This window comes from Manihot esculenta, chromosome 4 (assembly GCF_001659605.2).
Source record: "Manihot esculenta cultivar AM560-2 chromosome 4, M.esculenta_v8, whole genome shotgun sequence".
Taxonomy (NCBI): domain Eukaryota; kingdom Viridiplantae; phylum Streptophyta; class Magnoliopsida; order Malpighiales; family Euphorbiaceae; genus Manihot; species Manihot esculenta.
This window is the reverse complement of record NC_035164.2, coordinates 35590788-35698709: the sequence shown is the minus strand read 5'-3', so window position 1 is coordinate 35698709 and position 107922 is coordinate 35590788. Positions and strand designations below refer to the sequence as shown.

Here is a 107922-nt window from a genome sequence, read left to right as displayed (position 1 = left end):
GCGGCACCTTCGACGGTCGAAGGTCCTCTACAAATCCGAAAGTCGGAGTCCTTCGGGGTCAGGTTCGGCGGCCGAAGGTCCTCCACAGATCTGAAAGTCAGGGACTTTCGGGGGCGGGTTCGGCGGCCGAAACTCCCTTACAGATTCGAAAGTGTTTGCTTTCGAGGGCAGGTTAGGCGGCCAAAAGGTTGCCTCCCATGCAGGTTCGGCAGCCGAACGGCCGAACCTGGGTTCTCTAGGATGGCAGAACCCGATTCTGCCTCAACACTCAGCCACCAAAACTCACCAAACTTATACCCAACTTCTCAAAACATGCAAAAACTCACTCCATCAAGCATAAGGGGCATAAAACTAACTTAAGCCCCAACAACAACAAGAAGAACATAACATAATCATACATTTATCAAAAACCCAACTCAAAACCTATAACATTAGATCTAACCATAACATGCATCTTTAACCCTTAACCCTTTTTAAAACTTACTTAAAACATAGGAAAAGACAAGGATCTACACTTACCTCTTGACGATCTAAGGTAGATGCGACCCAAGCTTGGAGTTGAGGAGAAACGGTCTCTCAAACTTTAAAATCTTTGATGCAAGCTTAAAACTTCAAAAATAAACGAAAACTCATGAAAATTTGAAGGAAAAGTATAAAATCATCAAAGGAAGGGCAAGAACTCACATTTGCCCGAAAATGGAGAGAGAAACTCCCCCATTTTCGAACTGGAGGCCTCTTATAGGTGGCTGGCCAGACCACCTTCGGGGGCCGAAAGGAGAGCTCCTGCGGCAGCACCATGTTCGGCGGCCGAACCTGAGCTTGTCCCTCAAAAACATTTTTTTCTTTTATTTTAAAACTTAACTAAAAACCAATCAATAAAATCATGAAAACATTTTGTAAAAACATATTTTATCCTTCTAAGAGGTTCCGGTATCCGAGATTCCGGATTCCAACGGGGATTCCGTCGGAAGGTTAGAATTCCGACACCGAAGTCTAACCGGGTATTACATTCTTCCCCCTTTTAGAACATTCGTCCCCGAATGTTCAAACAACACACAAGCAAACATAGCAACAAGAAAATACATAAAACTTAAAACACTAACCTTAAAAGAGATAGGGGTATTGCTGGAGCATGGACTCCCGAGTCTCCCAGGTGCACTCTTCCATATTGTGGTGATTGCAAAGGACTTTCACCATCGCGATTTTCTTGTTCCTCAACTTTCTGATTCGAGTGTCTATGATCCGCACTAGCTGCTCAACATAGGTGAGATCTCCTAGGATCTCTACATCAGGCTCATTAAGAACCTTGTCTGGATCTGACACAAACTTCCGTAACATGGAAACATGGAAAACCGGATGGATTCTCTCCATAGAAGCAGACAAATCTAGCTTATCATTCCCAACCTTTTGCAAGATTTCGAAGGGTCCGATGTACCTTGGAGCTAGTTTACCTTTCTTCCCAAAACGAATCACCCCTTTCATAGGAAACACCTTGAGCAACACCATATCTCCCTCGTGGAACACAACATGTTTCCTACGGACATCTGCATAACTCTTCTGCCGACTCACAGCAGTCCTGATTCTTTCTCTGATAATAGGTACTACCCTGCTGGTGATCTCAACTAACTCTGGCCCTGCCAAGGCCCTTTCTCCTACTTCTTCCGAGCAGACAGGTGACCTGCACTTCCTCCCATATAGAGCTTCATAAGGAGCCATCTCTATGCTAGTATGATAACTGTTATTGTAGGCAAACTCCATGAGTGGTAGATGCTGCCTCCAAGAACCGCCAAAATCTAGCACACACATTCTCAACATGTCTTCAATCGTTTGGATGGTCCTCTCTGACTGTCTGTCATTCTGTGGATGGAAAGCAGTGCTAAAGTCCAACCTTGTGCCCATAGCATTCTGCAGACTCCGCCAAAACCTGGAGGTAAACTGGGGTCCCCTATCTGACACTATTGATATTGGAGCCCCATGCAGCCTGACAATCTCTTCAACATATACTTGTGCCAGTTTGTCCACAGAGTAGCCACTCCTGACAGGGATAAAGTGAGCAGACTTGGTCAATCTGTCCACTATTACCCATATAGAGTCTAATCTGTTGGACGTTGCTGGTAATCCCACTACGAAATCCATAGCCATGTTTTCCCATTTCCACTCTGGAATCGGTAGTGGGTTGAGCATCCCAGCTGGCTTCTGATGTTCCAGTTTCACCCTTTGACAGATCTCACAAGCTGACACAAACTGCGCCACTTCCCTCTTCATAGTTGGCCACCAATAAACTCTCTTCAAGTCCTGGTACATTTTGGTGGCTCCAGGGTGAACGCTGTACCTCGCATTATGAGCTTTCCTCATAATGCCTCCCTTCAAACTCACGTCATCTGGTACATATAATCTGTTCCCATAACGGAGGATCCCTTTGTTGTCGAATCTAAACTCTTCATTTTTGTCTGACTGAACAGTCCTAGCAATTTTCACCAACTTGGGGTCCTCATGCTGTTTCTATGCCACTTGTTCCAGAAACACGGGTGCCACTCTCATCTGAGCCACTAGTGCACCTGTACCAGACAACTCTAACTGTAAACCTTCATTAATGAGCTTGTAAAATTCCCTCACCACCGGTCTCCTCTCTGCTGTAATATGGGATAAACTGCCAAGTGATTTCCGGCTGAGAGCATCTACTACTACATTTGTCTTATCCGGATGATATTGGATCTTGCAATTATAGTCACTAAGCAGCTCCACCCATCTTCTCTGCCTCAGGTTCAACTTTTTCTGACTCAAGATGTACTGCAAACTCTTATGATCTGTAAAAATCTCACATCTTACCCCATACAGGTAATGCCTCCACATCTTGAGTGCAAAGATTACAGCTGTCATCTTTAGGTCGTGTGTAGGATAATTCAACTCATGCTTCTTCAACTGTCTAGAAGCATAAGCAATCACCCTTTCATTCTGCATCAACACACAACCTAGTCCCACTCGGGACGCATCACAAAACACTGTGAAGTCTTCATTACTGGTAGACAGAGCTAACACCGGTGCTAACGTCAGTCTCCTCTTCAGCTCTTCAAAACTTTCTTCACACTGTTCTGACCAAACGAACTTCTGATTCTTTTTGGTCAACTTGGTCATAGGAGCGGCAATTTTAGAGAAGTCCTGGACAAACCTCCTGTAATAACCCGCCAAACCCAAAAAGCTCTTAATCTCTGTCACTGTAGTGGGTCTAGGCCAGTTTGCTACAGCTTCAACTTTCTTGGGATCTACCTCAACTCCCTTTTCTGACACTTCATGCCCTTGTTAAACTAAACTTAAGTACTCAAGAAAGGACTGGATCGGGGAATTCCCCAACCCCGGATCTCATAAGATAAAAGCCCAAGAAAGAAATGCTCTTCAACCAGAACTCACATTTAGAGAACTTGGCATACAAGCTGTGTTCTCTCAGGGTCTGCAACACTATCCTCAGATGATGGGCATGCTCCTCCGCATTCCTGGAATACACTAAGATATCGTCAATGAAGACAATAACGAAGTGATCCAGAAACTGAGTACAAACTCTATTCATGAGGTCCATGAATGCTGCAGGGGCATTGGTCAGCCCGAATGGCATCACTAGGAACTCAAAATGCCCATATCTGGTCCTGAAAGCTGTCTTTGGCACATCTTCTTCTCTAACCCTCAACTGGTAGTACCCGAATCTCAAATCTATTTTCGAGAAACAACCGGCTCCTGATAGCTGGTCGAATAGATCATCAATCCTGGATAGCAGATATTTGTTCTTGGTAGTGACATTGTTCAACTGTCTGTAGTCGATACAAAGTCTTAGGGATCCATCCTTCTTTTTCACAAACAGGACCGGAACACCCCAAGATGAAGTACTAGGTCGGATGAAACCCTTACCTACCAACTCCTACAACTGCTCCTTTAACTCCTTTAACTCTGCAAGCGCCATCCTGTAGGGAGGGATAGAGATGGGTCTGGTTCTTGGCATCACTTCAATTTCAAACTCTATCTCCCTAGCAGGTGGTAAACCTGGCAGCTCGTCTGGGAAAACATCTAGGAACTCTCTGACTACGGGCACTGAAGCTGGTTCCCTAACCTGACTGTTTAGCTCTCCGACATGAGCAAGAAACCCCTGACAACCCCTCCTAAGCAACCTATGAGCCTGAAGGGCAGATATCAAACCTCTAGGCATCCCTATCCTGTCCCCTCTGAAGACTACCTCTGATCCATCCTGATCTCTGAACCTGACTACCTTGTCTCTGCAGTCCAAGGTAGCACCATGAGTAGAAAGCCAATCCATCCCTAGAATGATGTCAAAATCTATCAAATCTAGAACCACAAGGTCAGCTGGAAGGCACCTACCCTCAACAAATACTAGACTGAACCGGCAGACTGACTTCGCCACAGATGGATCACACTTGGGCCCACTGACCCAAAGAGGACACTCTAGCCCAGAAGCTATCAAACCCACTCTGTCTACGGCTGTCGGAGCAACAAAAGAATGAGAAGCACCAGGGTCCATAAGAGCATACACATCAGAACATCCAATAATGAGATTACCTGACACCACCGTGTTCGATGTGTTAGCCTCCTGCTGAGTCATGGTGAAGATCCGTGTTGGAGCTGATGGACCTTCTCCGTGAGAACCTGCTGAAAAAGAGGCTGTCCCTCTCCCTCTACCTCAACCTCTGCCCTGCGACATGGTTGGAACTGCTGGCTGGGCCACGCTACCAGAAGCTGTCCGCTGGGACTGAGCCATCATAACTGCACTGGGACACTCACGTGCCATGTGCCCCTCCTGTCCGCATCTGAAACATGCTGTAGTCCCAAACCGACAAACCCCTTTGTGCGGCTTACCGCACCTCATACATCCGGAGCTATCCGAACCAGAGCTCGAACCACCACCCATTCCCAGACCAGACTTTAACCTATTCCAGAAATTGTTCTTCTTAGGCTTGGATTTGTTCCACTTCTTACCCTTCGTGGCAGCTTCACCCAGAGAGTTGAGATCAAAATTTCTTGAACTTGGAGTTTTGGAACCCGAGGGCTGTGCCACCTGTTGTTTTACTGTCCCCTGAATAATGACACTAGCCTCCATCTTTCTGGCTGCATCTACTATGATGTGAAAACTCTCCCTCTCTGCCGCTAAGATCAGAGAGGAATACCTTGAGTGGAGTCTCATGGTATACCTCCTGACTTTCTTCTGATCCGTATCATATGCCTGTCTCATAAACTGAAGCAACTCAAGGAATTTGTCTGTGTACTCATCTACACTCATGTCTTTAGTTTGTCTCAACTGCTCAAACTCAATTACCTTCAATTCCCTTGAACTATCTGGAAAAGCCCATCCTGCAAATTCATTAGCAAACTGCTCCCATGATAGGCTGTCCAGTCTCGGGTCCACATAATTTTTAAACCATTCTTTCCCCTTCTTACATTTATCATTTTCACCGTCTTGAGATACTCGAACGGATCATCACCTGTTTTAAACTTGGGAGCATCTAACTTCAGATAATCTGTCATTTTTACCTTGCTCCCATCTGATGGGTTGGGTCTGGATGATTGGGTTTCAGGAACCACCGGTTCTACTGGGGGAGGAGGATGTGGTGCAACATTCTCTGGGTTAGGATTTGCTGGGTTCTGATAGAAAGGTTGGGTGAAAACATGAGGTAGGGTGGATATGGAGGGTAGTAGGGAGGATAGGGCATGAATGAGGGATATGGGTTGTAACTAGAGAAATCCGATGTGCCTCCCATCGGATACCCCGGTCCCTGTGGGTAGGGTTGGTACTGTGGTGGGTAAGCAAAACCCGAGGCCTGAGCGCCTCCTTGTGATTCTCCCATACCCTCTTCTGACATGCTCACACCCAAACTGTCATCCCTCCTCTGATCATCTTCCACTGATTCCCTCACATCCGCTGACATCCTACCCGGATCGGTTCTCCTCCTGTTTACATCAAAAGACCTTCTAGGGTCCCTTGATGTTTCTCCTCTGCTGGTTCTACTTGACCGTGCTCTTGGCAGAGCAGGGGGAAGGGCATCCATGCCCTCATTTTCAGGTGGAACTCCAGTCAATCTCGCAGATCCACGAGTGTCTCGCATTCTGATTTCTGAAAAAACGACATACATCACATAAACATTAGCATCATATGGTTCATGTGGACACACATGAACCCACATCACATTCATACATATCATTAATGCACATGCATAATATCATGGCATTTCACATCATCAAGACAGGACTCTACATCCTATCCTAGTGGACATGATTTTTCCTAATGTGCTTACCCTTCTATAACATCTATGAGCCCGACACGCTAGGTCCGACCATATGAACCTAGGACTCTGATACCACTCTGTAACGACCCAGAAACCGAACCGCTACTGGCGCTAGGATTCAGATCGACTTAAGGTTGCCGAAACCCGTAGCAAGCCTACTATACCTCCTGTGTACCTGATAAAATCCCTTACATGATCATACATTTTCATGAAAAAATTTAAACTTTCCATATACCAAGCTCGACCTGTGCATGCATCACAAACTGTATACATAAAATCCACACTAGAGCCCCCATCAAATGCTCTAGCATAGTCAATCACATACATCAAACTTGGTTCAACATAACTCATCATAAAAACTTTTATATAAAAATTATGTTTACAGGGATTTACAAAACATAAACTAGGGCGAAGCACAAATCTAATCCATTACATAGTATATGTCCACTTCTATTCTATTACATTAAACTATACTAGCTACTATGCCGACTTTCCGCTCTATCTCTGATCCTGCAAACCTGGGGTTACGGAAAAGGGATAAGCTACAAAAGCCTAGTGAGCAGAATATAAAAACAGTTTAATAATCATATGCTCTCATGAAATGCATCACAACACAAACAATACACATCAAGATGAACTTGTCACCAGTAACCCTCTACATATCCAAATAATACCCGGCCCTCGACAGAACTCCTTAGGACTTCCTCTTAAACATAACATAATATATCCAACTGTGCCAGGGGCGTAAAATGGACTTCGACCTGGACTTTCTCTTACATCGTACTAGAGGCGTAGAATGGGTCTCGACCTGGACTTCCGTATCATATCATATCATATCATATCATATCATATCAAGGGCTAATGGGTCATCCAATATCCATCCACATCAACAGTAAATTATGCAATGCATCATATTCGTGAATTCTAATGCAACAACCTATTACATAACATGGCATTCATGATGCATGAACATGCTTAAAAGTTTGATTATTTTAAAAATAATAGATTAGTTTAGTTCTACTCATCTCTGGCTGACGTCTGACTAAAACTGAAGCAGCGGACTCACTGCTGGCCTCTACGGTCTCCCAGGTCCGATCCTACACAGATGGACTCCCTTGAAGGACCAAACATAGCTAAAACATGACTCCATACAACTCTCCAAAAACCCCCTAAAACATCACTAAACATACATGTAAAACAAGCAAAGGAAGGCTGGGCAGAGGACTTTCGGCGGCACCTTCGGCGGCCGAAGGTCCTCTACAGATCCGAAAGTCGGGGTCCTTCGGGGGCAGGTTCGGTGGTCGAAGGTCCTCCACAGATCCGAAAGTCAGAGACTTTCGGGGACGAGTTCGGCAGCCGAAACTCCCTGACAGATCCGAAAGTGCTTGCTTTCGGGGACAGGTTAGGCGGCCAAAAGGCTGCTCCCATGCAGGTTCAGCAGCCAAATCTTGCTTCGGCGGCCGAACCTGGGTTCTCCAGGATGGCAGAACCCGATTCTGCCTCAACACTCAGCCACCAAAACTCACCAAACTCATACCCAACTTCTCAAAACATGCAAAAACTCACTCCATAAAGCATAAGGGGCATAAAACTAACTTAAGCCCCAACAACAACAACAAGAACATCACATAAGCATACATTCATCAAAAATCCAACTCAAAACCGCATCTTTAATCCTTAACCCTTTTTAAAACTTACTTAAAACATAGGAAAAGACAAGGATCTACACTTACCTCTTGACAATCTAAGGTAGATGCGACCCAAGCTTGGAGTTGAGGAGAAACGGTCTCCCAAACTTTAAAATCTTTGATCCAAGCTTAAAACTTCAAAAATAAACGAAAACTCATGAAAATTTGAAGGAAAAGCATAAAATCATCAAAGGAAGGGCAAGAACTCACCTTTGCCTGAAAATGGAGAGAGAAACTCCCCCATTTTTGGACTGGAGGCCTCTTATAGGTGGCTGGCTAGACCACCTTCGGGGGCCGAAAGGAGAGCTCCCGCGGCAGCACCATGTTCGGCGGCCGAACCTGGACTTGTCCCTCAAAAATATTTTTTCTTTCATTTTAAAACTTAACTAAAAACCAATCAATAAAATCATGAAAACATTTTGTAAAAACATATTTTGCCCTTCTAAGAGGTTCCGGTATCCGAGATTCCGGATTTCAACGGAGATTCCGTCGGAAGGTTGGAATTCCGACACCGGAGTCTAGCCGGGTATTACATTTACACCCCATCATACCAGTTTCTTCCAACAGATCCATAATGTACTTTCTTTGGGAGATGAAAATTCCTTTTTCTGATCTAACCACCTCAATACCTAGGAAATATTGCAGTTTTCCTAGATCTTTGATTTCAAATTCCTGAGCTAACAACCTCTTTAGTTAAGTCATTTTCTCTTTGTCATTGCCTGTCACCACTATATCATCAACATAAACAATAAGAAGGGTGATCTTACCCTTGTGATGTTTGATAAACAGAGTGTGATCAGCATTGCTTTGTTGGTAACCAAAGAACATCATAGCTCTGCTAAACCTGTCAAACCAAGCTCTAGGAGATTGTTTTAGTCCATACAAAACCTTTTTTAACCTGCACACCTTTCCTTGTGTCTTCTCATCAGCGAACCCAGGAGGAATTTCAATGAACACTTCTTCCTCTAAATCTCCATGGAGGAAAGCATTCTTCACATCAAACTGTTGCAAGTCCCAGTCCAAGTTGGCTGCACAGGATAACAAAACTCTGATTGAGTTCATTTTTGCAACTGGGGCAAATGTCCCTTGGTAATCCACTCCATAGATTTGGGTGAATCCTTTAGCAACCAATCTGACCTTAAACCATTCAATTGTGCCATCAGCTTTGTGTTTCACTGTGAACACCCATTTACAGCCAACGAGTTTCTTCCCAGGTGGGAGAGTGACAAGCTCCCAAGTCTCATTTTTAGCCAATGCTTTCATCTCTTCAATCATTGCTTTCTTCCATTTAGGATCTGCAAGAGCTTTCTTCTAATCCTGTGGAATAGACACAGAAGAAATAAACAAGGCAAAGGCTCTATAGGAACGAGATAAGGATTCATAAGAAACAAAGTTAGAAATAGGGTATTTAGTACAAGATCTGACCCCTTTTCTTTGTGCAATAGGTTTATCTAAGTCATTGAAACATTCAAGAGTTGTGGGTAACTCACCAGAAGAAAGAGTTGTGGGTAACTCACCAGAAGAAGATTCATGACTGGGTAACTCACCAAGAGAAGATTCTTGACTCTGAGTAGACTGCATAATGACTTCTTCTGCCTTGTCTCTCCTCGAATACCTTCTCAAATATGGCTTGTCCAAACGACCAGTTCTCTCTCCCTGATTGGACATCTCCCCCTGTCTACTAGAATTCAAACTTTCTAGTTGAGTCATATCATTTAGAATCATAGAATTTGGGATCACCTCTTCTTGCTCATTATTCTCCCCCTGAAGAGGTGAGTGGGTGGTACTAAAGTAGGGTTCAGTTTCTCGGAAAGTAACATCCATACTAACTAAGTATTTCCTAGAGGGAGAATGATAACACTTGTATCCCTTCTGTGTTGGAGAATACCCAACAAACACACACATTTAAGGGCATTGGGATCCAATTTTCCTGCCGTCCTAGTATGGGCAAAGCAAACACACCCAAATACTTTTAGTGGAACAATGTATGAATTCTTCCCTTGTAGAACCGCCAAAGGACTCATAAAGTTAAGGGTCTTGAGAGGCATTCTATTGATAAGATAAGCAGATGCAAGAATTGCATCTCCCCAATATGCTTTGGGTAGATTCATGGTGAACATAAGAGATCGAGCTACCTCCAATAGATGCCTATTTTTCCTCTCAGCAACACCATTTTCAGCACTAGTATAAGGACAACTAGTCTGGTGTACTATCCCATTACTCTCCAAATAAGTAGAAAAGCTACTATCCATATATTCTCTTCCATTGTCAGTTCTCAAAATTTTCACCTTAGTATCAAATTGAGTACAAACCATCTTATGAAAGGATTGAAAACAAGAAAAGACATCACTTTTAGCTTTAAACAAATAGACCCAAGTCATTCGAGTGCAACAATCAATAAAGGTGACAAACCATCGATTACCAGACAAGGAGACAGTTTGAGTAGGCCCCCAAACGTCAGAATGAATAGTCCCAAAAGGAATTTGACTTTTATTATGACTCAAAGGATAGGATGTTCTAGTGTGTTTAGCATACTCACAAGTATCACAAAATAGAGAATCAAATCGAGTTCTAGCAAACAAATTAGGATAAAGTTTTTCTAAGGCAAAAAATGATTGATGCCCTAACCGTTTGTGCCACTGTATTATTTCCTGATTGACATCCTTATTTTCTCCAAAATAGGCTTGAGATATCGAAAAACCTGGATCACCCTCCAACATATATAAGCTATCATGCAGCCTACCATTGCCAATCCTCTTTCCTGTGCGAAGATCCTGAATAACACAATGATCAGGAAAGAATTCAATTTTACAATTAAGGGCATTGGTAATAGCACTGACAGATAAAAGGTTGACAGGAAAGTGGAGAATATGAAGGACAGATGATAATTTAATGTTGGATGTGTAAATAACAGAACATGTTCCAGATATGGGAGTAAAAGAGCCATCAGCAATTCTGACACTATCTTTGGTTAGAGAAGGAAAATAATTGAGAAAGCCTTTAGAAGAGCCTGTCAGGTGTCTATTTGCACCAGAATCGATAATCCATGGAACATTATTAAGAGAGGAAGCATTACCTGACTTTACAAAGTTAGATGTGGCACCGGAGGACGAGAAATCAGAGTTAGGAATCGAGACTCTTTTACCTTCTGCCATGGTAAAGATTTGTGAACCGTGAAAGAATAGGAGGTACCCAAGGTTGTACACACAAGAGAGCCCAACCGATTCACCAAAAGACCAGGTAGCGGCACGGGAAGGCTGGAAAGATGGTCGGAATCGTCGCCGAAGTGATCGGAGCCGCGAAGCAGCGTTAGGCGATTGGTCACGCGCCGGGAAAGGGAGCCGCGTGAGCCTCACGTGCAGGCTTTTTCGACGTCGGAGCTGGGCGATCGGCCTGCGACAGTTCTGGAGCCGGCGGTGAGAGGAGGAAAGGCTCCTAGATGGGTTAGTACAAAAAAAGGTAAATCTAGGGTTTCAAAGAGGAAAAAATTAAATTTGAACCCTAAAATCAGGAAAAGGCTCTGATACCATGAAGAATTTTAGAAAAATTTAGAGAATTCTTGTACTTCACTCTTAATCTTTACAATTGGTTTATATGACTATTTATACACAAAGAATTATATCTAAACAGGAAATAAATAATCAAATAATAATTACAGAGATAATTAAGAATCCTAATCAAATCAAATCAAATCATATCCCTAGAATCAGTTAGGATCAGCAAATAAGTCAACAAGAACATTAACAGCTTCTTATGCTTTCAGGTTGAAGTCGTTAAGAGAATGAGAGGGAAAAACTTAATATAGCCCTTTGCTATTGCTCTTAAATTGTTAGCCATTTAAAATGATATAGACTTAATGCATCTCAAAAAACAAATATACATGGAGCAAAATCATCCATAGTGTCAGGGTCATAGAGTTTTCAAGGACCAAAACTGTAATTTTCCAACATTGAAATTCCTAAAAAGCAATATTGGGATAAAATAGTAGAAGTTAGTAGGCAGATAATGGCCGAGACAATTTGTTGTAATTCCTTTTCATGTATTTTTTTTAGGGGGGTGTCATATGAGACATGTTGATGTCTCCTCCTGTCACAAGCCAAGTTGTTCCTAAGGCTCTTTAGGGAAGAGTGACTAGTTGGCCACCAGCTGGGGCTGGGCCCAGTTGGCTACCGTAGGCCTACGGAGATCCAAGTTGTGCCTTCACTCCTTGTAGACCGTCTCCCTGTCTACAAGGGAGGTGAGAATTATTGTAACGATTGCATCGATGATAATGTATAATTACTATTTTGCCCCTGTAATAAAATAAGTGGCCTGTTCATGAATTCCCATGTTCAGTTCTTATCTTTTGTGCCTACTGTGAGGCTTCTAATGGAATGCTGCCTGTTGGCTTCGCTATTCGCTTATATAACCTTGACTAATCAGGGTACTCATGTTCACAGGGTATCGGGTGATTCTTAAGGCTGACTTGGCTTGAAGGTGTTCGAGTCAAGTGCCGCACGGTTCCAGGCGATTGCTGAAATCTGAAACCGTGACAATTGGTATCAGAGCAAGAAAGATCTGCGAGCAAGAATGACGAAGTTTAGCACCTGCACAAAGGCCCTTGAGAGAAGGGTGAGAATCGCGCTGCCTGGTTGGTTGTCTATGCCACCTAAGAGGGAAACGCATTGGAGATGATTCTGGTTAGAAGTGCCTTGAGGCACTAGAGTGAAAAAAAAAATATATATATATATAATAAAAATGAAGGTTGTTGGCTATGATAGCCAAATTGGCGGGAGATTGAGGCCTTCCAAAATCTCCTTCATGCGAATGACACCCGGTGGGGTGATCTTGAGCCTAAAGTGGTGAAAGGGGGAGGCAGTGACCTCCAATTATGAAGCTACGAGGAGTAGTAGCACATTATGAGGTGAAGAAGACAAAAGCATGAGCTTTCGGGCTAGACTGGCCATATTAATTAGAGGTGTTGCACGCTCCACTAGGGACACCATCGGGAGAGAGGTAATGACCTAGTACTGCACACTCCATTGGAAATGTCTTCTGGAGAGAGGGTAATGACTAGGTGCTACATACTTCCTTTTAGTGGCCCTTGGAGAGAGAGTAATGACCTCAGGGTATAGTGATAAGGGGGAGGATGAGCCAATAGAGCTTGAGGCCATCCGAGAATCCCGAGACCATTCCACTCAAAATTGAGGCAAGAGGCCTCATGAGACAGAATTGAGGCAAGAGGCCTCCTGAGACATAATTGAGGCAAGAGGACTCCGGAGATAGAATTGAGGCAAGAGGCCTCCCGAGACAGAATTGAGGCAAAAGCCTCTCATGTATTTTGTTTTACTTGCAGGAATGGTGCAATAATATTAAATATGACATAGGAAAGACTATGAGCAATACTTCAGAAGTGAACCAGAGGAACAATTATCAATGGCGTGAATCACGAGCTAATGCCTATGAAGTAGGCACGGGTGGAATCCCAAAACTTCAATCCTTGTTGTGGAATGGAGGTAAATAATTTTCTCTTCAATATGAACTTATGCATTAATATTATTGGGATTGGTGACTGTGCAGACATATAAAGAACAACGTTTATGGGATCAAGCTATAAAGCTAAATCTATTCTAAAAATGAAAGGGTAAAGTCCCATGAATAGAGAGTGTTCACTCTATACATGAGAAAAGGGGGATATGAAATGATAAGCTCCAGTTTTACTATAAGAATGTAACATTTGTTATTCAAGAGAGTTGGTAAACTCCAACAAGGTGTTCATAAGGAAAGTACATAAAGGAACTTTTCAGCATCTATGGATGACACAAGAGGACGTGGCACTTGATTTTTAATAGAGTAAGCGGATTGTGACAACAATTCAAGAGATATGACTGAGCTTGAAACCTTCCTGAAGAAGGTCAGAACCTGGAGGATTATGGTGTAGAGTAAAGGGCAACCAATATTGAGTTGGTTCTATTACCAAGGAATTGAAGGAATATTCAACTCTGATATCTGATTGATAGCCGCCTAAGAAGATGGGCCAAAGCAATAAGTGGGGGAGCGGTCTGAAAGGTGGTAAACAAGAGCACATGGAAGTGGCATAACTAAGCAGTATGAAGTGTTCTCTATGAAGAAAGCCATATGATTTTACAAGTTGCTGGTGTGGAAATGTGTCGAAGGTCTTGAGGGACATGGTGAGTAAAGGGGGAGGAAACATTAGGTATAAATCATAGAGTTGTCAACTCTAGGTTGTTTGTACTTTCTTGTTCCTCCCCGCCTAAGGTAGTATTGTTCGCGTGAAGGGATCAAGCATGATGGAAATATTCTGTGAGTGTTGAGTTAAATAAGGGACATGGGATGGAGGAGAAGATCTTCAAAGTCTTCTTGAGGACTCTAAGAGAAGAAATGAGAATCGAAGCTAGTATAAAACAACATATTGTTGCCCAGTGTCAAGTATAGCGGAGTTGATGCTACAAAGCGGGCACAAATACAAGATTTGTACACTGTTTACACAATTGTGAGAATCACAAATAAAACTGAAGTGGATGATATGAGGAAATAAAGACTAAGCAGACAACTTGAGTGCGGGGATTAAGTTGAGCATGTCCTTTGATAAACTCGCTTAATTGAGGACATCAAAAAGCAAGATGGACTTCACAATTTCTTTTTAGTGAACCTGGGACGTTAATTGATGTGGCGTCTCCCAGAATGACACAAATTATCTCTATTTTTTACCAACAATTATTCCTTGATAAAGGAGAGGTAATCGAGAGTAGTGAAGAGGAAACTAGTGGCTATCCAAGCATGAAGTGGTGCAAGGGTAAACTCAACGAAAAGTAGCATTCGATGAAGTATTGTCTAGCCGTGCGTAAGTAAAAAAAAAATAAAAGAAAAAAGAAACCAAGACTAAGTTTTGCGAGGATGAAAATGAGTCGGAAAAGAGGAATAGATGGGAGTCCAGAGGGGATGAAATGAAAACAACAAGTACCAGAGTATGGGATAATGTCTGAGAAGTGCCAACCAACTATGATTGTTGAGCACATATTCATTCTCTTAGAGGTAAGTAAACATTTTGATAGGACAACCCATAGGAATGTATGGTAACATTGGGCAAGAGTGGCATCAAATACCGTTGGGAGCAACAACGTTGTGGAAGCAAATAATTCACTCATCCTACGACAAAAGGAAGGAGGATAAGCGAAAACTGACAGAAGTGAGGACTATTGAACTGGTCAAAGGAGTGTGGTGCTCAAGGTAATGATGAGAGATGGAGATCCTTAATGATCATTCAGTACGAGAGAAAGGAATTTAACGAGAGGGAACCCTCTCATATCAGATGAGTATAATGTTTTTGTGTTTCCTGATATCATTCCTTACCTTACTTTATATAGTTATTCATTTATTCTGAAATATTTTGTGGATTATTGAGTCAGGTTCCTCGATGTGGAACTTGACAAGTTTGTGCTAACAAATATTGTGAACATATAGGATGTAGCTGCCTTAAAAGGGATTGGATAATAATGTGTAATTAAAAAGGACAAATGTAGTCCTACCTTTGTTGTCGGGCAGGAAAGAGACCTCATGGCCAAATAAAAGTTCTCATAAGTGCATCAACGTGGGGAAGGACCGAGATGGGTCGAGAAGCGCAGGTTGCTTGAGGCAAGTTGGTGAGGCGAATCGATGTTGTGAGCTATGATGAAAGCAGTATAAGAAAGGGAGTATCTTCTAGTAATTTCTTGGTGTCAAGTCATGATGATGGTATTAATTGGTTCATGTATAGTCAATCTTAATAGTTGTTTTGAGTAGATTTCTGTGGCTCATAGGGTTCAACAAGAAAATGCCCCTTTTCAGTGGTCGTGGATATTTTGTGTGTGTAATGGGAGACGTTTTGTAGGCATTTGCGTAGACTACATTCTTAGGGAGAGGAAAAAGAGATAAAGTGTACATAATACCAGAGCTTATGAAGGGAGGAACATAAGGCGTACAAAAGGAGAAAGAGAGTGTTGAGCGAACTCTTTTGACAATAGGGACACCAGTTCCTTAGGAGGATTCGCCGAGCTTCGCTACAGGTGGAATAACGTTGTGTTATGTCAAGCGGATGGGTAAAGACAGTTCCAATTTTAGTGGACAAGTGCTGTGGTCACACCTATTAATTTATAATGGATTGTGTTCTAGATGACTTGCTATATTAGTTTGTATTTGATTCTAACGTGGTTAGTACTATCCTTTCTTATGAGATTATTACAGGTTAATCATGATGTCATATGGCATGAGTGTATGCAGGTTGATAGATTTGTTGCACCATGGGGTCGTGCTTTGAGGCAAAGAGTAAGGTCGACAATTAAAGACAAGTAATGGCGAGACAAGTTAAGGAGAAAAGTACCAGTGATCAATGACTTCAGGCAATAAGTTCGTGCAGAGGAGGAAAGCAATAATTTCTAGCACCATTTGCAGTAGTCTAAGGAATCAAGGGCAGAACATTTACCACCAGAAGATAGAGCTTTTGTAGTCTCATCATCATTAAGAATTAGCAGTCCACAGAGATCAATTGGGAGGAGATACTAAGGATTAAGGCTGTCCAACAATTTAATTGAGCAGGACTGGGATCAAATCACACTGCAAGCCTAAGAATGTCGGACTCAAAGATTGAAGAACCCCAACAAACTCAGTCAACGACGACGTCGACTGTTTAAGTGGGGGAGTGTCAGGGTCATAGAGTTTTCAGGGACCAAAACTGTAATTTTCCAACATTGAAATTCCTAGAAAGCAATATTGGGATAAAATAGTAGAAATTAGTAGGAAGATAATGGCCGAGACAATTTGTTGTAATTCCTTTTCATGTATTTATTTTAGGGGGGTGTCATATGAGATATGTTGATGTCTCCTCCTGTCACAAGCCAAGTTGTTCCTAAGGCTCTTTAGGGGGGAGTAACTAGTTGGCCACCAGCTGGGGCTGGGCCCAGTTGGCTACCATAGGCCTACGGAGATCCAAGTTGTGCCTTCACTCCTTGTAGACCGTCCCCCTGTCTACAAGGGAGGTGAGAATTATTGTAACGATTGCATCGATGATAATGTATAATTACTATTTTGCCCCTGTAATAAAATAAGTAGCCTGTTCATGAATTCCCATGTTCTGTTCTTATCTTTTGTGCCTACTGTGAGGCTTCTAATGGAATGCTGCCTGTTGGCTTCGCTATTCGCTTATATAACCTTGACTAATCAGGGTACTCATGTTCACAGGGTATCGGGTGATTCTTAAGGCTGACTTGGCTTGAAGGTATTCGAATCAAGTGCCGCACGGTTCCAGGCGATTGCTGAAATCTGAAACCGTGACACATAGCATAGCTTACACCACGTCAGGTCACGCATAAGACAATATCAACAGTTAACTAGTTATAAATACATCACATTAAGCAGGCAGAACTAAGTTAAAAGTTAGTACAATGTGAAATCCATATCACAAGGAACAAGGCAAAAAGAACATGGGCTTAAACTTAATCATCTGAGTCATTATCTCTCTCTATCTCTCTGTTCTCTCTTCCCTCTCTTCTCTTCTCATCTCTTTCTCTTTTTCATACCCTTTTAGCCTTACTTTCCCTCTGTTTCTCACAACCCAAACACTCTTGTTGTGACCAGGTCACAGCTTTAGGTTGGCAAATCCACATCGTAGCAAATTGCCGCCTCAATAGACAATATATAGAGATAGTTTAAAACATGCAGAAAGATATGGATCTGGTAGGATAAAATTATCTTCCATTTATACTTTTTAATACCAATGGAGTGGTAATGAAGAAGTACATCTAATAATGCAAATTTGGCTAAAGATGTAATCAAGTTGAATCATGACATCATCACATTCATGACATAACTCTACAAAACTTAACCTCAATCCCGAATTAGTTGAGGCTAGAAACTGCATTCCTACTAAGTTCTGTAGTGGCAAAATCTTTTATTAATTGTTGCTACAGAAAATACTTCTGCCACTTTAATCCAAATCACTGTTTGTATACCTCCTTTCCTTCTATCCCACTACTTGAACTTACTTCTCCATTTGAGCAGAATTATCCTGGTCAAGTGTTAAATTGAAGAAAAAATTGTAGAAAGAATGAAAAAGATGAAGAACATTTGATGTAATTATTTTTAAGTGCCTTCTGATGAAATGAAGCACAAAGCATTTCTAATAACACGGGAACAAACATAATCTTGACAAAAAAGAATGACTTTACATAATTTACAATTACTAGAGTCATCATGTCTATATTCACAAGGAGTAAAATACAATAGGCAAAGACAATACGATTTTAACTAATATGGTAAGATTACAACTCTATCCTTGTGCTAGAAGTAATGATCAATATACTGCAATAGAAGAACACATAAAAGGCTTGTTTGAGTCTACTTTGAGTTGAATATATTCCCTAGAAAGAAGTTTTGAGTGTTTTACTATGCAAAACAATCGCTCCAAAAGCAAAACTAGCCTTCTGATGATCACATGAAAAATAAGTTTTCAAATGAGAATAATTCAATTTTCAAAGTTCTAGGGGTTCATTTAAAGAATTAATCTAAATTTTCACTTCTTGGGTCCTACGCTCCAGTGTAAATAGTTTAAAAAACTGTCAATGCTTAAAATCTGCCTTCCAGTGAATCAAAAACAACGTGAAGAACATAAAAAAAGAAATATCATTTGATCCCAGGGAAAGGCTGCATACAACTTAAACAGAGAAAAGATGTTGTATGACCTTTGAATTTGAACAAATGGAGGATTCCCACTCCCATTGTCATCCTTTTTTTTCATGAACCATGGTGCAACTCACTGGAGACTGAGAAACATTGAAAACTATGGACTTGCCCATTCATAATGCAATTATCTTGTTTCAGAATTTGAAAAACCTTTACCCAGGATATCTCATAGCAAATAAAAGAGCAATCTTATATTCCCCACTCTGCCTTTTTGGCAACTCGAAGTGCAAAGACTCTCGAGGATGATCTCCTTTAATTGAATAATGCAAACCTAGAAGTTGAAGGACAATTTAACAGGCACAGGTGATTGGCCAAAGCACTACAAACTTCAAATGTGAAATCTCTCAGCAACAAAGGCCAGATTGGATCCATTTGCATGAAATGGCTCTCAAGATATCTCCATGCTAGTCAAAGGAAATAGGAAAAACAAAACCCTGAACTCTGCTATCCAAGTGGGAAAAAAAAAAAGGAAAAACCAGCATGTTTTTCTGTGCATATTGCCATATCCATATAGTAGTTTGTTTTGGATGTGGAGCTGAAAAGTTTCCAGATAAACAAACCTGTTCTCATGCATCACATACAGCATTAAAATGTAATCACTGGATTATATTCTGTCATTTATCCCAATAAGGTTCACAAAAGTAGATTTTGCTTCCAGAATTGTTCCTGGCAAGACTACCTACTTCAAAGATGAGATGGATACCTGTGATTTTTCAAGGGAACATCCCTAAGTTCCACTTGTAGTTTCTGTTAGTCACATTCGCAAACAAAGACACAGCACAATTAGCAAAAAAAAAAAGAACAATGGACCGAAGAACGTTGCACATTTATGGAAAGAAAGAATGACGTTGCTTGAAAATCTGAAAACCCCTTCTGTGGATATCCCATCAGCACTTAATGATTATACATGGTTGATCCCCACTATGCTTTACGACAATTAGAAGTACAATGCTTGAGTCTTGAGAAGTCTCCCAAATATAATCAAATTCACCAGTTGAGTACAGGAAATTTAGTTGAAAGACAGATTAAACAGTAATTAACAAGTAAGAACGATTGCTAGCAAAAACCAGCTAAAACGTTGATCTGAAGACAATTTACCCAGTAAAAATTTCATACCCAGCAGAAGAGAAACCATCAGGTACAAGTAAAATGCCATGCTAGCTGCTAGAGATATAGCTTGCGCGGAATTGGACCGAAGAATTCACACGCAACCATTTTTATTCCCAGAAAAACAACAGTGCGTCACAAGCAAACACTTTAAAAGGAGGGGGCAAAAAAAAGGAACTAAAATAAGTACCTTAAAAATAGTGTTTCTTCTGTTTCTCTCCATTGTCCAAAATAGAGCTTACAGCAAATTGTTTCACTTTACTTGCTCCATCATATAGGTATTTAGAATGGACCATTGGCATTTGGAAGAACGTCTACATAGATCATTAAACCCACAACCCATCTTTAACCACAGAACTATGAAGCGCAGAAAGTCCCGCTCAATTCAATCGTTCTCGCAATGCCCACAAAGTCCCCAAAGATGGAAGCAAAGCATAGTAAATGCATGTGACCCATTTGTGGATGTGAACTGTAAAGTTCGACGATGGACGTTCGTTTTACCTTTTCAATTGCATTTCGACAGAGGATTCACCCAAATGATTCCCAAACTTTACTATTTCCATTTACAATCGACAAGCCGGGTTTTACGTGGAAAAAGCTGGTTTTCTGCTAACGACATCGTATTATGTTAATGGTGTTTGCACGTGGCAAGATCAGGTGAAGAAAAGCCCACAGTAATGGCACATCAGCTTCAGTGCTCTTGGAACCTAAACGCCGTCTTCTCCTTTGTTACTTCCTCCAAGAAAACCAAACAGCGCTTCTGTCCCTGTCTAGTGTCATCCATTCTTCAAGTACACATTTTGCATTTTTCATGAGCATTGCGCCAATGTTTCTCGCTTTCAGTGAGATTAACAGAAGCAAACGAACAAGACAAAATCGGTGTGACCACGTTGCGGAAGCGGACAGGAGATTTTGTTTCGCCTTTCCATTCTCTTTTTGATGGCTGCTTTCTGTGGGTTTATATGATCAAAGCTTTAAACTTATCTTTCAAGGTAGAGTTCTTGCATTTTTCGGCAGTTTCGTACTTATGTTGTCGTTAGATGGTGATGGGATAAAGTACCATGACAAACCCGTGTAATAAAATCCACTTTGGGTCCATGTTCTACAGTTTCAGACTTCTGGGTTAATTTGTTTTGCTGATCTAAGGTCTCAAACTGGCTCCAGGGATACAGCCTACATATAAATTGAAATGCTTAGAAATTGATCAAAATCAGTGGTTTCGAGACTGTTATATTGATTTGTCTTTGGCCAGGGAGAGAGAGAGACTATTATATTGAGTATTCCTTTGTGGAGCTTAGGACATACCGCCAGGAAAGACTTTATACTTTGATTTACAGTGTAACTGGGGGGAGGGAAAATGGTTGAAAATACGGAAGCAGCGAGTCATACGGTGTACTCGAATGAGTCAATTCAGAATCACACCTAATGGTGCTTTAGAAGAGAGGCTGGATGAGCTTCGACGTCTCATTGGCAAAGCAGAAAGTGATCCGTTGAAGATCGTTGGCATTGGCGCAGATGCTTGGGGGAGTGTATTTACCGCTTTATTGCAAGATTGTTATGGCCATCTAAGGGAAAAGGTTCTAATAAGGATATGGAGAAGGCCTGGCTGATCAGTTGACAGGGTCGCGGCTGAGCATTTGTTTGAAGTGATCAATTACAGGGAAGATGTATTAAGGAGATTGATTAGGCATTGTGCATATTTAAAGTATGTGGAGGCAAGATTAGGTGATAGGATTTCAGTCGCCGATGAGATTTTGAAAGATGGCTTTTTCTTAAACATGATAGATACCCCTCTTTGCCCTTTGAAGGTTGTGACCAATTTGCAGGAGGCTATGTATGTGGGATGCTGATATTGTCATTAACGGGTTGCCATCAACTGAAACCCGTGAGGTATTTGAGGAAATTAGTAGGTATTGGAAGGAGAGGATCAAAGTACCAGTTATCATCTCTTTGGCAAAAGGCATAGAGGCTGAGTTGGAGCCAGAGCCTCGCATAATAACTCCAACTCAAATGATAAATAGAGCGATTAAATTAAAATCCTAGGATCTTATTTCTCCTATTAGTTATGTGATTTTCTTTTTCTTTAATGTCAATATTGCACTCGTTATAGTAAAAATATTGTACTTGGCAGCTAGAGTTTCAACGGAAAACATTAAAACAATAAGTGAAATAATTAGAGAGAAAAAACAAATTTAACAGTTTATTAGCTTTCCATATGTACAAAGTGTAGATATGGAAAGATAACTTTATCAATACAAATTTTTTACCTAATACAAAAGAAAACCACAAAAGTAGCGGCTGACTTTTTGCAACAATCAAGTCTCTTGTTATGTTCAGAGGAAAACTCAACTGTTGTCGCTCCTCCTTGAGTTTTCTTTTGAACACTCCAGGCTTAGCTCTAAGATCTTCAAAACGACCGTTTGGTAATGCTTTAGTTAATATATCAGCACGCTGATCATCTGATCTACAATGCTCCAAGTGAATTTCTTGAACTTTCTCAGCTTCTCGCAAAAAATGAAATTTAACTTTGATATGCTTTGTCCCTCCATGTTGCATAGAATTATTTGCTATGACAATTGCTGACTTGTTATCAACATAAATTTTGGTAGGCTTCAATTGAATCATATTCAGCTCACTCAAAATCTTTCTTAACCAGATGGCATGATTGGCTGCAGCAGCTGCTGAAATGTATTCAGCTTCTGCAGTGGATTGAACCACTACTTCTTGCTTTTTGAAACTCCATGTGAAGACTCCTGATCCAAAAGAAAACAAATAACCAATAATGCTTTTGAATCATCCACACTGCCCCCACTCACTATCTGACTATCCCATCAAATCATCATTAACAGATTTTCAAAAATAAATCCCATAGTCTGCAGTCCCTTTAATATATCTAAGCACTCTTTTAGCAACTCCAATATGCCTTTGACTTGGTAAATTCATAAATCTGAAAAGCAAGCTTGCACTAAACATAATATAGGCCCCTAGTGGCTGTCAAATAAAACAAATTTCCAATCAAGTTTCTAAAATTTGTTCCATCAGTTTTGTCTTCTCCATACAACCAAAAGAACTATCACTTCCTTGCACTTTTCTAGTTGAAACTTCTGTAAAATATCTCGTGCATACTTTTTTTGAGATAGAAAGATACTGTCATCACTTTGTTCAACCTCCATCCCAAGAAAGTAACTCATTTCTCAAAGATCTACCATAGCAAATTCATCCATCATTAGTTGCTTGAACTGCTGCACCAACTGAGAATTTCCACCTGTTATGAGCAAGTCATCCACATAAACTGAGACAACAAGTTGCTGATCACATTCATATCCCTTCACAGATAGAGTTGCTTTAGTTTCACTTCTCATAAGACCAAGATTGACCAAGTGTGAATTAATCCTAGTATACCAAGTCTGTGGAGCCGGCTTAAGGCCATACGATGTCTTTTCCCACTTGCACACCATATCAGCTTTTCCATTAATAATAAACCCTTGAGGTTGTTCAATAAAAATCTCATCCTGTAATATGCCATTCAAGAAAGCTGATTTTACATCTAGATGATAGAGTTTTCAATTTAATTTTGCTGCCAAGGCCACTAAAAACTTGATTGTATCATGTCTAGCTACAGGTGCAAAAGTGTCACCATAATCCACTCCTAGAAGTTGTGCATAACCCTTCACCACTATCTTGCTTTGAACTTGAATGTAGAACCATCAATAGTTAAACTTGGTTCTGAAAACCCAGTTAATCCCGATGACATGCCCATCTGCAGGTTTTGATACAAGCTCTCATGTTTCATTCTTGTTGATCATATCAATTTCTTTTTTCATAGCAATCTATCACTCTTTGTATTTTGCAGCTTCTTCATAGCATGCTGGTTCAATGATAGCTAGACTACATTTTTCATACACCTCTGCTAATGGCTTAGTTTTCTTGGTGAGTCTAGAGTAGGATCATCAACATCCACCAAATCACGTTGAATACTTCCAATAGCAATATTTTGAAAGCTTGAGGCTGCAGTGGAAGCGTCACATGAAATTCTTTTTAACTTTACTTGCTGCATATCCCAATTCCAAAAAGCTGATTCATCAACCACCACATCTCTACTTACAAAAACCTTCTTAGTCATAACATTGAAAACTTTATATCCCTTAGCTTGGGCTGCATACGCTAAGAATATACCAACTTACTTTGGCATCTAATTTCCCTCTCTTAGCTGATGAAATGTGAGTATAGCATACTGAACCAAAAATTCTCAAGTGTTTTGCACAAGGCTTTGATCCACTCCAAGCTTCAATTGGAGTCATATCCTTAACAGATTTTGTGGGTAGCCTATTGATCAAGTAGACAGCAGCGTAAACTGCTTCAACCCAAAATCACTTGGGAAGAAAACTCTCTGACAACATACACCTGGCCATTTCCACCACTGTCCTATCTTCCTCTATGACACTCTATTCTGCTCTAGTGAATAACTAACAGTGAACTGATGTTGAATGTCATTCTCTTCACAAAATCTTTTGAATTCAAATGAGGCGTATTCACCTCCATTGTCTGATCTTAAGCAAGAAATTTCAGCTCCACTTTATTTCTCTACTAGAGCTTTGAATTTTTTAAACACAGATATACTTGGCCCTTATTTGTTAGAAAGTAGACCCAAGTCATTCGTGTCAAGTCATCAATAAATAACATAAAGTATTTGTTCTTTCTTAAAGATTCAGAATCCATAATACCACACACATCTATGTGTATAAGCTCAAGTTTTCTTGAATTTCTTGAAGCTCTCTTCACACCACCAGATGGAAAGCTTGTCCTATATAATTTACCAAGTTGGCAAGCACCACACACACCTTCACTATTAGCTAGCACATTAGCTAGCACAGGCAGATCAATAACAATACCACTTCTTTGCATAAATTTCAAGGAATCAACATTGTTGTTGCCAAATCTTTTATGCCACAATTAAGTATCATCGTTCCTCACAATAAGGGCATATTGATTTGCACAATTCAATCTAAGCACATAACTACTTTTAACTTTCTTTACTTTTGCTATTTCAATATTGGCAGCATCATAAAAATAAGAGTGATTGTCTTTAAATAAAATTGAATACCCTTTGTTCTCCATTTGAGATACATTTAGCAGATTTTGATCTAAGTCAGGAATAAGAAGCACATCAGTAATTAACATGATACCTTGCTTAGTCTGAATTGGGATTAAGCCTTTTCCATGAGCTTTCACAACTGATCTATTGCCAAGTTTCACCTTTACTCTGCAATTAACATTCAGGTTGGAAAAGAGACTTTGATCTTTGGCCATATGACTTGTACATTCACTGTCAATTTACATTTCTACTCACATAAAAGGCTTGAGTCATCATAAAAAGGTGACTTTCCTGCTGCACATGCTTCTCTGCAAGGTTAATTTGCTACTGCTGCAGAGCAGGTTGCTGTTGGTGTTGAGATTCACCCTTCTACTGTGAGGTTTGATTTTTCTTCTTCCAGCATACCTTCTTTATGTGACCAGTCTTTTTGCCGTGCTTACAGTGCATATTTTTCCAACACTTAATCGCTGAATAGTTGCTTTTTTCACACTTTCCAAAAGGAGGATATTTATTCTTTTTAAATGGGTCTTTTGAACTTTGCTGCTACTTCACTTTGTTGGTAGAGGATTGGACTCCCTCCTTTGAACTTGAGGCTCCAGCACAGAAAGCTTCTTAAGATCACATGTTTCTTCAATCACAGATAACTCTGATTCAAACTTTTTTGGAAGACAAATCATCATTTTTTCAATAATGCATTGATCTTTAAAATCTCCTCTTAGCAGCCTAATCTGGTTTACTAGATTCATTACTCTTGTAGAGTAATCCTTGATACTTTCATCTTCTTTGCATTAAGGGCAAAGGGATGATTCAGGTACTGATAATTGTTACGCATAGACGTAGTTAATAGAAAATGCTCAAAAGGTCTGGTTTGATTGTGGTTCTGGTTGCCTGTCATTTGATTGCAGTCATAGTTCTTGCTGCCTGACCATCTGCCATTAATAACAATATGGGTTTCTCTTTTCGTCTCTTGAACCTTTATCTGCCTATCCCATATTTTGAGCCTACATTTTGAACTTTGAAGGGTGTCTCAGCAGTGAAAGCATTTTATGAACTACTCGGTCACTCCTGGTTAAATGTGCTGCATCCTGAAGAAAAGAAGTCAGCTGCGCTTTGCCCCATGTGGAAGATGCTATATAGAATGCTTATAACAAGGTATCTTTTGACTGGTTCTAAGATAAATTGTACATAGTCGTTCACAAATCCTATTCTGAAACACGCCTCCACCTGCACACTGTATGTCTTACAGTAGGTGTGGAAATACAATCTAATGCTTTGGATTTATATGGATGCGTAGGGAGTTTTTCTGCACAGGCGATTCTTCAAGTGCTAAGGGATGAGACTATGTTTTGATTGCCCAAAGCCATGTATTCTATAGACCAGCACAGCACTCCTGGGACAGAAACCTTGATGATGAACTGCCGACCTTTTGGACGTTGTGTTGCCACTTATCAATAGTAATAACCTATATGTATTACAGTTCCGGACATTTTGCCTATTTAGAATTTATAAAAAAAAAAAAAAAAATTATTTACTTTAACTTTAGGGCATTCGTAAAATATATCAAGTTTTGATGTGCTTTACAAATGCAGCAGCAGAAGGTTGTTCTTTTTTTATAAAAAAAAAAAAAAAAAGATATACTGACAGAGCTCTCCATTCAATATTTAAAAAAAGATTTAATAAGTAAATTCTTGAGCGCTTGTGTGAGTCGCGTTAGACCAAGAGTTTATTTTTATTTTTATATATTTATATTATATTAATTTAATAATATTATTTATATTAATATTTTTTATAATACTAAATATTTTTAATTGTTTTTTGTAATTTTAATATATTTATTATATTTTATTATTAATATTTAAATAAAAAAATTTATTAATACTATATAATTTTAATATCATTTGTGATTAGATATTTACTGAGAACAACTCAATAAAATATAAATTTAATTTTTATAATTTTAAACATTTATGTTAATTGATAATTTTTTTTAATAAATTATAAACAATATAGTAATTTCATACATAGGTATAATATTATTTTATAATTTTAAATGTTAATATATTTATATATTTTATTATTATATTTAAATAAAATATTACTCATACTATATAATTTTAATATCATAAAATTAATATTATTTTACTATTAGACATATACGGATTTCATAAGAAAATTTAATAAAATATAAATTTATTTTTTATAATTTTAAACATCATATTAATTAATTTATTTATTTATCTATATTTTTTTAATAAATTATAAATAATTCAGTAATTTCATACACATCTAATCCCATTCTAATATCACTTTATAACTCTAAATTTTAATATATTATTTTTAATATTTAAATAAAAAATATTATTTACATGCCATAAAATTAATATTATTATGTTATTAAAAACTTATATACGATCGTACGAAAATAATCTAATAAAATATAAATTTAATTTTTATAATTTAAATATTCAAATTAATTAATTTATTTATTTATCTTTGATCTCGTATACATCTAATTTAATAGTAGTATAATATTATTTCATAATTCTAAATATTTTTTGAACAGCTCTCTTTATTATCGATTCTTATGATACTTTTATATATTAAAAATAATAAAATATATTATAAATAATAATTAAAAATATTTATTACTATAAAAAATTATATTATAAATAATATTATAAGCCTAGATTAATAATTTTTTTTTAACGTCAACCGACATATTTTTTAAAAAAAATAAAAATTATCTCTTGCAAATTAAATCCTGACGCGTTTGTATAAATGTGTTAAGAATGGGTTCTGACCGTTAAAATCTTATTCGGTAAAGAAATTTATTAGGAATCCAAATTGACAAACAAATTTTTTTATTTAGCCCAAAAAGACAAAAAGCCCTACAATTTCATTATTCACAGTTTTTGGTTTGGAAGGTAAACTGTGAGGGTAAAAAGGTTAAGTTGTGTTTGGCCTCATTGAGTAGAATGAACAGACTTACATTTTGTTTTTCATGGCTTGTTGGACTGGCTTTTCTTGCACGTTCTTGTTAAAGCATCGATTCATTCTCAGTCTAAAACCATATTTCATTTGTGCTGCAATGAATGAAAAAGGCACGTTGAGAGCATTTTGTTTCTTGGTGCCTAAAGACAACTTCTGGCCAAGCAAAACTAATGCTAAATGCAGAGCATCTTCAAGGGCACGTATATTTGAAAGACCTGCATTGAAACACTTTCAAGTCCTTGAGCAACTCTAATGGGCAGAGTATTATTCACTAGTTAGTACTATATAATACACACTGGTTGGCTTGAGCTTCTATCTCCTGGCTTCATACTTTTTGCACCATTGGTAACTGTGGCCTAAGAATTTCTCCTCAACATGGAGTTCATGAAGCAGTACTTATGCATTGGTTTGGCTCTGTTCTTTGTTTTAGGAGCTTGGACTTCTCAATCCATGGCTCGAACCTTCAGAGATGCATCATTGTATGAGAGGCATGAGCAGTGGATGGCTCGTTTTGGACGCGTATACCAGGATGCTAATGAGAAGGAGATTCGTTACCAGATATTCAAGGAAAATATAGAACAAATAGATTCATTTAACAGTGAAGCAGGCAGATCTTACAAACTGGGTGTGAATCAGTTTGCAGATCTTACGAATGAAGAATTCAAAACTGCACGGAATAGATTCAAGGGTCATATGTGCTCTGTTCAAGCCGGCCCTTTCAGGTATGAGAATGTCACTGCTATACCAAGCAGCATAGATTGGAGAAAGAAAGGAGCTGTGACACCTATCAAGGATCAAGGCCAATGTGGTTAGTATTAATTTTAATGAAAGGATGACAATATAAGTAATTTGAATAATCTCTGACTAATTCTTTTCGTCAACATGTAGGTTCCTGCTGGGCATTTTCAGCAGTGGCAGCAGTGGAAGGCATCACTGAGATTAAAACTGGAAAATTAATTTCCCTTTCAGAGCAAGAACTCGTTGACTGCGATACAAGCAGTGAGGATCAAGGCTGTCAGGGTGGTTTGATGGATGACGCTTTTATATTCATTGAAAAGCATGGCTTAGCCAGTGAGGCCACCTACCCATACCATGCAGCTGATAGCACTTGCAACACAAAGGAGGAAGCCAAACCTGCAGCTACGATAACAGGATACGAGGATGTGCCAGCAAACAATGAAGCTGCTCTATTGAAGGCTGTTGCTAAACAACCAGTTTCTGTTGCCATTGATGCTGGGGGATTCGAGTTTCAATTCTACTCAAGTGGTATCTTCACAGGATCCTGTGGGACTCAGCTAGACCATGGTGTTGCTGTGGTAGGCTATGGAGACAGCGACAGGAAGGAGTATTGGCTGGTGAAGAACTCGTGGGGCACACAATGGGGCGAGGAAGGATACATACGAATGCAGAGAAATATTTCTGCAAAGGAAGGCCTCTGTGGCATAGCAATGCAAGCCTCTTACCCTACTGCCTAATGTTCAACATCAAAACAAGCTCATATTATGTATTATAAAGTGTATAATCTACTTTCAGTCTCTCCGGTTGTTTGGATCTCAGCAACAACTAGTAAAAGCCTTATAATAGAAACAAGTTCGCACATCTGTTATTATCATAATATATGGGGAAAGCATCTTTGGCTTTTTTACTAAAGTCTAGGAGGAAACTTGAAATACAAGCAAGGACTTGCAAAATGGCGCCGCCAGGAAATGCAGAACCCTTTTGGCTTGTTCCATTCAAGATACAACCACTTGATAGTTTTGTATAAAAACTGGTACAAGCTTTTGCTTATATGTTCAGTATACCGTTGAACAAATGATCAGAAAATGTTTGTTCTTTGAGTACCAACATCCATCAGCATCATTAAGTTACAGTTCTATTCAACCTCTAAGAGAAAAAGATAAAAAAAGGTAAAACGGTGAAAATTGATTCCTGTATCAAAGCAATATGGTCAATGAAAAGTACGATCAGTACAATTTTATATAATGTCAACAACAAATACAATTAGTCACTGGAACTTGGCCCACTTGCTAACCACACATTTTCTCTAAAGGGGAAGTTCTGAATTCAAAAAAACAAACACTTGAAAAAATAAAAACCATAAATATGAACAACAAAGAAGTTATTATTCCTCCTGTTGCATTCAATAAATCTATGCCAATGAAATAATATCTAAAAGCTGTGCAACTGTAATATTTTTTTTTTTTCAAAAGAAAAAAGGGAAAGAATGAAGGGTTTGATCAATATTGCCTCAATGATTTCAATTAGGCATGTTTACAACAAGTAAGCACATAGTCATCCAAAAAGTCGGTAAGCTGAGAGCTGTACAATTTTGGATCATTTCTGAAATGATCAACATGAGGCGTAAACACAAAGTTGCAAGCCCTGACCTCATGCCCAGCCCTCCGTTGATCCTCTATAAATGATTCCACAGACATCACAGGGATGACTCTATCTGCAGAGCTATAAATATATAGCTGTGGACAATTAGGTTGTCTTGATGATAGTAAGCTTAGCACATCAGAGAGCCTCCTGAAAGAAATAATTAAATACTACATAAGCATCTGTATATGAGGATTCTATAAATAACATTATTATTTATCTATCATACCCCGTTCAGATTCCTTTTTGCTGGCTATTTATCTATCATATCCCATTCAGATTCGTTTTTGTTGGCAAAAGCAATTACCTGTTCACAGTAGGAAGATTCAAAATCACCCCAAAGAACAACTCCAAAATTAATAGTAGAGCTGCTTCAGTTGCTGCAGGTTTGTTGCTACCAACTAATACCTCTACATTTGACTCATTTGAGCCCACATATACTTTTGTAGCAACACTATTCTTTTTTAGAAAAGCTGCAGAGAAACCTGAAGCCCAGACCTACAAATAAAATCAGTGCATATTAAGTTATGAGAAGCCAAATCTCCAAATGGAGGAAAAAAAGGTCATTGCAGCAAACATCCGCAAAAAAAAAAAAAAAAAAAACAAAAGATCGATTGCAACTTGCAAACACCAAGTCACCAGAGCATGTATTCAAGGACATGAAGCATGCAGAAAAAGATATCTTCATCATAAAAACTGGAAGGATCCACTCAATACAATGCTGAACAATGTAAGAGAAAGACATCACCACAAGGCAGTTGACCAGGCCAGTCTTAAAATCTCATTGTTCAAATGATAAAATAGTCACAAAACCAGCAAGATGATAAAGGAGTGAACTATTTGTAGTTGGAAGATGTACAGAGTTAACACTAGAAACTGAGATACAAATGAAATCAAGACTTAAATGATCATTGTCCAGCATACTCGACCAAAAAAATCATAAAAACAAATATACTAAACAAAAAGCTCCAAAACCAAAGTGAAGAGAAAGAGCAATTGCAACAAGAAAAGACTTGAGGCAATAGCATCACCAAGCCAGACATTTTCAACTTAAGAGAGCCTCAAAAGCAACGCTTGACAGACTGAAAGCAAAATAAGCGTCCAACAGATGAATATTGTAGAAACCAAAAAGACAATAACATTATAATGAACACAAAGCAAAACATAATGTATGCTATATGCAAGAATGGTGCTACTGAGCAGTAAATTCACAAATCTTATATCAAAGAAACAATCATCTGCACTACCCATATGCCAAAACTAGTATTTTCAGAAAGGAAAACGAAAATACAACCCAAAAAGAAGTAAAATGGCTAGCACAAAACCTACAAATGTGCAAGCATCATTTACCTGGGGATCAGATGCTGCAACAGGTGCAGAATCCACAATACAACCCTTAATCCTTCCCATTAAGGAAGGATCCTGATTTTGAAACTTCTCCAGTATAACTCCATATCTGCAACAACAATTAAACTAAACAAGTCAAGCCAAGTAGTCTCACAAGAAGAGAAAATAGTAACATGTCTGTATGCATGGAAGCGCGTAAGAAGAAGGGCTTACGTTAACCACCCAGTATTGCTAAAAGTATGGAAAACCAGGTTTTTTCCATGCTCCTCCTCTAGCCAATCAGCCAGATGGTTCACAAGCAAGTCTATATCTTGTTCAGCTTTCCCACCAACTTGGTAACTAAGAATCTCAGCCATAGGAAATGTAAAAGTAATGACATGAAATCCTCTTGCAGTATACCAGTCCGCATATTTCTTGAGATGCTTCTGCTTTGATCCTAACCATCCTAACAGAACCACGACTGTCCTAGACTTTGTCAACGAGCAATCGGAAGACCCAGAAACATCAATAGCATCTGGCTCTGGCAAATGCCATCTGTACAACACGTCCGGAGGGGAAGTAGGGATTGCATTTGTAAGTGCAGTTGGTTTCGGTCCTCTTGCCAACTCCGCAGACTGATATGAACGAAGAAGAAGAGAAGAACCTAATGTGTTGGGAATAATCTTCTGAATTGAATTAGGAAAAGAGAAGTAGGTGGTAGGTATAGGTACACGAGTTCTAGCGACAAAAGACAAGTTAGTCAGCTTGGAAAATGATATATGGGAAACCCATGAAAAGTTAGGTTCTTTCACTGAATTAGAAAATGAAGAATGTGATTGCTCTATGGAAGAACAAGTATCTAAAGATTTAAGAGATGGGAGTTTATCGGAAAGGTCAGCAGAAACTGAAGCCACGGCAACGGCAGCAGCTGCGACTATTGGTCTTTGAAGGATTCCAGACAAGGAACCCATAGAGGAGATAGAAGAAGATAATCTCTCATAAGAACATGAAGGCAATTCTACAAAAGATCAATAAAATACAGAGCCAGGCCACCGTATCTGACCACAACCAGATAACCAAATATGGAGGAGAGACAACCACCAACACAAGATGGAGCAAATCAATGTTGAACAATTTCCAAGACGAGACCAACAATGATAAGGCGCATTGATTTTGGTTTCGATAACAATCACATATAAATAAGACCAAATCCAATTCAAAAACGGAAAACATCCAAGAGATTTGGAGTTGGTATATTCGATGGGATTCTTATTATTACCTTAACTTTGAAAAAACGTCCAAGAAAACCGGGCTGTCAAGCGCCCTCCTTTGACAGCCCGATTAACAACGACCAAGAAGCTTCCTTTTCTCCTTCTTTTTCTTTTTTTTTTTTTGTTGTGGTCAAAAAGACCCCTTTCCCCAAACGCGTCCCTACAAACAGAACAAGTTGAAAATGTTAATCTTGAACTCCGCTTCCGCGTTTTATAAGTGTGATGGTGATAGACAGCTTCTAATTAATAAAATCAATAATCAATTCCCGCCGTTTAGGAGCTCAAAAACATGATAAAGAAAGCAATCACGCGATCAAAGGAAACGCATATAAGGGAGGAGGAAACGTCTCCTTGCAAATTTGAATCCCTCCTTCCTAGTGTCCCAACCAAACAGTCTAATTGAAATTTGGAAGGAAAACGGAGCTCAATAACTTCCAAAAGTAAGGAGGGGCATAATTGGAAAAAACTGAATTAACCAACACGATTACCGGCAAGTACCAAACACGAGGTATATAACTGGAATCTAGAACCACTAAAATTACGACTACAATAATGACCCCAGCAAGCCGAAGTACTTTTATGCCCTTCTGGCCAGGGCCATATTTCCAAACGAGTCGACTCGGGATTACACAAGGGAAGTTGATGAGAAGAAAAGAAAATCAAAAGAAAAAAAAATTCCAACAAAAGATGTTGTCTTTGGATTACAGAAAGGAAGGAGAAGAGATAAATGATGTTTAATTCGTAAAGAAATGAAAAATGGTAGGGTAAAAGAGATCACTGACCTGGGAAAGGGAAGAGAGGAATGCAAATTGAATTGCTGCTTAATCTTGCTCTTGGTTTCCCTTTCAAAATGGCGAGAGAGAGGGTCCTGGTTTATTGGAGTTGGAGACGCCGCAGGAATCAACGGAAAGGAGATTTGATTGGCTGGCTAGCTGGTGGAGGGGCGGTGGTGAAGAGAAGTTGGTGGTGGTATTTTTGCAATGCGAATATCACGCAGGTTGCCTGCCTTTAAAATATTGTTTTTCTCGGGTTCCTCAACCCGATTTTCTCTCTCTATCGCTTATGGCTTGCCTTCTCTCCCAACTCTCAAGGCCCCACTTTAAAATCCTATTTCAAAGTTTTTTATAGAAAAAAAAATTGTGGATATTCAAAAAAATTAGTCTAATAATAATAATTTAAAATAAAAAGTATAAGATACTACATTTCTCTCAATTTTTTTAACAGTAGATGATTTTGGTAGAAGTTGACGTGTTTTAATAAAAAATTGTTTTGTAGATAAAAGAAGCATTTTAAGTAATATTGAAAAAATAATTTAAGATATTATTTTAATATTTTTATTATCAAAATTTATTAAATTTAATTTTAAATATTTTAATATTTTTTAATTAACATATTAAAGAAAACGTGCTTAGCGTTAAAAAGAATCTTTCTTTGTGCGTGTAAGATACTATTATTCTATTTGCCTTCGTTTCACGCCACTTTATCTCATTCTCACTTAATATTAGCATTTCCTTCCTAATTAATTGGGAAAATCTAATATAATTAATTTAATAAAAAAAAACAATTTTTAATTAAGAACATAATCTGATTTTAAATTTAATAGAAATAATTTAATTAATATAAATTTTTTAAAAAACCAAATTAAGAAAAATAATGTGACTGATAATTTTATTTTAAACATAGAGTAAAAAATCTCAAATCGGAATCACCATTACACTAATATGAATATGTAAAATTCTCATTTAAATTGTTTTGCCAGCAATTAATAAATATTACCAAATTTACTCGTGGGAAAGAAAATGGAGAATTTTCCCCTTTTTCTTTTTCTTGTCAGGTTGGAAGACTAGTGGAATATTATTACAAATATTCTGCACAAATTGAAATTGCATCAACGAAGATGCCAAAGGATGCCCATAAGGTTCTCTTCTACGTGTCATAACTAAAACACGTGTCCCTCGTAGAGGGCCGGTTACTACACGTCACTAACTTACTTTGCCTGCCTACCTTCATTTCTTCTGTTTCGCATTTAAGCTTGCCGTAACGGCTACAAGATTAACTTCCCTCGTAGTTCTCAATATCCCCTTCCCATCAGCTTCGGCGTGTATAAACAGCTTCCTCTAGATTCCAATACAAGGATGTTTATGTGGCCTTCAACTCCTAGAAATAAAAGTGTAGAGAAGAAAGGATCGAAAAGTGCACATTAGATAAAGGTTCAAAGTCCATGCCTATAAAACTTTGATCAACAATGCTGCATAAAGGTTAAAAGTGGCCTGTGAAATTGCGAATCAAACAGAAAACAGGCATTGCCAATACCAATATATAGGCAAATCTTCGAGAATAGGATCTGAACAACTTAAGCCAATTTCAGTAACTCGTAGGCAAATTGACTCTGTGCCTACAACAAATAAATAGCCTTCGTTTCGATGTATAATGATAGTACATCAATATGTTACACATTGGTTTCAAGTTAACCACCCCTGAGAATACATCATCAGATATGGCAAGCTTCAATCCCTGGAAACATCAATTACTCATGATGGCTTCTGTTGCTGCCCTTGCAAAATTAAAAATAATAGTTTGCCCTAGCTTACTCAACACCTTCATCAAAATTCAACGTTCACATGCAAGACAAATACCGTAAGAACAAAAATATTCACTTTTATTTCTGTTGCTAATGAGCTTCAGTAAGGAAATTCAAACAATTTATCATGCCTCCTCTAAGCCAAAACTACGAAACCCCTCTTGAGCCATCCACATTCGACCATGTATCAAAATCAATTAATGACAAATCACAGCCAATCATGGAGGTTTTGCTTCTGACTCCAACTCAATACCTAGTGCGATATCACATCAGTTGTCACTTTCCAGATAGAATGGTGAATTATTTGTTCATTGTGCAAGCAATTAGCAAAACATTGCTATAACCATCATTTAGCAGTCAAAACAACAGGCAATCTGCTTCATGCTATTACTCAAATGAATCCCATGAATAGCAGGAGAAGAATACCAATACTTATTTAGCTTTTTATTCAGTGTTTACAAACTAAAATACCATTACTCGTATCTCAAGTAGACCTGAGGCAAGTGCAATATTACATAAACTTCTGTATACACCTTTTTCAATGCAGGATGTGTTCATGTGCATATGCACACATCATTGAGTTTTTTTTTTTTTAAGAAAAAAAAATTATATTGGCAAAGAGTTTAAAGGAAATACATATATTTATTCCTATCGGGTTAAACAAAAATGTCAGTTCCAAGCAAAACAAAAGAATAAATAATAAAGACTCAAATTCGCATCTCAAGAGAACCCTGATGACAAGAACAAACATTAAAAGGGACGAGTAATGGAGTTGCTTATCGTTACCACAGGTTTCACAATATGTCTAGCCACTTCCCTTTCCATCGTTCCAGCTGTCTACAAGTTCTCTAGAACTTTCCCAATGCTTGTACTCAAGCTTAGATAGAAAAAGAAACTAAGACAAAATCATCAGTGACTGAAAATTTGTTGAACCAAAAGAAAACTCATGTCAGCATTAATGTCATAGAGCCCATACTGTATTCTGTTGGGAGTTGCACTTCTCAATAAAAACAATTCACAGAACAGTGAACAGAGTTCATTATGTATTGAGGTACAATATAATATGAGCTTCAACTAAAAATAAACCAACAAGGATCCTCTCCCCCTCCCCCCGCCCCTCAAGTGCGGCCAGCTTGTATACATCATTTTCTTTGAGACATTGATGAAGCTTCTCTGTGAACTGTTTCAATTTCATGAAAACAAAATTGAGAACAAATAAATTAAGCACAATGGGTTCCTCAATGACCAAATTCAACACCCAAGAGCTGGAAGTCTTGAGAAACACTGAAATTATTAAGACCTACCTCATCTGTTTCTAAATGGATAAATGTGGAATCAATGAATACACTACATTTCACCATGTTCTCGTCACAAAATAAAAGAAAACAGTTCTCGTAGAAACCATCCTTTGGTGGAAGATTTAATAGACAAGACTTTGGAATAGAAGCCTTCCATCTACCACTACTATTAGTAAAACCTTTCTCTTCTTTTAGCATTAACATGAGACGATGTCTACGACCTAGAAGTTCTGACACGTATTTCATATCACCTAGAGCTAAAGCATGGCGAACGCGGGTAGATGAGACTTGTCCTCTATCCTTTAGATCGTTCAAGTCAATGATTCCAGAATCTTTATTCTTGTCCATAACAGAATTTATAATGTAAGCCCCCATACCATACTCCTCACAGAGCCTCAAAAGCTCTGATGCATCACCAGCAGCTTTATATCCAAACCGATAGTTTTCCCCTGAGATAATTATCCATTATGACTTTTATTGCACAAAATTACAGGCAATCAATTACATCAAAAAAAGGGTAAATTTGATTGGAAGTGAAAACATACCTGCCACCACTCCACATACTCTGAGCTCCTTGGATAACTTCTCAACGAACTGCTGTGGGCTGAGATGTCGAACGCTTGAAAATTCAATATGGAACTCTGATGGGGCTATATTACCACAGTATGGGGCCCAAGAGGTAAGAACCCTACTCCGATCACATTTAGCAACCACTGGAGCCCTGTTTAGACAGGTCCAAGTGTCATAAGAAGTTATTCTAGTTTTTACATGATCAGACAAGTTCACATGCAATGCAACTCCAATCAACACAAACACAGCCTGATATTTTCAGTAATATATGGTTACAGAAGCATCAAAGGATATCACTACCCAGAAAGCAACTAAATCTACTCAAGGTATAAAACAAGTCATTTACATTCTAAACTCTGGGAGTACGCCAATGCAAAATAGAAAGGATTGTCCATAAAAAAAATTTTCCACATAAATAGACAACTGCAGAAAACAAATAAGAATAAAATACATTATCCACACCTAGGCTCCCATCCAAGTACTTCTGCTATTCCTACAAAAGATAAAAGATATGGACTTCCAACTTTTGATGCTTGAATGGCAAGTTCTCGATGACCAATGTGAAGAGCGTCAAACTTTCCAAGTGCTACTATACCTCCTGTAACAAGAATAGACCAAGGGATCATTATTAAGGAATCTAGGAGCCCAGGAAAGGTAAAAAGAGATATTCAAGACTAAATTCCAAAAGAGAATCTCTTAAACCTTAATCCAAACAAGCATTCTATCAAGTTAAAAACGATACCACAACAAAAATACATAAGAAGAGATTGAATAAGGAAAAATAGAAGCAAAAGACTTGCGCTTTTAAGGCAATATTCATATCAATGCCTCAAATGTGTGTAGCAAATAGAACAATTACGCTGTGAGATATAACAAAAGGCTTAACTGGGTAGAGAGAGAGAGAGAGAGAAACCTGCCACAGGAGACAACCCTTCAGATGGAATTTGATGATCATCTTCTTCTTGGCTTTGCACAAAGAAAAGTCATCAGCTACTTGACCAAACATGGGATGTATTAGACACACAGTAAAAAGCACAAACACACATAGGAACCTAGCTATTATTTGATTAAACAGGGACCAAAACTATAATTCTTTGTTTGGACATTTAGTTGTGAACGGAAATGAAGAGAAATTAATCAGGAGAAATGACGAAAAAAATAAAATAATAGAAATGAAATTTACTTTTCTTTTATTTGGAAAGATCATCCATAATATAGAAAATAACTATTATTGCCTCACAAGTTAAGAAATATGGATTTAAAAACAGTGAGGATAGTTAAGCATTTTCATACAACTAATTTTTATCTCTCTATAATTTGAAGAGAAATGTTTGGGCTAAATATAAAGAAGTGACTATGATTTCTTCTCCTTTATCTCCATTTCTCTTCTTTTTCCCTTCATTTGAAGGCCAAACAAGAGATTTTAGAGATTCAATTTTCTTTCCCCTCCATTTACATCAATCCAAACAAAGCATAAAAGAGCAATAAAATCCCGGGCTTTTAAAAGAGCAGCAGACAGAATAGAAGTAAAACCTGAAACAATCAGACACAATGGGGATTTCACCAGATGATTTGGATTGGAGGCTGAAAGAAGACACCATTCTGTGCTTCAATCGGAGACGAAAATGGCGATTATTACAATTGTCGGCGATTATAGTGACGGAGGAAGGTGTGAAGATGAGAGAAGAGAGCTGGACGATTCTGGTTTTGCAAAACCCTAATTGATGGTGGCGGAGGTAGCTGGACTCTCGTAAGTGGTGGGAAATACGAGAGCCACCACCACCCAACATCATGGGCTCTGGAATTGAGCAAATTAGGAAAATGCGAGGGACGAGAGCAGAGAGAAGACGGCAACCAAAATCCTCGTCGACTACTCCTACCACATGCTTCTGTACTTTGCCCGGCTGCACCAGTGTTCATGTAGATTCTAGCGCGGGCCGGTTTAGGTCTGATCTGAATTAGCCCTTCAAATCAAATCGAAATCGAAATCCAATTTCAATTGAATTTTATGTAATCCAATAATATTTGATTGTTTACTAGATTTCTTGCTAGCCTTGTAAAATTAATCCTATATCAATCTTATGGGTTTGTAGCAATGTAATATATTACATGCAGATTTTTTTGTTTTTAAACATGAAATAATGTCATTAAGATATACTTTGGCATTTCAGTCCACAATTTGTTATAACGTAAGTTTTGTAAAAGTTGTTTTAAGTTCCACTAAGTTTAATATGAATTAAATTTAGAATATAACTAATTCCATAAAATCATACAAATAAGCAAATTTGTTATTTTTCATAAATAAATAGAGTCTTAATAAAAATAATTTATATATAAAATTGTTAATAAATTTTAATTTTTTAAATTAAAATTAAATAATAAAAAATATTTTATAAATATAAATAAATAGAGTCTTAATAAAACAAATAAGCAAATTTTATAATAAAATTATAAAAATAAACTTCATAGATTATATGGTAGATTATTTATTTTTCTAATTAATTTTATAGTAATAATATAACTTTACTTTTTATGTTAAATTAATAAATTTTTTATAATTAACTTATTTACATAAAATAGTAATTTTATAAAAAAATCTCATCTTATTTTTTGTAATAAAAAAAAGTATTATGAGAAATATATATATATATATATATTCAGAAGATGTGCATTTCATTGATAAAAAGATGGGAGTACAAATCTTAAAAACTAGGCCTAAACCAACTACAAATTAGGACCGCAAAGCAATAGGTTTAAGTCCACAATCACATATGCTCTCCCTACCCCCAACGCCACCTACACCTGCTTTAACACTAAAAACCATATAAGAGTTTAGCTTCCAAGCATTTGAAAAAACAAAATCTCTTACAAAATAGAGAATTTAAATATTATTTAAATAATAAACAAGTTTTGGACATGTTTAGATCAATTTTAATTAAATTTAAAATAATTTTAATTGAAATTCTGAGTTTTCGCATGCTTGTCATACTATATCCCTTTTTTCAGTGATTTGTAGGATAAAAGGATCGGGATGGATATGGACGGGTCAAAATCCCCTCATAGATTACACCTAACGGATTCTCGAAAACTCTAAAATAACCCCACAAAGACAGCTCCCTACTTCAACAAACGGCTCCATTTATGTATTTTCCTTATAGACTCCATTGCCACTTGTATCATACTTTTACAGTATCACTCAACCCACAAAGCCAAAGGCAGAAGAAGAAACAAGGAAGGAGATATTAGGGTTTCTGTTATCGGCCTTAATCCCATTGCTTAGCAATCACAGATCCACTGTTCTATGGATTCTTCAATTTGCATAAACGAGTCGCTGACAGATGACGAGCTGAGGTCGATTTTGTCAAAGCTGGAGAGCGACAAGGATAAGGAGATATTCGGGTTGGTATGCAAGAGATGGCTTCGTTTGCAGAGCACTGAAAGGAAGAAACTTGCTGCTCGTGCGGGACCTCACATGCTTCAGAAGATGGCTGCCAGGTTCTCTCGCTTGATTGAATTGGATCTTTCTCAGTCAGTTTCCAGGTCCTTCTATCCTGGTGTTACTGACTCTGATCTTTCGGTCATTGCTAATGGGTTCAAATGCTTGAGGGTCCTCCAATTGCAGAATTGTAAAGGTAAAGTAATGCTCTTTTGAAAAAAAAAAAAAACAAAAATTTGTTAGCTTCTTGCCTTAATTATTGTATAATATTCGTTTGGATAATCCTGTTCTACCTATTACATTACCTGTTGTGTTATGTTGTGTATAGGAATTACTGATAGTGGGATGCGGTCAATTGGATGTGGTCTGCCTTCTCTACAGTCTTTGGATGTATCATATTGCAGAAAGCTAACAGATAAGGGGTTGTTATCTGTTGCTGAAGGTTGTAGAGATCTACTGTACCTACATCTTGCTGGATGCAGATTCGTCACTGATGGTGTGCTAAAAGCTCTTTCTAAGAACTGTCCTAATCTAAAAGAGTTGGGCCTGCAAGGATGCACCAACATAACTGACCACGGGCTAACAGATCTTGTCAGTGGTTGCCAGCGAATCCAGTACTTAGACATCAATAAGTGCAGCAATGTTGGGGACATTGGAATTTCCAATCTTTCAAAGGCATGTTCATATTGTCTCAAGACACTGAAGTTGTTGGATTGCTACAAAGTTGGGGATGAATCTGTATTATCCTTAGCCAAATTTTGCGATAATCTTGAAACCCTTATTATAGGGGGCTGTCGAGACATCTCTGATAAGTCTATAAAATCATTGGCTTCAGCCTGTAAAAATAGTTTAAAGAATTTGCGTATGGACTGGTGTTTAAGTATCTCCGACTCTTCATTAAGCTGTATCCTCACTGAGTGCAGAAATCTAGAGGCTCTTGACGTTGGATGCTGTGAGGAGGTTACAGATGCTGCTTTTCAAGGTTTAGGAACTATAAAAAGTGAATTAAGGCTGAAGGTTTTGAAAGTTAGCAACTGTCCGAAGATAACAGTGTCTGGGATAGGCATGCTTTTGGAGAAGTGCAGCACTTTAGAGTACCTTGATGTGAGATCCTGCCCTCATATTACAAAGTCAGGTTGTGATGAGGCTGGGTTGCAGTTTCCTGAACGGTGTAAAGTAAATTACACAGGAAGCTTGAATGAGCCATATCTTCTGGCTTGAGAGTTGAGACCCCAAATTTACAGATTGGAATTCAGGGGAAGTTCTGTCATTGGAAACTCTTAGTCATCCTTCCTGAAAAGTCAGTAGAGTATCACAATGAACAAAGGCTTTTTCCTGCCAATCTTTTCTTGTACTTGTACAAACTATGCATTTGACTTTGATTCATTCATGCTTGGTATTTTTTATCTATTCATCACCTAGGTTGTTTATGTATATTATGCATGTACATTGTTTCTTCTGTTGTTTTACATGTCTATTTATCTTTGTTTTTGGTTTTTCCCAATTCTTTCATGCAATGGAATGTTGTTGTAAGATGGTATTTTCTTGGTAGTATAATAACAACAACAATAATAATAACAATAATAAGATATGATGGTCATCTGTTTCTCTTTCCCCATCCCTCACGTACAAGATTTTATGCTTTTTTTCTATGGACGTAATGAAGCTGTTGGGGTGTAGGTAGGTGTTTTTGGAAAGCTTTTTTTCTTCTGGTTTATTGTTTAGTTTTTTCAGCTAAAATGAAACAAGCCAGCTTTAGGATTCTGACTGCAAATTAGGTGAATTGTAAATGATTCCAGGTGGTTAGAGAATCTGGTTATGTCAACCAACGATACAATATTTTGAGCAAATGAAAATAAGAAATGCATTCAGGTGTAACCACTTTGGAAGGTTCTTCCATCTAATTTATTTCCTTGACTATGTAGTTGCTACCAGCTTGGAATCTTACGGTAGGTACTTTGGCAGTTAGCGAATTTATAATTTGAAGACATGGTGGAAAGTGTGGGTCCTGATGTTGGAGTTTGTTTAGGTATGCAATGCTAGTAGTGTTTATGCCTGCCATGTGAATGAATGGACAGGGAATCGTGATCTGCTACTAGGACAGACACTATCAATAGAAGATGGAATCATTTTGTCAAAAAAGGCTCATCTGGTATGGTTCTAAATTCCTATAGATTCTTTTCATTATTAGCCACCAACTTTTGCTTTCATAATTTAGTGGGTTGCGAGGGATCAGTGCTTTGAAAGCAAGTTACTTTCAAAAGCCAGACTGAGGTGCTGCATATCTTCCAAGATTAAGTTATCTTATGACATTCAGAAGTGAATAAATGCGCATGAAATTAGCATACTTATTCAAATAAAATTGTAGTGAGGTTAAAATTGTCCACAGATGTTAGCAAATGTGGTACTTCCTGTGAGGTTACAATTGTGTTAGGTAGTTAGCAAATATGGTAGTTCTTGTGAGGTTACAATTGTGTCAGGTAGCTGCTCTAATGTTTCTATGCAACTTGACAACCAGATAGCCTAGTTGCTCCACTTGTTTTGGATAAGGCTGCAAGCATATGCTTGATATCTGGTTTTCAAGTGCTTGTCAAGCAGCTTAAAGGCTGGAATCAGCCTTTATCAACTTGTTTCTGACTTGTTAACTTACCTAACCCAAGCGTACAAGCCAGCCTTCGAGAGGAACATGTTTGTGGAATTTAATCTACAAGTAGTACAGGATTGGCTATATGAAGATCATTCTTCAGATAAATCATGAACCATTCTCATTCATAAAAACTTATGTACAATTTTTGTGGTCAACTAATTATGTTGACATGTCATCAGGCTGTTTAGTTACATTTGATGAAGAAAAGAAGCATAAGCTTTCTTTAGATCACATTTGGGTGACTTGTATACATCCAAGCTTGAGAAATTGCTTGCTGAAGACACTTCAAAGCTTTCTGATAATTTAAGAAACCCATAAACCAGAAATCGAAGTCATCAACAGTCACTATTTCTATGTATTTTTGTGATGGCTTCTTCACATTTTCACTTTGGTTTGCCGTCTTTATCTTTCTTAGTGGAATCAAGACCTACATGAATTTGGTATTTTTCCAGGGCCTCTGTTAGTGCTCCTTAAAGATGTAAGAAAGCAAAGAAAGGGAGAGAGAGAGAGAGAGAGAGAGAGGGAGGGAGATGCAATGTTATTTTGTATTACCTTGTAATGGACTCTAGCCACTTTTCCTTCTGGAGAAGAAAACTTAATTGATCTCTCACTGCAAAAGGCTATCTTGTCAGTAGACATAAAGAGCATTCCTGCGATAGGGCCTGCTGTTGTTGACAAATAACATTGACAAGCCTTTAACAATTTCTCTCCTTCTCTAACAGTGAATAACTGTCTAAAAACTTTCTTCACTCCTCCTACTTGAAGAATTCTAGCTCCCATGCTGAGCTTCCCCTTCAAAGTTTCAGTAATCTTGCTTCCCAGTCTGACTGTATTCATACAAAATTGAGATGAATTTAGCTATCATTCATTGTTCATTAAGGTTCTCACACAACAGAATATTGGGACCATCTTACCGTGCTCTCTGATTCCATGAGCAAATTTGTCAGCCTTTTTACCTAGCTTGTTCATTCTTTTAAGCACCGAGTCTAGTTTATCTGCAATATCATCTCTAACTGATTAGTAAAAACGCCATCATCTGTTTAGATGGGGAAGATAAAGATAGTGAGGATCAGAAACTGATACCTTGCTTGATCGTGAGAGATTTATTTGCAGGAGTTGGAACATAGCATTCCGAATCATTTTCAAGTAAAAGTCTTGGCATTTTCTGAACTGGTTTTGCTGCTGATATGATTGGGACTCCAATAACCTGTTCCTGAGACAAATTCTTCATATTTGATTAAGGAGTGAAGAAGATTCACTTCTTGCTTTTTCCCTAGAAAATTCTGTGTGGATTTCTGGAAGAACAGAATGCGCTTTGCTGTGAGAAAGGTAGAGAGAGGTAAGATGCTGTGGTTGATAAAACTTGTATTGTGCCAGTATATATAAAAGGATATGTGAGGTTGGTGAATCTCGACTTTTCATTGTATGAGTCATCCATGGCTCAACCCCATTGACAAAGGCACACAAAATGATCCAACATGATATAATATTATATGTTAAGGAAAGATATAAGAAGAAAAGATATGTCTGATTGCTTTTAAGAAAAGGTATTGTGAGCCCATTTCTTCCTCTAGTTTAAATTCTCCAAAAATCACATTAATAAAGATAATATCTCACCACAAATTTCCTAACATTTGAAACTCATTCTCTATATTCCCATTAAATGTAGATCTTCAAACAAATGAGATCATTTTTGCAGTATTAAGGTGAAACATTATAGATGGAGGTAGAGCAAATGTGTTCTTGAAAATTTCTTTGAAGAAAAAAAGACAGGAAATCTGAGGAAAATCTAAAATGGGACCAAAGTAAAAAAGAAGATTTCTTGATTAGTTGAAACAGCCTTTTAGTCATACAATCCTAACCAACACCCTACATGCTTTTTTGTGATCTTTTAATCCCAAGTGCTGACTGTGCAAGGGAGTGTCCTTAAAGCCTTTTGAGCTGTCACTTTAGCTTTCTGATGGCAGCATCCCTCTTGTATCGCTTAAAAAAAAAAGAAGAAACCATCAAAAGTCATTTGCAGGACCATGTCATGTTGGATCAATCAAAATTCAAAATCGTAGGCAGCAGACAGTTGTTTTTATCAAAAAATAAAGTAGAAGATACATCATAATCATGCTAATTAGATTAGAACTGACGTAAACCAAAGTTTTTCTAAAGTTTTTCTTGTAAAGCAAAGTGAAGATAACAAAAGAATCAGCATAGAGATACTTTCAATCTAACATTTCAATGAGACTTGAATCTACCAACGAGCTCTTGCCTCGAAGTATTAGAGATGTTTCTGGGCTGTTGGTCTTGAGTTCAAATTCTAGTTGGAGCAATTATTAAAAAAAAAAAAAAAAAAAAAAAGAGACATTGACTTAGAAACTGAAAGCTGCTGGTTTCAGGGCCTCAAACTTTTTCTTAGATTGCGAAAGTCTCGGTTAAATAAATGAGACTGGGATAAAGAGAAAAGCCATCAGAAAGGACATATTCTTCTCCAATGTTTTCTTTTAATTATTTTATTTACTTCTTTTTTTTTTTTTTTTTTATCTCAGTGGTGATTTTTCTTTTTTCTCAAAATCTCAGTGGGGTGACTGGGCAGCCATATTTGCCCATTTCACTAAGTTTCTTTTAAGATTTACGATAGTACCAATGCAGACTGAATAAGTCTTCATTGTTTACATGCTTAAGGAAAGCCAGGCAATTGCCATGTCATTTCCACATCACCCACGTTTCTCACATGGGTCATCTAAGACTTGTAACCAATACATGGTGATGATGGTGTGGGATTCAATTGTAGATTAGATATGAAAAAGAAATTAAATTTAGAATATCATATGTATATTATCTGAATCTATAACTGTAAAGATTCCTCTCAAGGAATAAGGAGGATGCTGCATAAGCGAAAAGGGAGGAAAACCGAGGGAAAAGCTGGTCAACGGCTGCAGTTGCAGAGTGATGAAATCTTGGAAGTGAAGTTGTTCTGTTGATTTGTAATGCTACCTATCTTTCAGGAAATAGCTACTTGCTAAAGGAAACTTCAATTTTAAGGAATGGAAATTGAGTAGTTGGATCCTTGATGAATGAGCACCAATTGTTAAAAACTGCTTTATTTGCAATTGGACTCAAACACGAAACCTTATTATAAACTCAAGCTTATGTGAGAATGAACTTAATAAGCATTAGATTAAATATTTAGATGTATGTGCATTCACTATGTACACTTTAATTAATTGTGTATAAATTTCGTTCACTAATGGTTGTTAAACCTGTTCTGATATGAGTTTATATTAGATATTATGGGTTGAGTAGTAAATGTTGGTTTTCAAAAGAAGCAAAAAATGAAGAAAAGGGCAACAAAAGCATCTTTTATATTTTTGACCTATTCTTGGTGATGTTGCAACTAAGCCTTATCAGCATCATGGATCTACAAACACTAACATAACTTCTTCTTAAGCTCATCTCATATGGCTTTTGTTGAAGGCAGTTTCGTAATTCTTGTGGATACGCTGGGAGAAACAAAAAGCCGTGGCTTTTGCTGGTTGTGTTTTTTCTCCTTGTGAATTTTCATTTGATTCATTGTTGGATTGGTGGGAAGATCAAGAAGTTGATAATCTTCTTCAACTGCATCCCAAAGATGAAATCTTATTCTAATGCTCCATCTTGATAGTTGATTCTACTTCAATTTTCCTAATTAATTGGCTTGATATTTGTGTAATCGCAATAGTCCTTGAAGAATTTTGGCTGTGATACCATTTGTTAGTTTTCAAAGGAAGATAGAAATGAAGAAAGAGGTAACAGAAGCACTTTTGGAACAGCTGAAATTGATTGTTTTTTTTTTGACCTATTCTTGGTGGTGTTGCAACTAAGGTATCAACAACAGTAGATAATTATTAATAATTTTGCTAATAAAATTTACTTCCAATGTCGTCAAGGTTTGCAACTGTTGGCCCATCAAAGAAGAGCAAGTTTTTTTGGACAGAGTTTTGCCAAGGGAAGCTAGCTGCAGTTAGTAACTGGTGTGGCATTACATGTGTATGGATATCAAAGGAAGAGAAATGCTAGTGACGGTAACTTTCAAAATGATCATCGATCATATACTTTTCAACTCAACTAATAGGATGGATAGTGTTTCAAATGACCATGGCTAGCATTTATCTTGAAGAGACGCTTTGATGTGTTCTTTCATTGTCCAACTAACAATTAATAGGTTTCCTAGGGATTAAGGTCTCTGAATTTGAAGTAGTTCACCAATCATGCAAAGTGCCTTGAATTCAACTCCTAGGGTCTGTTTGAAAGAGATCTTAGACCATTGTTGAAAAAGAAAAGCATTCCTTAAATATGTTAGTTGGAAGTTATCAGGAATTACTTTCAAGTTAAATTTGACATGTTTTAGTTATAACAACATTAAAATCACTGAACAAGCTGCTTTTTCAAAAAAGCAAGTTTAACCCACAAGACTCTTAATTAATTCAACTAATTTTATGTTATGCATTGCCCTTCTGAAGGTTCCTGCTTCTGAAACTACTTTATAATAGTAGTTAGATGCAATTATTTATTTTGGTAGGTTATTATGATTTATGAATCTTCTGCAATCCTTCATCAACAGTAATGGTCTTTTCTATTTTCTATTACCTGAATTCTCATAACACTGGACAACAGGAAACAACAATTATCAGTAATGAGCGACTGTTGAAAAATTATATTCACCACTCATGTATCTCTTCATGAAACAGAATGCAATGAGGTAATGCTAATTACAGTGTTTTCAAGTCACCGGTGAAGTGACTTGCAGATTAATCATCCATGTTTTGGGAGACTGCCTGCTCAAGACATTTGAATGTCTTCTGATAATTCAAGAAACCCATAAACCAGAAATCAAACTCATCCACAGTAACTATTTCCATGTACTTTTGAGATGGTTTCTTCATGTTTTCACTCTTTCTAACTCTTCTAATCTTTGTAAGTGGGATCACAACCTGCAGAAGTCCATGTATTTAGAATCTACAATACTGAGAGCAGACAGAAGGAGAGTGGATTTTTGTTTTCTTTTTGTGTTACCTTGTAATGGATTCTGAATGATTTGCCATTAGCAGAAGTGAATTTGATTGATCTCTCACTGCAGAAGGCAACCTTGTAAGTGGAGATAAACAAGAGGCCTGCAATGGGACCTGCTGTGGTTGAAAGGTAGCATTGGGAAACCTTTAGCAATGTCTCTTCTTCTTCAACTCTAAACAGCTGCTTAAAAATTTTATCCACACCACCAACTTGAAGAATTTTAGCCCCCAAACTAAACTTTCCTTTCACAGTTTCACTGATATTTGAGCCCAACCTCACTGCATTTTCAAAAATAATCCAAGTTAGAAATTAGATATTATTCAATTCTGATTCTCTCAAACATTTATGCTGGAAAATTAGTCACCATGCTCTCGAACTCCTTGTGCAAAATTGTCAGCTTTCTTCCCTAATTTGTTCATTCTCTTAAACACTGAATCTACTTTACCTGCAATAAGCCATTGACATCAATCTTGAAAACCTCTGTTGTATGTATATATATAAAGAAGAAGAAACATGAGACAGAAAGAGAGTTATTACTTTGCTTGGAGATGGGAGAACAATTTGAAGAAGATGAAAGATGGTATTGTGTTGCAGGGTCAGCCAAAAATCCTTTTGCTGGCCTTCCATGTGTGTATGATTCTGAGTTGATTGGAATTCCAATAACTTGATTCTGAGATGGGTTCTTCATGCTGATAGAAGATTTTCCACTTGAGAGACAAATGGAAGAGAAGCCTGCTATGCCTCATCAATTGTTTAAACGGTGATGTATTTAAAGGAAAAAAAGAGTTTATGGGAGGAAAATCTTATAACTCTCTATGGCATGAGTCAGCTAAGGCTCATCAGTGACAGCAAAGGTCTTTTACCTTTCTATTGCATGAGTCATCTAAGGCTCATCAGTGACAACAAAGGCAAGTCAAAAAGAGCTTTTGCCTCAGTGGTGCTGGAGTTATTTCTAAAACTGTGAATTCTTGAGTTTGAGTTTTAGTCTAAGTCGAATAAATAAACAATGAAAAAAGAAAAAAGAAAAAGAAACATGAGAAGTTAGAAAGCTATGGTTGCTTAGAAAAGCAGTTGGATAAAGGTTGAAGGTTCCATTTTGAGAAATTCAAAAAAGTATTAAGGAAAAAAAGAAAGGGGGTTAGGTGCTTAAACACAGTTGGGTTTGTTATCCCAAGTAGCTGGAACAATTTCAATCATGCAGTTGTTAACAAGCACTATGGGTGTGTGGCATTGAAGCTTTTGAGTTGGCATTTTGGCTTTCTGATGCTAAGATAAGCAAAAGAAGGAAGAAAAGGTATCTTCAAAACCAATGGACTCTACAAGTATTGAAGAGCAAGTTATGTGAGATTATGTAGACTTGGGTAAGAAATCTCTTCAATGAATCTTCTCTTTTCCTTTATTTCATTATGAGGAGGACTTTGTAAAAGGGCAATGGAGTTGAAAATTGCACCACTCATCAAAGAACACATACTTACTAATCACTCATTCCAACTGCTCATGTAAGCATTAGAATAACTAAAATCTTTTTGGCATTTATTTTGTTCTTTTGGGTTCTATGTGCTGATGTAGAATGAAAGGAATAGCAGACCAATAGAACTTGCATGGTTATAAAAGATGCCTCATCTCTGCAATAACCCATGGATATTGGACAGTGAAGTTATCTTCATTAGAAATCAATGCCTTTTAGCATTTTTAAAAAGTCTTTGAGATGAGTATGATTCCATTTATTTCACAAAAAACATTATTCATATTTTCTAATATTTGAGAAACTAAAAAAAATGTTCTACTCAAAGAAAAAAATTAAATCATTTTTTTAAGAAATGACTTTCTCTATTTAAAAGAAGAAAAAATCATTTTCATACACACATTTAGTCGTTGAAGGTATATTCTATAAAAAATAGTTTCAGAAAAATAACTTATTTTCCATTATTTATTTGTAATATTAAGAAATAAAAATATTAATATATTTATATATAAAAAATTTAGTTATATTAATAAGATTATCAAAATTGCAAAAATTGACTTCTTACTTTGAAATCATAAAGTATATTTTGAAGTATAAAGTATATTTTTTAAAAGTAAATTTTTTATACCTTCTTATTGACGGATTTTCTTAAGTATTTCAAATATAAAAATGTGGAAAATATTCTTTTGAATTTTGTTTTGAAAAAATAAGTTCTATAGATAGATTTAATAGTGGGTTTCAATTAAAATACATATGAATTAAGCTTTATCATTCTCAAAACTTTGCTACGTAAATCCACTCCATAAGGTGGTGATAAAGTGGCGTTTCTGGGTTTCATTTATTTTTGGCCAAAATCTCACTTCAGTTTCAAAATTAACAACTTAAGCGAGTTGAAAAAGAAATTCAAAGATTGAAGAATTTCCTGTATAGTTGAGGAATCTCAGTCTTGGTTCTCAAGGCACAGATCGTCGACTCATAAAGACATTGTTTAATGTAAAGCTGATGAGAAGGTCGTAATTTCGGTTGCTTCCTTTTCTTAGATTCTCCGAAACATAATTGTCTGGCTCTTTTTGTTGTGCAAGACTTGACGAGGGTAGGTACATTTGATGGAATTTAGTAAAAGACATGCAAACATAAAGATGGGGACAATTTCATGACATTTAATGAAAAAGCACTCCATGATTTATATAGGATTGTTTGCAGCATAGATGAGATTCAAAGAATGCATTAATTCAGTGGAGGAAGAATCCTTTTCAAGATTTTGCAAGGAGAAAAAAAAAAGAAAGAAATGGGTTAGTTGGGACAAGTTTCAATCATGGAAAATGGAATTGAAATCCTAGCAAGCATTGTGTGAACTTGTTATATATCCTGCACTGAATCTGCAAGAGTGGGGGCATTGATGCTTTTGGGTTGGCATATTAGCTTTTTGATGCCATCCCTTTCTTTTTTTTTTTCCCAATACAAAGGCGAAGGACAGCCAAAAAGAAAGAACTAGTAAATCCCATGACCTGTAACAAAAGAGGCTACTACATTGCTTGTGATTATCTTCTGACATCTGAATCTCTAGGACCAGAAAATTTCCACAAGACATCTGATTCAGTTATTTTGTCAATCCCCAGGTAACCAAGCTGTTTGGGCAGTGAGGAAGAAAGGGAAAATGAGGGACGGTAAGAAAGAAAGGAAAGAAAAGAAGAGAAAGAATATGATAGTTAAAATAGGGAGAAAGAGAGAGGAGAGAATCAGAGTTGAGAAAATAGCTACTGAATTTGATATTAATTTATCAAATGCTGGAATCTAATAGAGGTTACCAATTGCTAACACTCACCAACTACTAGCTCCTAACATACATTGAGGGTAGAGATTACCTCACAGTAAATGGTAATGATGAGGGTCATCTGCCTGTGAATCGGTCAGAAAAAGAGAGACAAGGGTGCATTTGTTCTTCTCTATGTATGGGATTGTTCTTCTCTTCTTTAAACCTCAAATAGCTTAGCTTTTGAGTAAATGGAAAACAAGAAGTTACCAAGTTTTGAGGGAAGCCAAAGTCTAGAGGCTAGCTCTATCAGTCCCCTCTTAACCACTCACCCACGTCAAGCAACAGCCACCTTGACTCCTCTTGGCTCTTGCCCACAGAAAACCTAACTATAATTCCTAGTTGAGACTTGAGAGCTTTGCACCATTCAGTATGCTTGCCCCTGCAAGCATAATCTAGGCAAAAATTTGACAGCAATTTATAAGAGAAACATGGTAATAGCTAGGCTAAGCACAATATGTGCCAACTCAAAGCAGTAAAAAAAGTAAATATGGATTCTTTACAACCTTGGCCATTAAGAATAAAATACCATTAACTGACTACTAATGAAACCAAACAATGTAATGTAAAACCAAAAAAGGCATCTAAATTGCTGTCCTAGCCATAAATGCTGACATATTTTCCATAGCCGCTGCCTATACAAATGCATCTAGTTTACCTCCCTATTGGCTTATTTGATTTTGCTAACAGAATAAACAAATGACAGACAACTTTTGCTAGCACGTGTGCATTCTTATTCAGGCTAATATGGAGGCGCCACTAAGGCACTAACCCAGCGTTAACACGCCACTAGGCTTCTGTCTTTATAGAGTCTGCAACTAGACCATGCATATCACCTATGAGCAGTTGTGGGTGGCATTGGATATGTCATAGGACCCATGCTCATTGGTGCGCCAGGTAACACTCCTGATACCGTTCCCGGTACTGGGGCTCTAACACCATAAGCCATGTGTGCAGGGGCAGAAAGATTAACAGGGGTGCCAACCGCTGAAACAAGGGGCCCTCCTATAGGTTGACCCATGGTTGGGGGACCATACACACCAATTCCTGGGGGTCCAGCAGGATGATGAGGTGGTAGTTTGCCCACTTTGCCAACAGAACCTCCTGCAGCAGAACCATTTGTCTGACCAGTTATTGGGCCTTGGGGCGCTGAATTTTCTCCATTGCCAACATTGGTGATGTCATGTATGCTGGATCGCCTCCTATCTTTGTTCATCGAGTTCAAACGAATGAAATACTTTTGTGCATGGCTAGCCACTTGTGTAGGTGTTCTCGTCACAACAAAGTTTCTTGAAATACTTCGCCAATCACCTTTCCCATATTTGTCCAAACCAAGAAGAAATAACCTGTAATAAAAGCATACAGAGATTACTTGCGTATCCCAGTATGTTACCCTTATAGATTCTCCTGACTTTAGACATTGAAAAACAATGTTCACAACACAACAAAAGAAACACCCACTCCCCCAATAATCCTTCAATAAAATATTAACCTGTTATATTCCAAAAATACAACTCCTCAGCAAAAAGCCCACAAGAAACTAATAGTTTTCTCAAGTCAATACATACAAGAAAGAGCTTCATGCTTTTGAAAAAACTAAGTATGCAGGTTATACTTGAAAGAGAGAGTATGTGAAAGGTCAAGCTATATGAATTAGAGAACACAAAGCTTCTCATGTCAACTCCTAACCAACAGAGCAAAATCTAGATAGGTACATGGAAGAGTCGATGTACATAATTAGTAACCTTGTTAGAATAATTGACTTAGTCTTTAAATTTTGAATTAGGGTGATTAGGCTAAATCACACGGTTAAGTTTTAAAATTTATATTCCTAAGATTTTAAGTTCAAATTTAAATTATTTATGATCTCATTTGAATTTTCAATTATATTTTTATGTATAAATACCAGCAGATTAATAAAATCAGTAGACAATTTTCAGTCTCATTCACACTCTTGTTCTACTTTCCTTTCAAAAAAATCAACAATTGGTATGAGAGCAATTTTCTTAAGGGATATGTGTGCTTGAGAGATTTAAGATGAGAAAAAAGAACAAGAAAAAAAAATCATGCCAAATAAAAAAAAAACACATCAAATCCATGTCATAATAAACCTGTTATAGGTTATAGGAAGTAAATATATTAATATAGGAAGTAAATATTGCTAGATAGGTTAGTTGCTTAATCTTAGGGATTGTATAATCATAGGTTTGATTTTCCTTCCTATTTAGATAATGTCTCTCATGTATAAATAGATTATAATCTCTATTGTGATATAGAACAAATATTATCCTTCTACAAAACCCAAGCCAGAAATATCAGAAAGACCAGGAGAAAATTCTCCATTGACGACCAATGTCGACCGGAGAAGAAAATTCTCCATTGACAATCAAGACAAGAGAAGGAAATTCTCCGTTAATATTCAAGGTAGGAGAAGGAAATTCTTCGTTCACATTTAAAACATGAGAAAAATTTCTTCATTCACAATTAAGTTCCCAACCATACTGAAATTCACATTCAAAACCTTGTGGAGACACAATTCACAATATTCAAAATTTGTGACTCCTAAGCCAAGGAGGAGTGGCAGAATAATTGACTTAGTTTTCAAATATTGAATTAGGGTGATTAGGCTAAATCACATGGTTAAGTTTTAAAATTATATTCTTAAGATTTTCAATTATTTATGATCTCATTCACTCTTATTCTCCTCTCCTCCCAAAAAACCAACAAACCTTTTGATACAAAAAGATAAAAGTACCTCCAATTAGTAAATAGGTGCAGTCTATCTCTTGAAAGGAAAAGTATTATGCATGCATAAAATTGCACTACTGCAATAAATTTGATGGGCGGGGGCACATAATACATTAACTTCACAATTAAGAAAGAAACTAAAAAAAAAAAACTGTTTTACAGATTCAAAAACAGATGAAGTAATGAATTGATGTGGAATATTCAGATGATATGACAAACACCACTAACAAAGGGATCTGAAATATTCAGTAACAAAGGTATGAAGACCACTGAAATAGAAAATCAACATTGAGCCTAGAGAAGAATTAAATATAGTTACCATCAAGATCAAAGGAGAATAGAAATACCAAACCAGATGAGGACTCAACAATACTAAAGTCTTATATTAGGAAATAAGAATAAATATTGAACTGCTGAATTACACCAAATCTTCACATAAGCCAATGTAATTTCTCTAAATTAGGCAAGCCTAATCTTCATAATGCAATGTAGCAAATTTTTCACAAGAAAAGATTATTTGGTCAGTTGAAACTTCAGAAAATCCATTAAAATTCATATGTTTGAGTGGCGTTCAGACTATATATGAGACTCAGTTGATAAATATTTCCCTTTAGCATTTAAACCAGACATGGGAGTGTCATTTAGTTTTGAAGTTAGTTTCCATCAAAGCAAGTTCTAATTGACTTTCAGAATTTCACTTTCCCAGGTTTCCTAATCCTACCATATTTTATTGCCTCTCAAAATCCATTATCACAAAGATCATATCAACCACTTGCTCTATAGTAGTATCCTAAAAATCAAAATGTATTATTGCTAAATATTCTTCCAACATGCCAAATTTGTTGTCATGATTTTCATGTTAGCTTTTACCTAAAATGTGCTCAAAATTTGGCAGTGCACAGTGGTTAAGAACCAATGAAATGATTTCTAGAGATCAAACCTCTAAACTTTGAGAAGACTTCAACGCTTGAAATTAGCTAACAGGAATATTAAATTTTCTGAACTTGTAAATTGATCTTCTGTAGCTAAAAAGATAAGAATTAGTTAATTACATTGTTGACACCAGAATCTGACAAATAGAAATAGATCTCTTTGCACAGCCTGTGTGCAAGTAACTTCTATGGTGAAAAACTTATGAAGCGAGATTCACACACACCAACCCCTCCCTCCCTCTTTCCGTCCCTTTCTCTTCCAAAAATAAATAAACAATACAACATATAGCAGCCATCAGAATAGTTGTGTGCCGCACATTAATAATGCAAAATTCCTAATGAACATGGAACCAATAAAGGCCACACAAGAAAATTGTTCATGCACATTAAGGGAGATACCATTTCTTTTTTCTCATTAATATTGTGAAAATGTTGCTTCCAACAAGTCACAAAAGATTCCTTCATCACAGAGAAAACATAGATTCAATTTAGTATTGTTTCACAAAGAGTTGATAGAAAAAAGAGAATAAGATTTCTAGTCCCACTAAAACCTTTTAGGGATCTCAGCTAGCAAAGTTTACCTAAGTGCATCAATGAAAAATCTCTTATTTTTGCCACAAGACTTACTGACACATTAGAGAACTATTGGAATTTAGTCACCCTGAAAACACAGAAAAGTAAAATCTTATTAATCAGTAAGAAAATATTGCCACAATCTGTGCATATCAGTCTGCCATTAGCAACTTCAGTGTGAGCATTCTAATTGTGGTATTTAGCAAAAGGAATGAATACCAGCCTTCTTTTGACCTACCTGCCTATAGGCAAGATCATATCACCTCATCAACTCAAATAAGAATGACGAAAACTGGCATTCTACCAGCGGTAGTAGGAAAAGGCACTTTCTTAGACAACCCCACTTCCAATTCAAAGGAGCCCAGCAATTTCTGATCATCAGATCCAGAACCCTCCCTGCTGTTGAGAGTTCCATGTGTGTGTGTGTGTGTGTGTGTGTGCACAAGCCAGCCAATTATGTTTTTCCAAGGTATGAAAACCACTAGCTCGCATACGGTTGGAATTTTCAAAAAAGGGGAGTATCTCCCAATGTTATCAAGGCGAGAGACAACAGGGTCCTCCTCTATCGCCTTAGGCGAGAGACGATAGAGGTGACGCCTTTTTGAAGTGAGGCACCATATATACATATATAATGTACTATACCTATCTTAGGTATGTACATAATGTATAGATATTGTATCAATTCCTTCTTAATTAGTTAATTAGTTAACATAATATATTTCTAATTAATTGGCTGAATTATACATAAATAGGTAATCTTTTTCAATATTAAATTATATTTTAATATTAGAAGTCAACTACGTAGATATTATATTATTTCTTTCCTAATTAGTTAAGATATATATTATATCCCTTTAGCTATAATATGTTAACTAATTAGCCTTAATTAGTTAGCACAATTATAGGGATATACATCCCTTATTAATTAGCTTAATTATAAGATATAAATTCCTAAATTAATTAGCATAATTATATGGATATATCCTTAATTAGTATCTAAAATTTAGTTTTTCAATCAAGTACTTCAAATGGAAATATGGATTAAGGTTTAGTCTTAAAAAAAAGAAAAAAAAAGTAAAAAAAAGGCATGCAAGTTAGTTTCAAGAGGCGATGCCTCGCCTCATGCCTCATGACTCACGCCTCAAGCCAGGTGAGGAAAGGCGCTAACCTCTTACAAGAGGCCTTGCCTCATCCAAGGGAGTTGAGACTACCTCATCTCGCCTTGCCCAATGCCTTTTGTCGCCTTTAGTAACACTATCTAAGGTCCTCCCAACCAATAACTACAATACCACTACCAATTCTAGCAAGAAAGAATCAAACGAGAGAAAGAAAGCAACTCAACGTGGCACTCAAAACTTTAGTATGGAAAGAATAGATGCCTAGTACCAATACATCCACGTAATAGATGCCTAATACCAATACATCCACGTAATAGACCTTAGGAATGTTGCCCCCTACACCCATTATTCATTTCATTTGGTAACTTGCTTGTCTTTCTTTGCTCATGGATGGATGGTTGTATTGCCTAAGAGGTAAACAAACATTACTTGCTAGCTTACCCTAGAATCTTTGACCTACAACCTGCTGGTTTAAGAGTGGCTAGAAGGCCCAAGTCCCTTGCCTAAACCCAAACAACATCAGAGTCGATTCCCAAAAGCATGGCCACTTGTGTTTTCTCAATTTTAGTGCAGGGGAGAAATTGAAGTGCTGATATCTCTCAAGAAAAATTAGCATAAAAAGAAACTATAAAGACTATTAAAGGATTAGGCCTTTTTCTGTTAATGTTTGATAGGGCCAAGGATCACAGACAAGTTAGCACATAAGAAATGAAATTGTTTCTTTACCATAACTCCAAAAAAATGCAAGGGCAAAAGGCTGGCATGTGTAATTAGCAATGTTATTAAAGGCGACAAAAGGCGTCGGGCGGTATGCGAAGAGACAGTCTCGCCTCACCTTAGAGGCCACTTACAAGAGGCAAGCGCCTTTCCTCGCCTAGCTTGAGGCGCGAGGCAAGGCGTTGCCTCTTGAAAATAATATGCATGCCTCTTTTTCTTTTTTTCCTTCGTTTGAAGGACTAAACCCTAACCCATATTTCCTTTTGAAGTAGCTGATGGGAGAACTAATATTTTTAAGTACTAATTAAAGGATATATCCACATTATTATGCTAGAGATACATATCCCTATAAATATATATCCCTAATTAGTTAGCATAATTATAGAAATATATATCTTAATTAATTAGGAAAGTTCAGTTAATATTCCAGTATATTCCAATATTAAAAAGATTACCTATTCATATATAATATACCTATAATTCAGTCAATTAATTAGGAATATATATCCTTATAATTATGCTAACTAATCAACTAATTAAGAAGGTACTAATACGATATTTATACATACATGTATACATATATATCTATATATATACACATACATACATACATATGCAAGTGTGGCACCTCACTTCGAAAAGGCATCGCCACTCGCCTTGATAACATTGGTAATAGCAACCTCTCGCCTTGAGACAGCCACCTTTAATTGTCTACGCGCCATCCTTTCGAAGCTTACTAATTGCTACTTGGCCTTTCAGCAAATTGACATGTGGCAGCAAATTTATAGTAACATATCAAGTGAGCCACAGGAAAATCATATGTTGCTTAAGTTCATCAGAGAATTGTCAGCATTCATCAAGTATACTTGCTTTGAAAAAAAAAGTAGTTTTAATAAAAACTATAACAGTTGAAGCAAAGCTTAAGATTCCAGCCGAGTTACTAATAAATTGAAAAAACCATTAAAGAATGCAATTGAAGACAAAAACAAAGGAAACACTAATCAATTAAGTATAAAGTAGAAAAACAATCATTAGCATGCAGCAATAATAAAAAGTTCTAAATAACTTTGCAAGTGCACCAATGAACAGAAATATCACAAGCTAAGAAATTGATAACAATAAATTTACCTGTGCTCATCCTCTGTCCAAGCAATTCCTTTACGACGTTCTTGATCCGACCGGGACGCCTTATTTCCATGTGTAGACTCACTGCTATGATGCCCCAGGTGGCCACTCTTCTTACTAGTTCCTTCATCGCCAGCATGGCTCGCTGAACCCTCTGAATAGTTAGGCAGAGGCACACAACCAGCTTCAATCTGATTCAAATCTTCAAGCAGAAGTTCATAGTGAACTTTAACCTCTTCTAGAGTTTTCCCAGGTACATCAGCTGCAATTTTCTCCCACCGATCTAGAGCATCCTCAGGATATGTTGCAAGCGCATCCTCGAATGCCTTATCCTGCTCTCTGGTCCACAAAGAGCTACAACCCACTTCATCCACGGTCATCTAGATGTGTTTGAATCCCCTATCCAGAACACACTCACAACACAAGGAAAGAAATCTGCAAAGGTGCTTTAAAAGATGGGCTAACCTATAAGCCAATCTCTAAAAGCGGGAATTTTCTAGAACAGCTCTTGAAATTTGGATCTGAATTATTTCTATATTTGGCATCACCAACTGGATGGATGATATACTTAAATTATGGGAAAAAAAGGATGTGTCAGGCTATAGAAGTAAGGAAGAAGAGAAAAAAACAGAGGAACCCCAAAAGAGGCCAAGAGTGCTGAACCAGAGATCACCTCCAATAAAAATCACAAAACCCCAGCAGTGAACGTGAAGAATTCAATGGTGATTTGCCCCGCAATTCAAAAAATTGGACGCTTGTGAATTGCTGACCTATTGTTGAATGAAAAGCAACAGAGTTCAGTTAGACAATGAGAAATACCTGAAAATAATTAAATCAGAGATGCAATAAATGGCAGTTTAAAGCGAATAAAAAAAGGAAATGCACATACAGAAATTAAAGCGATGGTGAATTGAACAGTGATGGTAATTAGGGTTTTGGATAGTGAGATATAAAAGAGACAATAAAGAAACCAAACAAAGAGAAAAACCCAGAAACCTACAATCAACAATAATAGTAGTTACTCAAAATGTAATTTCTAATTCCAACAAAACCCAGTTAACCGTGTGTCCTACCTGATAATAACATTTTTAACAGAACAGGCCCACAAAATTTCATCATTCAATAACTCATTTTTCTTACTCAAATTTTTACTGCGTTAGCTCCAGCTACACATTCTTTGTTTTCTTCTGCCAATCTAACCAGACATTATCATTACATTTCATCACTTTCTCAATGCACAATCACTATCTAAAAAAATGAAAATAAATCAAATCCATATTAAGAGAACTCTTGAAAGAAAGAAGCCAATGGGTCTTACTCGGGAATCAACAATAGGCAAAAATTCATATAAGAAAATGAAATTAACTTCTTTTTTTTTTTCAAAAAAAGCTCTAAAATGTTTGCACCCATTTCATGCAGTTTGGGAATCTCCATATTCTTCCTTTATGCATCCAGAAAGTGAAAAACCATAAACTAATACCACTGTTATCTACCACAATTTCAAGTACCCAATAGGCGGTTCTTGAATCTTGGATATGGAGAACCATTAATTCGAAGTATCCGGTCAGTAATTCAATAATCAGGATTTTTCAATTCTTTATTAAAAATGAAAATTTTCTAACCCCATACTCCTTCAGCTTTCACTGTTCAGCCCCAGTAGTCATGCAAAACTGCTATGAGGAAAACTCAAGCAGTAGCCTTTTCGAGATTTTGAAACTTCAACCAACGCTCAAAAACTTTATTTTCAGAGCTAGAATTACTAGTCACATAGACTATCCAAACAGGAAATAGGGAACAAAAAAAAAAAAAAACCCTAACCTCAGTGGAAACCTCACATCACCTTCATCTCTGTGCCAACGTGATTTTCTTTTGGTAAAAAACACCCAAAAACTTGAAGCCTAACCCAAAATAATAGCATTAAATTCATTTTATACATGTATATTATTACCAAACCCAAATGTTAAGTAAATACTATAGAGATAAAGTATAAATTACGTCCTCAATAAGAAGAAAAATTGGTAGTATCCAGAAACCAGATAAAACCAAAAAAAAAAAAAAGAAAAAAAAATTGTGAATTAGAAAAGGGCTAAAAAGGAGTGGAAATTACAAGGGCACCCGAAGAAATTATGAATGATGTTGATGGGTTATCCTGAAAAGAACGAGAAAGGAGGTGATGAGGAGCAAGATGGGTGAATTGGTCCCATCCCCAACAACAACAACAACTTGCTTACACATATAAAGACAGCTGGGATTGAAAAAGGCTGGCTTCAAGTTGCCACAGTATGGAATCTGCAATACCCATTAATATCTGACAAGATAACCTCTAAAGGAGAGTAAATGAGAGAGTGTTTAGAGGAAGAGAGAGAAATGGTTTTCTCTCTCTGTTTCTTTCTATCCAAACAAACAAAAATCAATATTGATTGTCAGTACATGAGACACCCATATAAATATACTAGCACATACATGCATCTATATCTATAATATAATATTATAGATACACATGTGAATTGGATAATTGATTACCTGTTCATGGTCTCACATGGTAATAAAATTCAGAGCAAAGTTTCAATCTTTGATTGGTGTGTGCTGACTTGTTTTCCTTTTTTCAGTTAGTGACACTAAATATACACGGAAAATGATTATTCAAAAAAGGCAAATATATATTAGATATAGATATGTATTATTTGTTTTGTCTTGTTAATTTTATTTTTGTATACATATTAAAAATATAATTTTTTAATTATATTTATTTTAAGAATTTTTTTAAAAATAAAATAAAATTATAAATTTATATATTGTTATAAAGTGGATAATAATTTTAAATTGATTAAATAAATAATTGATATAAATTTTAAATTTGATTTCTAAATTAAGACGCCAAGTTCCTGATTTGTTTTTATGATCTCTATGGAAATTACTGTGATTTCCATTATGGCATAATAAATTTATTACTTTTTTTTATTTTTTAAAAAATATTAAGTGAATTCAGCTTTTTTTTTTCTTATCATGCACATATAAATAGATTTATGTGATGCTTGATTGAGAGTTGTATTTAGATAAAGTGGTTTTAATAATAAATAATTTATATTTAAATATCCATGTGTTATTATTAAATGTTAAATATTTTATTTTTTGTCAAATATAAAACAATTACATCTAACTATTAAAATTAAAAAATAATTAATTATTTGTATTTTCAAAAAGTATAGTATATATTCCATTTCAGGCACACATCTGGATTCCAATTTTAATCTTACATTCTATTTATGTCAAATTTAGCTTATGTCGTTTTATATTAAATAGATGGCCAAAAAAAAAAAAACACCCCACACTTATTTACATTTTAGTTTAATTATTTCAATTTTTATATTTTAATAAATTTAATAGTATATGTAACAGTTTAATAATTTAAATAATATGACACATATATTATTATTCAATTAATTGATTAAAAAATTTTAATATTTATATTATTTTATATTTTAATCTAACAATTTAATTTTTGATGTAATTTTTATCATTTTTAAATGAAAATTAAAAGTAAATTATCTAATTATTAAAAATACAATTTACATTAATAAATTTTATTTTGAAATTATAATTATAAATATTTTATAAAAAAATATATTATTTAACTTGGAGAATGAAATTTGTTAAACCTTATGCCTCATAACATACACAAAGTCGTTGCCCTCAAAGGTTAAAACACAAATCTCAGAGCAAGCTAAACTCAACACTTGGTGGGGAAGTCAGTCCCTATAGCATGGGAGGATTTCATGGATGCCGAGGATTATTTCAACGATGAAGTGAAATTCAAAGTCACGAGCAGGTTTTCTTCTTTAGTTACTTTCTTTTTTACATTGTCCAACAAGAATGTAACTTAGCATTTGTGCATTGATTGAGGAGGAGACTCGTTATATACTCCGATGTCATTGTTTTTTTTTTCTGCTAAATTATTTAGATTTGAATAAACTGAACAGAGTGCTATAGCGCCATATGGTAGTTGTACGTCATTTTTTTGCTCTTCAAGAAGGAGTTTGTCTAACTATTTGAACAGAGCATTAGTGTTTGCATTGCGGTTTTCTATTTTTTATGTTATTTTTTAAGGACAAACTGAAATGTAGTTAATTGGTAGTTTCTTTTACTCCTAATGTTTCACATTTGCGGATTGGCTTATTCTGTGCTAAAATATTTCTATGCTCATTGATTGAGGAGATGCCTAACACGATGAATAGGTTGTTTCTGCTGTTTCTGAAGATTGATATGGACCCAGTTGATGGTTATGTGAGCGAGCATGAATTGACTGAGTGGAATTTGAATCAGGCTGAGACGGAAGTCATGCATAGGACTCAAAGAGAGATGGATGTCCATGAAAAAAATCATGATGGGTTCATTTCTTTTGCTGAGTACGAGCCTCCTAGTTGGGTTCCGGATTCAGGTAATTGTCTTTTTTTTTCTTCCTTCCTTTTTTCAATTTATAAACTTAGATTTTATTAATTTTTTTCTTGGCTATATTTTGTGTTTTAGGTATTATTTCTGGTTTCTCTTTTACTTATAGTCTGATGCCTGGCTGATGCCAGCTTTTCTTCTTGTGAATTGCTGTTTTAATATATTTTTTCCAAATTTAGCAGGGTTACTGCATATTTTTATGAACCTAAATTCTTACTGATGCTTGATAGTTGATATTTTTTGTTCTGCTTTGGAATTGTTATCATGTAACTTATTCTGAAGACATTAAGGGGATTCTAACCAATCATGCTAGTTCCTAGGTGATTAGTTCAAGATGAAAAAAAGTAACACAACCCTGACTTTTCATTTATTTGTTTTCTTGAATTATAAGCATTGATTTGGCGTCATAATTGCTGCCTTGAATTGTTCACTTGCGTTAAGATTTTATTGCCAGGTTAACATAGTTTGAGAAGCATACCATTTTGAGGGTGTAAGATATGTAGAAATTTGTGGGCTTACCTTTTATCTCTTTCTTTGCGTGAAGGAGACTTTTTCCCCAAAAATTTTAAGTGTAATATCAACCATTTGTGGAACTATGTTTTGTGGTATGCATCACGCCATTACATAAGATTCACTTGGTAAGATGAAGATCTTGTTAAATTTGTTGTTTTCTCCATAACTATTATGTACTGAGCTGTGAGCAAAAATTTTATGTGTATTCATTGGTTAATGCATTAATTACTATTTTATGCAAGAAAGTTTAGTAACTAAAGTTAAACTGTGAAAACGATAATGAAAAAAAAGAGGGAAGCAGAAGCTTTGAGAGAAAAATGCTTGATAATTCTCTTCAATCCAATTGAGGTATATATACTACTTATAAAAATACATACCAGGTAATAAGAAAATAAATTAATTCCCTAATTATAGTCTAATCACATTCCTAATTATATACACAATCACTACAAATCTAAGCTATTTATAGAAAGTATCTCAACACTCATCATCAATCTAGAGCGTACATGTCATATGCTCCAAGCTTGTTACACATATATTTGATTCGTGAATTCGAAAAGATTTTATGAAAACATCAGCTAGTTGATCATTTGAGTTGACAAAGTTAGTATAAATGCATCTCGACTCAATCTTTTGCCTAATAAAATGACAATCCACCTCTATATGCTTCATTTTCTCATGAAAAACTAGATTTGATGCAATATGGAAGTATCGCTATATTTCAATTCCTAAAGGAGTTGCTTCAACCAAATGAGTTCACATGCTGCCAAAGTCATAGCTCGATATTTTGCTTCTGCACTTAATCTTGCAACCACACCCTGTTTTTTACTTTTTCAGGATATAAGATTTCTTTCAATCATAATATAATATTCTAAAGTAGATCGTCTATCTGAAGGGAAATCTGCCCAATCTGCATCAGAATAGCCAACAATTTGTGAGTGACCCTTGTCCTCGTAGAGTAGATCTTGTCCTGGAGCTCCTTTGATATATCTAATAATGCAAATAACTGCATCCCAATAATTACTGTATGGGGGTTTGAAGAAATTGACTAACCACACTTACAACAAAGGAAATATCTGATCGCGTGATAGTGAGATAATTGAACTTGCCAACTAATCTTTTGTATCTAACAGAATCTTTAAGTGGCTCCCCCTGTTCAGGAACAAGTTTGACATTTAGATCCATGGGAGTGTCCACATGTCTACAGTCTAATATGTCTGTTTCTTCTAATATATCAAAAGCATATTTCCGTTGAGAAATCACAATACCAGTTTTAGACTGTGCCACTTCAATTCCAAGAAATACTTCAATTTCCCTAGGTTTTTAATTTGGAAATGACTGAACAAATATTGCATAAGCTGAGAGATTCCATCATGATCATTTCCTGTAATGACAATATCATCAATATAGACCACCAAGTAGATGCATCTATTGTCATTATGACGAAAAAATACAAAATAATTAGAATTACTTCGAGACATTTCAAACTATTGAACTACAATGCTGAATCATCCAAACTATGCTCTTGGAGACTGTTTTAGATCATACAGGGAGCGTCGAAGACAACATACTAAGCCTGACTCTTCCTAAGCAACCAACCCTGAAGGTTGCTCCATATAGACTTCTTCGGCTAGCTCACCATGAAGAAAGGCATTTTTGATGTTCAGTTGATGAAGGGTCCAATGATTAATTGCAACCAATGAGATAAGGAGGCGAACAGAAGCTATTTTAGCTACTGGAGAGAAAGTATCACTATAATCAAGTCCAAAAATCTGTGTGTAACATTTAGCTACAAGGCGAGGTTTAAGGCGATCAATTTTGCCATCAGTGTAATACCCGGCTAGACTCTGGTATCGGAATTCCTACCATCCGGTGGAATCCCGGATGTTGGAAACCTCTAGAAGGGCAAAATCATGTTTTTATAAAATGTTTTAATGTATTTTAAGGTTTTAAATAAGAAAGAAATTGAGTTTTGAATGAAAAAGACCATGGAGGGAAATCCAGGTTCGGCTGCCGAACCTCATGTTCGGCTGCCGAACTTGCATGAGTTTTGGAGTCATCTTCGACTTCCGAAGGTGGTCTGGCCAGCCACCTATAAAAGGCCCCATGGCCGAAAATGGGCGAGTTTTCTTCCCCATTTCCGGCCAGAGGTGAGTCCATACCCTCCCATGGTTGGTTTTGATGTTCTTCCTCAAATCTTTCAAGTTTTAACAAGTGGTTGCTTGGTTTTTGAAGTTTTTGAAGCTAAGATCAAGTTTTGGAGCTTGGAGACCCAAGGAGCTAGATTTCTCCCATCTCCAAGTTAGGATCGTCTTTCCTCTCGATCTTCAAGAGGTAAGCTTCGATCCTACCTTTCTTGTATGTTTTAAGCAAGTTTTGAGGGGTTATGGGGTAGAAATGCATGTTTAGGTTAATGTTGAGTTTATGGATAATGTGTGTTGTATGAGTTGCTATATGTGTTGGTGTTGGGGTTTAGGTTAGTTTGAGACCCCGATATGCTTGTTTGCTTGGGTTTGCATGTTGTAGAATAGCTAAATGCATGTTTGAATGGTTTGGGAGGCAAAATGTGCATGAGGAGGCTGAGTTCTGCCCCTTTGGGAGAACTTAGGTTCGGCAGCCGAAGGACTTTCGACCGCCGAACCTGCCTGTGGAGGCAAGCCTTTGGCTGCCAAACCCTGCCCCCGAAAGTTGGACTTTCGGCTCTGGAGGGGAGTTTCGGCCGCCGAAGGTGCCGCCGAAAGTGGCTGAGTTTCGGCTCTGGAGGGACTTTCGGCCGCCGAAAGTGCCCTGTTCAGCCTTCCTTTGCATATTTTCTATGATTGTTTTAAGGTGTTTTAGGGGGGTTTTTGGGGAGTTGTTTAGAGTCATGTTCATGTATGTTTGGTCCCTCATTTGAGTCCACCTGTGTAGGTTCGGACCCGAGGAATCGAGGACCCCAGCAGTGAGTTAGCTGTTTCAGTGTCTTTTCAGAGCTAGCCTGAGGTGAGTAGAATAACTCATTATGTTTCAAAGTAAATAAATCAGTTCTGAGCATGTTCATGAATCACGAATGACATGAGATATATTAGGTTGTTTGCATTAGAATTCATGAATATGTTGCATTGCATAATATGATGATGATGTGGATGGGTATTGGATGATCATTTAGTCCTCGTATGATATGACATGATGATGATATGGTATGGTATGAAAGTCCAGGTCGAGGCCCATTCTACGCCCCTGACACTATGTTAAGAGAAAGACCAGGTCGAGGCCCATTCTACGCCCCTGGCACTATGTTAAGAGAAAGACCAGGTCGAGGCCCATTCTACGCCTCTGGCATTATTGGAATGCTATGTTATGTTATGTTAAGAGAAAGACCAGGACGAGGCCCATTCTATGCCCCTGGCACTATTGGGTATGTAGAGGACTACTGGTGACAAGTCCATCCTTGATTGTGATTTGTTTGTGGTGTGATGCATTCCATAAGATCATATGCTTTATTATTCTGCTCACTAGGCTCTAGTAGCTCACCACATTCCCTTAATCCCCAGGTTTGCAGGTACGGGATAGACCAGGAAGTCAGCAAGAGTAAAGAAGTCATGTTGTATGTAATAGTTAGATGTGGACATGTATTGTAAAATGTTGTAATGTGGTATTATGTAAAGAATTGTGTTGAGAATAGAATTGTGCTTGGCCCTGGTGTATGTTAATCCCTCTTTGGTACATGATCCTTTTAATGAGATGTTTTATTGAGGTTTATGTAAACCAAGCTTAATATATGATATGTTACCCCATTGGAGCATTTGATAAGGGCTCCAGTGTGGGGTTTTATGGCTATGAGTTGTGCATACACAGGTTAAGCTTGGTGAATGAAAGAAAAAGTTTAAATTTTTATGTAAATGATTGATCATGTATGGAATTAAACAGGTATACAGGATGTATGTTAGGCTTGCTACGGGTCCCGGCGACCTTAAGTCGATCTGGATCCTAGCGCCGGTAGCGGTCCGGTTTCCGGGTCGTTACAATCAGGTCCCACCTTAACTATGTAAACCCATCGACAACCAACAGTAGACTTGCCAGGTGGTAAAGATACCACTTTCCAAATTCTATTATTATGAAGAGCAGTCATCTCTTCAACCATTGCATTACACCAACCAGGATGATCCAATGCTTCTCTAACTGTCTTGGGTATAGAGACAACAGACACAGTAGAAACAAAAGTATAATAGGAAGGAGACAAAGGATAGTAACTCACAAAATTATAAATGGGATGAGGATTTCGAGAAGAGCGAATACCTTTTCGAAGAGCAAATGGAGAAGTAGCTGTTGCTGCTGAAGGCATGACCGAAGTAGGTGATGATAGAACGGAAGGTGAGTCATTAGAAGTATCAGCATTAGGGAGAGAAATGTCATTGTTATTAGCAGATGGGTGAGGCCGACGTGTGTAGATTTAAAGAGGTGGTATAGAATTGGGAGATGGATACACTTGAGGCAAAGGAGAAATAAGAGTCGAAGGTATAGGCAAAACTCTAGGAATAAAGGTTTTGTGTGCTGGACTAGAAGAAAAGTAAGGAAAGGTTTCAAAAAAGGTGACGTCTGCAGACGCAAAATATCTGTTAATAGTAGGATCATAGCATTTGTAACCTTTTTAAAGCCGTGAATAGCCAAGAAAGACACATTTGACTGATTTGGACAGGAATTTATCTTTGTCAGGAGTATGATCATGAACAAAGTATATACATCCGAAACATGCAGAGACAACTGGGTAGAATTTTGGTTAAGAAATAGAACAAAGCGAGGACTTTGATGCTGCAAAACAGGGAAGGTATCCGGTTATTCAAGTAACAGGCAGTAAGGACAACTTTCCCCAAAAGACGCAACAGAATATTGTGATGTAGGAGTAAGGTGCGGGCTGTTTCAATCAAATGCCGATTTTTTCACTCGGCAACCCATTTTGTTGTGGGGTATGAGAACAAGAAATTTGATGAGTAATACTATGAGTAGATAAGAAATGAGTGAACGAAGAAGACAAATATTCTCTTGCATTGTCACTTCGCAATATCTTAATGTGAACACCAAATTGATTATGGATTTCAGCATGAAACTTCTGAAAAATAGAGAATAACTTGGAACGATTTTTCATCAAAAAAGCCAGGTGCAACGAGAATAGTCATCAATAAAGGTAACAAAATATTGAAATCCTAGAGTTGTACTAATTCGACTTGGACCCCAAATATCTGAATGAATAACGTCAAATATAGAAGTGATCCTATTATTGATTCACTTGGAAAAAGAAGCTTGAGTTTGCTTCTCAAGTTGACAAGACTCACATTCTAAATAAGGCAAGTAAGAGAGACTAGGAATCAGTTTTTGTAACTTGTTCAGACTTGGATGTCCCCAATGACTATAAATGAGTTCAATGGAGGTGGAAGACACAAAAGCGGTTAGAGACTTAGAAGTGGAAAAATAGTACAATTCTTGTGACTCATATTCTGCTCCAATTATCTTCCCAGTACTTCGGTCATGCACAACCACAGATTCAGCAGTAAAGATGACTGAACAGTGAAGATCTTTAGTCAATTTGTTAAGAGAGATTAGGTTGTATGGACATTAAGTGGTAAATAAAATATTAGTCAAGTGGATAGAAGGAAAGAGATATATATTTTATCGATCCCTTTAACTTGAGTTTGTGAACCATTAGCTAATGTGACTTTAGATGGTGTAGAAGGTGAAACAAGAGTAGAGAAAAGATTGGGATTACCAGAGATATGATCAGAAGCACTAGAGTCGAGGATCCATGAACCAACGGGTAAAGACTTGGTTAGATAAATAAAAAAATTACCGGAATGAGCAATATTTGATTGGGCCAGGGGTACTGAATCTGAATCTGCCAAAAAAGAGGATCCATGTCTGTGAACAGTAGATCCGAAGCTACTGTTCACAAGCGACAGTGAGGATGAGCTGGGCAGGTGACCGGACCTAGTGGACAGGAGTCGCCGGCATTGAGCAATGCTGGAGGAAGGATCGTCGACATGGAAAGGTCACCAGAGAATGGTTCACGCGTCGGCGCGTGTACCGGAGACAGACTGGTTAAGCGGTACGTGGAGGCAGTTCTGGTGGTGGCGCTTCACCGGATCGCCGATTGGAAGCCAGCGAGAAAGGTGGACTAGGTGGTGAGACCAACTGATTTCCAGAAAATCTCCGGCAAATCTGCCGCTCACAGCTGAATCAAGTTTCTTGGCTCTGATACTATGAAAACGATAGTAAAAAAGAAGAGGGAAGCAAAAGTTTTGAGAGAAAAATGCTTGATAATTTCCTCAAGCCAATTGGAGTATATATACTATTTAAAGGATACATATTAGGTAAGAAAATAAATTAATTCCCTAATTATATCATAATTATATCACATAATCATATCCCTAGTTATATACATAATCACTACAAATCTAGGCTATTTACGGGAAGTATCTCAAAAAACCTCAATAATGGTGAGGATCACAGTTTGCAGTACATTAAAATCAGATTTTTAAGTTTTCTACTTCAGTCAATTGGATATTAACATGGTTTTCTTCTAATGCAAAACTGGTTTCATACTTGTATTGCTCACTCTACCAAAACCCAAAATGTAGTTTTCTGTTCTTAATTTCTAAAATGGTTTTCTGGTTTTACTTCTGTCTATTTACTCTTTCTTTTCCTTTTCCTACTTAGATTTTGTTACATATAGTTTCTCCTTGTTCTTTGCTACACCTATGATTCAGTGATTGCGGGTTTATGAGAATCATTGGCTGATTCTTTTTTATTTAGTAGACAATAATTCTTTTGGCTATGATATGGGCTGGTGGAAAGAAGAACATTTCAATGCATGAGATGCAGATGGAGATGGTCTTTTGAATATAACAGAGTTTAATGAGTGAGCTTCTACTTGATTACCAGGTCTTATTAGCATATTCTAATTCCTCGAGGAGCATTTTGAAATTGTCTATATTCATTTCATCATTTTATTTTTGAAAATCAATGTTAATTAATATTTAATTAGGTAAAAGTTTTAACTTGTCTTTCATAATAGTGACATATAAAGCAATAATAACATATAATTAAAATTACAGTTGGCATGCTGCTTAAGGGTTATTTTGTTTCATTTTATGGAAATCTTAGAAAGAATATCCATTGGAGAGTATATTGATAAAAATATTTTGTGTTTTCTGTTCTGTTGCAAATGAAACACATAGTATATTGATCTAATATTTCGTGTTTTCTATTCTGCTGCAAATGACCTTAGAGGCATAATTTGTGGTCTCCTTATACATTATATCCACCCATGTGTTTCAGCCTTGATTAAAACATGGAGAACATATATTTGAAGTAAAAATACAATGCTCTCTGTTCCACTAGTGAATTCATTCTGTTGCCAACTACTTCTATGATGTGGTTCCATTTGCGTTTTATTTCACTGCTTTTGGTTAACCAGCTGATTGTCTTCTTCTTTCCTTAGGGAAAGAGATTCAGACAAAGACAGGAAGCTTCATTTTACAGAATTCTTCCATGGGCTATTTGACTTGGTGAGAAATTATGATGAAGAAACTCATGATTCTTCACATCTCTCTGATGATTCTATGGAGGCCCCAGCTAGGACTTTGTTTGCTCAGCTAGACAAAGATGGTGACAGGTATTGTTTGGGAATCTATTAATAGGTTATTTTCATTATTCAATGATCTTATAAGTTTGATTAATTATTGATCTTGGTTTGCTCTTTTTAGATATTTGTCTGATATTGAGTTACTACCTATAATCGGGAAGCTTCATCCATCAGAGGGCAACAAGCAGATTACATCATATCTAAGGTACTGGAGAGAAGCTTTTATTTTAAGGTTGGGGGTGGATGAGTTGACTGCTATTATTGACAAGAGACTCTGTTGTGATTTCCCCACATCTGCTGGATCACTCATTTTTGAGACATCTAATTTGAAATTGCAAACTTTAATTTTTTCATGAATTGTCTCTTGAGAATTGTGTTGGTAGTTTGTCCAGCCGAAGCTTTTATTTGGTCTTGTCACTTGTGGTTGAACTTTTTTCATCTTTTTGATCCATTTTCCTCATGAAGGATCTGTCCTGAAGCTTGTCCCTTAAAACTGTGGACACGCATTATGACATTAGTTGAAGTACCATGCTAAAGGAACCCAGGGTTATCTAGAAATGAGGACAATCAGTTGGGTTGTATTTGCGTTTTGCTGTAATGATATGTAAGCAAATTTGCCTGTTATTAAGTTAGAAGCTACATCATTGAACATTGTGTAAAACACATTGCAGGTTGATTCAGATAAAGATGGGCGCCTATCTTTGATGGAGATGGTTGATAACCCATATGTATTTTATAGTTCTGTTTTTAATGATGATGAAGACGACGAGGACTATGATTTCCATGATGAATTCCGTTAATTTTGAAGATGGGTAAGTTCTCATGAGTTTTCACAGTTCTTTTGGATTATGAACGCAGACATTTTTATTCTCTTTTTCCACCACAAATGCAGGTTACCAGGGAGAGAAAAACACGGTTAGATTTCAAATTCTTTTTTACTAGGAAATTTGTTTAATATAGAGTTTGTAATTTTAAAAGAGTTACAAACTTGAAGAGAATGAAGATTCCAAAAATCAGTTAACCTGTTGAGTTATTGTGCTATCATGATGTGATTCTTTATATGTAATTATCCAGTTACATCTGGGCTTAGATTTGTCTCATTTCTCTTCTTTTCATAATCTGTCCATATTTTACTAAATGTACTAGACAGACAGGAAGTCGCAATTGGGTGAATTTTTTAGGGATAACTGAAGTTCTATGAGTTTCTATTCATTAATTTTATTCGATTAAAAGGGTGGTTGGCTTAAAGTTTATAAGCACTATTTAGTATTTACAGCTACATTTAGAATTTTGAACCCGAAAAAAAGTCTAAAATCACCCCTCAATTATTTGGCAAAGATCAACTAAATCCATTTATGACTTTTAGGCCAAATAAATTTTAAATTTTTATTTAAGGTCAAACAAATTTTCACTTATGTCAGGTCTAAGGCACTTGAATGATACGCATGAATAATAATAATAATAAAATGCTAAGAAATAAAAGGCGAATATTCACATGCATTCTTCGTAAGAACCAAAATCTGGGTTTTGATGTTCTCATGCCAGCTTTTTTCGTTAAAAATTGGAAAAACAAAAGGCCAGCCTTTCCAAGATGAAGTCAACCAACAAAAGCCTCCTCGGTTGTAATGCACATGGAAATTAGAGTTGTAATTTATGAAAGAATTATTAGAATTATAGAAGAAGTGGACATGTACTACCATTCGTCTGAAACGTTATTTGTGCTTCTCATCTTATTTAGCTACTTCCTCAATGATGTCTGGCAAAGAATCAATCTCTTTGAAAGCTCCTCTTTCTTCTTGGCTTCCCTTTTTCCTCCTTTCTTGCTGCTCTTTATGTCTGGTTTTCCCGTTTAACTCGACTATGGTCACCCTCTTCCTTTTAGTAGACTTTTTTGTTTGTTTTTTTTTTTTTTCTGGTGCAACATCCTCATCCTTTGTTAAATGATCTCATCAGTCTTTCTATATTTATATATTTAACCACACCTCTGCCTCGTGCACTTTCGGTAGAAAGTCTTATTGATGTGAATGATCAACTCACTTCAAACCCAGTTTAAGAAATTTGATTTGTAATGGATATAAACAGAGTCTACGACTATTTTATATAAAAACTAATTTTTATACAAACTTTTCTTCAACTTTTTAATTATTGAAATATTTAAAAAAGTTTAGTCAACAAAAAAAATTTTCATATTAAAGAAAAACCATATTTGATAGAAATAAATTTCCCTTTTTAAAAGAGCCATTTTCTGAAATTGAGAAGTCTTATAAACACTTAATATATATAACCCTTATTAACACCCAGTATTTTTTAATGTTGCAATATAAGTTACATTATTAAATAATAATTATTATCTCTAAAAACATTTTCCACAATTAGCCGATTTCTCTCCTACGAGCAGGTTGAAGAGTTGATATTATCTCAAAGCCTGGCCACGGATACCTGGTTGATACAAATTGAGCACTGATCTCATCGCTTGGAGGCTTACAATATAACAGAATTAAGAATAAAGCATCGAAAGTGTTATTCAATGAAAACCTTATTATAAGAACCATCCCTACGTTTCATCTTGAAATTGTACATCCCTATCATGGAAATAAAGTGACATCTCCGGAGAATGAATATTGAAGCTAAAAAACTGTTTGCAGCAGCTGCAACAGCCCCACAAATAATGTTTGCTCAAACCATTACAACCAACCCCTTGACCTTCAACATCAAATGCAAAGTTTACCTAGAAAACTTGCTAACTAGCTAGCACCGACTTTATGTAAAGCTTTGATATAAACCTTTGGGACTTCAATTCAATTACCCTACTGTCAATCCGAATCCAAATTTGTAGTCTTTCTTCTTATGATCTAACTGCAAGCCACGAATAAATTAAAATCCAGTTAGAAGTTGGAGGATTACATTTTTCAAGATCCACCTCGAATGCTGTGCAAACCATATAAAGATACCTGTGGAGGCTTGCAATCCAGTTATGAGACTTAGATGGACGTAATCATATTCAATAAATTATATCATAATTTTCCTACACAACTTATAAGTAAAAGCATCATATTGAACATGATGGAACCCCTTACCTCAGCAGAAAGAATAAAATTGAGACCCATATTTAAGCGCTCTTCTAGGAAAGCTGCTGCACAGCCATTGGAATCTATCTTTCCTCTTAGACGTGCCTGAAACAACAACAAAAATTAGCATCCTTGATAAGACTCTCCTATCAAGGCCATCTTTGATAAGATAGCCTGGCTTTTTTACTTTGCTCCTTTATAAAGAGAAAGACAGGTGGTTTCGTTATGAGCAATTCATGATCCAAAACCAGCACAATTTTTGTTTCAACATTCTATATTATTTCAATCGTTATTATAAAATAAGGAAAGTACTGCTAGTATGCAATTCCATATAGATAGAAGTGCACTACAAAGAAACCATCCATATACAGTCTTATTTATCAATGAAAATAAACACTCGAAATATTTTTGGAAAGAATGCTAAAATGATACAACTGCATTTGCTGAAAATTCACTACTTTATAAACATTAAAAACCCAGAAACCATAATACTTACTTGTCTAAGGATGTAATCATAACCAACACTTGCAGTCACATCTTTTGACATGTAGTTATACATGAAGTCTGTAGCTAGTGAAACCTTGAGAGAACAAAATAGTGTAAGCATTATGGATAAATAACCAATTACAAAGCTTCCTCAAGAAACAGTACCTTGTCAGAAACCTTCTGAACATAGCTCAAAGCAACCATTCCAGTGCTAGCAACTTGCCCTGTTGCCACCTGTAGGTAATATGGTAACATGGTAATTTGACTTGGTCAGAACAAGTAATGCAATAGTGCATAGCAAAAACAAAGCTACTCCTTTTGATCAGTGTAACTGGCAAATAGTCCAATATATTTGGTCCAGGAATGAGCAAACACAAAATGAAAAGTTGGAGAATCCATTGGATATGAGTATAGGACTGATTTAAATGGTATGCAAACTCCTGGTTCCACTTTAAAAGATGACCTGAGCAGAAATAAATTGATTTTGGTCTAATGAGTCACATTTTACAACCAATGTGATCTACAACTGTATGTAGACAGACGCATAACATAAGCATTACCTACAGATTTTTCACAGAATGGGCACACAGGTAGGACCTGTGATATAGCATATGTTTTGATATAATGAATAATTCAACATTTAATTTCCCTCTTCCCCCCATCACATCTGACACATTACCAATTAAATGAATTTACTGATCCATCACTTCTTGATTCTGGAATTGGAAAAGAGATACCAGATTCAATGCCTCTTTGAGCGAATACAACCATTCAATATCTCCCTTATTCAAAGGGGTCTTCCATTTTAGCTTGCTCAACATTGTGAGAAACAAGGTCTAAGGTGTCATATTATTTTAGGCCAATATAACTTATTGCATTGATGAAGCTGCTGGAGGCCAGATACGTGATAAAGGATGAAAGTAAGGCAGGAATACCATTTTATCTGTCTCATATCGAGCAGCATATCCAAGACCAGACTTTCTATGTTGACCAGCCCAAAAAACTTCACCACCCAAAGACAAATGTGGCGTCACACTCTGCATGAATACAAAGATACAATAAAAAGAAAATAAAAAGAATTTAGGAGAACAGACCCCATTAAAAAGAGAGAGAATAAGAGTAAGAAGAAGCTTCTCACAATGTACCAAGGACTATAATATTAAGTCAAAAGATGTAAATTAAGGACTATAATACACAGCAATCAAAGTTGCAATGAATTTAAAAAAAAAAAAACACACAAAGAGGGGGGGGTGGGGAGAGAGGATATGGGTCAAGGAAGAAAAAAAGAAGAAGATAGGCCTCAATAAAGTAGTTGAGCATTAGACTTCCCATCCCAGGTACAACAAAGGAACCATGTTGCACTTAGCAGTATCAATCAAGAAATAAGAAAAAGAACAGCATCCTTCAATATAAGGGAGAATGTAATACACTAATTAGCAGTACCCCCATCCATACCCCACCTCCTACCCTGATGCCCCAAACACTTTCTTACTTTTTCCTCATGTTCAATGCAAAAAAGAAAGACCTCAAAAGAGTTGGAAAGACAAAAGAGATACTGCCATGTGCTTATTGGAAAAGGGCATTCTTTTTTGTTAGGCATGAAATAAATAATATAAAATCTTTCCTGTTTCGTAGTGTACAAGAAAATTCTTTCTAATTCTAGGACATTTGGATAAGTTAATTGTCACTTGCCCAAATCTTATATTGTTCCTATTCCTATTCCACATGATTTACTGGTTTGATGTTAAGTAAGATGCAAATATCATATTCCATTCTGTGATACTATCTTTATATCACGAAAATTCCATAGCTATTCATTACTTGATTCAGATAACTTACCTGAATGTAACTGGCTCCAAATAAGGCTCCATTTCCTAGTTGAAGCTGGGTCCTGTAGTCTTTACCCTATGCAAGGGAAAAGAATATCAGAAAGAAATAGCAAAAAGCAACAAAATTCAGAATGAGATGAGCAAATATTCTTAAATAGAAGTTACTCAAGTTATAAGATATTTCCTACCAATTTTCTACTCAGGAATGTGAGATGAACCTGAAGGTTATTTTCTAAATGCCTGTGAAGAAAATCCAAGAAGAAATAGAGGCCCAAAGATCTGACTAGCCATATTTCAATATTAACTGGTAGTAAAGAATAAAAGTTGACTGGATCTTATAATCTAGCTAATAATAAAAGTTGACTGGACCTTATAATGATCTATAGAGTAGTAAACTCAAACAAGAACTGACAGAATCACCATTTCTTTTGGTCAAAGTTTCTGAAGCTACATTCTGAAAGATTAGCAGCAGAAAACCCCAGTTTAAGGAACAGGTTAATATGTATTATATTACCTTTAACAATCTGAATAAAATCTCCACATGCCAGCTAACGAAGTGCATAAATAATATAACCAACGAGAACCTAATATCATAAACTCCCGAATAGAATGACAAGGAGAATCATGAATAAGCTTATTTAGCAAATACAAAATTAAGAAAAGGTCACTATGGCAAAATGGAAGCAATATTTAAAGTAAATGCATTGGGTTATTTTCATGAAAATTGAGGTTAACAGAGAAAATGTGCATCATTTTCACCCTCTGTAGGATGCATAAACAAATAATCATTGCTGCTGCCATAAATGCATAAATGAAAAGTAAAGCAACAACAATATCTGTTATACCAATTACATGTATTAAGGATATTATAACCAAAAAAATTCCAAAAATGAACAAGTCGAGAAGGTTAACCTTATAATCAAAGTTGAACATGGCATGTGACATATGGGGCTCATTTGTAAGCTGGATGGAGAAAAACATATAAAACAAAATGTTAAAATAGCTTAAATATTACCTCCCTACCTCCCAACTGAAAAAGGGAAGAGGGTTCTGCATGAGAAAAAATGAGTTGTAAATGAACATGAAAGCATATTCCACCTGAGCATTAGCCTTCAGAGTAAGATCATCGGTCAAATCACACTTCACTCTAGCATTTAGTCTCCCATCCGTCAACACCCTCCCAAAAAGCATTAACTACAGACACCACTCTAATTATCTTACTATTGATTGACAATAAAGACATACTAATTAAAAAGATCTATAAGCGAGATGATTCTGATTCCGGAAAAGGTACATAGAATACAAAAAATAACCTTAGGGTCTATAAAGTTAGCACCAAACTCATAATGGGCAGTAGGGATTTTGATGGTTTCTGCAGATTGTGAAGGAAGTTCCATAGGTCCCATAAACACACTGATAACATTTGATGAAACATTAAAAAAAAAAATTAGAAAATTGTAAGAGGAAGTGCAAATGAAATATTGAAAAGCATATAATTTGAGAGAAAGAAAAGGCAACCTGTGACTAAGAGAGAATTTCTGATTGAGTCCTTTGGTAAAATCGAAGCGCATCCCCTCAAAAAGCTCTGGCTTTAAAGACACTGCAAAAGAAGTATCAAAAAATTCAACAATTTGAAATGGCTAACTTTTCAGCTCCAAACTTCTATTACACTTCCATTAAAGCATATGGCTTTCTCTTAAAGCTTTTATTAAGATATCCTGATCCAAAAGAATGAATATTATCACCAAATTTGGAACTTTCATCACATACAATTAGTCATTCATATAACATATTAGCAACAGACATCTACTAGCCAGCAGCACATACTAATAAAAGTACATAGCATCCCAAATTAGAGAGAAAACAACTTTTTTTTTTCACTTGTGGCAATGCTTATGTCAACTAAGCTGCAGCCACTTTTGCAAACAATAAACTGGTGATCCCTTGCACGAATTAAAATTAGATATGTTAGAGCTTTTTGCCAGCCATAAAATTACACATGCCCAAAACTCGTCCTTTATTATTAACTTCAGACAATGTTGCTTTGTTCACAAACTTCCAACAAGGAAATGCGAACCCATTTTATCATTTGCATTAAGAACTACGAATAATCGAAACATAACTACAAAAGGAAAGAAATTATATAGTATATAGCATATCTGAAATGATAAAATGTATGTATGGATAGGTCTCCAAATATTAGGTGCCAATTTGCAATTAGCTATCCATTTCATGCAAGATGCTTACATGGATGTGACATATATTAACTAAAGTAAATTAGGGTTTCAGGCTTAGGTTAACTGCTAGAACTAAATCTCCCGTGTGTTTGTCAGCAGCAAGGAAGTCCCAAATACAACAGAAAATATGCAAATCTAGAGGTAATGTAGGGAAAAGGGGAAAAAACAACTATTGGAAGAATCCAGGAACAAATTCACATTAATTAGGAAGCCCAAGCGAACAAAGATTTCCTTTTTTTTTTTTTTTTTTGGAAAAAAGGAAAAAGATAATAGAAGGCAGTTGCAACGAAGAAGGAAAAAGAGACAGAGAACTGAACTAAGAGCTTCACGATGGAGTTCTTCATAGGGAATGGGACAAGGGAGGTTCATGTAATCGACTTTCTTCCCAACTTCATTGATCTTCTTGGCTGACGCTGCAGCAGATGCCTCGCCTAGCATCGCCGTACCTGGAGGTACCATCCCCGCCATTGCAGTTTGTGAGCTTCAATACTCGATAAATCAGAGCAACAGAGAGGAGCGAGAAACGCGACCAAGAGCGATGCGAGAGTGGCTGTGTGTCTCCGTTACTACGAGGTTTAAGAAAGGGTTTTAAGTGATGTGGGGTCCGTCCTTTTTCTATTTTATGATTTATCCTTTAAATTTACCTAATAATAATTCCAATTTTATATTTCAATTTAATCTAATTGAAATTTTATAAAATTAAATTTAATGATTAAATACATAAATCTTAGTTTTTTTTTTGAAATAGGGGTTGGGGGAGTCGAACCTCAGACCTTTCAAGGCTACAGGATGCACTTTCCACCAGGCTAAGCCTTGGAGGAAATGGGACATAAATCTTAGTTTAATCTACTCTTTTTCATTAATATAAAATTGAAAATTTTTATAATAATAATTTATTTGAAAAAATAAAATTTAATTATCAATATCAAACTTTATAATGGTAATCAAATTAAATTAAAATATAAGAATTTGGAGATAAAATTTGAGTGCTAATTCGGATTTTAGTTTTATTTTTACTTTTCAAAAGGATAAATTATTATTAAATTTCAATGTTTTATGTTTAAATATTTATTTATAAAATCGCACTCTAATGTGTTGAATAATAAAATGCAAATTAAAAGATTAATTGATTAGTTTTAATTTAATTTGAGAGTATTAAATGTATAAATATTCAAAATTATTAATATTAAATTATTTAATTAACTTTTAAAAGAAATTGCAAATATTTTGATTTCATAAAAATATACAAGTAATTTAATCAATTAATTAATTACTTATGATTTTCCACAAAAAAAATTTTATTTTGATAACACAGAAAAGCTGTTAGGCCTAGGGCGGGTTTTCGGGTCCGGATTAAACCACGCCATTGTCAAATCGTGTCGAGGGTTCAAAAACGCTACCGTTGAGACGTGACAGTGAGACTGAGGTGGTTCTCTTCCCCCCGTAGCTCCTGAGTTGAGGAGGGACTTCCCCTGAAGCAAACAATATGTATTCGACTTCTGGTTACAGTAATGGCTACCACAACCAGCCTCAACCAGTTGGAGCTAGTCACCGTGAGCGAGCCAGAAGAGGAACACGTGGCGGTCGATCTCGCGACTCCAGAGATGGTTTTAGGGTTTCCGCGGAGCTGCAGCAGCGGGAAAGTGAGCAGAAGGTCTCTCCTTGCACGGATTTCGACATGGCGTACTTTCATTCCTATGCTCACGTTGGTATACACGAAGAGATGATCAAGGTACAACTTTTCCCACCCCTCTCTACATATAAGCATTTGCAAGCTTCTTCTGCTTGTTTAGCTGTTCAGCTTTGTGTTTTTGCTCCATTTGCATAGGTGTTATTGTTTCTTTCTTATTTTTGGGTTACGGGAATTTTTCTTCTTTTCATTTCTTTCTTTCCTCCACTGTTTTTTTTTTTTTTTTTTTTTTTTTTTGGGTTTGGGGAGGAATGAATTTGCTGCTCAGATGTTATTGTGGTGTTGCCGCTTCTAGGGAAAGATGGCTTTCGGTGATTACTAATGTTAATGGTATGCATTTGTCATTTCACGTGCGTGCTGTGGAAATCTGAGACTTATAGAAGGATTATTGATTCAATAGAAGGATTGCTAGCAAGGTTTTTACAGTGGCATCTAAAGTAAGAGCTGGGATGTAAATACAAACAGCAAAGGATATTGAAGTCTACTACTTTTGATTTTTGTGTCTATTATTTGGGTTTGCTTTTCTCTTCTTGCCTCTTTTCAATTGTGGATTTTGCAATGCATGTTTTTAGCAGTTAGGAAAGGTTGATCGCTTTTTGTGTGATTTGCTGTGGATTAACTAATTGAAATCTTTTAGCTTTTGACCATTGGGAAATTGCTTTATTCATGATTTCTTCTGGTTTGCTGCAATATCCTGCTTACTAACTTGGAATATTTAACTTTGATATACACAGGATCGTGTACGAACGGAGACTTACAGGACTGCAATCATGCAACTACAAAGTCACATTGAGGGCAAAGTAATGTGTTATTGAAATTTTAGTCAGGGAATGCTCTGTGTTCTTTTTTCTGATAAAAGTATTTTGTTGAACAACTTTTGGATCCTCATAAATGCTATAGTGTGGCACTGGCCTTAAGAGTGTAAATATAACTGCTTAATAAGTTTTATGACGTCACAAATTCCATGACTGGATGAAATGTATTTGTTGTATTGTTATGTGTAATCACTACCATGGAACTTCAATTTTCTTTTTTTCTTTATTTTTCCTTGTTGAACATCAATGATCTGCTGAATTTGATCAATGATTTAGGCAAAAAATCTGTTATCTAAATTGAATCTCTCATGCTCAAATATGAACATATGTTCAGGTTGTTGTGGATGTTGGCTGTGGCACAGGAATCCTTTCTATATTTTGTGCTCAGGCTGGTGCAAAACGGGTATGATATCTTGGAGCTCGTATTTTATAAGGTTCTCTACATTATATTCAAAATTTTTGTGGGCAGTTCCTTGAGTATTACATATGCTGCTGCTGTTTCCTTCAACTTTGGGACTAAATTATTAGTGTGAACTGTGAAGTGTGAACTGCAATAACCTGTTCTAAAAATGAATACATGATTTTCATGCTGTGAAGTCTTGGAATCAATTGAATTGTTTCCAACATTTTCTTTTCTCTTGAAATTGTCCTATGTTGGGAGTCGACTACCTATATTGTGCAGCCCAAGGACCAATTAGTAAGCCTTCCAATGGCCCTTTGACTTTTGCAAGTTTCTTCACATGCCAAGGAAAAAAAAAGAACAAAGAAAAATAAAGGGGAGAGAATGAACAGTTGATTCTTTTTTTTGCACGTGAAAGTTTGACACTTGCCTTTTCTTTTTCTGAGTTATTTTTTGAAGGAGAACTTTTCATAGATGTCTATGGATGTATCTGTTTCTATGCTTCCATTATTTCGACTGTTATTGTGGACCATGCTTTAAAATATATTTGTGGATCATGCTTGAAATGATATTGTTTGGCTAGGTATATGCGGTGGATGCAAGTGATATTGCAGTGCAGGTAAATACTGTTGAAGTTCTAATTAATTTTCATAAGACTTTTAAATAAAATCTGGGTGAAGGTTTGGGCTTGAATTGATCTTGCTATTTGTTTAAGCAGGCAAATGAAGTTGTGAAGGCAAATAATTTATCTGAGAAGATCATTGTATTACATGGACGGGTTGAGGTATGCTTCTGTACTGGGTAATTTGATGACTATGCTCTGAAAAAGGACTGCCTGACTATCATTTTCTGAGTTTTGTGATCTTAAATTAATTTCATGATCATATAAGTTTTTTTTTTCTTTTTCATGTTTAAATGAGTTTTTATTATTATTGAGATATGAGAGTTCTAAGCATTTTTTCTAGGTGAGGTTAAGAAAATAAGTGGGACTACTTGCTCACCTGAAAGCAAAGATTAAGATTAATGAATTGGAATGTGCACAATATATACCTTTCTTTCAGCACTTGAAGATCGTATTTTCACAGACTATCATCCACCTGCTCTTTGTGCGTAGGTGGTCATGTTGTTCAGTGTCTATTAAGAAATGGCGGAATTCCATTTTGGTCTTCAGTTTCACTGCATATGTCCTGGCTCTCAGTCATGACAAGCTGCAAATATTTGGAAATAGAAAAAACAAACAAACATTGATAGCCTCAGGATAGAGGAGCCATATATTTACTATTTTATAGCGCATAACCTTGCATGGGAGGATCACACTTGAAGTTTGTGATAGAATAAAATTAACCATAATTCTCTCGATCAGCTTACGACTTTGAAGTTTGTGATTGTTCAAATGCGCAAGTGCCATTTTGGGAATATATCATTCTTTTGCACAAGTTGCATTTTCACATTTTTCAGTTATTAAGGACGGTAAATGTGAAGAATGTGGCCATTGGAATGCTTAGTATAATTCAGTAGGCACAATGTGATAGCTAGAGTGCTATTTCTACAAACAACAAAGAGAATGGGCAGACTACTGCCGATACCATGTACAATTACTGTTTTGAAGCTCTACACCTTATACCAGAATTACCTTAGACTCTTAGAGTTGATGTTTTGTGTTCTCTCCATGTTTGACAAACTTGTTAAGCTGTACTATCATGTTAGATGGTTGATGCATGTGATGCATTAGATGGTTGAGAAATTTAGAGAACATTTCCTTCTTTCTTCTAAAGTTATTGTAATTTGAAAGCATATTTTTGCATATTCTAATTTTTTTTTCAAGTTTTTTTTTAAAGATGTGTTCAAAAAATGGAAGCCGTTTTCATGGGATTGTTTTGTGCAACTGCAGATGCTTTTGTTAATTGCAAAAAAACATATCAGCTATTACTTCAAAATCGAATAGGGTAATTTTCCTTGCACCTAGTTTAGAGGTTTAGTGGAGGTGGGTTTTGGATAGAGGTCTTGGGTTTGAGCCATAGTATTATGCTCATTTCTACTCTTGTTTCCAGGAATAGCAAAGATTGGATAAGGAAACCTCTATATAAATATTGGGGGAGAGATAATTGAAGCACCAACTAAATGCATTCCTTTTTCTTGCATTAATTTTTTCACTTCAATAAACCAATTGAATAACTCCGGTAACGATTTCCACAGGATGTTGAAATAGATGAGGAAGTTGATGTTATAATTTCAGAGTGGATGGGCTACATGCTTTTGTATGAGGTGATTAACAAAATTGCTGCTACTTATTATATCTATCAATATTTGACATTTCTCTGTAATGAGGATTTCTTATTTTTAAATTCTAGAGCATGCTGGGAAGTGTTATTACTGCCAGGGATCGCTGGCTAAAACGTGGAGGTATCATTCTTCCATCTAATGCCACGGTAAATTTTCTCTCATACTTGATCAGTTATCTTATGGTTAGTGTTGATCTCTGGAACAGTAATGCAGAAATGCATTTTTTGTTCTACTTTTGATTCATATTGTGTAGACAGTCAAACCAAGTTTTCAATCAATATCAATTTGTTAACAAATTGAATTGTTGCCAAAATCCACGTGGAAGGAATGCCATTGTTAACATGTTGAATCCAGTACTGCTCTTGCAGTTAACAATTCTGGTTTTCCACAATTATTGCCTGCAGTTGTACATGGCACCTGTCACACATCCTGACAGATACAGTGAAAGCATTGAATTTTGGCGCAATGTTTATGGAATTGATAGTGAGTATCAACATACATGAAATTCTCAAAAATCATGAAACTAGATTCTGCTTATACATGTATAGATGTGAATTCGAAATGTTACCTAGGAGAGAGTTTGCTCTCAATGTTCTTGGTTGCAGTGTCTGCCATGATGCCATTGGCTAAACAGTGTGCATTTGAAGAGCCATCTGTGGAGACAATATCGGGTGAGAATGTTTTGACATGGCCGCATGTGGTGAGTCTCCTCATTTTTAACTATATGGAGCACTAGTTGCTAAGCATTTACATGCACTGTTCTTTCATGGTGTTACATATGGCTTCTAGTTGTGAAGTTTTTGCATATAAAGCTTCCTTCTTTTCTTCATGATGCATTCCAACTAAACATGCCCGTCTCATGTGTTTTCCCTGCATGAATGCACATGTGTGGTAGGGGAAAAGACAGGGGCCTACAAAGAAATAAAATATATAAATTTTACAGGAATTTCATGATGTACTATTTTTGAACCTAAAGCTTTAATAAGCAGATTTAAGAGGAGAAATACATCTGTTCTTGTATGGAAATTTATTTCACTTGGGTTCCAGTGATTTCTTTGGAGTATATCTTCATATCCAACTCCCAAGTGTTGTTCCACTTTGGGGCAACTCTGAAATACTCCATCTGTCCCACAAAAATAATCCTATAATATTTTCACATAACCTATAAACTTCATATTGGCTTTCTCAATATACTCCATCTGTCCCACAAAAACAATCCTATAATATTTTCACATAACCTATAAACTCTGATTAAGGAAATACAGTTAATATATTAAAGCTATAAACTTCATATTGGCTTTCTCAATATATCCTGTACTCATGTTACTCCATGTTGGAGGCACAAGGGCATAGGACACTAGCCCTAGTTTGTCTGCAATGTGGGCCTCAACAGGAAGGTGCACCTTACAAGTGGTTCCACCAAGCTGTGCGACGGCCACCATCAGCATTCTCAAAACATCCTGATTTTCTAGAATCCATTGTCGATGTGCTGGAAAGCCACCAGAATCTTACCAAACCATCACTCCTGGAATTGTCCGCTGCCAATATTTCAATATTCAACATCCATGCGTCTCAGAACTCTCTCCTCCTACCCAGTTTTGGTCCTTTCCTATAGTGCCCTTAAAAAACATCTAAACCGCAAGTGATGAAGAATATTGATGTTTTTGGTCAATTCTATGTTTGCTTTCTGTCTCTTTCCTTCATTCTCGGATTCTTAACTTTAAAATTGATACTTTAAAGACTCTTTAACTTTTGATCAGTTGGCTTATATAATGTTAACATGTTGAAATTTGAATGCACCTGACCCTGCCTAGTTGTGCACATGCGCATTGCATCTAGATTCTAGACTCCAAGATACTTTTGTGGCTCACTGTGCCTTAATATCTATGGTCAGCAACCTTGATATGTGTAGTAGTTCTTTGGTCTTAGTAAAAGATTCTTTTAATCCATCTCATTCTATTATGTTTAACTGCTTCCAATATACTTGTAGTAATTGTGGATGTTGCCATGATACAAACTGTTATGAGTATCCCCACTTGTTTGGTTTTTCTGAATGAGTTTTATAACCTTGGCATTTCTGAAGGTTGTATCATGAATCCCTTGCAAACATGAGTAGTTAAAACTTTAAATATGGTTACTGACTACAGGTTAAGCATGTGGACTGCTATACAATTCAAGTTCATGAGTTAGAATCTGTTACAACAAGATATAAGTTCAAGTCGATGATGAGAGGTAACTTCTCTTTTCTACTGTCAAATTACTGTCATTCTCCACCTAAAGAATCTATTATGAAATTGAGGTGAGACATTATATTTAGCCTTCATATGTAAGCCAAAATCTTTTGTCATGTATTAAAAAGGAGAGAGGAATAGAGCAGTTGTAATTGGCAGGAAAAGGTAGTTAAGATTGTTGAAGTAGTTAGAAGCAGTTTCTTTATATAAACACTGCTCTGTTGTACTTTAGAAGGCAGCTCAAATCTCTATTCTCTGTTCTCAACCTTAAATTCTATTTCCTGTAGGGTTTATCCCTAATATCTTTTTTCAAATAGCAAGCCTCACCAAGGAAAAAATGGGATACTTTAATGTCTTGTACTCGATATTATAGACTCTAACTAATGCAGTGCTATAATCATTCACTTAAAAAAAATTGCCACATCATCTTGTCTCTGTTGATTTACATTAATATTTGCCTTTTTGTTTTAGATTATCTCTCGCTCTCTTGTCTGAACAGATTTTAACCATTTTTGTCCCTGTCACTGATGTTTATCATGTATGTGATCTTGATGTTTCACTATATTCCAGCTCCATTGCATGGGTTTGCATTTTGGTTTGACGTTGAATTCAGTGGTCCCACAACATCTCCTATAAATACCCTTGCAAACAATCTTGCACTAGATGGAGGCCAGAACAAAAAAAGGACAAATCCAAATGATGCACTTGTGCTGTCCACTGCACCTGAGGACCCACCAACGCACTGGCAGCAGGTACAGTAAAGTGTTGAGTAATGTAATGTTTATATACCTCTTGGTTCTGTGGTAGCAACATCTCTTATAAATGAATAAATTTATATTATTGGCTTGTACAACCCATTCCATGTATGTTTTACATGGTCATGAATTGATAAAAACGTCTGTGCATTCTCACAAGACTAAGGCATGTAAGTTAACACAGAATCTGGCAAAAATTCTTTATTTGCCACTGCAATTCACCTGAAAGGAATTTGCTAGTCACTAGAATTTTCCAGTGATCAAATGAAGCATTGCATGATACACTAGTATTTCATTCTTCTCAACTGATTTATGATTTGCAGACAGTTATATACTTTTATGATCCAGTAGAGGTGGAGCAAGATCAACTCATTGAAGGTTCAGTAACACTATCACAAAGCAAGGAAAACCGTAGATTCATGAATATTCACCTTGAGTACACGTGAGTGATAGATTCAAGCTAATAGATTCATCTTCTGTTCCATAAGCTATCCCTCTACTGACTGCTCTGATATTTGCTTTTACAGTTCTGGCGGCCGGTCCTTTGTAAAAGAGTCGGTAATGAGGTGATGAGTCATTCAACAGTTAATCCCAAGGAATGATAATTTTGCAAGCCTTACCATTTTTAGATTGCTGAATGTGTGGTCATCATCCCTGTAACTCTAGAGCAAACATCCACCCATCTGATGAAGCTGAAGCTGATCATGCATGATTCATGGCTCTGACTAATTGTTACCTTAAAAAATGGAACTGTTAAAAAGTTGAAATAGGTGAACCTACCGAGGAAAATTGATTATAACCCTATATAAGCTACGAAACAGATGTCACTGCTTTGTGTTGATTGTTATATTTATGAGCACGAATTTAGAAATGTGTCGATCAATCAAGTCCAACAGATTTCTGACCATTATGTAATGAACGGTGGCATGAGTTTGCAGTAATAGGATTTTAATCGTATGAACTGCATCCAGTTCTCACTGATTGTCTTTTTTTTTCTTTGGTTATGATTTATTTAGTAATATTATTTTTATTAATTAATATGAGCATGTATGGTTGGACATGTCTGTGTGGAGTTGTTGTTTTTAAGTACAGGTGATAGTTGTAAGTAGAAGAAGATAAAACTACATGGTGCTTTAAAAGTAAAAAAATCATTATAAATGAAGATAATTAATCTCGATATTATATATTAACTTAATACAATGGTTTCATTTCCCATTACTGCTTTAAATTTTCATGAATTATAAATAAATATAAATTTATTTACGTGCAGATAAAAAAATGTTTAGCTAACTAATTGTGGTGTTAAAAACAACATGTACAAGAGTCTTAAGCTTGCCATATGCATGGGGATGGGACCATTGTAGATTTAATTTGTGAATGTTATTTTCTACTTTTAATTCTCTTCTAGAAACCTTTTACAAATCAATAATTATATCCCCATTCAAACTTATCTCCTTCCTTCTAATCTAATCAATCAGTGCAACTATAGCTCCACTACTTGTGTGTCGATAACCATCATCAGCAGTTGCTTCCTCCATAAATTAATTTCTTGCTAATTGAGAGTACCGTTTCTGCATTCGAAATTCTTTGAATATATATATATATATATATCCAACTCCACCCGGTGAGGTTCGGATTTAAACCTGTGGTTTAGGAACAATTTTAAACATTAAATATAGAAAACCTGAGAAGGAAAATTAAGAAATCTTTGGATGATAAAGATTCAGAGAGGGTCTCCAATCTCCATGTGTAAATCTTCAAACTGATTATGAATTATTATGCATACAGTTGCAGCTGCATTGCATAGACAATCATGAGGTTTTTATTGCTTTCTTCTCTCGTTTATGTATCAATGAAAACGATATATAGGTTTTTATCTCCACTCAAAACCTGTCATCTTCCTTCACGTCCATGCATATATGTAACGATTAATCATCCACATAATTAAAATAATAATAATAATAATAATAATTAAGAAGAAGAAGGGATAATATATATATATATATATATATATATATATATATATATATTGAATAATCACTTGCATTTTAATTACTAAAAATATATTATTATTGATAGTATCTTCCAATATTACATTACAGTATTATACACATGAATGAGAGACTATTTTTCTTTGGATTATTTCTCATGTATTCAGATGGAGACTGATACTTTTGGATACCAATTTCCTTGGGAATTTTTTCTTTTTTCAACCTTAGGGTAGGCTTTGATCTCTTAATCGTTTTTTTTTTCTTTTCTTTTTCAAAAAGAAGAATAAAGATTAGAGTTCGGGTACCAATAATTTGACAGGGATATATGCATATGTACTCATGCATATACATAGTGCATGGGAAGAGATAGAGAACATGACTATATATATATAAATTAAAAATGAAGGCAACTTTTAGGTGCTAATAATTGCTCAATTATTATCAAGTGCATAACTTTTTCTACTGCCTTAAACAATTTTGTAATGTATTGTGTTAAGATGTGACATACCCACCTAATGTCGTTTCCTAATTTTCTATGTTATAATTTTTGGTTGGTCTTGTCGTATTAAAACGATTGAATATCCCTCATTTTTATTGTTCCGTCTCATTTTCACACTATTTCATTATCTTCAAAAGCATACTTTGGGACAAACAACCAAAAGTAAGTGGAGGCATGCCTCAAAAGATTTCCCTTTTTTTTTCTTCTCCTTCATAAATTTACATATCAAAGTAATGGATTGAAATTTCAGTAACTAAGAACCAATTAATTCATTACATGTGGATGGTATGTGTAAATAGAATTTAAAGATGTAGTGGCTACCTGCCTGCCCCTACTATATCTTGATACAAATCTTAGTTAGCTGTAGTAGAATTCTGCCAAAAACAATGAGCTCAGCCGCCATTATACAACTAAAATAGCAGATTACAAGCAATCTTTTCTTTTAGACTAATCTCCCACTCCCACTCTTACTTTTAAAGCTGATGTTTGTATTAATCTTTTATTAACAACAATAATCACTTAGCAACAAAAGAAACATAGCTTTATAACCCATTCACCTAATAAAAAGATTATTAAGCACTCAATGCATATGTGTTATGAGAAATATTTTTTCCTAAGACTGAAGTAGGTAGCCCAATGTGAAGATAATGAAAATAATTTGTAAGTAGAGCTTAGTGATGGTGCCATTAACTCGGTGGTTAAATTCTGATCATTTCTTTTATTTTTTAAGGAAAAAAAAGTTTGAAGAACTTTTGAGGAGCTTGAGCCATGAGTGTCCGTGATTGAGGCATCCCAAAAGAGAAAAGCAAAGGAAAGGAAAGAAGAGAGAGTCCCATGCCATGTTGTGCAATTATTATAAGTGCATGGTCAAATATACAACACCAACTTAGTTCAAATGATGTCTTCTCGGTGACCATGTCCTTTTACTACACATCTTCTTGCTCAACTCATTATTATTAGTACACCTTCACCTATCCACTTGTTTCAGTACAATTAATGGCTCTCTTTCATGAATAGACATTTCACATCAATGGGCCACTTGTATGATAGTGTTTGGTCTGCGTCCTCCCCACAACTTTCACTCACTTCACTTAATAAAATCCTCCCCACAACTTTCCATGGTTATTTCAAACCCAACTTCATGATTCTTTCTTGAAGAGTTAATTTCTTTTCTAGATGTATATAGGGTTTTTAATAACGGCATAATATGATATTAGGTAGGGTTGGTTGGTGAAATTATAAAATCCCCCATAATAATAATAATAATCAAGAGCACATGCATAAGCACACACGTAACCTCAAGACCATGGAAATTAAGAAAGATTACAAAGTAAAAGAATTAGATGGATATTACTTTTTCTAAATCGTTAAATGGGTTATTTTAATCATTCTTTTAGCTTTTGCTTTTCATTTGGAAAAGGCTTTTTATGCTATAAATAAATTAATTCTCAACCAGGGAGGGAGAAAGTGAGTGAGTGCTGCAGCTGACTTCATTGATTGTCTATCTAACCCTTCACTATGAGTAATACAATTTCTTTCTTCATGTTAATCATTTCAAATGGATAACTCGACCAAAATATATATATATATAATCAAGACAAGACATGATTATAAATTCTGCAACTATTCTAATACACTCGTGCAGCAATGAAGTGGATCAACCCCAATTCTGATATGAAACAATATATATCCTCAGTTATGTATAAACTATAAAGCAAAAGAGTGAAATTTAAGAGAAAAATTATCTATTTGACTCTGATCATCAACACTTGAATTAGAGGTCAATTTTTTCTTAGGAGACACCTCTAATATACCACTAACTTCAAAAAGTTATTAAAATGGGGACAGATTAAAGAAAAGAAAATAGACATACAGATTAAAATTTTTTTTTTTCTGTTAAAAGGAGAAAAGAAAGCCAAAGTTGAACAAGAGATAAATAAATAACATTAAAAATCCAAAGCTATCTCAGTCAATCCAAACCATGAAACTACAGAAGAACACATAAACCCCATCTCTCCAATTATTCCAAACCCCACACACTCTCACTTTTTCCTCTACGCATCCCGAAACCCAACGCAAATAAATCCCTCTCCCCCTCCACCCTCTCAACCCACCATCAAACATACAACTAAACAAACCATGCTATCCCTTCAACCACTGCTACTTCTGCTGCTACTCCTTCGTAGCACCGCACCCAAAACCATCTCATACCCTGACTTCCAATACTTGAACGTCAAAGAAGCAATCGCCCAAACTGTAACTAAGCCTCTCAACACATCCCAACATCGACAACCCTTGTTCAGGAATCACAATGGCACACATACTGACGGAAAAGGGAAGCTTCAACTACTGCACAGAGACAGGATAACTTCCAACAACTCCAACCTTTTTCATGCACGCATACACCGAGACATGAAGAGGGTGGCTAGCCTTATCACTCGCCTTTCAGGTTCCGGCACCGCCACTTATACGGAGGGGGACTTTGGGGCGGAGGTTGTTTCCGGCATGAATCAAGGTAGCGGGGAATATTTTGTTAGAATAGGCGTTGGGAGCCCGCCAAAAGATCAGTACGTGGTTATTGATTCGGGTAGCGATATAGTTTGGGTCCAGTGTCAACCATGCACTCAGTGTTACCACCAAACCGACCCAGTATTTGACCCGGCTAACTCTGCGTCCTTTATAGGGGTTTCTTGTAGCTCTGCGGTTTGTGACAGAGTTGAGAACTCGGGTTGCCATGCGGGTCGGTGTCGGTACGAGGTGATGTATGGTGATGGGTCGTACACCAAGGGGACTCTTGCCCTTGAAACGCTTACTTTCGGGCGGACTGTGGTCCGAAACGTAGCCATCGGGTGCGGGCACAGCAACCGGGGCATGTTTGTTGGAGCAGCCGGCTTGATAGGCCTTGGAGGTGGATCCCTATCGCTCGTGGGTCAATTGGGTGGTCAAACGGGTGGTGCATTCAGCTACTGTTTAGTGAGTCGGGGAACCGATTCAACGGGATCATTGGAATTCGGGCGAGGAGCAATGCCCGTGGGTGCTGCTTGGATACCTTTGATCCGTAACCCACGGGCTCCAAGCTTCTACTACATTGGGCTTTCCGGTCTTGGAGTCGGAGGAGTGAAGGTAGGCATATCAGAAGATGTTTTCCAGCTGAATGAAATGGGAAACGGAGGCGTTGTAATGGACACTGGGACTGCCGTGACAAGGCTTCCGACGGCGGCTTATGCGGCGTTTCGAGATGCTTTTATCGCAGAAACAGGAAACCTTCCGCGGGCATCAGGGGTATCGATATTTGATACTTGTTACAACCTGTACGGGTTCGTGTCAGTGAGGGTGCCGACGGTGTCGTTCTACTTTTCGGGGGGGCCAATTCTGACACTTCCAGCGAGGAACTTTCTGATACCAGTGGATGATGTGGGGACATTTTGTTTTGCATTTGCAGCGTCACCTTCAGGACTATCCATTATAGGGAACATTCAGCAAGAGGGAATTCAGATTTCTTTTGATGGGGCAAATGGGTTTGTGGGGTTCGGCCCTAATGTTTGCTAAGTAGATCAAGTAATTATGTAAAGGGAATTGATGGAATTTTGCTAGTTGCTGTTAGGTACAAAAATATACAAATAGTATCATTAAATAAGAATGGATGTATTGAGATTATGTGGGCTACTAATTGTATTTCATTTATTTTTTTTTTTTTAAAAAAAGCAGAAATATGATTGCAAAAGAGGAGCAATCACAAGAGACACCTTCCCCGTGAGAAGGATACTACATATGGTTATTAGGCCAAACAACTTTATTTCCCATCTGCAGAATTAGAGAGATTCCTGTCTCACAAGAGCACAGTGTTAAAATGAATGATGGAGCCACCACTCAGATGAACATGTGAAAGCCTCTGTTGTAATGCATTCGAGCAAACACTTTTACAGAAGTGTTAGCTTTTGATGGATTTGATTGAGAGCATGAATTTGCTTTTTTTCATAATCATATTTCTTCTCTTAGTCTGCCTGCCTGCCTGGTCAATGGTCAGTACTGTTACCTGCTCTAATTAAAATCCAAGTCTACTCTTGCAAGTAATTATATCTTTATATAACAATGTATCTGAATTGTTAACAACTAAAAAGTTTCTAACAAAACATACCAATTATTGAATCTCTCAAAGGTTTATAGAGTGAATGGTTGGTTGCATGGACTTCACCTGCCCAACTCTTTTTCTTCTTTTTTCTTTTGGTTTGCACTCTAAATTACACTTCTGTCACTATTTATTTTCTTTTTCCCATTTCACGGGTAGAGACTCGTAATGTCGACAAAAAATACACCGTTTGAAAAGTTGCACATGCTTGTTTGCTTCCCCTCCTCCTATGTAGCTTTACTCCCACACCCCACCTGTACTGTACAGTTTGTCACCTTCCCCATCTCATAACAGTATTGCTTACCCCCAAATACCAATCCCTGCATATGAATTGATGAGTGATTACCCACAATGACGCCACATTATTATTATTTTTTTAAGGAAAAACAAAAACAAAGGACCCTCAACCCAAAAGAAAACAAAGGTACAAGGGGATATGGTTTGTTCAGCACATTTAACTGCTTTTGGCGGGGTAGCGTCACGTTTTCATTAAAAGTTGAGAAACGCAGTTATTGGAAAAGCTAAGCTTAGATATTAGTGCACCGCAGAAGGGGTTAAGGCAGCTTCTTTCCAATGGGACCATTAACACAAGCAAAATAAAACACCTATTCTTAATCATCTCATCATCTGATCAAATGGGGTCCTCTCATCCCCTTTCACCAAAATGTGACAATTCTGTGATTTGTGTACAAAATAATTAACGAGTATGAAGCGAAAAATCTACCTTTACTGAGCCTGGATGGCAACCTTCAAGCCTGTTTTGGCCAAGCGCTCTTCGTCAACTGTTAAACCTTGAGAAGCTTTTCTGCGGTTAGAAACACAACTCCATAACTGCAGCTACTAATCTCCATAGAGCTTTCATTCTCTTTCATGACTTTCAAATCCGGACATCAAAATTCATGGAATTTTGCAACGCATATTACTTGCTCACAACAGATCAACTACAAGCTTTCCTTTGATATATACTAGAGGACAATTAATAATATATACAGGTGGATGTGACTTGCTTTCCTATGCAATTGCAGAAAACAAAAATGCCTTTATGGGCCTTAAAACAAAAAAAAAACAATTACCAGCCAAACCAAGCCACAACCTAGGCAGGCCCTACAATCGCAGCCACTGATTCCCTAACGTCCCCTTAACTGCTCAAATTCATGTCAACTCCTGAAAACTTCTCCTATATAAATATGTATCACTATCAGAACACTAAACTCCTGGAGCACCGCGTCCCATAAATAGATACTTGAGATCTTCAACTGTCAAACGACTAGCTGAGCCGCCACTTGGATCTTCACCAAATGCAGATGCAACCATTTTTCTCTTCTCCTCCTGCAAATCAAGGTAAAGAGCAAAGACCAATCAAGATTTGTTGCATCTTGACATAAGCAAGGCACACAAACCAAAAAGCATTGTAAAAAAAGAGGAAAAAGAAATGCTCATGGCCAATATAAATTATGGAATAATACCTGGAGGGCCAATATTCTATCTTCCACTGTGTCTTTAATAGTGAGTCGACTAACAGTAACAGGACGAGTCTGACCAATTCTATGCGCTCGGTCTACAGCTTGATCTTCAGTAGTAGGATTCCACCAGAGATCAAGAAGGATAACATGGCAAGCGGCAACCATATTCAAGCCAAGATTTCCTGCCTTTAGTGACATTAGCATTACAGTTACCTGCAAGAAATTTTGAATGATTGAGAAGTTAAAAGCATTCTAGATTAAGGCCGTAGGTCATGCACACTATAATTGATCTGAGGTATCAGTAACCAACATAGTAGAATTCCCCTACATATTATATAGAATATCTAACAAGTTACCCTACAAGCTTCTAATAGACTTGTTGATCACTAACTACATCATAAAGAAGTAAACAAAACATTCCAAGGCGTCCATGCAAAAAAGTAGAACCAAACCTCAGGATCACTGCTGAAATCTTTAACAGCCCTGTCTCGAGCAGTCAAAGTCATTGTGCCATCAAGCCTCCTGTACTGTATACAATACTGGTTCAATGACATCTCAACCAAGTCCAACATGCTAGTCCATTGTGAGAAAACAATTGATTTAATTGGTCCTTCAGTTGATGAGCTTAAATAAGCTGTTGAAGTTCCATTGCATTTTGAGGAACGATTTAGCTCCGGACTTGGACTCTTTACCTGACAATGTGATTGAAGAATCTCAAGAACAGCTCTAATTTTTGATGAGCAATACTCATGCTGTAGGACCATTGATTTTTCATCAAATTCAGGACGCTTAGCACCATAATCATGATTATCAGACAGGCAACTTTTAAGAATAGCTTCAGAGAAAACAACATCAGAACCAAGTTGTTCTTTACAGCGAGGAGCAGGACACGTATTTTCATCCCCTGTCAAGTAGTCTGACACACATTGATAGCAGAAAACATGGCCACACATGGCAACGACAGGGTCCTCAGGAGGATCCTGAAATAGCAATAAGTACTTGAAAAGTTAGATACAGTAACCAGATGCATTGCATTCTTTTTGATTGATACATATTGTTAAATTTCATGTGCATACACACACTCCAAATAACTAAATAGACAAAAAAGAGAGACAAGGACACGAAGTAATCAGTGAGTAGCATAAATCTGGAAAAGAACCTTAACTGTTTCATATTCATGTGTTCAATCAAGGAAACAACAACGGCTTGGAATAAAACATTTTATAATAATGCCATTACTGTTATTTCTATTGGCAAGTTCCCCATTTTAAAAGATCTTCTGTGTCAGCTGGCCACAGACTATTAAAATTTCATCTTCCGACCCTGTCTCATGTTCATGTTTATGCAGTATAGCAATTCACTTCTCATATTCACTTCTCATATGCAAAGAGAGAACATATATGAATCTATTTCCTAACAAATCGAGTCGAATCTATGAAGTGAATCTTAAATGTACCTGAAAATCTAATGATTTTTGAATTGATTCCACATTCTAGCGATTCAAATCCATGGGATAAATTGCAAATGTACCATAACCGTGACTAAATTGAAAGAATATATAGTAAATCAGATGAATCAATATGAATCAACCAAGTATTCACCCAATTCAATCAATTATTTATAAAGGGTTCGTCAAATCTTATATTTTCAAAACTTAAACTAACTATAGCTATTTTCTTCCACCACCCATTCTTTTCGCTCTCCCTCTTCTTTTTATTTTCTCTTTTTCTTTTAGTTAATTTACTTAACTAATTATAATTGTCAAATTATGACAATTTATATTAATAATACACTAACATATCTTTTCTATCATTTTTTTATTTGATCAAATTTAAAAAAGAGTTCCAGTATATATATAATAACAACTATTACCTACAATTCCGGAGTTCATAATTTATAAAACAAAACTATGTAACATAATAAATACATATTATTCTATTATAAAGAACATTTTTAATTAGAAAAATGATAATTCTGTATTTATCAAAATATGTTATTATGATATATTTTTTACTTATTTTTAGAACACATTATTTTAAATTAATTCTTAGAATTTTTGTCGAATCTTACAATTGATTCTCTTCTGGATTCATAAAATAAAGCTTTTGATTCTAAAAATTAGCAATCAAAAAGATTTTGAGGTTGAGGTGTTTTACTAGGTGAACAAAAAGTACTACAGACTCCACTGATTGGCATTACAGTTTCCACAGATAGCGTAAGCATTTAATATCCTCCTGAGAACCCACAAGAATAGGATGCTATAGAGCTGTGAATATAATTGGTGCAGTTCAGTTAGGAATTTAAGTAATTTTGATTTTCAGTTTGGTTCAGTTTTTTACTCAAAAACCAAACTGACTGAACATAACACTACGCCATTTTCCATAAACCATATATATACATGCTTCACCGCAACCCTTCAACCATAACACTTTCCCAGCAGAGCAGCCAGCCCTAATTTTGCACCCTTCCCTTATCATTTTCACTTTCTTCTTCTATCTTCTTCTTCTTCTTCTTATCAACGTCCCTATTATTCTTCTTCTCCCATCTTCAACAATCAATTTCTTTACTCAGTCAATGACGAGGCTCGAAGAACAAAGCCACTGTGGGAGATGAAGACCATATCTAGATGTGCAACAATCAATTTATCATAATATAGGCACCAAGACTCAGATGATGGTACCAAGATAACCCAGATGCAAATCTGATGTGGGAGATGACGATAGAACAAATTCAAGATGAACAATAGTCAAAACCCAGTTGGAAGAGATGAAGCCGATTTTTTGGGTGATACAGATTTGAGATTTGTGTTTGATTTTTTAGTGAACAAATTTGGGTATTTGGTTTTTGGGGTTTGATGACTGATTGAAGCTGGTAACATATTTGAATTCTTGCATATAGAATGTAGTGAAGATGCTTGAGGCTTTCGAGTTTTGAGTTTTAATTACTTTGGTTGAGATTATAGCGTCTTTTGATGTTGAGGCTTTAGTTGAGATTATTCTGAGAAAGAATACAAAGTAAGAATGGTTATTGATTTTTAGTTAACTTTGGTTCTTTTCAAACTGAAACGAACTGAACAGTTACCTTCTGAAAGTTGATTTGGTTTGGTTTGCATTTATAAGCGATTTGGTTTTTTGGTTTTCTACGTTGGTTTCGAAACGATCAAATGCTCTCCTTTAGGATGCTTCGTGCATGAAATCGGGCTCCAGCAACTATATTATAGTCCAACAACTGCCTATGAAACATAGTATAGGAAATTCACCAGGTGAAAGGTTGCACCATAGGAGCAGTAATCACAGTCAAGACCAGTTCTCTTATGGTAAAAGCAAAGTGTTATTCAACTAAAAGTTTAAAGCACTCACTCACATTGCATGCATTGCAGATTGCTGAGGAAGTAGCCAAGCATTTCAATAGATCGATCACCATATCACTGGGGAGTCTTTTTGCCATTTCTGTAGAAACTTTTCCAAACAAGTCGGAATTAAAACCCTTGACAAGAAGAGGGTGGTCACAAGCCTGACGAAGCCGCAAAAGCATCAGAAGAATGTTTGCATAGTTTTGATTCACTGTGCCAGCGGCAGCATAAGCCTGCAGGATAAAAATCTACAACTTTAAAGATCCATGGCAAGTTAGCATAGGGAACAAGAATTCTCACTAGAACTGGAAGGATGAAAGTGTTTCAACAGTCAAAGAATGAATATCAGAATCATAGAGCAATGCATGTCACTCTAGTACTAAAATACTTCTTCAGTCGTTTAAAAGCCTGTTCAATTGTGAAAAAACCAAAATAGTTTTCTACAAAAGTTCCCTAAGAAATCAGAGTTTTGTGTTCATATATGCTAGTTCTCCATTTGGAGAACTGGAAACTGGTGGTGTTATTTTCCAAAAATTTAACTAAATTTTGAAAACTTTAGGGTGTGAATGCTTATGGAAAACATTTGTCTGTTTTCCATTTTCCATTTTCTAAGAAAACACTAGTTTTGATTTTCGACAAAAAATAAGGAAAGACATGGAAATGTGTTCACCTACAATAATAAAAAATCATTTTGCAATTCAAAAAATAAATAATATTCATAAAAATTTCATAATTAAAAAAATATCATTTAAAAGAAATATTTAAAAACTTAAAAACTTTAAAGTTTTAAAGTTATTTTACTCTTATTATTTAAACTTAGGGACAAACTACAATTTAGTCCCCATAATTTGGTGAAACCTACACATTAGTCCTTATATGTTTAGAATCCAACCACTTAGTCCTTGTAATTTTAAAAAAACTAACTAATTAGTCCCTATACTGCAGGATTCCTTTATTTCATCCATGATTTAGTCTCCATAATTTTATATATTCCAATAAGTTAGTCCCTATAGTTTAAATACATAGCAATAATTTAATCTCTGTAATTTAAATACAGACAAAAAATTAGTACATCCCATGAAAAATATGGTTAAATATGGACTAATTTGTAGGTTTTTTAACATTACACAGACTAAACAGTTGAATTTTAAAAATACAAAGTCTAATGTATATGTTTCCCTAAACTACAGGGACAAAATTATAGTTTACCCATAAAATTATTTTTAAGTTTAAATAACTTGAATTTTACTTTTTTCATTTAAAATAATAACATAATTAATTCTATAATTATAAATAAATATTTTTTAAATAATTACTAGATTTTAATTATGAAATTTTATAATGTAATTTTTATTATAAAAGGGCCATTGTTTTCCATTAGGAAAATAGTTCAAAAACAAAACAATTTATTACAAAGGAAAATAGTGGAAAACAACTTAAAACTACATTCTAAATCTTAACTAAATTTTGGAAAGTTATAACACTAGTTTTCCAATTATCAATAACTAGCACATAAAAACTCTATTTTCCAATTTTCTTATAACACTTTTCCAGAAAACTACTCCAGTTTTCTGAATGTGAATAGGCCCTTAAGTTGCTTTTACATTGTTTTTCTTTATAACAAATTTTTTTCCCAAATGAAAAAAAAAGTTTTTTTTCATAACTAAGTTCAACTGTATTTACAAAAATATATATTTACAATGATAAAAAAAATCATATTACTATAAAGAAAAATGAATAATACATATAAAAAACAAAGTAAATAAGTTTTTAAATATATTCTTAAAATAATTTATTTTAATTATGAAGACATGAATTTTTTAATTAGAAAACTGTTTTCTATTATTGACAACTCAATGTGCTTTCCATACTTTCCCTTATTCTCTAAGGAGAATGAAAACTATAATTTTAAAGAAAATGGAATATGAAACTAAAAAATTATTTTCTACAAGTAAACAAGCCCTAAGTATCACAAAAATATTCTTTGATGTAGGCTTATTTTGTTTTTAGGAAAATAGCTTAGTTATGGAAAATATTCTTTCATCAACACTTTCAGATGAGAAGGAATTCTTTTAGCTGATTGCAAGACTGAAAACTATGCTTTGTTGTTTGAAGTACAGCTTTGAACATGTACTTGGTCAAACCACCCAACTAATTGGACAAATATCATGCTGACCATTCAAATTCTCCACGTGCAAAATACACAATTAATTGAAAGCACCTTGAATTTAGAACGTGAATCTGCTTCAAGCCGGGTATAGAAAGCCCGCTCCTCTACTGAGAAATCTACCTTTGTCAAGCATATTGATTTTGGTGGTAACTTAACTATGGGCTCCCCATCAATTAATGTTCCTAAATCACAAAAACTAATGATGATTAATACCAAAAAGAAAACAAGAGACAATTTAAACATTCAAAACAATTCTATTAAATAACTCAGCTAAAGCAATAAAACATTTGTGTCCAGTACTAGAATTCCATGTATAAGGCCATAGTCAAATTCATAAATCATCAGTACATGTTTATAGAGAATCAACTAAAGATGGGAAAGTTCATATATTAATTTGTACAAATACCCAAACTTATTTTGTATCACGTAAACCTATAAAGAAAAGTGCAAACCCCAACAATATTAAGTAAAAATATTAAAAGAAAAATAGACACAACAAGAAATCCAGGAAATTTTTTTTTTCTTCTTTATGTCGTTGAAGAAAAATGGAGGCACTGGCGCCAGGCGACGCCTCACCTGCATAGCACTTGGCACCTCGCCATCTGAGGCACCAGCCTTAGTGGGAGGCACCTCACCCGGTGCCTCCCGTCGCCTTTCACAACATTGGTAATGGATTAAAAAAAATGCAAACCCCAACAATATTAAAGTAAAAATATTAAAAGAAAAATGGACACAACAAGATATTCAGGAAAATCTACAATAAACATCAAATTGTAACCAAAAAACAAGTGTTCCACCTATCTATGTCTAAATTTATCTCTGGGAAAAAGAAACTATCTATGTCTAAAAACCTTGATGATTAAAGGTCAAAATACATAAACAATTTGTAAGCTAAAATGTGACATCATAATTCTTGGATGCAGGAGAAATATGTAAACATAACATTTGAATTCGTAAAAATACGCGAGAGAAATTGAGGTTTTTGCTTCCATTTCAAGATATTAAACTTCTTTTTTCCTAAGCCAATATGCTTACCATTGGGAGCACCAACTATGCAGAATAAGCAATAGAAAGTGCAACAAGACTTGAGGAAGGAAATTAAAACAAAGAACCTATTTGGAATTCGCAAAACAGATAAAATGACTTGTAGGCATGCTCAACATTTAACACATGTAGAAAAATTTGAAACCCAACAAACTACTGAAACAAGGATAGACAGCCATCACCTTTTGTACGCCGCAGCATTATTGCCCTAAGAATTGCTTGTAGTTTCTTGTAACCATTGAGTGAATTTCTAGATATTGGAACCTTTATTGTGGTGTAAAAAGATTTGTAAGCAGCATAAGGATCATATCTGAGAAACCTGAAATAGCTATACAGATCGTCAATTGCATTTTGAATGGGTGTTCCAGATAAGCACCACCTTCTTTTGGCACGAAGACTGCAGCAGGCTCTAGCTACTTGAGTTCGATGATTTTTAATTGATTGGGCTTCATCTAGAATCACCCTGGTCCAAACAACCCTAGCTAGAGGGCCACAATCATAGTCAATGGAGGAACTATCTAGTCCCTTCCTACCCTTCTTTCTTTTCTTAGTAACATTAGGCATCTTCTTCTTATTATTATTAATTGAAAATTCAGAAGACAATCCATACTTCTCCCCATCCTTGTCATCAACCTCATCCTCATCAACTACAGGTTGCTTTGGAACTTCATTAGTCACAATAGAATATGTTGTCAGAATGACATCATACTTAGACAGTTCAACAGGATCCTTTGTCCGACTACCTCCATGATAAACAAGGAACGTAAGCTTAGCTTCATCTGCAACTTTATCAACCAATTCCCTTGCCCACTGCCGAAGAATACTCGCTGGACACACAACCAGTGTACCAGCAGCTGGTCTCTTTCTCTTAAATGGTCGAGAAGAAGTACTAACTTCTGGAATTGATTTGACATCATCAGATTCCCCAGTCTGCTTGACTTCATCCAAACCAGGACGGCCACTATCATCATCATCATCTAAATTCAATGCTTCAGCTTTGTGATTAGACTGATCTTCTGACTTTGATTTCGACTCCAAAGACTTCTGCATTTGTATGAGGGCAATCATTGAGACAGTTTTACCAAGACCCTGGAATATGAAATTATTATTAGAATAAACAGAAAACATTAAATTAAAAAAAAAAAAAAAAAACAATAAAGGCAATGAAGCATCAACTACATGTCTATATCAGTAACCTGATCATCAGCTAGAATTCCACCAAGACAATGCAAACTTCTTGTTTCCTTCTGAAGCATCCAGGCCAATGCAATTTTCTGTAAAAGAAAATTGGTTTTAATAAAACATAGTACTTAAGAAAAGAAGCATCATCAAATAGTAGATAAATGAGAGACCTGATGTCTTAGAAGAGGCACAGACAACAGACCATCAGGTAGACTAGCTTCGGTTTTTGGCTGATTGAGATCCTGGAAAAGTCCAGATTCAAGAAATTTGAATTGAGTTCTTCATATATTAACTCCACCAAAAAAAATTAAGATGTAAAATAAGAAGCCATGTAATTCAGCTGTTCAGATAGGAATCTCATTCATCAGAATGCAATAAAATTAAAACAAAAATGGCATGGTGCAACAGCAGCAGAAAGTTCAGAAATCATGGTGAATCATATCCCCTAAAACTTTATAAAAGGACTCAAAACGTGAAGATAAGAGTGAATCGAGGATATTTGCTCCTTTTCTCCCTCTCTTTTAGCAAATATAAAACAAAAAGAATGATGTCTATCTTAGCAACTTTACGAAGAGTCATCTTTACCAAAGATGAGTTTGGACATCAAAATGAACCACCACAAGCACATCTCCTACCACCAAAAAAAAAGGCTTATTGAATTAACCTCAAATTTGGCATTGTCAAAATGCTTATTCAATTTCATTCATCAATCAACTTTGCAAACAAATTTAAGTTCAATCACCAGAATGCACATTTCAATGTACTTTTCTGCTCAGCTCAACATTATTACAAAAATTACATCTTACGTAGGTTGGCTTCACTGTAAATGAAACAAGCACTCATTTGAGAATACACAACAAATATGCATGAAATATTAATGTCCAAATGTTGAGAAAATGAAGTTTATTGTTATTAACTCATGCAAACATTCCCTATGTTTATTTAATCCTTAAATTCATGAACAAGCCTCAAGCTCACATGAAAGTTTGAGAATAGAATAAAGGCAGCACATAAGAATACTAAAGAAAAAAAAACTGTTGAATTGTAGGAAAAAAGAAAGTGCTTACAAAATTAGAAGCTTTTCTTTACAGAAATTGAAAAGGGAATTGGCTTTCCAAAGGCATGATTTCGTCAAATTGAGGATTTATCAGGCAACTTGTTAAGACACTATGAATTCGCTTGAGCTAAATTTAAATCCATAAAAACCAATCTTGAACACCATGGCTCTCAATTAATTTGGTTTCACTTGACTACAGCCCCATATAATTATTGTGAAAATTTGAAATTTAATTCAAACCCAGGACAGTAACCATTCACACTATTTAAACCAGCTCAACAACATACAAATGATTAATTCCCAGAAATACCTCAAGTGCAGCTTGATAAATCAGTCTCTCATCATTCCCAGCAACACTTTCTTCACCAACCATGGGACGATAAGGAGGGTCATTCGTACCAAACTGGGCAGACGAAATGGACTTTCCATGCGTCAAGGATGGAGGTAGCATCCTACTTCCATTTTTTTCGTACATCACAATGTCCTCATAATTGCCCCTTCCATAATGGTCCCTCATATATCCCTTACTACTGGTTAAACTTGGTCCTGGCAAATGGTACGTGCTTCCATAGAAATCACGAGTCTGACTGCTACTACCACTGTCAATTAAGTTGGTTGATTTACTGTTGGTTGGTTTACTACTGGTTGGAGATCGATGAAGAGACGCAGGAAGGGTCCTCTTCAGAGCTTGTTGAGAAGAAAGTTTCTCATAATCTGTACCAGAAACATTTGAAATTCGAGAATTAACAGTCCGAGGCTGACCCAAATTCCCATTCCCCAATAAATACAAAGAATCATCTGCTTGTGTAGATTGCCGAGAAGGTTTCACAAATGAATGATCACTCAAACTTGATGAGCTCCCATTAGAACGATGTTCTCTTCTGTGAGAAGCTTGACTTTGACCATCATAGCCTGCAAATTCAATTGGTGCCATATGATCAGGAAACAGCAATACATTCAACCTTCAATTCTCAACCTGGAAAGGTCCTACCAACAACATGACCTACTAAGAATAAAATGAAATCTGAGGTTGGAGCTAAATATTGGAAAAATAAGAAAAAAAAATAACGGGAGGTATAAAAAAAACTCCTATGGTCCATGCCTGCTGTAGTAGCCCAAGATGGAAGAACCCTAGACTCAGTAGATCTTCTTATAGGTGATGTATCAAAGTCGTCATCTTCAAACAAATCATCACTATCAGAACTGATATTTATAGGATCTACTGCAGCCATCAGAGTTGAATAATAGGCCCCCTTGCTTCAAACAAAATAATTCCCCTTCCTTCAGCAACTTAGTAAACCGATTCTTCAAAAGGAAGTCATCCTGCACAGACAGAACATCTAAATCTCATAAACAATCAAAGAAGCAAGAAAATAAAGCCATCAGAGACAAAATATCTTAACTTACCAAATTTAGCCACAAATTCAATTCCTTAAGAAGGAGCAATATCTCCAATTTGCATCAATAAAACAACGAAGATAATCCACATTGTCTGGCATCTAATTGAAGTGAACTCCCACTTCCTTCAAAAAGGAGACATATCAGCAGCAGTTAAAATTACAAAATTTTTCTATAGGACAATATCTCGTTTAAGAATAGAAGAAACCAAACAATTAAGGCAAAGAAAGCCAGACTTTAAAGATTTTATAGCATAGTTTCTTAATTGGAAAACAATCTTTATTTCAACAAATACTAATGAGTAATGACACTAAGGATAAGGATTTTTTTATCTGGATTCCTAGTGAAGAATGTGTTTAGAGTTCCCAAATTGAACCAAAATCTTACCATTACTACTTTAATTCTGGAGATCCATACATACACTATTTCTTTTAACCCAAAAGTTGGCAACCAAACAAACCCATCACTCCAATCCTAATCAAGAGTAGCACGTAACGACTAGAGGGAAAAGTAGCAACAATGCTTGTTATTTCGCCGCCCCACACACAAACATGAAGTGAAGCAGAAAATTTTGAAAACATAAATTTGCTAACTTACTTCAGTCATAAATCATCATTGTTTTCGAAAATGAAAATACTAAACTTACTTCAGTCATAATCATCACTGTCATTGATAATAGTAGTGAACAACAACTAATTTTCCTGATAATTACTGAAGTTCAACATTCCTCAATTACAAGCAACGTTTCTGTGACACTGGCATTGAAATGGATTCTCTTTCAATATGTTTCTCGATTAGCAAAGACGAATAACCAATATAAACTCCATCACGCAAACTGCACTAATGTCAACAGTATGGAGGAAAAAAAAATCAATCTGTATGAGAAATTGGATCCTAAACTAAAAACCCACCAAACCAACAAAGAGGGGGAAAATAAAGCACGCAAGGGTGCAAAACAAAGCAAACAACTTGATAAATAAATAAATAAAGAAAGAAATCAAAATTGCAGAGTTAAAGGGGAAAAGAATGGGGACCAAACAAATCCATGACTCCAATCCTAATCCAAAGAAGCAACTACCAATAAGGGGGAAAATCAGCATTAAAAGGTAAAAGAGAGAAACTGAGTAAAAACAAACAAAATAAGACAAATGCAGAAAGAAGAAATGGGGAAAAGGGCTGAAATTGAGAGAGAGGAAAAAACCCTACCGGCAAAGGATCGGTGGGCAGTGTAGTTCAGTGGAAGAGTATTAGGTTAGGGTTCGCATTGACCAAAGAAACAGTGAGCTCGCGGGGGAGAGAAAGAATCGGAAGAAATTGACTGACGAGTTAACGGACGACAGAAAGAAGAGTGGGGCAGGAACAGACGGTAGCGTTTCGCGTAAGGAAAGAGATGTTCTCGCTTCTCCTACGGCGCCTTGTATGAATTACATCAGTCTCTAGTTTTAAATCCCCTTTTTTTTTTTTTTTTTTTTATTTAAGGTAACTGCATTTTTTAACTTTAAATATTTATATTTAAGCTTTTATTATTGGATTCATTTTTTATTTTTAAGTTTATGTAATATCATGGGTGGAATATTTTATAGTTTATGAAACAAAATTATAAAATTGAGATTAAATTTGAATTATATTATAAAATTGCAAACTTAGATAAATAGTTGATAATATGTGGGACTATTTTCAATAATAGACCAATTAGATGCTTCTTTTATTTTATGAAATGTAATGTAAACTTCATCATCGTAATTAAACCAATGAAAATATAACTTGTAGTAATTATCATGTTGAATAATCATCAAATCAAATTTATGATTTTTATGAATTAACCATGTGATTCTTCAACAAATTTCTCAAATCTTCAATAAATTTCTCATTATTGCGTCCTAACCGTTTTGTTTTTTCATTAGAGACCAATATTATGGCTCCATTAATAATTATTTTTAAAAGTAGTGTAAAAATACTTGGTTAAAAGAAAAAACTATTACTTATAACATTTTATTAAATATTACCTGAAAAGTTGTCTACACCTTAACCACTATTATACCCCCTAGTACTGGGAATAAGACTAATTTACTACGGATCAAAGATTAGTCAATATTATATATATGAAAAATGCAATAATAAAGTAGGGCTTTCTTCTTCTTGTAAAGTTTTATTAAATACTTTATAATAAATAAGTGATTCAACAACTGAAAGAAAATAATTTTATGTGAATTTGTGCGTCCATTATAGCACAAACAAAAGGTCTATTAGCATAATAAAAATAAGCCCAGAATTTTGACATTCTATGAAACTTTGGGGAATCATAGGATAGATTGTTTTATTTCATTGTGATCGGATCCAATT

The 107922-nt window shown here is 36.2% G+C and overlaps 11 protein-coding genes and 2 pseudogenes across 17 annotated transcripts; 6 read left to right on the top strand and 7 right to left on the bottom strand.

Moving 5' to 3' along the window:
- Nucleotides 1-19991: 19991 nt before the first annotated feature.
- On the top strand, nt 19992-23328 carry LOC110612713 (annotated as a pseudogene).
- Nucleotides 23329-28050: 4722 nt separating this feature from the next.
- On the top strand, nt 28051-29714 carry LOC110614136 (senescence-specific cysteine protease SAG39). The gene is made up of 2 exons (XM_021755620.2): nt 28051-28689; nt 28770-29714. The coding sequence occupies exons 1-2, from the start codon at nt 28257-28259 to the stop codon at nt 29354-29356; spliced, it is 1020 nt and encodes a 339-aa protein (XP_021611312.1). The 5' UTR covers nt 28051-28256; the 3' UTR covers nt 29357-29714.
- Nucleotides 29715-29826: 112 nt separating this feature from the next.
- Nucleotides 29827-33948, bottom strand: LOC110614135 (transmembrane protein 53-A). Its single transcript, XM_021755619.2, has 5 exons — nt 33640-33948; nt 31821-33017; nt 31611-31716; nt 30568-30758; nt 29827-30410 (listed from the first exon to the last, which is right to left on the bottom strand). The coding sequence occupies exons 2-5, from the start codon at nt 32555-32557 to the stop codon at nt 30143-30145; spliced, it is 1302 nt and encodes a 433-aa protein (XP_021611311.1). The 5' UTR covers nt 32558-33017; nt 33640-33948; the 3' UTR covers nt 29827-30142.
- A 1249-nt stretch (nt 33949-35197) lies between these two features.
- Nucleotides 35198-39351, bottom strand: LOC110613995 (FAD synthetase 2, chloroplastic). The gene is made up of 5 exons (XM_021755438.2): nt 38840-39351; nt 38220-38272; nt 37769-37904; nt 37282-37457; nt 35198-37185 (listed from the first exon to the last, which is right to left on the bottom strand). The coding sequence occupies exons 1-5, from the start codon at nt 39097-39099 to the stop codon at nt 36677-36679; spliced, it is 1134 nt and encodes a 377-aa protein (XP_021611130.1). The 5' UTR covers nt 39100-39351; the 3' UTR covers nt 35198-36676.
- Nucleotides 39352-40368: 1017 nt separating this feature from the next.
- On the top strand, nt 40369-42241 carry LOC110614172 (F-box/LRR-repeat protein 4). The gene is made up of 2 exons (XM_021755663.2): nt 40369-40938; nt 41071-42241. The coding sequence occupies exons 1-2, from the start codon at nt 40608-40610 to the stop codon at nt 41961-41963; spliced, it is 1224 nt and encodes a 407-aa protein (XP_021611355.1). The 5' UTR covers nt 40369-40607; the 3' UTR covers nt 41964-42241.
- Nucleotides 42242-43468: 1227 nt separating this feature from the next.
- Nucleotides 43469-45356, bottom strand: LOC110613285 (GEM-like protein 4). Its single transcript, XM_021754336.2, has 4 exons — nt 44473-45356; nt 44304-44384; nt 43942-44216; nt 43469-43816 (listed from the first exon to the last, which is right to left on the bottom strand). Exons 1-4 carry the CDS (start codon nt 44618-44620, stop codon nt 43613-43615), a joined length of 708 nt encoding a protein of 235 aa, XP_021610028.1. The 5' UTR covers nt 44621-45356; the 3' UTR covers nt 43469-43612.
- A 1723-nt stretch (nt 45357-47079) lies between these two features.
- Nucleotides 47080-50265, bottom strand: LOC110613338 (GEM-like protein 4). The gene is made up of 4 exons (XM_021754414.2): nt 48967-50265; nt 48794-48874; nt 48433-48707; nt 47080-48350 (listed from the first exon to the last, which is right to left on the bottom strand). Exons 1-4 carry the CDS (start codon nt 49115-49117, stop codon nt 48168-48170), a joined length of 690 nt encoding a protein of 229 aa, XP_021610106.1. The 5' UTR covers nt 49118-50265; the 3' UTR covers nt 47080-48167.
- A 1880-nt stretch (nt 50266-52145) lies between these two features.
- LOC110613715 (transcription factor SRM1) lies at nt 52146-61080 on the bottom strand. 5 transcript variants are annotated; one of them, XM_043955976.1, is made up of 4 exons: nt 60739-60875; nt 59594-59690; nt 58924-59487; nt 52146-53053 (listed from the first exon to the last, which is right to left on the bottom strand). In XM_043955976.1, the coding sequence occupies exons 3-4, from the start codon at nt 59298-59300 to the stop codon at nt 52540-52542; spliced, it is 891 nt and encodes a 296-aa protein (XP_043811911.1). In that variant the 5' UTR covers nt 59301-59487; nt 59594-59690; nt 60739-60875; the 3' UTR covers nt 52146-52539. The 5 variants fall into 5 exon arrangements, with proteins under 5 accessions (XP_043811911.1, XP_043811912.1, XP_021610661.1 ...); XM_043955977.1 differs by lacking the exon at nt 60739-60875 and adding an exon at nt 60543-60687; XM_021754969.2 differs by lacking the exon at nt 60739-60875 and adding an exon at nt 59810-60184.
- Nucleotides 61081-62578: 1498 nt separating this feature from the next.
- On the top strand, nt 62579-73199 carry LOC110612712 (annotated as a pseudogene).
- A 798-nt stretch (nt 73200-73997) lies between these two features.
- Nucleotides 73998-79690, bottom strand: LOC110613919 (mitochondrial import receptor subunit TOM40-1). Its single transcript, XM_021755336.2, has 11 exons — nt 79438-79690; nt 78402-78483; nt 78197-78296; nt 77982-78077; nt 77796-77846; nt 76894-76959; nt 75990-76091; nt 75220-75288; nt 75065-75148; nt 74578-74673; nt 73998-74356 (listed from the first exon to the last, which is right to left on the bottom strand). The coding sequence occupies exons 1-11, from the start codon at nt 79586-79588 to the stop codon at nt 74303-74305; spliced, it is 951 nt and encodes a 316-aa protein (XP_021611028.1). The 5' UTR covers nt 79589-79690; the 3' UTR covers nt 73998-74302.
- A 771-nt stretch (nt 79691-80461) lies between these two features.
- LOC110613748 (probable protein arginine N-methyltransferase 6) lies at nt 80462-88273 on the top strand. Its single transcript, XM_021755037.2, has 13 exons — nt 80462-80852; nt 81545-81610; nt 81960-82028; nt 82609-82644; nt 82744-82809; nt 84222-84290; nt 84377-84454; nt 84713-84791; nt 84914-85008; nt 86456-86540; nt 87110-87291; nt 87618-87736; nt 87822-88273. Exons 1-13 carry the CDS (start codon nt 80607-80609, stop codon nt 87862-87864), a joined length of 1233 nt encoding a protein of 410 aa, XP_021610729.1. The 5' UTR covers nt 80462-80606; the 3' UTR covers nt 87865-88273.
- Nucleotides 88274-91768: 3495 nt separating this feature from the next.
- Nucleotides 91769-93450, top strand: LOC110612985 (protein ASPARTIC PROTEASE IN GUARD CELL 2). Its single transcript, XM_021753872.2, has one exon. It carries the CDS (start codon nt 91924-91926, stop codon nt 93331-93333), a length of 1410 nt encoding a protein of 469 aa, XP_021609564.1. The 5' UTR covers nt 91769-91923; the 3' UTR covers nt 93334-93450.
- Nucleotides 93451-94813: 1363 nt separating this feature from the next.
- On the bottom strand, nt 94814-107034 carry LOC110612984 (helicase-like transcription factor CHR28). Of its 3 annotated transcripts, XM_021753871.2 has the most exons (13): nt 106786-107034; nt 106226-106414; nt 105589-105704; nt 105284-105504; nt 104492-105093; nt 103295-103366; nt 103139-103216; nt 102125-103031; nt 100950-101080; nt 98740-98961; nt 95829-96356; nt 95380-95589; nt 94814-95242 (listed from the first exon to the last, which is right to left on the bottom strand). In XM_021753871.2, exons 4-13 carry the CDS (start codon nt 105411-105413, stop codon nt 95120-95122), a joined length of 3003 nt encoding a protein of 1000 aa, XP_021609563.1. In that variant the 5' UTR covers nt 105414-105504; nt 105589-105704; nt 106226-106414; nt 106786-107034; the 3' UTR covers nt 94814-95119. The 3 variants fall into 3 exon arrangements, with proteins under 3 accessions (XP_021609563.1, XP_021609561.1, XP_021609562.1); XM_021753869.2 differs by lacking the exon at nt 106226-106414; XM_021753870.2 differs by lacking the exon at nt 106226-106414 and having other exon boundaries at nt 105589-105700.
- Between the last annotated feature and the right edge of the window lie 888 nt (nt 107035-107922).

What these genes read in the sequence shown, in the direction of transcription:
- LOC110613919 (XM_021755336.2), bottom strand. Translation starts at nt 79,588, where the DNA reads ATGGCGGGGATGGTACCTCCAGGTACGGCGATGCTAGGCGAGGCATCT. An exon ending in TTGGAGCCAGTTACATTCAG is followed by an intron (nt 76,092 to 76,893) that starts GTAAGTTATCTG and finishes GTATTCATGCAG; the next exon opens with AGTGTGACGCCACATTTGTC. An exon ending in GATATGAGACAGATAAAATG is followed by an intron (nt 75,289 to 75,989) that starts GTATTCCTGCCT and finishes TATTACCTACAG; the next exon opens with GTGGCAACAGGGCAAGTTGC.
- LOC110613285 (XM_021754336.2), bottom strand. Translation starts at nt 44,620, where the DNA reads ATGAAGAATTTGTCTCAGGAACAGGTTATTGGAGTCCCAATCATATCA. An exon ending in ATCTCTCACGATCAAGCAAG is followed by an intron (nt 44,385 to 44,472) that starts GTATCAGTTTCT and finishes ATGATATTGCAG; the next exon opens with ATAAACTAGACTCGGTGCTT. An exon ending in TGGCTAGAGTCCATTACAAG is followed by an intron (nt 43,817 to 43,941) that starts GTAATACAAAAT and finishes AAATTCATGTAG; the next exon opens with GTCTTGATTCCACTAAGAAA.
- LOC110613338 (XM_021754414.2), bottom strand. Translation starts at nt 49,117, where the DNA reads ATGAAGAACCCATCTCAGAATCAAGTTATTGGAATTCCAATCAACTCA. An exon ending in TTCTCCCATCTCCAAGCAAA is followed by an intron (nt 48,875 to 48,966) that starts GTAATAACTCTC and finishes GGCTTATTGCAG; the next exon opens with GTAAAGTAGATTCAGTGTTT. An exon ending in CATTCAGAATCCATTACAAG is followed by an intron (nt 48,351 to 48,432) that starts GTAACACAAAAA and finishes GGACTTCTGCAG; the next exon opens with GTTGTGATCCCACTTACAAA.
- LOC110613748 (XM_021755037.2), top strand. Translation starts at nt 80,607, where the DNA reads ATGTATTCGACTTCTGGTTACAGTAATGGCTACCACAACCAGCCTCAA. An exon ending in GCTACATGCTTTTGTATGAG is followed by an intron (nt 84,291 to 84,376) that starts GTGATTAACAAA and finishes TTTAAATTCTAG; the next exon opens with AGCATGCTGGGAAGTGTTAT. An exon ending in CAATGTTTATGGAATTGATA is followed by an intron (nt 84,792 to 84,913) that starts GTGAGTATCAAC and finishes TCTTGGTTGCAG; the next exon opens with TGTCTGCCATGATGCCATTG.
- LOC110612984 (XM_021753871.2), bottom strand. Translation starts at nt 105,413, where the DNA reads ATGGCTGCAGTAGATCCTATAAATATCAGTTCTGATAGTGATGATTTG. An exon ending in TGCCTCTTCTAAGACATCAG is followed by an intron (nt 103,217 to 103,294) that starts GTCTCTCATTTA and finishes TTTCTTTTACAG; the next exon opens with AAAATTGCATTGGCCTGGAT. An exon ending in ATAGAATATTGGCCCTCCAG is followed by an intron (nt 95,243 to 95,379) that starts GTATTATTCCAT and finishes CTTGATTTGCAG; the next exon opens with GAGGAGAAGAGAAAAATGGT.
- LOC110613715 (XM_021754967.2), bottom strand. Translation starts at nt 59,300, where the DNA reads ATGACCGTGGATGAAGTGGGTTGTAGCTCTTTGTGGACCAGAGAGCAG. An exon ending in TGGACAGAGGATGAGCACAG is followed by an intron (nt 53,054 to 58,923) that starts GTAAATTTATTG and finishes CTTTTATTACAG; the next exon opens with GTTATTTCTTCTTGGTTTGG.
- LOC110613995 (XM_021755438.2), bottom strand. Translation starts at nt 39,099, where the DNA reads ATGATGTTGGGTGGTGGTGGCTCTCGTATTTCCCACCACTTACGAGAG. An exon ending in ATTGTGTCTGATTGTTTCAG is followed by an intron (nt 38,273 to 38,839) that starts GTTTTACTTCTA and finishes CTTTGTGCAAAG; the next exon opens with CCAAGAAGAAGATGATCATC. An exon ending in GTACTTGGATGGGAGCCTAG is followed by an intron (nt 37,458 to 37,768) that starts GTGTGGATAATG and finishes CTGTCTAAACAG; the next exon opens with GGCTCCAGTGGTTGCTAAAT.
- LOC110612985 (XM_021753872.2), top strand. Translation starts at nt 91,924, where the DNA reads ATGCTATCCCTTCAACCACTGCTACTTCTGCTGCTACTCCTTCGTAGC.
- LOC110614172 (XM_021755663.2), top strand. Translation starts at nt 40,608, where the DNA reads ATGGATTCTTCAATTTGCATAAACGAGTCGCTGACAGATGACGAGCTG. An exon ending in CCAATTGCAGAATTGTAAAG is followed by an intron (nt 40,939 to 41,070) that starts GTAAAGTAATGC and finishes TGTTGTGTATAG; the next exon opens with GAATTACTGATAGTGGGATG.
- LOC110614136 (XM_021755620.2), top strand. Translation starts at nt 28,257, where the DNA reads ATGGAGTTCATGAAGCAGTACTTATGCATTGGTTTGGCTCTGTTCTTT. An exon ending in CAAGGATCAAGGCCAATGTG is followed by an intron (nt 28,690 to 28,769) that starts GTTAGTATTAAT and finishes GTCAACATGTAG; the next exon opens with GTTCCTGCTGGGCATTTTCA.
- LOC110614135 (XM_021755619.2), bottom strand. Translation starts at nt 32,557, where the DNA reads ATGGGTTCCTTGTCTGGAATCCTTCAAAGACCAATAGTCGCAGCTGCT. An exon ending in TTGCAGCATCTGATCCCCAG is followed by an intron (nt 30,759 to 31,610) that starts GTAAATGATGCT and finishes TTTTATTTGTAG; the next exon opens with GTCTGGGCTTCAGGTTTCTC. An exon ending in AATCTTCCTACTGTGAACAG is followed by an intron (nt 30,411 to 30,567) that starts GTAATTGCTTTT and finishes TATTTCTTTCAG; the next exon opens with GAGGCTCTCTGATGTGCTAA.